Source organism: Paramacrobiotus metropolitanus, unplaced genomic scaffold, assembly GCF_019649055.1.
Source record: "Paramacrobiotus metropolitanus isolate TYO unplaced genomic scaffold, Prichtersi_v1.0 Parri_scaffold0000127, whole genome shotgun sequence".
In the NCBI taxonomy this organism is placed as follows: Eukaryota; Metazoa; Tardigrada; class Eutardigrada; order Parachela; family Macrobiotidae; genus Paramacrobiotus; species Paramacrobiotus metropolitanus.
The window spans coordinates 244325-370730 of NW_026570347.1; the positions used below are offsets into that span (position 1 = coordinate 244325).

Here is a 126406-nt window from a genome sequence, read left to right on the forward strand (position 1 = left end):
ATGAATCACTGCAAGCCTGTTAAAGCAGCCGGGGCGGCACACTAACAGGAAACAGTAGCGGCCTTCGGCAAACATGCTATCGCATTCCAGAGACGTCCTGGACCCGATGGCGCCAGTGCAGGTGATGTCTGCGACAAATTCACACGTGTGTTCACTTAAGATGTCTGCATTTACATTTTGTTGCATGAAGCTCTTTTATCTTGGAGGCATTATAACCTACCGGCATGTCATTCAGCGAATCATTTGTGGCCAACCAGTTTCTTTTGATATCTATGAACACGTGTCAATATCTAATAATCGTAAGCTCTCAATGTCCGACTGAACCGGACCAATCGCGCCATTCCCACCTTTCAAGTCCGCCAGTGGACCAGCACCGCTTCGTCGCACTTATTGTACATCGTGCCCACGTACAGCTTAGTCCTTACCACATGGAAAATTGCAATCTATGCAAAAAAAAACAATTTATAGTTTCAACGAAATTCCAAACTTTTTACATTCGTGCAAAAAGTAAGAAGGAACTTACAATGTTTATTGCAGTTCTCTCTATATATACTTTTGCCAAGGTGCGTAACGTAAAAGTTCTAAATTAACTCCAGGCAGGTGTTAACATATGTACAGTACCTTGTTTTTACTATAACCAATGCCGCTCTATAACACATGTACAGAGTGAAAGCGGCAAAATTACAGCAGATTGACACGATTAAGAAAGTTTTTCGCCGGGGTTCAATTTAATCGCTTGATAAATGCATATGTGTACTCGTTTAACAAGCTTGATGGCGAGAGTCTGGTTATTAAAATCACGATTAAGATGATAAATTGCGATTTTAAAGATATAATTATTAGCTCTTGATAATAATAATTTGTATCAAGAATTTGGTGCACCGTATTTCCTTCCTACGAAACTGATGCCCCGTTTATCCTACATCAAACACACCGCTCAATCGGCTTAATGGGACACACCATAGATGGAGCAGTCTGAGTTTTAGATCATGGATCGTAAAAGAAACTTGAGTGATAAGAGCAAGAACAAAGGTCTTTGAAGATGTGCTGTTAATTTCCTTCTAAATTATGTTCGGCATCGATTGATGATGACCATGCTGTAATAAAACCTGGAAAGTCCGCACACCGCAGTACAGATACTGTTCGTAGTTAATTTTCATTAGGCGGCCTTATAATCACTTTCTCTGTGATTAGCCGCCTCTGTCGATTGATGCTTAATGTGATCGTTTCTGAAGTTGTTGTGAAATTTTTCTGTGAACAATTGTTTTGTATTTGCACCGTAGGCGTAGACTCTAATTGGGCGAAAAATATTGATCTGTAACTACTGAGAGAGCAAGAAATGGTAATTAAATATTAAATAATTTTCACTAGAGTAGGATTAGGACGACCGCTTAACTTAGTACATGTATAATATCAGAATATCGTTGTTTAATATTAGACTATCTTACCTGCATAGCTTTATGAAAACTCTGCAGTTGAAATAAATTCTTTGCGTGGATGGACTGTGTGCGCTGACAACATTCAAATGACCATCTTATTATTTATATAAACATTCTACCTCGGATGCGCAGTTATTATAAATTTGCGTATTGTAACCACTGCGTACTGTAGTACCAAATCATGCATTTTATTACATATATTTATATAGATATCGGTTAAGTATTGCATTAAGGCATATTTAAATCTTACAAAGCTGCTTCTAACGAATTTTATAACTATATGATACATCAGCAAATACTCTAATTTAGTATTAATTGTTTGCAAATTATCAATGGAACTTTGTCACTCGAATTTGCAGAAACACATCTCATGTTATTATTCTCATCAATAAATCACGGTGCCGGGAGTACGTAGATATGTTTTATAGTATCATCTTCTGATAATATTTCGTTATCCACTGTTTAGTCATCAACCTTTACGAGTGCGTCCTCAAATGATGGCCATAAAATGACGCGCTGTGCCGCCATAACTGCAATCTTCTTGAGATGAGGAGTCTGTTTAAGGACAATAGCGACGCGCCATAGGAACAATATCCATGTCAAGAAGAATTATCCCGCTTTGTTGGCCTGAGAATGTCTGCACTGGCAGTGTCATGACGTCAGGATGGTCTTGAGTACCGCCGGGTTTAATTACTCACTTGATTGAGAATGTATACATTGGCAGTGAGTGCGACAACTGAGCCTCGTAATGAGAATTAGTCCAAACACTATTTATACATAACACGTGTTTCACTTGTCTCCACCTTATGATGTTATTAACCTGAACATCTCTGCGTCCAGAGCGATCTTTCATTTCCTTGAAGGCGATTAGGACCCCAATATCACCCTAGCATATGTTTACCCATAAGCTTTGTTTGCTTTACCGGCTTCTCTTTCATTGGCGCCAAACTGTGTGATTAATTAAGCGTCACTGGGCACTGAGAAAATTAAGCCACGGTAAAAGCATAATGTAGTTTGTTAAAATTTAAATTGTTACGAAATATAACGTTTTGTCTTACACATTTACTGTCAGTTTCTTCATTTCGGGCAGTACGACTTCAATTTGCCACATCATTTTGGACATGATAAATTGCTGTTTGTACACAGTTTAATTAATTCTCGCCGACAAAATAGTGTGCATACATGGATTCCAAAGCAGAAATTATGCTTATGTCGTGCAGTTAAATGGCTGGATATGCAGGAATAAAATCTACGTATGATATATATTAAGATTTGTACTACAGATGTATCAAGATATTAAGATTTGTATTTTGTACTACATGTATTAAGATTTTTACTACAGTACAGTATATTAAATCTGTCAGAACAGGCTTTGGAGCATTCTCCTTGGGATCATATATGGACAAAGTTTTTGTAAGTTTTGTTTTTATAAGTTATCTTTTTAAGTTTTTTTCTTTTTTTGTTGTATAACAATGGAAATTTAAAATATTGCGCAACTGCTGACCTATTAATACTAAGATGCTTTAAATACTGTCGCTTCTTATGCATACGATAAATTTGATAAATTCCTACGTATAGTGAGTAAGCATCTATGCATAGTCAGATTTCAACATGTATGTATATTAACGATAGCCGCCATCACGTTATAACAATTTATTATTATCGATCTCCTGTAATCCGTATAACATCATAATCTATAAAAGAGGTTTAAAAATAATTATGATATAATACGTTGTAAATAACAGCCGTAACAGACCGTAGGCCGTAACAGACAATAATGTATATACTACGACGGTACACTTACCTATATATCTCAGGCTATCTGTATGTTGTCGTCGCAGAATTTCTTAGCGAAAGCGAAAGAACTTATTTCGAACTTTAAAAATTCAAAGGTTATTACTAATGTAAAGTAACTTATCATGAACGATTACTCCGACAGTTTGTATTGGTTTCGGTACAACTATATACTCTGTAATTTGTGTTGCGGCTGCACGGGGATGCTATCTTCGGATCGTGGGAAATTCATTTTTGCATAGCAGACTGACTATAATTTACACCTGATGCCCGCGAGTGTCAACAGCGAATAATTTGAAGAATTAATTGCCCAGTCGTGCAGTGGAGTCCGATCATGAGAAAACCTTAAAGCGCACCTGTTATCGATACCCATGGATTGTCTTTGGGGCGTTTGAAGCACACCGCCTGGCACACTCGTATTGTCAGATGCACAATCCGCAGATTATTAAGAGGGTTAAAGTTTTAAACGCCATTTCGTTCTTATTCACAAACATTATATATGCCTGACGTATACCTGGGCCACCTGAAGTCACACGCTCACCTTTAACGGCATCAGAAACAAAATGGTGTAAATGTTTTGTTTGCAAACACTTCGATATGTTACAGGTGATGCAACAGCTTGCAGCTGTGTATACATTATACACGTTCACATAATATGGTACTGTCCAGCCTTGTTATTTTTTTTTAAATTTGCAGAAATCTTAGCTAAACCTAATGCCTTTTTTTAGTTCAAAGACGAAATTGCTGCTCCAGGAGTCAGTCCAGTGTAACATATATTTTCCAGAAGTGGGTACATATGAAACACTCCCGGTGTAATGGCGACTTATCTTTCGCCAAAACGTAGGAAACAATGCACCTTTAATTTTTACTTCGCAATTTATCACCATAATTAATCTTTTCCAAGTCAGATTTTTTATAGTTAAGTTTCCTGGAATGCGAACTACGTTTTCGCAAACCAAAACGCATATTAAATTTTTGCGTTGTTCGCAAAGGACACATGTACCGGTATTTGTGCACATTGCTGAACTTGCATTTATTTTTTCACACAAAGCCGAAAATGTGGTAAAACAGGACATTTGGTAGACCTGTTACAATCTATTTTTTATTAGGGTGTATAGAAACAAGCACGCTGATAAAGTATCTGTATATTATATAGATATGAGCATGGGCTATAGATAACTCGTATAACAAAATTTACAGGGACAACTGCACTCGATGCCCGGCTTATTAACAGCCATGCCCTTTCGTACGTACACGTCTTATAAATGCGCACACGCTGCTACACTGCGGTAGCAAACCGTGCATGGGATCGACATGGAGTCCAGTAGGTTAACTGTGCTGGCATTTCGCTCAATACCGCTCCCACAAACAATCCGGGATGGTACATTGCTGATCCACAGAATCAGTTACCAAATTTTATTGATTTTATTTTACCCTAACCGCTTCCAGTACTACAGTACGCATAGCATTGTTAGTTCATTTTCTCAGCCATCCTAACCACACTTCATCTTTTGATCATTGCCTTGGCTGATATTAGTTGATCCGTATCAGACTTGTTCTGTTACGTCAATTTCACAGTCTTAATAGGCATGAATCCGTTTTGTCTCCTGTTCTGATCTGTAAGCCAATATTTCCCGTTTCTCTCCATATATGTCTATGGATCCTCCAATCCGACATAACAACATGTTTAAGCGGAATAAGAAGGAAAAGCTCATTCAGGATGATATGGACCAGCTATTGTATAAGTTATCCTTGATGATCCCAACTTTACCTAAGGACCGGAAGTTATCGCGACTGCAAATCCTGCAAGCTGTGATCGACTACATTCGTGAGCTGGAGGGACGAGTCGCTACTGGGCCGGACTCTGAGAATATCTGTACGGGATTAAGCCAGCTGAAGTTAAGTATTCTCCAGTACCGGAACACAGCTGCGCTCAACCACCGAAGACTGCCATGATGTTAATGCTGTATTCCATTACATTTCTTATTTATCTGTATTGCGCATCGGAATACTGTGATTTATTTCGCTAGACGCTTGGAAATGATACCTCAATCTCGCGAAGAAACATTTGCACTGTCCGTTAGCTTATGGTGCTTGTTCAAGCTGCAAGACATAAGGTTGCATTTTTTTGTGCCGTTATTAGCAGCTGATGTAAAACGTTATCAAATCCTAATTATGCTATACAAACTGGAAGAACAAAAATAAAAAAAGTATATCAACATATTTAACGTTCAGTAACATCAAAAGGAAACGGACACATTTAAGGTTAATGGCAAGGTTGAAACATATTTGGGCTATGATATAAAAAAAAGTGATAGTACCTTTAAAGTACCTATCGAAGTCGTGTAAATGAACAACCGTCGGCATATACAGTACATTGCGCTACTGCATACTCGTATAAACAACTAAAGAGAGACTCGTAATTATCATTACAATTTTTTTTTGCAATATCCTACTCGTTAAATCCCAGTACAACCCAATATACGTATACCAGAAACAAAAACGGCAAACTAGATATTAAAAAGGATATGCATAAGAATATGCACCATATTGGATTCTTTTGCTAGCTTATATATGGAAGGTCTAGAGAATAAATACGAAAGAAAGCATGTTATTGCCTCCTGCGGTCTATATTTTCATCAGATTTATCCACAAATTTTATGAACAGGATTGCGATTGAGCAGCACTTGGTAGAGCACTCAGAGCCGGCTTTTCACAGCCATCAGTGCGTATCGAATTCTCTGGAAGCATTGAGCTACTATTGCCACCCATCACCGGAAACGGCATGCAGCGGAACACTGCCGCACATCTGCCTGAACAAAAATTTTACGGGGTCGATTATTATTGATAAACGGGACACTGGATGGCATTTCTAGTTCACGAGCGCTGTTACTTATTTATATATATACAGCCAGCAGATTCTATGAAATGTACATATTTCTCCATCGGATTTGTTAATAATTATAACAACTAAGAACAGTGATGTAGCACCAAATTTTATTCTCAAAAACAGAAAATTTAATTCTTTGGCCAATCTTAATTATCCTTATAAGACGATTAGCAAAACTGTCAGGTTTTGGGATGACACATGCATTATATGCAGAAATAATTAAAAGAGGCGTAAATTAATATCAGTTAGCGTAGCGTATAAGGTGTTGTGTCTAAAGCTCATAACGGTGACAATATCCTGATCCTGATGTCACGCTGATGTGTGCCTTCGCTTACATACAAATTAAATCTTTTTATTCATCTAAATTTTTCCTAAGTGACATGTAAGATTAAGATTTACGTTAGCTAGATTTGCATTTTATTTATTATTTTACGAATATATAGTGTAGTCTTTGTTTCATTTCGGATGCAGCTGGATCCAGTGCAGATTCCGAAAGGCCGTGGAAAATCAATGGTAAATCGGCGAAAGGCAAGGCGTGATATTATATGCGGCATAATAACGAAACAACGTGAATTAAGGAGCCACGTGCAGGAATCTGGCGCCATATGGGGTCACATCCATCTAATGAATGGTCAGTAGACTCTGCACTGCACGTGCGGACAGTCCAAATCTGGATGATTACTTTTCATTCCAGAGTAACTCAAAGACCCAATGTTCTGTCAAGCTGTAGCCACTACGATACCGACTCCATCCCTGTTTATCAAAATGGACCATCCAAAATGAACCCACACGAAAGTGATGCGGTCAGAATGCGAACGTGCGCATTCTGGATTCGTTTATTCTGCACGATTTCTGAAACTAACGACTTTTAAAAAATCTATGCTATTATATTTTTCTCCTTCAATCAAAAGCCCAGTTGGCTAGAAATTCAATGGTCGAAGTCGATCGGATTTCGCGCCAGCTCCGTTGGAAAATTGGACGTTCTGCAAAGTGCTGTTAAAATGTGCGCAAGCGATGAAACGTCCGTATCTGAGCGCATACCTGGGATGCGATTTAGAGACGACCAACTAACTACATAATAGCAACACTCGAATTTGCGCAAAGTTTAATTGGAAATATACGGAAACACGACCAAATCAGCATAGTTTTTCCGCATCACTTTCATGCGGGGAATTCAGCACAACATGCTCTCAGTCACTATTACTGTATCAATATCTGAGCCTAGATTTAACTGGTGTTGAGACACCCGGTATCCAAGAGCTGTTATCTAAAATAGCTATAATTATAGAACCATTTCTTAAAACCGGTACGAATACTCTAATAAATTTATTCTTTTTGGTTGTGCGGTCAAAGAAGTCGACCCACCTTTTTAACTGATTTTTTGAAAGATTAACTAGGTTGACTAATTATAAGTTGCAAAAATTTCGTTGATTTCGTAAACGACGGATGCAAAGCTTTTCGGAAGCCTTCCTTCTAATATATTTGTTGATGGGGTAAAAATTAATAAGCTGCCAATTTTTAAACTAGTAAAAGGCCAACATTTTATACAATCCCAGTGTTGTACAGAAAAAGAGTAAAGTAATTGCGTATCACTTAAAAGTCGAAACTGAAGGGGCCGTTGCAAGGTACGCAGCGATTCAAGTGTAAGATTTGAATATTAATGGTTTTTATTATATAAGAGTTTTTCTCTCTGTATTCTTAAATAGCAACTAACCACACGCATTTGTGGATAATTCAGATAGTGCAGAATGCAAAGTACGACAGCACTGTTGCAGCACGATTATACTTATGTACAATACCGGACTGGATACTACTTTTAATAGAAGGTACTAATAATATAACAGAAAGATTCCTAACGGAAAGCTTTGAAGTATGCACAATATGGCACTCTGTAGGTACTCGTAACGTACAATAAGCAGTATCTACATGTAGTTCTAGATCTTTATTACCACGAACAAAAAAAATTGCATACACCAGTGCCGGTGTCCCAGACCGAATCAACAAAAACCACTGCCATTCATCGGAAAGCCCATGTTCTAAAACGCGGCCAGACAGTGTTCGTTTTTAAAAAAATGCATTAGAGCGACCAAACAAATCGCCTCAACAAGCCGGGTCTGCTATATATAGTTAAAGTACATCCATACTTAAGAAAAGTACGTCCGTACTGACTGTACATAAGTAATTACTGTTGCTAGGTTTAGAAATATCAAGTTTGAAAATAAACGACCTTAAAGAATTGAGATACATATATATAAGGTCTTAGCCGGCGAATTACACCTCCAGTTTTCGAACATAAGAAAATGCGCAAACGTAAAAGAGTTTCATCTAGAACATTTCGGGAAACGTCGAAATATTAAACCAATTATTGCCAGGACGGAATAAATTTGTTAATGGTGAATTTGGTTGTTTTTTTCAGTCTTAATACAGCGGTGTGTACAGTAGTATTGTTAACCTACCGTGAATGTATGAAGCTTCAAACCATTAAAAAATACCTTCAGACTAATCAGAAATCTTTCGATGAGAAAATCGATGACAAAAGTTCTGTTCTGACTTCTGAACATTCCCTTCTTAGTAGACTGCAGCTGCGCAAAATTAGTAAATACACTTCACAAATAATTACTGTATTCTAACCCGCTACGTTGGACGCTACCCGTTAGGCGAATGAGTGACCAAACGAACACTTCTATTTAGTGCACGCTGAACGTCAGGTGAATGAGTGACCGAACTATCTGTACCACTGTTTTTTAGTGCACACTTCCCGTTAGGTGAATGAGTGATTGGCCTACCAGGGGTATCTAGTTGATATCTAGACTTTTGCCTCTTTGATATGTAGACCACTTTTGCTTACATTTGGGTACGTAAGTTTTCGCTTCGGAACTTTAACAATTTATCAGTATACTAATCCAGACCGGCCGAGGACCACAAGAAATGCGGAGGCGCAGCCGACATCATTTCTTGTACAGATAATTGTTATAATGGCATTATACTATTAAACTTTCGTAACCTAAAAGCTATAGCATAATACAACGTTGCAATCAGCAAATATATGTTAAAATCAATACCTTCCTTACGTAAAAAAGTAAGTGTATAGACGAAAATTAAACCGTAAAGTTCCATAGGCACGGTACGTTTCACCTACGGTACGTGCCACTGTAGCTTTATTGGCAAAACGATACAGTCACAAGTTTCCTATAAAAGTGAAAGATTTGTACTGAATCAGTGCCGCTCTACATTAGTATAGCTACGCCAGTAGCCTATACTGCTGTAGAGCGGCACTGACTGAATGCACAGCCTCAGCCGACTACGGAAATAGGCGGCCTAATCACACAGAACATTTCGTCTAAGTTAGCCGATACTGGTGCTGTTCCCATGACAGAGGCCGCGTTCCCGCGTTGGATGTCAATGCTGATCCGTTGGCGCAGAAACTCCATCGCCCGTACCTCTCCTGTTTCCTGTAGTATCATCTTCCCGACTTCGGTGACCAAACGAGAGGCGTCCGGTCCGAGTGGTCCGAGTGTTTCGACGCCAAATGCACGGAACAGGTAATCTCGGGTGAGTTCCTGATACTTCGCCACCTTATCCTGCTCTGCGCGCGCTGCGGCTGCCCCCGCTTGCTTCGATGTTGCCGCGATGTGTGACAAGGCTACCGTGCATACACATGTGGCATCCCAGGTCAACATCTTTCCTCTTTCCCAAGGAACCAAATTAATAAATCAACATGGTAAACTTTACTCGCCGGCGCTTTCCATGCGTTTATCCCGACTGGAGCTCAAAGTTACAGGATGTCGTATGGCCTTCGCTCCTCGGCGGAAATGTACTTGTTACTCGTTCGCTCGGGACACTTCCGGGACGAATGTCCTTTTTCGTCATGATCACAAGTGTTGCACCGCTTGTCGCGGAAGTAACAGCTGCCCGGGGAATGGTTGCGGCGGCCACACCGGTAACACTCTTTCCCGGCACCCTGACTGTTCTTCCTTCCTTTCTGGGAAATCTTGTTGACTTCAGTTTTCATATCGTCCATTTGCAACTCTTTTCTGGTCATTTCTATTTCAATGGCGGCATTCAAGGCGTCCTGAAGTGTTGCCAACGACTTTGTACAGAGCTTCTTCGTCGCCACTTCATCTTTCAGCCCCATGACGAATGCTGCAATCATATTCTTCTCCCTTACGTCGTCCGGAAAGTTACATGTCTCCGCCTTTGCCCGAAAGTCACACGAGAACTGGAACAAGGTCGCTTCCGGCTTCTGCTTTGTACTAAAGAATTTCACCCACTGGGCGATCCACATTGTCGGTACCGTGTAAGCAGAATCCAGGCGTGCGTATAGGTCGGCGATCGGTAAATCCATCGGTTCTTGCGGCTTGCACATTTTTGCCAAAAGTTCGAGTGGCTCCGGGCTCAGGGCATCCAGAAGAAAGGCCACATGGTAATCCGTCGGTACTTTGATCAGGAAGAGATGATTCTTCAATCTCAGCTTCCAGTACGGTCATTCCATCGTGGCGGGGTCGAACCCGGTACAATCCTTAATAATTGTTGTCCCTTTCCCGCTTCCGCTCCGGCAGCAGCAGTGGCTGCGGATAGTGATGGAGGCCGTGCGGCATTGCTAGTATTACCCGTAGTCGTAGACATAGTTGCCTTTTAAATGATCTTAGGCCTTCACGCCAATGTCATGTATTCATAAAAATACAACCTTACTTCATCATCGCCGGCAGTCAACTGATGGTCAAATAGTGACCTGCGTACGTACATCTAGGTTGGCAACCATACCGTTGCCAACCGCAAGGTTACAGTACATCACACAAAGTCACTCCGTCGGGGCGCTTCCCGCTGGTAAGGCAAGTACCAGGTGGTTCCAGTTCCGTTTCAATACCGGCGGAAGCGAAGGCGCGCCTTAAAGTGGCATTGATGCAAGTGTGCCTGGGCTTCCGGCCCCGGCTTTTTTTGCAGCTCAGGCCGTGGTATCCTCGCGCATCAGCCCATTCACCAGCCCAGCCATTCATCAGCCCAGCCACTGTATAATGCGGTAATGCATTTTCCATCCACAAGCGAGCAAGCAGGCTCGTGAAGCAACAAGCCGCATAAAGGGATCCCAGCGTATAGTTTTGCTGAATTATTTAGTTAACAAACTTGTGAATTGTTGTTGTCAAAAAACATAACCAGTTAGCCACGATATGCCTAATGTTGCATTCTGGAAAACACAAAATTACCAGTACCATTCATTAGAATTACTAATACCGTAATAGAAACTTGCAGATTTCAAGGTATTAAAACCTAAAACATATCGATGCCCTGCTGAGGAAAACAAAAGTGTTCTAATGCGTGTCTTTATAGCGCGTTCTCGTTGGAAAATAGCAGGATAATTTTCGCACGTATTTTGGCACTACTACTGTAAACACACCTGTACACCAGATTCGATTTTGCAACTTGTAATTATTATTTAGTGATTTCGAGTAATTTTCTCTTAAGCAGTTAATTTCTAGACGCAGTGTTACGTCTTTTTGTCGAAACTTGATACAGCAGCTACTGTTGACGGTGTGTTAGTAGATTAACTTTTCGGTGCTTGTGGTTATGGCTGTAGCTGTTCTGGTTCGTGCTGGTCACGCATAAGAGCTAACTGCACCGCAACTTTCAGGTCTTCCGCTGCTGCATCGTAAGCTTCCGTGCCGATGTGATTTCGAATTGCTTGCAGATAATTTTTGGCATCGTCTTCAGCGGAATCCGAAGGATGATCAGCGTGCGGAATTAAATGTGTCAGTAATGCGCGCAGGTTGTTGGCCAGTTTTTTCTGCTTTTTCTTTAGGGGAACCGCTTTGGCGACAGTTCCTTTAGTGTCCACTCCAGATTTTTCAGTCCTGATTGTGTCGTCCGAGCTGTTATCTAAAAAAAACTAAGCTAATCTCCACTCGCAAATCAGAATGGGTATGAAATCATACTAAGAAGAGCTTGAAAATTAAATTACCGCCCAGTAGTACTTTGTTGCCGTTAGATGTGTTAATGGTGTTCTGATGTTAAGCGGATAATGTTAAAATAAAACGCTGTCTCACCGCGACAATCGGGATACATTCTAGTATGACAAATCGTAGAGCAAGGGTGAGTTAAATATAAAGTCACTCCCGTTACAGTAAATGTCATAATTTGGTACAGTAAAGTGAAGGTACAGAGTGATAAACAATGTGTACGTAACATCGTCATTTTAGTTCTATTCTGGATTGCGCATGACTATAATATACTATGGTACAATGATTTTATACATATTACGAATTAAATGCATAAATACTTTTTTAAAGCTCCGCGATAACAATAATAATAATGCAACGAGTACAATATGACTAGTCATTTTATAACTGCGCTGCAAGATATATCGTACTGATGGTGTTCATGGTTTACAACAGTATTAACGAGTAAATTTAAATCATGATACGTACCTGGTAAATTCTGTAGCATACTTTGTAGTGGAAGAAGATTTGAATGATCGAACTGCTCCTTTTTTATGGATATCTCTTGGTTACTCCCTTTCGGACGTTTGAAGGCTTTTGTGCTGATAGGAAATGGTGGGGTACCGGTATGATCGTTGTGGGCAATTTCATCGCTATCTGGTGTCCTGAAAATGAATTACATTACAAAAGAAATGAACCCAATAAACAATTTTCGCAATTTCATGGAACGGAATTCGATTCCCGTTACCTTATTTTAGGTATTAAAACGAGTGAAGCACCAGCGACCACCGCATTCGTAAAATTACAAACTGTGTTCTGAAGGTTTTATGTCATCCAAATATTCCTTATTTATAATTATAGAACCATTTCTTAAAACCGGTACCAATACTCTAATAAATTTATTTTTTTTTTATTGTGCGGTCAAAGAAGTCGACCCACCTTTTTAGCTGATTTTTTGAAAGATCTTCTATGCTACGATGCCGCAAGTCGCGAGAACGCCTGTGAGTGGCCAGTGGGCATCCGGAAGCACTGTTAATCACAACGAAGTGTCTGATAGCACTGCAGCGCCACATGCAGAAAACAATATAGAATTAAAACATTCAATTGAGCGGTAATACCTTCGATGGCTTAAAAATTTTCCGGAAATATGGCCCACCCCAAAACATCCTTCGACGGGGCATCTAGTAGAGTACATGGCAAATTTGTCTGAGGCATATCGTCGCATAAAAGTTTTGTTTTTTGCTGATTAACATTGTAAAAAGGTTTCACAGATAAAGATCCTCACCTTAGAGGCTCACCCCGTTCAATTTTATCGCATTTGCGCACTTGAGGGCATCCCGACAAGCTCCTGTGCGAAGCAAAGTGGCCCGTTATATGTCCTGTTCCGTCGCACCTGAAGTATGCCAAACAATTGCTACACGTTTCCAGAGATACACATTGTGATAACAGTATACTGAGAATCCTTTACCCCGGCGTAGGGCATCTGAAAAATTTGAAAAAAACCATTTAAATTTTGGGGCAAACAAATTTAGTTCTCAATACACTGCTAGCAATGCTGCAAGGTTGTAAAAAAAGCTACAGGCTGCTGCAGTTTTTAAAAAATACAAATTTTATGTAGTATGTGTCGGAGCATTTGTGACCTTTGACGCACTTAAAATCTAGCAGGCTGGAGCTCGTGTCAGACGATTTTCCGGTAATAGTGCGACCTGATACTTCAGCCAAACAAAATTTTTCTTTATCCAGAAGTGTTGGTGATGGTTTTCTTTCTTCGTCTACAAATTTTTGATTTCTGTCAGCGGAAGTTGCGAAATCATGTGGATATACTAAGAAAACAACTGCTCCTGCAACTGACCATCGTGCCTAGACGCCCACGAGTCGTTGTCAAACGAACTCCGCGAAGATTCTTTGTCCAACAGACTGTCATCAGAGTCCGCAGATCTACAATAAAAATTTGCCAGACCATCAACACAATAACAAAGTTATGTCAGTATTTGTCATAATATTATGCTGATCTAGTATGAACACAGGAAAACCGGCAAAATTAAATAATGTGTTTACCGGTGATCGTCGACAATTATGGGTAAGTCTCCCTTTAAATCCTTATTAATGGTTTTCACCAGCACTTTCGGTAGAGTAAGATCTATTGGTTCATCATAATTATGGATGGGAAGCTGGCGGTGTGCGCTGGCTAAGCCGGATGCGTCTAATCGGCCGGATAGGACGCCGCGATAGGGAGCAGTGAAGCCGGAAAAGTAGGCAGCCGCGCTGGGATCGAAGGGATAACCACAGGTAAGGAAATACTGGAAGGGATTCAGAAACGGTGCAGCAGCAGCAGCGGGATACGGTGAGAATAATGGGAAGGACAGTGCCGGCGGGATGGAAGCTTTTGGTACAATCTGGCGTGGACTGAGTGGACTCTGTACCGGTGAAATGTTACCCGTTCGCAGGGATGTGAATGCCGAACGCGGTGGAATGTCCGTTGTAATACATGATCCTGCATTGCTTGGGGTAGAGGCCGGCTTCGTCGGGGGTGCTGCTGCGGGACGGGTAGCCGCAAAGAATGGACATCCCGAAAGACTATCGAATCATTTTTAAATAATGCACAATAGGAATTTCGTGCTAAAAGGCAGATATTTACGTGCAATCTGCACTAATGAGCTACTCCAGGATATGAAATTCGACATGTGGATTGATGATCGATGTATTTATTGGCTTCTGGTAAACTGTAGGACAATATATCGTTAAAAAATGTCACTGTTTCATTTTGTCTTCGGTACACAAGCTGCATGGTGAGTACTTCAGTGGAACCTTTACAGAATTACGAATATGACATTATTGTTATGACGCGTTTTAAATTTAGCGTGTGAAATCGCCCATCAAATTCTAAATGGTCATTTTAATTTGCCCATCATGTAAAAAAAATCAGATTTTTAGAAGTTTCTATCGTGTTGCTTTCACTGTGTGCACTGAAAATAGACTCGAGATCACGTGGCTCGACCATTAATATTACCCAAGGCCGGAACATCTTGAAAATATATGATTATAACATATATAAGAACTGTGCGCCACAAACCACAAAGTGCAGCTGGATGATTGTCAATGATAACCATTACAAGGTACTGAAATAAAGTTACGAAGAATGCGTACAAATGGTGTAAAGGTCGTCTGACTGTAAGAAAGTGCTCTTAATGGTAAGTGTATAATTTTTGCTAGCTGAAGTATGGAGAAGATTTAAAACCAGTTAGGTATTTTGCATTAGCTACTCAATCAATAAGCTCAACGGACTTGCATTTGTAAATTAGCTTGTAATCTTAAATTGTGATTAACCTCTTATGAATACTGCAAGCTGATGTACACAATGCGCAGTTGTCGAATAAATAAGATATTCCCTTAAAATTGTTGACTGGCGATGCGATGCCGGTTAATTTGCCGTGGAATCCTGATCCTTACTGACAAAAATACTTTAAAACAAATGGGCTAATGGTAATAACATACCTTCGATGAGAATTCCTGCTCCCGTTGACGTGACCGCGTCCAGAACAACCCGGGTAGGTGCAGCGAGCCGGATTAGTTATCCCCAATCCGCTTAGTTTAGCCCAAACTAAATCACACACGGAGAGAAAACTTACTGCAGTTTGATTATTAAGTGTGTGCACTTTCGTGCAAGAAGCATACAGCAGCTAATTTTAAAGAGGGCACAGGTACGTGTAATACTGTAATGATACACCCTGCGTTTCCCGATTAATCCACCGGTCTGGACGGCCAATCCATATTTTCCTGGTCATGCCCATACATTCTATACTGTGCACTGTGTAATATGCTCCTAACGAAGCTTTTTATGGCACGATGACTTTTAATTCGTATGTTTACTCTGCTGCTCTATGTAGTTAGCAGAGAATTCCATATGAGAAATTGCCGTACAGGTAGGAAAGCGCACATGAAAATGGATTCCGAGATAAATGCTCAGGGAGGATATGCCGGCTTTAACAACCGTTTACGAGACCCATATGTCAATTTGGTCGCTCTCGTTGCATTTTCAAGTGGTGACACTTGTGAAGTTTCATTCCCAGCCCGGCCGGCAACTTGCCATTCTGTATACCCTTGTCAACTTGGTCGCATTCATTGATTGTGCGCAATTTGTATGGCGCATGTCGTTTGACAAATAAAACTTTCAGCGCGGTGCATGTAACGCCGCGCTTCTGTCGTGAAATTATGTGTTTTGCAATTGCTCTCACAATGTACTTAACTTTTCACTTGTAGTGTTAACTCCATGTTGATCGTGTAATGGTATTTCAATAACAAATATGAGCACATCACTTTCTGGTTTACGCGCATACCTTCTGGAGCAGCCTTGTCTCGATTCGGGCAGCCACTCAAACTGCAAAAATGAAAAAGCACATGTATAGCAAAATTAATTTTTGATGTCGTCTTGAAATTGTTATGTGAACAATTTGGTCCTGTTTCGGCTTTTAAACTTTAACTACAAAAAAGTCAATACAAATGCATGGTGTTTTAATAGTATAGCCCTAGCTATGTACAATACGAGTGCACTTATAAACAAAGAAGACTGGATAAGACGGTAAGTCGTCTGCATGGTATTTGTAATATACTATAATGACCAGGAGAATTAGTGTAAACAGATCTTTTAAATTAAAGGTTGAAATACAAGAATGTGAATCATATTTTTAATCTTCTGAACGTAAACTACGTTACTTATACTAGTGACCTTCAGTTTACAGGTCGGCGCTTCGAAGATCGCATAGAATATGTACAAAATATACAGAGCGCAAATGCAGGTTTTCGTAGTACGATTAAGGCTTTACCTGCGATGAAATTGGTACAGGTTTGTTACGTGTCCCTTGCCATTACAACCGGGGAGAGGGCACCGTTTCCCATCTAATCCACAAAGTAAAAGATGGGACAAATTAGGTTACCCAATAATATCTCTGTGTCTAACAACTCTACATCTGTTTATAGGAGTGCATGTGCCAGCAGGAAATTTCCAAACAATTAACCTTTTAGTGACGAAGCCACGTCTGAATAATTTTCATCACTCTTAGCCGGTGATAATGGTGAAAGTGCATTAGCTGATTCAGATTTCTCCAGCAGATTATCATCAGCATAGGCCGATGCAACATGTATTTGGTCAGTACTTTGGCTGGTAATTGTTTCCGGAGCCGATGTCGTTCCTTGGCCGGATGGACATGCGATATCTGACTGTGAAATATTCTCCGGGTTATGACTTCCGGCTGCTGTCTCAGCGTTACCTGTGCTGCCGTCGCCGCTCGCATCAGCAATGCGGCTTGTGTGCTCTTTTTTCTGTAATACAAGGCGTGTATGACATGTTGAATAACGTGTGCGTATGATTAGTAAATTTAATATCACTCGCACTCCTACAGAACATGTTCCCCGTTTTCAATACTCTGCGCTAGCCAAATCCCGGCTACGTATATGACGCATTATAATCGCATAAAGCGGTTCGTTATTATTATAGGAACCTACCTCGTCCGTGGCATCCATAGATGTCCTTTAATTTCTAAATATCGCGCGGTTACTGGGCACAGTGTTTATCTTTTACACACAGATTTGAACAACAGAGAAATTTACATAACCGTATAGTATAGCTCATTCCAACGCAATAAAAAATGCTGTATGCAAGAAGTTTTTCCCATCATGGATTTGTCAGGTTCTGTAATGTCATTGGAGAATGCAAAAGATATGGCGGCACGGGTGTAAAAATATACGCTTGGCGCATTCCGTTACATGTAGTCAAAACTTTAAGGATCATTGCTCATGGACAGGCTAAAGCCATGCACCTGTGTGTTACTTGTGTATATCGATTTATTTTCCTCTCCAACTCTCTGGCGCTTCCAGAAAACTTTCTGATTGGCTTGCTCTAGTTTTGTCTGCCGGCGATATTTCCATTCGGCGGCAGGTTTAAGAAAGTATGAAATATTGTGTGTATGCATGGTGCATATGATACATACATGCATGAAGTGCTACATTCACCCGATAAATCGGGCAGGACTTGGGTACTCGGGATATCTGTGCAAGTATGGAAGACCTTTCGGCAGTGTGTGGAAGTTTGCTATTGCAGCTCGCTGCAGTAAATATAGGCACACAGTCACTTTAAACTGTGCAATGTGCACAGCAGCGTACGCCCCCATCGCTCCTTTAAAACTAATGATCGGTGACAAATAAGCCACTGCATATTCCATATACACATACTTCTGCATATGCATTTGCTGCGAACACACTTGCAAGGCAAGTGCATAAACTGATTGCTCTCGTACACACGAATTGTTGCGGACACCGCAGGATGACCTTTCGGTTCAGAAACGCTGTCCTGACGTCTGTTGAAAAGATATCGTACATTTCATCCTGGCCGTAACATTCACAAACCGTTACTGCACCGTAGTACTAGAATTAAAAGTAGTTGTGGATTCTTTCGTTTATATGCTATTACTGTGATAGTTATTGGTATCAGAGTAATTTGTTAGTCGTGAAGTAGTAATATTGCAACACTAAGCGTTTTTTTTTAAACGTAAAAAATGTTACTGCACCAGATGACGCGATGTCATTTATACGTAAGTCATTTATATGTAAGCCAACAAGTGTCGAATGTAGCCTTTTGTACCTCAAACATGCAAGAAGCTTAAATTAGCGCACAATTACTACAGCAAGCCACAAAACAATGCTTGATAAAAAGCTTCACAAATTTTGATATTTTTCTGTGGATAGAAGTATCTCGAGATTTTTATTTCTTCCAGCCCACGTGCATGCACTTTAAATGTAATTGAACTAATTTCTTAATGGATGATCAGATTGCCATCAAATGCAGTCTCACGTATGCAAGTTTATCCTATATGTACCGTGATCGAAACTGCGGCTTTAGATCTAGAGAACAATTCGACCAGTGTTTTATGGAGCTCTCCTCTAGCAAAAGGAGAGCAATATCGTGCCGAAGACGATTTATTTATTAGGTTACGGTATCCTGCTGCTCCCATATATCCTTCGATTTCTAGCAAATACTGCCATAGCATCCGAACTGGACTGATTGTGAGTTAATGCGTACGTGTTATCAGCCGAAAAACAGGAAATGCGTACATATGTTCACTGACTACGAATGAATGCGGCTTCTACCATCCTTTTAATGTGGCCAAGAAAGTAGTTTCGTTCGTCATTTGCAGAAAGATCTGAATTCGTTTTTTTTTATTACGCTGATCACAAACATCCGTGTTATAACTTAGAAGACTTTAAGCAACACTGCTTTATTACAGTAAAGATATAATTGTTTAAAAGATGTTTAGTTCGGCGCTAAAGAATTATTGTACATCGTACATTTGGAACCCCATGATCCTGTGCATAAGAACTGGTAATTTTGTAATTGTGATAATGGGAAGCAGCCATTTAATGAAAGCCATCTCTCATATGAATGATTTATCCGAAACACGCTTCGATAATATTTGTATAAGTACTGAACATGCACGCAACTTCTACACGGTCTAATAAACGCACCATGGTGCACGAATTACTGTCGAATTACTGTCGATGCTGATCTAAATCATTTGCATAGACTAGGTACCATGCAGCATGCACACGGCTGACTAAAGGTAATTTTATTTTTGTGGTAATAATTTGTTATCTTTACTATCTACCGTAGTAGCTAGAGAAAGGTACATAGCCCTTAATTAAAACTCGATGCCTTTGACGAAAACATGCCGAAAAGTAATGAATTTTCAAAAAGTAAATTTCAGCGTCATTCACTACCAGATATTAATTATCTCTTGTATACTTTGGCTAGAGCGTGCAACCTATACTCGACGGTAGTATATGCTCTGGTCTGGCTTGGTAAAAGCGCTGGCCATTATAATTCATATCGCTCTATCAAAATTTGACTTATGTATTAATTGTTCGATTCTCAACTAATTTAAAAATCCAAGTCTCCGAGTTAGACTGTTATCGGTACAAACATACCACATAATTATTCAAGTTACTCTCGAACGAACTGAATGGCGCTAAAAAATTAAACGATCGCTAGCAATATAAATCGTCACACTGTTTCACGTACTTTCCTTATAACAAGCAGAAATATTATAAGAATATTAACTGTCTTAACTTGTCTGTGGAATGATCAGCAGATACATTTTAATCACAACCTGGTCACACGTGATCCGTGCTTGCAGTCCATTAGTAATTAAACTGAAAAATAGATTGTGTAAATCTATATGGGGGTATACACGAACATAATTTCCGCAGGCTGGCATAATCACATTAGCCGGCATTTATCCGTGATTTTAATAATGCCGCAGCATATCAAGTTACCAAATCCTATCCAATAGAGCGCATTGCCGAAGAGCAAGGGTAGGCTATTTTTCCAAAATGCGTATGCACCTGCCTATAAAAGACTGTAAATAAGAAGCGCTTGAAACCTACGTAATCGCCTGGGCTCTGACTACAAAACTCAGCCCTAATCTTTCCAATGCAAGAATTAAGTTTTTCCCAAAATGTAATAACAGGAATTAGCACACACACAGAGTCAAGGGAAAATCAGTTGTCTGCAGGATGAATGATACCCGGCGCAGTGCTCCTCTTGGCTTGTCTGTTATAATCAATGGAATATATGGTGTAGAGATGCTGGTCATTGTCACACGCCGGATTAGACCGGAAGCCGCTTGACTACAGCGCAATACATCTTAATCACAGGTACACATCCTTTCACCGGAAACCCCGCCGCGGCAGTCTTTTCAAAAGTTACACATTGAATTTTGTATCTGTATACATCGACGAAAGAGCGGTGCTGTAAGCTGGATTGGTGTGTCGGGGCGCGCTGCATGTCCATACGGATGATATGATACAAAGTGCACTCTCAGCAAGCATTAAACTTTTCAATAACATGGTTAACAAGGCATTCCCACCGGGCAACGCGTTTTCACTTTCCACGACTACGCATATACGTCTACAGTATGGGGCACTGTGTCCAATTATAGACAATTGCCAGTAACTTATATAGGTGCGGGGATTTTGTCTTTCAATAGGCAAATCTTTTCTGAATTTCCCGTTATCCCTGTGGATAAGACGGGAATACCATGTCATGCAATGCGGTGCGAGCATTCTTTTGTATGCGCAGCCTATCTGCATCCAGTACGTGACAAGCGATGGGAAGAAGCAATTTATATTTCTTTCGCCGATTTTCGCGAATAGGAATTAAACTCGACGATCTGCTGGTCGAGTATGCTGATCGGCAATACACAAGAAGAAGTAGAAGAAGTATTATGCACCAAGTAGAGGTATTATGCGATTGTTCGTTGCGTTAATATTGCAGCTGTAGCAGCCCAGTATGACAAAAATTTCCATTCCTATTCTTCTTGATGGTTCACAAAATATTTCTTGATGTTTCACAATTAATTAATAGGAAAAATAATGACAAATGACACCACCATCGAAAAGTGCCATATGATACGGTGCGGATTTTTGTGTGTTTTCAATTGAACTTTAAAGGAAAAACGGATAACCAAAGGTTTTCTGCTTCTAACCAAATGACTTCACGTTTGTGATTTAGAAAACAACTTCGCGGCAATGCTTTGGCACTCCATTTTGGAGACCTTGCGTTCAGTGCGGCTTCGCCACTTCGTTCGGTATACAACTCGAAGTACTCTGTACTCGATAGCTTCATGTCGCGCAATTTTCGTGCAAAATTACGATTAAAACACAAAGTGGTGTGTCTTTAAATTGTTTCTAAATATCACTGAACCAATGCTTTGTGAACAAATTCAAGAGTGTTCAACTAAGCACACTTTATATATAATCTACGCCACAGATTCCACAAGTAGAACTCGGAAATACTGGTACAACGCTGATTTTCCACATTAATGCACATAAACGGTTTACTTCACTTTGTTCCCCGAAGCGGTCACAGAAGTAACATACGAAGCAATCCCGCACACTTTATTAAAATATCCACGTTGGCTATCAGATCAAATATCAAATAATTATCGTATGATTTTTAATCATTTGTTGCAACTCACAACGCTGAAACATTAATGACACTGGCAGGAACAATGAAGCAAACTTTATTTACATCGCTTACAAATAGAACTTTGGTTGTAAAAATAGCTGCATTGGGGAGCACTCAAAAAATGAAAATACTATTGCTTTTAAAACAACTATTAAGGTCCCAAATCATAAGAAGGTCATCCATCGCAGGAGGCAAATTAACGGTTGCACATGCAAACAACGGAAAAACATTGTAGGCAAAACTAAACGCACAGCCATATCGATCGCGTGAAAGACTGGAGTATTAACAACAATCATGATATCCCACTCGAAGAGCTCTCGAACAGCGTATAAAAATTCAGCAGCAGATGCTCCACAACTTGATTTTGGCAAAGCTAAACAACCACACACTTAATAATCGAACCACATTTCAAACATAAAAAATCACTTATTACGAATACAAGCGAACAGTTAATCGTTATTTTACTCGTATGTGGTAGATGAATTCGCCAGTAGCGAAAATTTCAATGTTTACAACCTTCATAGCATAATTATAAAGTCTAAGTGCGTTTCGAAAAATCACAACAGAAATACAATACAGCCTATGAAAACTGACGACAAAAATCTACAGAAGTTCCTTACCATGTCGGTGGCTAAGTTCATTGAAGGTGTTTCCGGCCACATGAGTGTGGGTCCAAAGACAATGGCCAGATTTCCCAGTTTCATCCGGTTATGATCTCCGTACTGAGACACTCTATGGATGCCAGATAGCAATAATTAAATGATAATTATAAGTATAATAATACAATCTGGAAGCAGCGTCATCAACCTAACCACATCTGATAATCAAAGGGGAAAACCAAAAACACGATACAGCTTTAATTCTGCGTCTCGGGCAAACCTGTGAAGGTGCTGAAACAGATAACGGAGTGTCTCGCAATTAGGGCCAGGAATCTGGTTGACCAAATCTTTAAATTTCTTTTCGCGCAGGGATTTGTCCGGTATTTCTGCAACGCAACGTGCGAAATAAGCATCATGATGGCCACAAAAGAATACCGATGGTCTACTGCATTTTTTATAACATACTGTTGGCTTTCATCAACGGATCATAAAGGTTAAAAGGGACCATCGGCTCTTTCAGCTCGCGAAAAAACAATTTCAAAAGTCCAGTCAGAACGTTAACATCCTCTTCGCTCTCCATCCCGTTATACTTATCCTGATCAATTTGAAACCGTAGCTTCTGGACCTGGGACAAATTGCCGCTGACCCGATAAATTCCGTCGGTGCACAAATCTGAATACGTTTTAATGAATATCGAGCGGAATAGACGCGAACGAAGCCAAAAGCAAACCTTTCTTTTCGATAGCCGTTACGCATCTCTTGACAAATGCAGGAACGTTACTCTGCTCATGTTCGCATAGCTTCAGAAAGTTGCAGCCGAAAACAGGACCATCTAAGAAAAACAATTCGTAATTTAAAATTATTTGCTGTCATCTTTGACTGTTAGTTATTATACGAGCGTTTACCTATATAAATAATTTCCTCACTTACCAACGCCTGCGTCATAACTGACACATCGTTAAGAATAAATTCGTCACCAGTTACATGTAAAACATATCAGGTACCAAAAATCACCAACTTAGCTTATAAAAAAGGCACCATCACCAGATCTCAAACCTTTTAAATGTATAAAACCTCCCGATGAATTCGTATTTGTCTATTCAAAAGCGATATGAACAACCTTCGCAAGGTTTTATGCCAAACATTCAGGTCACCTCGAATTATGCCTTTCGCTTTCAGGCTTTCCAGGGTTGGTCGGCGACTGAAGAAATTCTTCAATCTCTCAATAATTTTCAACTTTTTCACTTTGATATCGCTCACGGCAATTTCTTCCGTCGGCAATTTTTTCTTCTTGACAACTGCGCTCACAGCCGCAGGGAGATCGAGTTCCTCCTGGGAGGGGGGAGGAAAGCCGTCGGGACGGGTTTTAGTCGATCGTGTGCGTGATAAAATGCGAGCAATACGCGGGGATAACGGCCGTTCCACTTTACTACTAGTCTGATCAGTCTGGGCTGGAAGTACGCGAACAGGGACAAATTCGTCACTGCCCGCTGGTAAACGGGCCAATGTCTGCACTATGCAGTTCACCCAATCTTGACAAGTGGCCTTGTTATCATCCTGGAGCAAGATTTGGGATCCATCTGATGCAGCCACCTGTGTAATATTAACTTATGAGTGTTGTTCTACAAAGGTTAAATAATACCATATAAATGTCTGGTGTGTCATCGTAAAAGAATGACTATTTTCTTTCTGGTCATAATACGATAACGAAAAACAGAAATTAGGGCAAACTGTTCACAATCGATAGCCAACGCGTCGCTGATAAAACTGCCTAGTGCAACAAGCAGTTTCACCTTTTTTTTAATCTGCTCGACAACTACTTACTTCAAACACATTCTTGCGATGTGACTTTTCCTTTGACCATTTTATCGTCGCACCATGTAAATCCATGTTAATCTCTGGCGATTGATCCAACGCAAAAGGAGGCTACAAGAAAACAAGCGTGAATTTACAAAATACTTGAACTTCAATCTGAAAAATCTAAATAACAGTCGGCCAACTTTACCGCACATACCCTAAAAACCACCAAAGAATTATCCATAAGAACAACAAATGCCGGTAGCCACTGTTTCTTGACTCGACGCCCATTTTCTGAAAACTTCGTCACATTGAGAAATCCTTGTAAAATCCCACCCTGAAGATGACACCACAAAAAATGAGCCGAAATACACTTACAAACTCTATGACGGCTAACAACAACAAAAAACTATAAAAAAAAACTGCAAGTGAGCTCATTGCCAACAATTTGCACCTTATCCGACTTCCAAGTTTTTCCCAGAATCATCGTAGGCAGTGTTCTGGAGTTCCTAATTGCACCCGGTTTAGCTCCAAGTTTGTCAAGCTCCAATAGATGCGCTTCGTTTAGCACAACCACTGAGCGGGCCCGAATCGACCGATCCGTGTGCGACATTTTATTGGCAATAATTTGGCGTAATTCATTGAAATCTTTACTGGGCGGTGGACGCTTCGGTGGTATCGGTAATGTGGCTGCCTTCGGTGCGCTTGACTCCGCGGTATTCTCCTTTTCGTTGTCCAAATCTCGGCCAGCATTCACATCTTCCACATCCCGACCTTGAACATCCGCCGCTAGTTTTCCAGGCCTAATCAAGCGACGCAGAGAACCAATAGGCCTGCCATTCGGTATCGGATTGGGCGATGCCGGAAGCTGAAAGTAAATATGCAATTAATCCGCAACAAAGGTATTAGTATGCACCGAGAATCAATCAAATTACATCGCTGTAGATAATCGCTGTCACTCGGCTCTCTGATTCGACAACGGCGATGTTGTTGTTGTTGACAGGAGTGTTTGAAATACTGTCTTGATAATCCGTGTTGACTGACAGATCACCTTGCAGTCGCAATTGCACAGTTTCCGCCGCAACAACAGGCATCACAATTGGTTCTACGTTCGGTGTCACATTAGACTAAAAACCAAATAAACTGCGTCCACCATCGAAAATCATAAGGCTGTGGCACAGTATCTATTAAATGTTTTATAATATGCTCCACTCCTAAAAATTTAATAACGACAGAAAACCAAGGCAAAACAGTTAAATTAATATGCTAACATATCTGTAGGGATTGCTGATGGAAAAAAGCTCTCCTAAAGTGCCAACATCGCATTTAAGTTTTCTCAGAATATGTACATCTTTATAAAATTAGGCCTATTCGCCGAAAACTCACGTCACTATGTAGCTGCATCACTTTTCGAGGGGGCTTCCATGACGATGCGTTACTGCGTGGATGGAAATAATATCTCCGACCAAGTGCATCTTCGAATTCCTCCCAATCTTCGACCGTGCGAACGGGTACATCGTTTGGATTAGGAAAAGGAGGTGCAGAGTGTAAGGTATGCTTCATGTTAACGTATTCAGGATAAGACGAGTCAGAGCCCTTTTCCTGCAAATATGCGTGCAGGTAAAATTCAGATTAAAGGATTACAAGTAAATACAATTTTTCAAAACAATGCGTAATGCCGGAAGCTCTCTGATCTAATAAATCTCTCTAGACTTCTCCAAACCACGCCATGCATCAGTACTATCAGTACGAGCAAGCTAATACCGCGACATACTGGTTGTATAAACATAAAATAATTACGACAAAATTAATGTAACGACGCGAACTTGATCAATTAATATCACATGCGAAATCACGTAACATCGAGGTGTCAATTACTGAAAATCGATCTAAAAACATCTTCACTACATTTGCTTAAATTGGATCACTTATGTTAAACCGCATTGACAGAAAGTCGCAGGCTATTAGTTAATCGACACGCATTTAGATGCGGAAATCAAGCTACTAATTGGGCAAAGTGTCGGCGACAAACTACCGACAATTAATAGGAGACACCAGATAAAAAACGAAAGTTCGCATTGCTGTCATACGGACGAACAGTTCGCTGACCTCGGATAATAACAAAACTCAACCATCAAGTTCATCAACAGATATGCCAACTCTAACTATAGCCGCAACGCATTTTGGCGCATCTCTTTGCCGTCCACGAACAAACGCCGAGCAAACTATCCCTAACAAAACTGATGAAAGTTATCTTAAGTGCGAAAATTGATTCGCTGAAAGGTGCCGAACAAAAATACTGAAATCCGCCACCCGCTAGAAAGCAGCCAACTTTACATAGCAAACAATAAGTCGTGCACCGAATACGAGGTACCGAATTAAAATTAAAATATTCATCGCTCATATGTGAAATAACAGCCAATATTTTTTCGAAGGATAAAGCGATTAGCAACGCCTTAGATATTATTAAGAAAAAAGTAATGAGATACTTTACACGTATTCTCGTAATGCAATTTCAAACAGATCACCATCTTATTATTTTTGCTGCTAAATGGAAATTATGAGGACAAATAAAATGTTTAGTTCCATCCACTCCGCAGGTTAACTTACGTCTTCGGATGTGCCTTTGGACAGATCGACATTCTCATTTAGCACAATGTTGGGTAGTGCATAAACGGGGTTGTCAAAGCACTCTCCGCGTTCTTCATCGCTCGTGGTGGTGGTGTCCGAGTAATACTCCACTGCTTGGTCATCAAAAGAGTCTATTCGATCCAGCAGTGCCGGCTCCGACCGGGAAACACCTCGCCGCGCCGTCAGTGTAATGCTATGCACAATTTCCTCCACACAATGCGTCGGAACATAAAACGGTAACTGTCCACTATCAGCTTGCACATGCCACCAGGTTGGACTGGTTTTGTTCAATAACTGAAACCGATCACCAATATGTAAATGCACAGGTTGTCCTTCCACCGTAGAGTAATGGTAATCGGATACGACGCGGACAGAGGATGTCATTCCCATACAGTAAGCACCGCTACGCTGCCGTGCCCGGTCTTTTTAGTCTGAAACAATAACTTGTAATTAATAAGGCAAACGAAAATCTTAGAAATTTAAAAAATTAGAGCAAACTAGAAAGTATGTAAAACTTACACGCGCATTTTTGCATAAGCTTGAAATTACTTCGTTATAGCAAATCTAACTGTCCAAATCCCGATTCTGACAAGCCACGATCAACGTGTTTTTGCAGCGTCTGCGTTACGGTTACGGTAATTTTCACTCTGAAATCCAACAATAGCAGAAAAACTAGCACGATTAGTTGGGTATGGTAACAAACCACTAGTCCGAATCGCCTGTTAGCGCACTGGTACTATTACGATTTCGCAGATAGGAGACACATAAAGAAGACGAGCTGACATAACGAGTTCACACGAGTACGATTTAGCGATACAATCATGCGTAATTATTAAACTGAATTTCAAAATGTACCATCAAACTAATTCAACAATTCACAACTGGTTGCAGCAAAACCGTACAAGCATGTGGCCCATGGGGAAAAGTTTACGGCAATCAATCACCCGGAAACACCACAATGCCTTAAACTACGCAAACGTTTATCACTATTTGTACAGACAGCTGTAGTAAAAACCTATATCTGCACACTATAAATTCAGATATGGAATATGAGATAACAACATACTTTTTAGATATCACAGCCATCAAGCAATGGTGCACGATTATTACAGCTGTGCACCACTCGCAAGTTAGCAACAGCACCGATCATAAAACATAAACCGACTAGAGCAATTTACAATTATAATACTCTTCATAATACTTTAAATTTTTAACTTATACGGTCTTTATCTTTTTTTACCGGAGCAGCAATGTCAGAATGACCAGCAAACATACACAACCCCAAAATCCTTATCAGTACAAAGCAACAATTAAATTAAGTAATTAAATCATAAAATACGAGTATCAACATAAGATATGCACGGTGCAGGAAAAAAACTACCTACAGGTAATGTTGCGTAACAAAGTTATGCTAATAATGAAAATATTAAACGAAGACCAGAATAATAAACTCCACAGCTGAAAGCCCAATAATAATATATGCAGCAATACAACATACATTATATTAAAATATTCAGTTAATACAATCATCACATATTACTATTATAAAACCTAATTCAACAGGAGACAACACTATTGAATTAGGTTTTTTAATATGTGCTTTATAGTATGTGATGCGTAATCGGCAATCCTTACGACTCACCTATAGCTTTAATTTCGCCTTTCAGGTGTCCAGAATCCCACAACACTTTGATAAAATATGAGCTGAAGAGCTAAATTTCCCAGCAGGTAGCACAATATCATATCCAGTGCAACTACATAATACTACAATTGTGTCTGGCTGTCTTTCCACAGCATCACGATGAGAGGAGCAGGAGCAATCATCAGAAAAATCACGTTTACAGTTTGCTGGCCCACATTGAAGTTAAAAAGCCAGAGCCGTCGTCAAACGCAGCTCAGGTTAATTGCGATTATGCCGAAGGTCCTTCGTCAACAAACCCTTACAAGTTAAAACAGGTTACACGAGTCTCGAGACTGTCATGAGTACTTGCTGGGAGAAGGCGACGATCATTCAGCGATGGAGAAATGTTAACGTGAAGACAACCACCTGTTATGCTTGATTCAGCATAGATGGGCCGCGGAGCATAACGTAATATACGGAGAGCTAGACGTAACGAGCACTGTTTCTTAGTAGATGAAATATCCTATATTTCTTGATCAATCAATAGGTAGTGATGATGCTCTCTGACAATGTGACAACAAATTAAAATAATAAGATTCATGCTAGCCATGTAGCACAAAAATATAGCACGTTTATCAGCTTTTCATTCTTTTGCTAAAACACTAACTGCGCTATTGAACAAGAGATTCATTTCATTTCACGATCAGTGACTCGAGGCCGTGCCAGACGTGAGTCACTACGCTACGCTAAAGATAGAAATCCTTGTGAAGATAAATATATTGCTGAATTTTAAATTTTGATATTTCGCTTCACTGCTACGAAGCTGGTATTCGTATCGATAATCGAGCGAACGGCATAAGCTGAATACTTTTCACGTTTATTTCTACAAATTCGGTTTTAATTTTTAAATATCACAAAAAGTGCATTGCAATTCCGACTAATACTGTAAGTCAAATATCAAATACCGGTAAATGCCACACATGGGCTCTAATTATTGCAAATAATTCAATATTTGTGCACATTTCTGTAGTGCATTGGCTTATGCGCACAAACTCTACATATAAAGTGACTTTCGGATAAGAGAAGGCCGGCTTGAACTTCCGATGCCGTGGTGACAAATCACAAATGTTACGATAGTAACAGGAGAAGTTATATTTAAATGTCAGTAACAAACATTAGATATCGAGAATTCTATTCTCTCGCTACTCTACCTACTACCGTAATTTTAGAATAAACCGTTAGTCCACACGTGTAAGTGATACAGTATAGTTTTTATACCCTATCTTTTAGATTTAAGTTAAATTCCAAAATGACCCATCTTACTTATGCGATACATCATCATTTGTTAATACACTGGTCCGTACAACAAAGTTATCCATTATGTACAGGAAAAAGCCAATTTACAGTAGCAATATCGTAATCCAAAAACAAAACATGAAAAAATGAAAATAATTCATCTGCCCACTAGCGCTAACCCCCATGTCAGCTGGATTTGTTGCCATCTTCGTCATCACTGTGATACTCGTCGTCTTTGCTGCCTTCATGCAGCATCACGTATTCTCTTGAGCTAAAGCCAAACTTTATGACATCTTTTTCCAATAGCTCTACAAATCTTTGGGCTTCAATGCGCTTTCCATTCACGGATGTTCCATTAGCCGAACCGAGATCTATGATGTAGGGCTTCACTCGTCGAACGACTGTCCCATCCTCTTTCTCAGCTGGAATCAGACGGTACTGAATCACCGCGTGCTGCTTGGAACAGGATGGATGGTCAATGGGAATGTCTACGACGCGCCGATCTCGACCTGACATGAGAGAAACATATATTTTGTTCACCGAACATTTAGTGCATGAACATAAGCAATATCAAAATCTACTGTATGCATACTGTACTATCAAAATGACAAAACCTACTGTCAGCATACACTCCGAAATTCCGAATAAAGACAAAGTAGCAGCGAACGATAGAAGTTTTATTTTTGCACAATAACTTTATTTAAAACTCTTATAAATCATGGTACTAATCTTATTCCAACTATTACGGCGTATTAAATGGTATTAAATGGCGTAAGTCTATATATTAAATTAAATGGTATTAAATGGTATTAAATGGCGTATGAAATGGTATTAAATGGTATGGTATTAATGGTATGGTATTAAATGGTATTAAATGGCGTAAGTCTATATAAACATATTTCATCGAATTAGCAAATACGTTTTTACAAGACCTTCATTCTACAGGTAAATAAATTCCACTGGAAAAAGCACTTACAACAAAATTGAAGTGTTTCGCCTCGACTACTGCGTCTAGTCTTCTTCTTATTGCTAAATATTAATTCGGTATTGCACTTTTAACTTATCCACATGACTTATTTCTAACAAATCAGCCATAATCGGGAAGTTCATTTACTATAATTTAAAGGGGCCTTCAGTCATAAAAAGAAGCGAGATTTTACACGAGATACATATACGTCCTTAGTATTTACCAAGCAGATATGCGCTTTGACGGTGAATGTACATGGTGGGCAAGGAGCTATCGCCTTTAAATGGATACAATCGCCATCGTACTTTCGGTTTTCTGGCTTCGTCCGGCTGTGAATACTGAATAACCACCCCGTTTACCGTATTCGTGTCCTCCAGAAGTTTGCCAGACAATCCGAAATTCGGCTTTTCCGTTTTTACATTTGCAGCATTCGGCTCGGGCGGGGGTGAATCAGCCTGGCGACCGTAGCCTGTCTGCACATCCTGTGCATCCGTGGAGGGCCGCGAATTATTACGGTCGCGTTCCCGTTGATCACGCGCGGGTCTTCCTTCACATCCATGTCGTTCGCGATTTTGTTGTCGATGATCGGAGGAGTTACGGCGCTGATCTGGCTGGTCCGTATTACGGTGCCTACGGTCTCGTTCCCTGTGCGAGTCGTCTCGCCTGGAATGCGAATCACTGGGTTCCCGAGATGCATGTCTACGCTGCGTCCGCTCTGTTTGCGAGTTTCGAGGGCGGTCATGGGCTGATGTGGAAGGTGATTGCGATCTTCTTCGTTTTGCAAAACGCTCTTCTGGGGACCGTCGCCGATCCGCATCCAAATTGCGCCGTCTCACCTCGTTCCCCTAAGAGTAAGTAACAAAACTCAACAAGAACAGAAGCGCTCAACCTCTACCAACACAACACGAGCGAAAACACCGATCACCAAATAATTATATTACAATAATGCTGATTTTTCCTTAAATTATGCGTTACAGTAAACTGTTAACCCAGATCACATTAGGCAGTGAGAATGGGAACGGTGGAAGTGGAACCTCGAAAACGGCTAACATCAATAAAGGACAAATAGGACATTGCACACGCTGATCTGAGACGATCACAACCATGAGGGTACCTCGTACTTACATCTTTCCCTCTGTTGTGTTTCGGTGAGGAAGGCATTAGTAAAAGCTATAACGATTCTCTGTAACCCAACGTTTGAAAAATTTATAAATATTCGCGAATTCGCCTACGAAAAGTAGAAAAACTGTAAATTTCCGAAGCATGGAAGATTTTGAGCAGCATATCCGTACGGACGTCGTGTTAAAATGTGAAACAAAACAGATGAAAACAAAACTGTTGACTACTTACTTCCGGCGATTAAGACATCCGGCCGAAAGCAGCGTCAAGCCATTGCACTCAAAGTCTCAAAACCTTCTGACATGAGTAAAAAAATGAATCATCTCCCGCCGCCCGCGGCATAAAAAAAGCTCTATTTTCCACTTGTCAGTTGTCAGAGGCCTCAGGCCATCGCACTCGCAATACTGTATCGTGTACTAGTATTACAAACATATTTTCTGGTTTTGTTTCCGTTTGCCAGTTTGTGGATTATTTATAATTTGTCAGCAGTGTGGAACCCTCTGATTCTTTCCCTCCTACCGGTCTATTTTTAAACACGTAAGCGGTAAGTATTCAAAGGGTTTTGACCGAAAAACCATTGGATCATCATCCCCTTCCCATTTAGTTTTCTTTTGTTTTATACATTTATGATTTTAGTCATTTTACCATGCGCCTGCTCAAACCGCAATCACTGTTCATAGGTACGCCGTACGGGAGTCGCTCTCTCCTTCTTCTCCAAGAATTCCCCCCCTCGATCCCAGCAAGATGGCCAATAATCCCAAAGTCTTCATGGACATCACCATCGACAACGCCAAGGCCGGCCGCATCATGATGGAGCTGCGCGCCGATGTCGTGCCCAAGACGGCCGAGAATTTTCGCGCTCTGTGCACCGGGGTCAAGGGTTTCGGCTATAAGGCCGAAATTATGGCCGAAACCCTTGACCCTGGTGATTAAGCCGAATGCCCATTGTTTTGGGGGCGATATTGGGGAAGGAATGGGCCCCTGCGGCAAGTCGATCTACGGGAGTAAATTCGAGGATGAGAATTTCCAGCTGAAACACGACGGTTACGGTATCCTGTCCATTGAAAACCGGGGACGCGACACCAACGGCAGCCAGTTCTTCTTGTGCACTGCTCCAACCGAGTCGATAGACGGCAAGCACGTCGTCTTCGGGAATGTTGTGGAGGGCTTGGACATCGTCAAGAAGATGGAAGAGCAGGGCACTCAGAGCGGCCAACCCAAGTCCAAGGTCGTTATTGACAACTGCGGGGAACTGAAGTATGCTGGATTTAATATCATCTGTCAGATAGGTGAGTTCCGTTTAATTTGGGAAACCCCGTTATGCCACTAATATTAGCATCAGAGTTGCCGTAATTCTGAATTTTCCATCCCCATTCACATTTCCATATTTTCTCTCCTCTTTCCGCCATTTGTTATCGGCTAATAACATTTCTGCTTTGAAACATACAGAAAGCCCATTCTCATTCCATTTTGCTTTTCTCTGGTCTTACTATTTTATTAATTATGTTTAGATGTCACGACCGAATTTTTCACGCAGAAGTTTGGTCATATGATGGAAGTGCCCACTGCCTACAGTTGGTGTATTCCTCTATCTCGCTGGTGAAGTGGCTCGATTGGCACGCTACATAGAAAGGGAGTCAGAGTCGATCGTTATGCTGGCCGCTACTGAGACCTCACTGACGCTGCTACTGAAAGGAAAGCAAGAAACCCGGCAGAATTTGGTCAAAGAACTGACGTAAGATTACGACTAGTAAAGACGAAAAACAAATTAAAAAGTATAGAACGCGATTGGTTTAACTTTCGAATGACTATAGTACCGTATCTGTAGCGTTCATACTGTACAAAATTTCGGCAAGTGCAGGGTAACAGTACGTTTATCTTATAACTTGTTGCATTTAGGAATATTAATGCAGACTTGTCCACCAAAGGGATTACAATCCACATTCCCGTTCTTTTTAAATTCGACACGCGTGGTTTTGAACCGGAGAACATTACGCTGAAGACGCTGAACGGTCAGCTGGCGGTGCAGGCCAAGCGCCAGGAAACCGACGGGGAATATCATTGCGCTCGTCAGCTTGATATGACGGTTAGAATTCCGGAGGAGGTTAATGTGGAGGAACTGAAAGGTTACATTAGTGGCGACGGATTCTTACATATGGAATCGTTGTACACGGCACCGGCTATCGAGCAGAAGGAGGAGTTCCGGGAGATTCCCATCACCCATGAATAACCCAAAGCCGTGGAACAGGCCAAGAAGTGAGAAAGCGGCCGCGAATGGGACCAGCACGACTGAATGGTAAAAGTTAATTCTCTATTTATCGTTTGTTTCGCACGGTTTCATTTTTTTGTAACTCCAGTGATGGAATTAATTCCCTGGTAATTTTTTTGTCGGCTCTAGCCGTTATAATCTTGATGAGGAAATGGTGAGTTTCTTGTGGTCTCAAACGATTGATCTTTCTGCTGGTACATGATATCATGATGCTGGTCTCATGTTGCATTTATCGACAGTCCGCTGCTTGATTTAGCGAATTAATCTGTTTGTATTTTGCGTTATAATAAAATACAATTCTGGAAATCGTTGTCTTTTGGGCTGCTTAATTTCCCAATATTACGTTCTAGAGCAAAACATATCTTAACGGTGTAAAGGCCAGAATAGGAACAGAATCTTTCATACTGGTATGACCGTTTAAAAAATAATCCGCGTTAGATATGTATGTGTGAAACCGAAGCACTTCTCCAACTTTGAAATCGAAATCCAGACACGGGTTCAGCTCACCATGAATTTTGCCAGTACTAATCGCAATTAAAACATTCGATTTCCGAATGAAACTGCTTGCGAATTAGGCAATTCGTACAACACTAACAACAGCGTACATCGAGGAAACATGCTGCAGCTTGCAAGTAAATATGCAGGTACTGTCGGGTATTATGATCGCGACTTCGGAGTATTTCCTGCCCTAATATCTGCTGAATCCCCGTGATCGTATATAATTCCTACGAGACAGCTGACTTTTAGCACATTTGCGAAACAGTCGCGGGAATTTACGGCGACGATTGAATGTGACGAAGATGTAAACACTTACAGCATCATTAACAACTGCTCTTGTTGTCCTAAGTTATTTGTGGATGTGCCATCTGGGCAAGCAGGCAAGACTACGTCGGATATACCACACCAAGCATTTTCTGCCCAGTATCAAACTTCGTTATTTTATTCCGAAGCGCTCACATTAATGTTGCAATAGCAGTGTTCCTTTTTGTCACGGAAGTATTCTTATCGCGTCCAAATTTGATGCAGTGGAAGGTACAATATCTATATTTGTTTGTGGGTAAAAATTGCTGTTCTCGCAGGGATGGTTGTATACGACATTTTGATCATACAGCATTCCAGCTCAGTGTCCAATTATCCGTTGATAAAGTGTACTTCGTATTCATATACAGTAACCAGTTGTTCCGGCGTTCATCGATTCCTTGATCTCACCCATATTTTTAATTCCTGCGAAAACTGTTATATATAAGCGGTGTATTATGGCCATGGAGAAGGTCATTCCTGTGTGGCATATTCTCTCCATTTTCCTTCCCTTACCGAATATTCCCGAATACGGTAACATCGATAAACCGAAGCGTATGTCCTCCAACATTGTCACCGTGATTAGCTTCTCTAAGACAGTTATTACTTGTATGTCATTCTAGTGACCTTTTATGTTGAGCCTTTCAGTAAACGTAGCTAACCGCATCTAAGAAAATGCTGATTACTATAATCCGCACACATTAAAAACGTACATAAATTAGTACCAGAATAAGAGACCTACGGTAATTACCTTTAATATCTAATTATCATTAACTGTCTTGAGATTCTCATCCTAATTTCATGTCCATCTGGGCTGTCAGCGACTCCCCAGCGCAAAATTTGACATCCAAAATGCTGGAAAGCGGCCTGTGCAGTTAACCCCCACAGGGCCTACTTATGACCATTTGCCCCAGTGTGCAGGCCTCCATTTTCAGGCATCCTTTTTCAGGCATAAGGAAAAGGCCGCAGGAGAGGCCTGTCGGAGGGCTGCCAAAGGTCAAATGGTGGCCTGCACGCGTATATTACGGCCTAGAATATGGCCTTCAGCGGCTTTTGTACATATGCTGCAGCAGGCTGCAATTAGCCCAGCTTGTGGTTTTATGGATACGCCCAGATCAAAAATGAATTTTAATAACCCAGTTGACAAAAATCTGCACAAAAATACAACCGTTTACGATTTCAGCACCGTCTAAAACACCGCAAGAATAAACCGAAGAAATATGACTCAACTGGTAAATAAAACTAATGAAACACCTTTCATCGAAATTCATGTCGACTCGAAATGCTACGCGAGTAGAAACAAAAAATTAATTCAAAGACACCAAATCGTTTGAGTAAACGCAAACACAGCCACAAACAATTGAGTACAACACGAAACAGATAAAAAAAACAGAGAATTGCGAACAAACAAGTGCCCTGTGCATAAAACAGCGGCGTGGTCTTAAAACCGAAACTAATTATTCGTCCCCAATCAGGCCGTTGATGGTAGCGTCATAGCCCGCCGCATCGACCATGCTGTCCTCGTGCATCATGGGATCCATATCCCCATCATCCTCGTCCATACCCACTGGGTTTCCGCTTCTCCGCTTCCGTCTTCCGCTTCCGGCTCCGCATCCGCGTTGTTAGAAGCGACACCTGCAGCCCGCTTCCGGTCATCCTCGGCCTTGCGCTCCGCTTTAGCCTTTTCCAGAATAGTGCTTACTTTCTTACGATACTGCTGAACATTCAACTCGTCTTTTCCTTTATAAGCCGCCCAGCGCTCCATCACACCTAACAGAAGAGTTATAAAGTTAACAAAGAAACTACAGTATAATAAAGCATAAATTAATTAGCTAGATGCTAGGTACATAAACAAATAATACATTGACTTTTATGCAAAGTTACAAAATAAACGCACAATTTATGCTTTATTATACTGTAGTTTACTGTAGTTTACAATCTTTTTAGTGGGGCGCAGACTATTTTAAACGAAGTGCAGGTAATCATGTTGTTCCTCCGGGCTCCGTAAAAAACTGCTCTTAACTCAGACTTATTTTTCGGTTTTTTTAATTATAAACACATTGCTTTTTCAAAGTTCATTGCACAGTTGCATTTGTACGTAGAGACAACAAACAAACTCTCGGTATCGTCATTTCGTCCTCCGCCATCTATTTGTCGGATACCTCAAAGTATTAATGTCAAAGAGTGGAAGGCATCCGATTTCCGTAACTGGATACTCTATTTCTCTATTCGATCGATGGTTGGTTTGCTGCCCGACGAATACCTTAACCACTGATCCCTTTTGGTGGATGCTTACACGATTCTCAACAGTTCCAAAATCCGTGTTGATGACCTTGAGCGTGCTTCGCGAAGCCTTACTAAATTTTCTGATGACTTCCCAAGTTTGTTTGGTAAGAAATATATTGATCGTGATTACCTACCGTGACTGCTAACGCGTGCTTAAATTCCCATGCATTTCAGATCCAGAAAATTTCGGCATAAATTTCCATGGGTTACAGCACCTAACGGAGCAGGTGGACCTCTGGGGTCCGTTATTTGCCTCCGATCTTTTCGCATTTAAATCAAAAAATGGGTGGTTGACCCGGCATTCTTATGCGAAACACAATGTTACCCGTAGCCTGATGCGAACCTTACTCGGCTCACAAATTCTGCAGGAGAAAGCTGACCCTGTTTCCATTCCAGCAGAGGTGCACTTAATACGCATTATCCAAGGAAAGAGGTATAACTTTAAATGCCGGAAAGTTTCCGGCATCGCAAGAAATTAAAGTATGTGGTTGGTATATACGTACATATGTACCGCAGCATTCGTTCATGAGAAGAACATCATTCCGCATCCTGCTTATGATAAAATTTTTTTTTCGTAATCTGTCCATGTACGGGAATACAATGGAATGCAAAATTAACCGGACGCTGGCCGATATATATCCGGCAGAGCACCGCCGGTATCCTCCGCTTTTAAGTTAATCTTGCAGTCCATTGTACGTACAGATAGGGGTTTACATAACTTTATATGATATTCCTATGACTCTCATTGCTTTTAGAGGTAAGAAAGGGTGGACCGGTGCAGGATGGCGGTCATGGTCGGCGGCAATTAGTTCTCCAGACTGTTCCTTAATACCACAAGAACACCCATGTAAAAACCACGTTTTGAAAGGCCTCAAAACAGCAGTTATTGACGGAATAAGCGTGTGGACGGATGCATACCGAAAACCAAAACGAACACTGGTCAAATATTTCTTAGTGACCAACAGACGGACAAAACAAAAGAAATACGTACGGGTTCATCAGCTCCTTATGTGCAGCGATTGTATCCAGTTACTTTTCATCGGCTACATAATGCGGCCCGAATTTATTGAGCCGAATATTGTCAGGCTTTTTTCGCACCATACTCCGTAAGTTTTTGGATATTTTAAAAAAAGATAAAACTGGATAGCAGAATAGCAACAACATGCATATTATTTGCAGGATTATATATGAAAATAATATTCAGTCGAAAAAAATAATTTCGCTAACATACAGTAACATATTTTTACTTGTCGTTGTGTTCTTCCGGTTTTGCATCACATTCACAATTGTCTGAACATATGTACTTGTGGTCACTGCTTTTTAAAAAATTGTTAATATAGCATGCGCTGCGCGCTGTTATATGTTTATTATTTTATTTAACGTCTGTGCTTTAGTTAACGGGGAAGATTTCTCTGATGGGAGAAATCTGTTGATAAACGCCCACCTGAACTTGCAGCCTCTCTCTGCCCTTCAACCGCTCGCCTGCCTCCTACTACGCCGGATCCGGGTTACTTGCGCCGCTAAGCCTATAAAAAGCCCCTGCACACCGGCTGCCGGCTTCATTATTGCAGCTAGTTACTTGCAAAATTTTTTTTCGCTCTCGGGCGTCCTTAGGGCGCTTCGCACCGTGTTGTTGTTGGCACTTCGGTGCCCTTTCGTTCCCCCCATGTCTGTAGCGATTCTGTCATGTATTGTGTTAACGAAAATAAAGTGAGGTACCAGCGTTTATAGTAGCTAATTTGTTCAAATTTAACTGCAGCGACTTCCTCCTCACCGCTCAAGATATGGAACTTCAAGAATGCGTTACCTTAATTCAACCTGACTATGCGGATGTGATTGTGCTGGACAAGACACGATATTCTTCTTAAATTTTTTATACATATTTTAATTGTATGAACGGACGTATTGAAGTGAAGTTGAAATGGAATTTGTTGGCAGTCACCAAATGGAAGTAAAAATATAGCAGGAAACCTCGTATTGCTAAATTTGCGTGCCGGGTTTAAATTCGTAGAACTGATAATTCGTAAAACTAATGAAGTATACCAGTACGAGTAAAGCTTAATGATTACCCAGCATTAGTAAAGCTCGGAAGCCCATACTGATACACCTCGTACTCGTAAATCTCGTACTGATGAACCAGTACGAGTAAAACTCGGAAGCCTTCTTTTGGGCCTTTGGAAGTTTACTGGGAGGCCTATGGTTCGCTTATTATGTTGCCACATAGAAGCCCGTAAGATAACACAAAGGCGCAATCTGGCGGCCTGAAACTGGAGGGCACGCGGTTGGCTTCCTTCAAGCCAACCCAGGGGCCTCTTAATTGGCGGGCTTTGGAAAGCCCGCCTTTTGCCATTTTTATGCCGGTAAGCAGGCCCTTTTGCACGTGGCCCTTTTCCGGTTGGCAGGAGGTCATAAAATTTGCACTGGGTCCGAAAAGGGCATCGCTACTTCTGTTTTTATTACGCGGTCAACCTAACCGCATCGCTGGCGAAGCTTGGAAAAGATAAAAAGCCGAGAAAGGCGTATTTTGTACAGACCGCAGGGTGCTGACAGCCTAATTGATCCACTTTATAACAGGCAACAACCACAAGACATTATCAAATATGCTCAATAAGATGACTATGAAACGATGATCAAGCGCTTTTCCCGCAAATTGCATCATGATCATAAAATTTTACATGCAGAACTGTGAACCGGATTAAGCAAAAATGAATAAATAATCCAGTTAACCTTCGAAAATAATTTGCATGCAAGCTCGTTATGCTGTCATCCCCATAATTTGGAAGTTATTAAGGATGATCAGGTCAATGAGAACTTCCTGAGATACAGCAGTACGGAATGAAAAAGTTACACAAATACATATCTCTAGGACGCAGCCGAAATGCTGCAAGGAAGGAAGCACTGATGCGCCTAATGATAATAAACATCAAAATATAAGGTAAAGCACAAACAATTTGCGTTGAAAATAAATGTTAGGTGTGATTCCGCACTGCTTAATTAGGTGAAAGCGGTTATTTTTTTAGTAGCATTTGTTCGTTCTCAATCCTGCAGTACTGCTGTGTTCTTTCAACAGTAACAGGAGCATCTACGAAAGAACAGTAAAAATATCTGTAAATCAAATTCGATATTTTTGTGTGGGATATATATGGCACACGTACCAATGCGGAACCAGTCGTCCTTTTGAATTTCATTCAGATGAGCGAATATAGCGTTTTGCAGAGCAAACACGACAGATGCCGACATACACAGTGGCGGCTCCGCAACAACTGCAAAACCGATAACCATGGAGCGATCAGCTTGCAGAAACACGAAACCGTTGTCTTTCTAGTAGCTTACTTTTGCTCCGTAAAACACCACTAGGGTTTGGAGCGTTTTTCAACATGGTGATCCGGAAGTCCACAGGAATATCTTTTGTCGTTGGAGGTTTGTATTTCCATGTGCCAAAGGTCAGATTGCTCCCAGTTTTCTTGTCAAAGATAATCTCTTCCGAAGTGAAGTAGCCTAGTCCCATAATGACCGCGCCTTCGATTTGACCAACGTCTGAAAAATCAATAAACAAAACTGAGACTACTTGAGTATATGGCAGATTAATAGATTTTATTTAAAAAAACTCAAAATAGTTTCACGCCTTGAAAAAATAAGGTCCTTTTTTACCTATCAATGGCGACATGCTTTCACCACAGTCATAAAGCACATCAAGGCGGTTAATTTGATATTGGCCGGTTAAACCATCCAGTTCCACTTCCGTACACACTGGAAAAACCAGAGACTATTAATAACCACGGCACAGCGGTACCTCGTAAATTCTTACTGGCTCCGTAGGTGTTGTAAACTGTCAGTCCAGGCGGATGAGGAGCAGCCCTGGAATCATATTAAATAAAATAAACCGTATCCATTCTTTGATTGATCGTTTTCCTTTTAATAACAATTACGATTACGTACAAAAAACGAAAACCGTTTTATATAAAACTGCAAAAGATACAAGTTAACAAAATTAATAACAGTGACGACTTTGAAAGTAAGCAGATCATTAAGGCACAAATGTCTTTCGGAATGCAATGGTTTTTATTATTATACACATTACAGTGTTCGGGCGGTCAGGTCGACTCCCCGGGAGTTGCACTCCTCCACCAGCTGTTCCCAAGTTGGAGACTTCATAGAATCTTTTACCGGCTTCATCAAAGCTTTTAGTTGATCGCAGCAACTAATCGCAGCCTAAGATCAATTTGCGTGTTGCAGTTTTGTTTCCATTCGCAGAATATCAAGATTTTAATGGAGCCAAAAAGCACGAGACATGTTATTTAACAAAAGAATTACCATGCAGGCTATCTCGCTTGTAATGCTGCCGCCGGTCGGTGTTCCGTTGGCGTCCGTAAGGGATGCATTAGCCTTAATCGCGATATACTTCATATCGATACCTAGCTCGTACGCAACAACTTGCGCCACCTGAAAATGACAGATTTTGAATTATTAACGACTACGCCAAACAGGTGGTTATGTTCTGCAAACACGTCACAAAAAATTAAAAGAATTTCGCCAATACACAGAATTTATCATATCCAAAAGGCATTTGTCATGCTTATTCAGGTTAATCACGGCTAACAACTATAATTATTTATCGAACAACGCAGTATCGCGATGACCTTACTTTGGTGTTTATGCCTTGTCCAATTTCCACTCCGCCGTGCGTTACTGCAACTGTACCGTCCCCGTGGTAAACAGCTAGCAGACAGTTGATCTGTCGACGTGCCCAAGAGCACGAATAACGCATGGGAACCACGTTAATTCCTCGTTTCCGCCAGCGGTTCTCCTTATTAAATTGCTTAACAGTATTTAAACGTTCACTGTATGACGATGTCTGCAAGAGCTGCTCCGTAATAGCTTTTATGTTGCAGTCTTTAATTGTGGAACCGTCCAACAGCTTATCGCCATTTTTCACGAAATTCAGCATTTTCACTTCGATGGATGGCTTTTGTAGCACTTTCGATACATGTTCCATCATATATTCGATGAAATATATTGCTTCCGTACTCCCTGCACAAAATTAAATTATTAATATTAATATTAACGATTACATTTATGGCACGGGAACTGATCAGCTCGTCAACTGGTTTTGATTAATAAATCCATGTTTTATAATAAGCAATATTGTGTTACGTGGTTGAGAACACAAACCTGGAGCTCGACATGCGGTGTTCGGTGTAACATTCGTTTTGCAGTTAAAAAGGTTGAACTTCCATGCGGAGCAGAAATAAGCTGCAACACATTATATTATTTTACATCCCAGTATAACATTAATCATTCCATACGGACGAGAAAATACTATTTACCATTATCTGCTCTCGCTTTCCATCCACCGATTGCAGCTCCGGCATTAAAAGCGCCTAAAGAGTTACAGTTTATTTATACAAAACCTTCGGAAACCACAGAATGTCAGAATGCCTTACCGGTATTGCTGTATACATCACAAATAACGCTTAGCAATTTCCCCGTTTTATCGAAACCAACTTGATATTTTCCGTAATACGGAAATCTTTTTCCGATAGTGCGGGAATTATCCCAGAGGCTCATATGCATCTTGACAGGTCTGCAAAAATAGTAGGTGATCAAGTATTCCACAGAAGGGTATTACTGTAATCATTACTTCTTCAGCAAAAACGCCGCAACCGCTGTAGCAGCCGATATATGGTTAGTGCGGAAAATTTTGGCGCCGAATCCTCCTCCACATCGCTTGACGGAAATATTAACCCTAAAATCAGGAACTCATAAAGCTGCTTAACTTCGGAGGAACTACATGCTTCTCTTACTTATGCTTTTTAATCGCTAAGCATTGTGATACGGCGGTTTGCACACCGTCAATCCATTGCGTACCAACGTCCAAGCTGACACCGTCTTCTTCTGGATAAGCTACCGAAACCTTTACACACAATAGAAAGTCTTTGTTTCAGTTTGAAACTTTGAACAACAACGTATTATTTATCAACATATGTTGCATATATTTCCTAACAAATATTTTCATATCCTAGTATTACTGTCAATACGTAATCAAAACTAGCTGCAGCTTTTTTTAACTTTAATTTTTACGTTTATGGTAGATTTAAGCGAAATTACCTGACTACAGCTAGATTTTGCATTATTAAGGCCATTGTACCATGGTTTCCATGTGATAATGCGCTTGAGCACCAATCTCCAGTTCGCCACTGATTTTATTCGGCGCCTGCGCTAGCGCTTTATCCGGATCACTGACTATGATGCTTTGCATTTGACCATGAAACGATTTCTGGCTTATGGCGTCTTGACAGGAAAGGATAGGAGTTTTCACGTTGCTGTAGGTGACCTTTACCAACTTTGCTCCCGCTTCCGCTACCGCTTTAGTATCTGCGCATGGATTCACCACTTATAGGTCACACATCGATGCAGTAATTATCGTGCTGTGTGATGACTGATTACGATCCACCCCACCTGCAACCACCAGCGCCACTGGTTGTCCCGCATAGGAACTCTGTTTGGAGGCAAACAGTTCTTCTGGATCGGTGGGCCCCAGAGTTGCGGGTGGGCTGACGTTATTTTTGCCAGGAATATCCGCGGCTGTGAAAACTTGCCGAACGCCGGGCAGTTCCTAAATAAACCGCTACCAGTAAACATAATTTTAAGGAAATAATAGAACGACTTAATTATTCAGGAGCCACTATTTCCTACAAATAAAAACCTTATAAGAATAAAGCAAATTTCATAATAATTGATAAGATATACAAATACAATTAACCATTAGACATCTACTTGAACCACATGGGGCTAATGCTTATGCTTAACCGTATAATTATAATGATAGCCATACAAATATCTATAGCACTATGGTACTACTGGTAGCGCGTACCAAGGCAGGCGCTGTGTCCACGCGAAAAATAGTGGCATTGGCTGTTGTTGTCAACACAAAAGCGGCATGGAGAATATGACTTCCAAAGGCGTCACTAATGTACTTGGCTTCACCGGTACGCTGCGCTAGGGACTCTATCTTGGGAATGGGTTGAGTCAACGGCCATTCCTCCTGTTTTGTGTCGAATGCTTGGGTGCCGAATGAAAGGGGACGTGCAATATTCCCAACGGCGGAACGAAAGACTGGATCGGCATAGTCGCCCACAATTTCCAGAACAAACTGAAGCAAAACAAACTCTGGGAATATTCAGTCAGAGAAATTTACTGCAGAACAATTATGTATTTTAGCTGTTTAAAATATGAATTCCCTCGTAATTAAGCTACAAAATGCATTCAAGATGCATTAATCTATTTTGCTAATTCTTTCTGACTCAGTGGAAGCTTTACCTTGTAAAACAAGCAACAGCTGAGAGAGGCTTTGTATTTTGGACTGGCTTCTGCCGGCACATCGACTGGTTTAATTTCATTCGCTAGTGTTTTCAAGGCTTGTTGTAAGATGGCTGCATCGGCGATGTTTTTGCCGCTTAAAAATGTTTCTGTTGCATCCGCATGAATCTGCAAATTTGTTAAAAAACTTTGTTAAAATTTGCCATATTGAGATAAGGTTTGTGCTTACAAACTGCTCGGAAATGTTGCCAAACACTACCGCTGGTTTTTCCGCAATCACAAATTTTCCTGGTTGGCTTCGATCGACTTTGGCCCGAAATCCGGCATTAACGTAAGCATGAGCATTCTATAAAAATGTATTTATTTTATTACCATATTACACATAACTTTAATAAATGACGGCAGCTATTTATTGAGCTGCCGTCATTTGTAAAAGAAATTGTAAAAGCTGAGCTGCCGTCATTTGTAAAAGAAATTCCTCTGCAGAGTGCAGTCGTCACCTGGTATCGCGGCATAATCTTGTAAGTTCGAAAGACGTAATCTTTGGAAAATGCAGGTAAATCAGCACGCAAAATCAATTTGCCTGTTAGGTTGAGCTTAACAAAATCTTCCATAGAGCAGGATTTATTTTCGGGACCTACAGAGAAAACCAGGCATGGCAAAATTAAGACGGAGCGTGAAGTAAACCTGCTGATGCCAGATTTTCTCACCAACATAAATCGTAGCATTTCCCGTTACAAATGATACAAACGTGTCCGAAGGAAATTCGTTTTTCCTGTTTTTCATAGCCAAATTGCCACCCCATGATCCAACATTTCTCACTGATACATGCGCCGTTTTGCTGATAATTTCGGCCAATGCCGGAAGATGTTGAAAACCAGGCGCGTCGCGGTATTTACGACATACTTCGATGACATCTCGCAATGGCAGATTAGCTCCGATGCTAACGAGATTGTCCGCCTTGTCCATTTTGTACAAATCCCTGATGCCTTTCAAATCCATATAGGCCGTATAGAACGGATCGTCATAAACACCAATGCCGGTGTGACCCACGACGTAGTAAAAACTCGTTCCCGGGTTCGTTTTAATAAGCTGGTAAGCTTCGTTGAGTGAGGTCGGTTTATACCATGGGAAAGCATTTTCCGTTATGGTCTTCGGTAAAGAACAAGCCTCTAGCTGGGATTGTTGACCGTTACCGCAGCGTCCGGGGCAATGGCGCGATTTTACGCAAGGTGGTGTTCTATGATCCTGGAAAATGCAACAAAGCTCACCGGTCAGTATCCGCGCGTGTGAGCGGTACCGAACGCGAATATAATGAAAACATGAGCAAAAAATCTATCTACTTCATCTTTCACAGTCAGAATAAAAAATGCTTAAATTACAAGTTTAAGATAAATTTTAGCACAGCGCCTTCTTCAGAAATATATATGGTCAAAGTTAAACTAATTGCAGTTGCCCAAATAGCAGCCTGTTAACGTTTTCAGATTACTTCAATATCCAAACAGTTTTTGGTGTCTTCGTCACAGTCAGACTTTGCAAAAGATTTGAAGGCATCCAAAATGGGACGATAACCTAACGCATCATAACATAATAATATCATTACAACAAGTATATAACTACATATATTTTTTGTATTAAAAATTACGAGTTAAGGCATGTAATAAATAGAAATGGAGAAGAGCCTAATTATAGAACCTGACAAAGGCGTCCCAAATATAAATAAAACGAAATTTGTTTTAAAGGTACGTTAGTGTTTGTTTCTAGCTGTCAGAAACGAAAACTGTTGATATGATAAATTACGAATATATTGTTGACATTTAATGCAACCAACCGGTGCAACGGCATATATTTCCATCAAAACCATTTTCAACCAGCTGTTTCGTTAACTGGCCTTCCGGCGCATTCTGTACAAGGCTGCAACAGACACATCGACACATTACAAAATATCATGACAGTCAAACGAGGAACAACCTTGACAATCCTTGATGATATAAATTTTGCATATTAAACCAAGTTGTAATTTAGCACAGATTTACCAAAAATTTAAACAATAAAGCAAAAAGCGAAAATCGTATTTACCTGTACATAGTCATAACCAACGCGGGAATGCGGCCTCCGTCATGGGAACAGCACCAGCATCGGCTAATTTAGATGAGATGTTCTGTATAATCAGACCGTCTGTTTCTGTTGTCGGTTGAGGCTGTGGATTAAGTACATCTTTATTATGATAGAAAAATAGTGTGAGTTTTGTATACCGCCAAATAAAATTTTACCCAACCGGATGTACAGTAGCCACACTGTGTTCCATAATGTTCCGTGAGGCGCGATTGAATAACATGAGGCTTATTTTGATCTCCGATGCCCTCAGCTGTGGTGATTTCCCAACCATCGCAAGATAGAATGGGACACAGGCACTGATTCGAAAATATACTTACAACAAAAGTCTAAATACGAGTACTTAATTATGCATTGCAAAATTTTATGGATATATATTTTGTATGAGAGGTTTTTACTGTACCGAATTTAATACTATACAGTACATGTCTAATATAGACAGAACGACTTATACACACGGAATTAATTGAGCGCTGCACAATTTGTCCGCTGTCGGCGGGATCGGGATATGCGGCATGTACAATGCACACTCCGCATCCTCCTTCTCTGCACATGACCTTGGTTCCAGTTAGCCCGAGGTGATCCCGCAAGTAATCATTCAGGGAGACGTCGGAATACGTTGTTGGTACTAAAAATATGCAACACATGTCTCCTGGATCGCAGTTTGTTAGTTTTAACATGCATTAATGCATCGGACGATAGTTTACCGTTGTATTTTTTTCCATTGATCACAACTGTGACACTGCTCCCATCGCGGGCGTCATGGGTTTCGACTGGTGGACCCATTTCTGTGTTTTTTTGACAAATACAGTCAAACTGATTACTGATTAGTGAAGGTTTAAAAACAATGCATCACCGTCTCGCATGCTGACCAAACTAAAACAGACGACAGTAATGCAGGGATGACGGTACGAGTTGTACGATACAACTCTGTACTACGTCACACAGGTGTGCATAGCCAGCCAGGTGGATATGTGGCCAGCGTTGTGTTGGGTTTTAGTGTGTTGATATGCACAGTCTTGACTGGCATATTTTTCTCTCCTTTTTGTGCCCTTTCCTCCGCAATGTATTGCATTCACTTATGAATAAAATTCCCATTTTATTCATTTTATTCACGTGTGTTGTCTCATATTCATTCGTCATCCGAGATACGAGGGCAAACCTCGTATTCCCTATATGGTAGCAGATCTGTGAAAGATCTCGTCTCTCCGGAAGAGCCTCGATCTGTACTGTTTACAGTGCAGACTGGAATCATACCTTGGGATCCCATCCTTGATCGGACGGATCCATATTTCAAAATCCCTGCGGATATTTGGGCACCATTAATTCTTCACTGACGAGCAGTGGAAAGGGAGGAATCAACTCCAGAAGAGACGGACGCGACAGTTCACGGAATAACGCTGCTGGACGCCTGACATCTCTGTGTACGAAACACACTGTGTCATAGGGACAACAGTGAACCGTGTATGCGCGCCGTACCTTTAAGGAAACGAAATCAACAGCAGTTACCAAACGATCAAGAATTGTTTCTAGAATTACTTCTGACGAACAGAAAACTTTACGAAGAAAAACGAAAAATTCCTTACCTTTTCAGATAAATTCTACGATAGAATTTCCTGGTTACGTGCCTGGAATTTTGATAGCTGTTTTCTGTCTGTCTGTGGTAAGTGCACAGTAGCTAGATTATTATCAGCCTAGCACGAAAACAAAAGAAGCGGATATATCCGCATACAAAAAATATTGCTACTGCAATAAAGCCGTGCCTTTCTGCCTGTGCATTGACCTGTAATTAAAATTCTTGTACACTGTAAATTACAAAATACGATGTCTGGGAAATACGGAATTTTTAACGGATTGAAAAGCATTTTCCCGTTCGGAACACGCGATAACATGGAGGAAACCATGTTTATGTACGCTGATCGACCAAATCCTCGTCAACCGTCAACTGCTACTGGCGCTACGACGCGCCAGCAGACAAAGAAATTGGGAGCTGCTAAAAAATCGAAGAATGACGATAATGATGAGCAATCGTCCAGTGACGACGACACATTATCGCAGACGACTGCGAGGCGAATTTTCCAAGGACAAAAGCACCCAACCGATAGTATGGATATTCCATCGAAATTTCAGTTAGGAGACGGTAGCGATAACGAGCGAGGGGATTCTCCCTGGAATGTAGATCAACTCGATGCGACCATGATCAAAGCGAACGAAGATAATCTGAAGGACATAATTAAAAATGTTCAAAATGAAATGCCGACGATCGGCGAAGTAGATAAACCGGAAAAAGAGCTGGACGAACCAGCAACGGAAAAATCAACGGTGGAAAATCCGCAAAATACGACCACCGATACTCACGAAGAGGAAATTACCGACAAAGAAGCCGCCGATATGACTAAAGCGGAATTACGAGACGAGTTTTATCAAGTCGTCCAACGAAATACGCATCTCAGAGGAGAACTGTCCCAATTAAGTGAACAGTTCGAAGAGACGTTGGAACGTTTCTTCGAACTGTTCACTGTCTGTTCGAACTGTTCACGCCTTGAAGAATTGGAGAAAAATCGCGAAGCCATGGAAACAGAGTTCGACAAAGAACACAAGGCAAACACGGACAACCAACAGAAAAACAAGGCATTAACCGCCGAGAATGAACTTTACAAAAAAGTTATCGTAAAAATGGATCAGCTACGAAAGCTAGATAAAAATAAACATGTGGCCGAACTGGAAAAAGTACGCAAAGAATTTGCAAAATCGTTCAAGGAAAAACGTCACGAAGACGTAAAGGCACCGACCAAACAGGTCAAAATAACGGAAAAATCGGGATATTTTAAAGTGGAACGCCGTGATGTGGCTGGTAGAAAATCACCGTTTGAAAAGCCACGTGAAACAGGAGAGGTTTTGTACACGCGAGATCAAGTGGATCAAACGGCGGAGAACGCGCAATATACTGCTTACGAGCAAGGATACCAGGAGGCCGTGGAACAAATGCAGGAGGAAAATTTTCGTTTAAGTGCAACAATTCGAGATCGGACGAACAGATCGTTGCAAGCCCGTTCCACAGCACCTCTACCTCCCCCAAGACGCCCACCACCGGTCAACACAGTACCAGTTACAGTTCCTTTACCACCGGGCACGATGCCCGTAAAGGATGTTACGGAATTAATTAAAGCGGCACGCGCCCCGATTCCAATTACGAAATACAATGGAAACCGGGAGGAGATTGACAGCTTCATTATAAAGTTTCGCCGTGCTGTAGAGCAGAATAGCTGGGACGAAGCCACAGCTGTAACGCAGCTAGGAGCGGCATTGACCGGCGAGGCACAGCAGTGGTACAATCTGACGATCAGATCGCAGTCACACCTGGATAATATCGAAGCCTGGTTAACGCTGTTGACTGAGCGCTTTACTGATAAGAATCGGGCTACGACAGCCTTGAATGAGCTGACAACACGTGTCTGGCAAGCTGGAAAAGAAGACATTGACACCTATTACCAGAAAATGGTGTCTTTACGCGATATGGCCGGTATGATTAGATCAGATAAACAACTCTGCACATTCCTTACGAAAGGAGTTAGCGATAATCCCCAACTACATATGGCCTTGAAAATTAAAGATCCTAAAACGCCAACGGAATGGCTCTCGTATGTCAGAAGTATTATTTCGGACGATCCGAAATATGTGAACGGAACTGACAAGAAGACTGCAACAGTTAGTTTGGTTACTGTTGATGGAGAAAGCTACGCTGTAATTAATGCAGCAACGGCGGATGGTAAAGAAGAGCCGTGGAAAACGGTTACGAGAAAGAAATGGAAGAATGGCAATGGAGGAAGCCCAAACGGCGACGACAGCCGTAAATCTCCAACCCCATCATCCTCACCGCCAAAAGGAAGTTCAATCGCCCTTGGAACGGAAACCGAAAATTTAATAACGGCGGTGGAAACAACAATAACAACGGCAATTATGCTCGCAGTTCCTTTTACTTAGGGATGGCAAGACTTCACTAGACTTCACTTCACTTCACTAAAACTTCGTCAAAGCTTTTAGTCACCAAAATTCACTTCACTAAAAGTCCAAGTGACTAAAATTTACTTAACTAAAAGTTTTAGTCGTTAACCGTTGTTAACTTTGACTAAATATAAATATTTATTTTCTTCAAAAATCAGTATTTGGTAGAAAGTTTCATGAGGAATCGCACTAGTTTTATACAGAATAAAGATACTGCATTGGAAATCCGTTCGGAAAAATGATAATTGCACGCTGTTTTGGCCCAGTCAGGCTGAAATTAGCGACTTGTGGACCGGTTGGGCTCAGCTTCCGATGGTCTGCGCATTAAAATTCTCTCCTTTTTGCACTTTCGAGCTCCTGACGAGCCAATTTATGGAAATCGGTTAACCTTCGCTTCACCAAAACTTTTAGTGACTAAAACCGACTTCACTAAAGTTTTTAGTCTCCAAAATTTACTAAACTAAAACCTTTAGTTTCGCAAATTTTAGTGACGGTTAACGACTAATTAGTTGACTAAAAAAATTTTGCCACCCCTACTTTTACTGCGATAATTGCGAAATAAAGGGTCACGAAACCCGGCGTTGCGGATTTGCTGGAGTCGCGAAAATCGACAACCCTACGTTCTGCAATAACCATCCCGAAATGGAGTTATTCTACATGAAAACTCACCCGGAACACCAGCGGGCAGCAGCAGTACTTGCGCGCCACGCAGCCGGAGCCGGTAATGCGGACTCGAACGGCGGAGATCAGAGGGAAACCCGGGGGAATTTCCGAGGTGGCAGTGGACGGGATGGATTTCGCGGCAACGGATACCGTGGAGAATACCGTGGGAACGGTAGAGGAAATAATCAGGGAGGACGAACCTTCACTGATTTAAACGGGAATCCTGTACCGCAGCTAGTAATTTAAACCCGCAAGGGAACGGCCAGTAAGTCCCGGCTACGCTGTTCCCGTACCTCCGAAACCGCCGGATAAAATTATGAATACGGATAATAAGGCGACGAACGCCGAAGGAATAAATATTCACGGATTTACCGTGAACCGCCCTCCACAGAAATACGCCGAAATAAACTTAATAACGGCATTAAACGAACCGGAGATTGCACCGGTGCTGACGCACAGCATTCAAGTTGGAGGAATTCCAGTGGACGCAATGATTGACACTGGAGCGGAGACGTCCTTAATTTCACAACAATTTTGCGAATTAAATAAATTGGAGACGCATAAATTAAAAGCGCCACTTTCCATACGCGGAATAGGCGGCATACATAATTTTCCCGTGAAAACGCTTGCACAGTGCCCGTCTCCATGGACGAAATAATGACTGGCCATTGCTTCTACGTGAAGCCAACGCAGGATGCCGTTAAAGTCTTACTTGGACAGGATTTCCTGCGAAAGCTAAAAATTGTGATAAGTGGAAGTCGCATTGTGGCGACGGAATGGATTCCACCTAACGAAAGAGGGCCAGTAAAGAAAGCTGCCACGAGCGCAAATGTGGATGCGTACGAAACGCAAAATAATACGGCAGCAGAGATAGTGTCATCTCTCCCTATACCGGTGGCACCGGTCGAGATGCCACTATCTCACAACAATAAGGAGCAGCAAGAAGAAAATCCCGATAAAGAGGATCTCGAAGAATTAACGCGAAGAGCTCGGGAATGGTTACGCAAACAGATGTCGGACAAACCGGCACGTGATTGCACGGATAAAACCATACTTCCCACAAGGAAACCGTACTTCACCCGTCAACAGATAATAGCACCGGATAATCGTGCATACGAACCGGACAGCAATAATAGTGTGATCGAGATGTCACCAGAGGAGTTGAAAGAAATGCAGGAAGAAAATGATGTGAAGAAACTCGCGTGGAAACTAATTGGGTACACGTGACGGCAGTAGTACAAAGCATCATATCGATACAGGTGACGCTAAACCTGTAGTGCCCGCCACACCGTACAAGCTGGAAGGGAAAAGAATATATTTCGGAGCACGTAAAGGACATGTTAGCGAAAGGCGTCATACGACCATCAAAGTCAGCATGGAGTTTTCCAGTGGTACTAGCGATAAAACATAACGCAGATGGACATCGTCTAGCCGGTTGGCAGAATACGAGATTCTGTGTCAACTATATTCACGCGCAAAAATAACTATCCCTTGCCAAACCCCGATGAACTACTGGAAGCCGTGGCCGGCAACGCACTTTTCTTCACTTTCGACTGTCACCAAGGATTTTGGCAAATTCCTATGGACGAGGAATCGAGACAAAAGACAGCCTTTATAACGCAGGATGGACTTTACGAATTTACGAGGATGCCTTTCGGCGTCTGTAATGGTCCTGCGACCTTCCAAGCTGCGATGGATACCACGATACAACCATTAAAGGCGATGGGATTAAAAGGAATTTTCGCATTTTTAGACGATCTAATATGCGCCTGCAAAGACTTGATAGATGGCATAATGAAATTACGAGCATTATTCGAATGTTTACGTAAATCTGGCTTTACGCTAAAGCCATCGAAATGCCACATCGCCAAGGAGGAACTTCATTTCCTCGGACACATCGTATCAAAGGAAGGAATAAAGTGGATCCGGAGAAAATCAACGCGATTAACGCAAGGAAAAAGCCGACTGACGAAAAGTCGCTACGCTCTTTCCTTGGATTCGCGGATTATTACCGGAAATTCATCCACCATTACGCCAATAAAACGCGTAATTTATACGATTTACTGAAAGGCGGAAAAGACATCAAGGCCGACTGGAATGAGAAACACGACGAAGAGTTTGAACGACTCAAACATCTTCTCACCAACGCGCCAATTTTAGTAAAATTCGATCCGGAAAAACGCGTGGTTATAGAATGCGACGCTAGCTACGTGGGAATTGGAGCGATTCTCAGCCAGGATGGAAAACCGGTGGCTTACGCAAGCCGTGTGCTAAAAGACGCTGAGAAGAAATACGCACCTACGGAGCTGGAGTGTCACCCTGTCGTATTCGCTGTAAATAAATTTAGACATTATGTTGATTACAGTGAATTTACCGGCAAAACGGACCATCAAGCATTGGCAAATCTCTTACGATCGACGTCGAAACGGGATGGAATTAATCCGCGACTTACACGCTGGGCATATTCCCTTCATGGTAGACAGTTTACGAGTAAACTCTTTGAAAAGATTACGAAAATCTTAAAAATTGAACGACACCTTGGATGCGCATACCACCCGGAAGAACGCGGTTTAGTTGAGCGGCAGATGCGTAGCATAGCAGATTCACTCGCGATGTACGTGCAAAGAGGACATTTACGAAACTGGGATCGCGGAAAACTGCGGAAAATTCCCAAATTACGAATAAAGTTGCCAATTAAACCAGCGGAATCAAATACTCGTAACGAACACGAGTGGGAAAATGTGGAAGAAGAAACTCTAGGTGTTACGATAGCACCGCAACAGCAAAAAATTCCCATACCGCAGGCAACGGAAAAAGTAAAGGAATCCACGCCTAAGCATAATAGCGATAAATCACAAGAAGTGATAAACGCCATCGATACCGTGCCGGATAAATCAGCTGAAATTATTGATGGGCCTAAACGCAAAAGCCCCAACGAAATGTTGACAGCGCCTCTGAATACAAATTTAGAGGATGAGCATGAGAACCAGCTGAAACGCATAATTTTACGCCCTAGGAAAATGATTAATTATTCTAAATTACATAAAACGGGCAGAACGGCACGTGTTAATTCTATGAATATTTTCTATCGATAATTACCGGGAAATATTTACGTGGACTAGTTGGAATTATTTTATGTTATCTTTGTCGTCCAGAATAACATGGATCGAGAGCAGAATCAGGATCAACGACCTGTCCCGATTCCATCACGTGGACGCGGACCAAGACGGGGACCACCCCCGATGAATCGTGGAGGATATTTTAATCCACCACTACGCAGTCCTTACATCTACGATCCGCGAAATGCAGCACAAGAAATTCAAGTGCCGATACGACTCCCGAGTGTCTCGCTGACACATCAGCAAAACCCATATCAGCAGAGAAGTGGCACTGTGACAGTTCCTCTAACGCCAGTTATTGTGCTGTAGGAAGCACCACCAGTGACACACGCGCAACGAGCACAGCAACAGTGGATCAACTCGCAACGAAGCGTCCCGAGGCCGATTTATACGATTGCCGTCACATCTGCAACGAATACCACTACAACAACTACGGCTACTTCTACATGTACGGCCACGCGCCCAGCGTCAGTGTCACGTCAATCAAGTGGAGAGACTGTCCAGATTATGGCTGATTTACGCGCATAGAATCCACGAGACCGTATACGAATTACCGGGCTACCTAATACTGACGAACAGTATCGCCGGCAAATTATGGAAGAATTACGCGCGGAATTAAACGCTCAGATGCGACAGCCAGGACAGATTGAAGCGTTCATCAAACAATCCGACGATCCAATGAATGAATCAATTACGTTGCGTATTCCTACGAAAAAAATGAATCGCCGTCGAAAAGTGACAGAGGAAAAGTCTACACAGACTAAAATTCAGAAGTTGGATGAAGTGATGCAGTCTCGAGATTCAGAAATTCCTTCGGAACTGTCTTCAGTCCCTGTTTCACGCGCATCGACACCAGCACGATCTGAATCCCGCATTCGACATGCCGACGAACGGCAGTACGACATTCCACAAATTACCCAGGCAATTGTTGCTATCGAGGAGTGCATTGAAACAGTCAAGAAACGAAAACGTAAGCCTTCCATGGCTTACCTGAAAGAGCAATATCGCCAATGGGAAAAAGATATTCATAATCGTAAAGCGGATATGAAATTATTCAAGTACGCACTGAAACAAGGAGTGCAGCGTGGAACGATTTTGTAAACATATAACGACTGGCAGACAGATGCAGCTTACGTGAATCCAGAGTCAAGGCAACGTGGTCACGAAGACTACACGATGGACACGCCACACAGAACTGAAGAGGCGATTATAAAGGCTTTAAAAGAAATTCGAAATCCAAAGGGATCCACTTACGACGAAATTTTACGACATTTAAACGCCGTTTTCCAGTACCTGCAGTAGACTGGATTCAACAACAGCAAAATGTCCGTCGAGCGGTGGATGCCCTGGTTGAACAACATTCGACGGAAGTTATACGCCAGAGAAATAATCCAGAGCCACGTTATGCCTTAATGGCATCACGCAGACAACGATTGTCTGGCCTGATTGGAACACCGGCGAATAAAATTCCAAAAACACCATATGGTCCAGATGTACGCCCAGCACCAACGACGCATAAGCGATATTCTAACGCCGTGATAGAACCCAAACGTCGTTACGATACAACATCATCTGGCGAGGGGAATACATCTGTAATTTTATTGGATGAACCACAATCTGAACCGCGACGAAGTGAAAGAATTAGCCAGCGTACGCAACGCTCGGCCCGGCTGACACAGACAGCACCGGAACCACTTCCTGGAACATCCAGACCACCAGTCGCGAGAAAAGCAAACCGTCGAACAAACCCGCACGATCCCTTGTCTCCCGCAAGTTCACATAGTGCAGCACTTTCAGTGGATGCACCGGTATTCATTTCTACGGATAATATTACTCAGGCGATACGAATCGTCGAAAATACGCAAAGCCGACCTACAGCCATCAGAATTTGGGAGGCAATACGTGCACAGCCAGGAATGAGTGGAATTGCGCGAGAAAGAGTCCAAGAAGAACTGGAACTGCACGCCAGAAATGCACGTCTCGTGGAACGATACTACGGCAGCTGGGAAGCAGTTTATCAGCAACCGTGCAGCATTACGAATCGAATAAATGCAGATTTTGAAAATCCTTTCTTTTGGACGGAGGCTGTTAATCGCGCCATCAGAGACATTCGTCACCCTAATGGATCGACAATCCGAAAGATTTTTAATTATTTACAAATTTATATCATCAATGGATTGCCGAATAACACTGAAAATCAAATTGAAATACGGTAGCAGATGAACTGGATTACGAAGAAGACGATGGCCGATATAAGACGGCTGGAAGGAAGTAGACAAAGAAAACGTTACGATTGGCTGACGAACAGCCTGTTTCTGTCTATTACGCCCAACTGAAAGAATTATACAGAGGAAACGCTATGATTGGCTGACGAACAGCCTGCAGCTGTCTACCACGCCCACGAATTTCATGAATGACCGAGACGCACGTGTTTGGCGAACGGCAAAATCCGCATGAAAATCAGTCCTTCATCTGCATAGCCGGCAGACAGTGAATATTTTTGAATATGTTTTCTTTACTGGTAAAATGGCGTATAAGATTGAAAAGTTCCACGAAAACTGCGAACGATGCCAGAAGAATGGCGAACGACCATGCGTACGACATTTGTTGTCCGGATTGACGGAACCGCAGAAAGTGGCAGAACTCTTCTATGAAGCCATCTTTGGGAACGTGACGGCTTACCTGGAGTTTATTCGTCCAGAGTATTGGGAGAGTCCGCACAACAACGAGAACTTCCGCGAACGAGTCATCGTGGAAACGCACATGCGAATTCGACGGACGGAAGAGCGCTGGAGGGATATTGAACGCCCACCATCACAGCCAACTGAAAAGCCGAAAGCAGGTACGCTGCCGATTTTTAATTTGGCTCAGTTCGCGAAATCTACGCAGGAACCCGCAGCCCCACGACACCCATCCATCGACAAACGAGTGGAGAATATGCCGGCGCTGATGAAACGCATCACCGAAACGGAGCCAGTCATCCAGGATGTCACAGCTACATTCCGTAGATGGGGACGAACCCGAGAACCCGTCGTCTATAACGAGCAGATCGCCAACAAAGCGATCTTGAAAAGTTCTCATCAGCGCCGAACGTTTTTATGGATCCGAAATTGCAACCTCCTACGATGTAGAAGGATGATTCGTGTGACGAACACACGAATCCGCGCATTTCACAACACCCATCTATGTTGGGTATTCATTTTGGATATGGCACCATTACGACGCAAGCGGAGCGACTGCAGAGAGCTTTGAATCTGCGGAACGTCGATGACGTAACGGAAACTGCCCTGAAAAAGATGGTGCTGAGTTTCCATTCCTTTTACCAGAAGTCGGAATTGGACAAAGTCGTTCAGGAACAGAATACTCCAGGGCTGAAATTCTCGGAACGGAGTAAGGAAAAGAAGCGGAGTATGCGTACTAAACGGAACGACGCCGTCACAATATGCAAACACAGCTGACCCGCGAACGAATCGGAGTTCCTCTGCAGACTCCAGATGCAGAATGGCTCGTGTCCATTCATTTCGGCCACCATTCATTTCGGCTGTCATTCATTTCGGCTGCCATTCATTTCGGCTAACACTGAGAGGACATTTTGCAGTTGACGTTACAGCAACACCACTACGTTAATGCAACTGTCTTAGATATTAAATACGTATGGCAGTATTCATACATCGGTATTTATGATTAGAATTATTACGCGACCATACTGATTTTTAGTAATTACCTAAGTACAGTACAATCACTACAATACCACAAATTACTGTACTTTTAACACAATTGTCATTTGTCCTACCACCCGCAATAATACCGCTAGAAGCCTACGGGTACTACACAACTTTCGTGCAGTTCGAAATGAGCGGGATAACAAACCTAGCTGTAATAATTGCGCACGGGCGGCTCCGATGAGTTCGATTTTGGTATATCAGTGTACTGTACTTATGCTCTCATTGACTGCCATATTCGCAATTCGAATTCACTCGGCAGTTGGACTTCTGTTTCATTTTTTAATACGGATAAAGTTAAAATCAACTTTGCTGTTTTTGTACAACTAAGCGACTTATTAGTGCTAGCGAAAATAATGGGCGAAGTAACGTTTTCTCAGACTAACCGCAAGGGAAAAGTGTTGATTTACAATGGATATGAGTATATTGAATCGTGGAAACGGGGAGATGTGAGAACGGAGCAGTGTCAAAACTGGCGTTGTAGAGAGAAGGACCAGTGTAATGCTCGCCTGCTTTATGTTAATGGAAAAGCCACCGAACGCGACCAACACTCCCACGCTCCGGACGTTGTAAAGGTCAGAGCAAAGTCGGCAAGGCAGGTTCTGAAAGCCCGTGCAGCGACAACACTGGAAAGACCACGGCAGATAATTGACGAAATTCGCGCCGATATTCCGCTTACCGTGGCCGTTAAAATGACATCATACGATGCCCTTGCGCAGACCGTTGTACGTCAAAGGAAGGCGGCTGGTATTCCCGCGACACGTGTCAACACTCTCGCAGATATTGATGGAGGCTACTTTCTGAAAGAAAATACGCGTGGGGAGTCGATTCTTATTGCTGATACCGGACGGGAAGATCAGCACAGAATCATTGTATTCGGAGACCCTAAATGTATTGATCACCTTGCAAACGCAGCTGTTGGGCTCAGTGACGGAACTTTCAGCGTGAGCCCGCCCATCTTCTCACAGCTGTACACTGTCCACGCGAATGTATGTGGAGCGGCAACACCTCTCATATACGGATTGCTTCCTAATAAATGCGAGCTAACATACCGCCGATTTTTCATCATCATTCATGATCTGCTGCTGGGAAAAAGGCGACCGGGTGCGATTGGGCCGGAATATATGCTCATGGATTTCGAGCAGTCCTCAATTATCGCATTTCGAGCTGTTTTCCGGTGTCAAAATTAAGAGGTACAGAAAAAAACAAGAATAAAAAACTAGCACACTTTAAAAAATAATTTAAAATAAGTGAATAAATGGTAAAAATCATAATCTTAAATCATGTTTTTATCTAAAAAAGTCTCATTAATTTTAAGCCTAAATAGAATATTTTTTGAATAGATTTCTAATGAACTGCACTGAACCTCGAATTATTGTAAGGTATGATGGCTAAAAAAAACATTACAATACATAATAACAAAATATGAAAAAGCTGTGGAAATTTGTTAAATTTTATTAAATTTTTGTAAAGGTTTTAATCAAATTTTAATTACCGAATAATCATATTTTGATGCGAAAATGTTTCTGTTTAAACAAATTTTGTCGTTAATTTTTCCGATTTAAGTGCGTCATTATATTAAAAAAAATTTTTAATAATATATTGATTAATATTAAATATAACGTGTAAAAAAATTTAGAACTTTAGTTGCATTGCAACAGTTTATAGTAATATAGCGTTTTGTAGTTATAAAACAATAAGGTCTCAATTATCAACAATTTATAAAAATTGATCAATAAATCAAAAACGTCAGTTTTAGCCATTTTTAATTTATGTTAAATGAATTTAACGAATACTTTAACCCGGTTATGGTTTAGGTTGCAATTTTCATTTTGGGCAAAGCGTTTACCGAAAACCCGTCAATCTGGGGCCTGCATATGCCACTGATCCAGAATTCAGCTTGTGTTGTCGCATGCTTCTCGCACTGGCATTTGTCCCAGTCAAAGATGTTCAGCGTGTGCTCGCGGATCTGCTAAAAATACCGGATTTTCCGTTCAAGCATGGCGACGCTTTTATTGATTATTTGCGAACAACCTACATCGGCCACACCGCATTCGTGATTTCAACAAACAAGTGCATTATCACCAAACCGTTATTCCCAGTTGAATTCTGGAATTGCTGGGATCGGCTGGAAAACGATATTCATCGCACAACGAATCGGCTTGAAGCGTGGCACCACGCTTTTTCGGATGTAGTGAACAGAGACCATCCCGGCATCTATACTTTTCATGACCTTTTGGCAAGCGAAATCACCCACCAGCAAACAGAGGTTGCGTTGCGAATGCCAGGTGCTGAACCGAGGCAGAAGAAAAAATATGTTGAGGTCACCAAGCGACTTAAAAATATCGCTTCCAGCTACGGCCAAATGGACGGTGCGGATTACCTAAGAGCGGTGGCTACGAATCTGGAGATCATGTTAGGAAAACGTACTGAACCACTGTAATTCATCACTTGCTCGGTTTCATATCATGTGCGCGTTTTTTTTCTCATGATATTATTGCGGGTTTCGTTTATTATGCGTTAAAGTTGTTGTGCGCCGAAAATTCGAAGTGAATCTAGTTGCAGTACAACCAGTCTTATACGGTACATTTAGCAATGTTATGCATTTATCCTGTATGAAGTTTTTTCGGGAATTTTGTACTGTTTTTGCTTTGTTATTTGTGGGCATCAGTTGGGCTGTGTAGTAAGTACTACTATGTTTGTGCGGTATCACTTTACTATTACGGATAAAATAACTCGCTACTAAGTAAGTAGGTATACTTGTATACGTACAAGTGAAAATTGATTGGAAATTAAAAATAAAATTTATCAATACGTTAAGGAGCTACTCTGTATATGTACGGTATCTACGTATATACGTACGCGTACTACCACAGTAGGAGCAAGCACAATACGTATAAGTATGCTACGTTATTTCAAAATGTCAAAACTTAAAATAAAGCAAAATATTACAAAATCTGAAAATTGGGCGAAATATAAAGCATGTGTCATTATGACCGATGTTGTTCGAATGTTTCGTGATATTCTCAATAATTAATTTTACTTTTTTCTAGCTTTAATTTTACGTAGATTTTGTTACGGTTATAATGCACTCACAAATCCGCATGCTGCGCGAGACTTACAAGCTTATACAGTAAAAAGTTTTCATGTACAGTGAACAGTTTATTTGCCTCCACAAAAATTCTTCAAATGGTTGTACCAAGCCGATCATCCGCACACTTACGTGACCGATAACAGTTTGCACTTTGCCTCAGACAGCCGCTCTATCTTTAACATCGCGGTTGGCATTCTGGGCTTTTGGGAAATACATTAAATATCAAAAATGAAATCAATATTGCACACATACTTTACCAAATAAGATGAAGTTCTGTGTATGGAAGTTACACGTGCCGCTCTACTACAGTGTTTTTGTGTAGTTCTAATAATGACAGTGAATATCTGCGGTTATACAAATGCAATGGGATTTTATATCGCACACTGATTTGAAGTACGTAATAAATAATTAATCAAGTTTCTATTCGCACTTAAGTATTTAGTAGTAACATTTGGCTTCGTTTGTTGCTGATACATGTGAGAATCGGTGTATGTTAACGGTAAGAATATTTAACATCATAACATTTGACTCCGTTTGTTGCTGAAATATGTGAGAATTGGTGAGCATTAACGGTAACAATACTTAACTGAAAAAAGAACATAGCTCATCAATGGAAATGTTAAGATACGATTTCTACAGGAGGACAGGAACGTAATCATCTTACGTAAAGTTTTTCAAGTAACTGAGAACACATTACGAGAAAATAAAAAATAAGAAGAAATGAGACATAAAGAAACGAGAAATTGAAAATGAGAAATGAGGATTTAGAAATGAAACTAGATACGAGAAATTGAAAACGAAAAATGAGGAATGAGAAATGAGGTACAAGGAATGAGAAATGAGGTACGAGCAATGTGGAATGAGGAATGAGAAGTGATATATTAGAAGTGAGTTAAGCAATGAGAAATGAGGAATGAGAAATGAGGTATCAGGAATGAGACAAGCAATGAGAAATGAGAAATGAGAAATGAGGTATGAAGTACGAGAAATGAGGTACGAGCAATGAGGAATGAGGAATGACATATTAGAAATGAGTCAAGCAATGAGAAATGAGAAAGGAAGTATGAGGAATGAACACTGATGTACGATCAACAGTCGTGAACAACGATAAATCAGGTACCTGTATGTTTTTCAATCAGTTATTCGTAATTTACTACGAATAATCAATTCTTTTTCGAATTATTTTAGTTGCAAATGTAGTGGTTCGATTGTTAATATTAGTTTTATTATTGCAGTTTTCTTGCCGGAGTACACTAAAATGTCGAATTATGGGTAACACTAAAGCAGTGTATAAATTTTATAAAATGATTAGTACCGGTTTTAGGTTTTTGGAAAAAGGACCAGTGGTTAATATATCTTGTGATGTATTCCATCAACGCCATCAGGGTTGTTTCGGGTCTTTAGCTTTGACACTAGGGTATGCAAAAATTTTTTGGACACCGTCGGTTGCTACAAGGTAAACCACCCGGCAAAATAAATATTTAGATTATTCATAGCTAAATTAATACAGTTAAACAGTATGCTTGATAAATTTATTATCCAAGCAAAATTTTATATAGTTTCAAATATTTTCAGATTGATTTCAGCTGCGGTAGAGGATTACTATGAGCGCTACTTTGTCGATTCCGGTGTTGCGTCCGCTTTGGAACCAGATGGTATTATTGGAAAAATTAACTACCCTTGCCAGTTGCAAGAATCGCAACGTACGAGTCCAGTTACTAGAAACAGCTTTTGGACTGTTATTGGAGAAGGATCAAAACAGACAAAAACCAGACCAATTCATAAGATGGCCACGCAATTTCTTAAACTAACGTATGGACAGATAAGTACTTCGTTTATTATAGATCGTTAATATTATTGTTATATTATAGATAGGTTCCAAAAATGAACTGTGTGAAAGCGGGAATTAAAAACATAAGCAACTAGTATATTCTCAAGAATAATCATCTCAAGCGTATTCAAGTTACGCTTTTTCAATTTATGCACAACAAACGCCAACATAATTAACGTATGCATAATTACCTAGTAATCAACTCTTTATGATTTGTTTTGATTAAATTAAATAAGGACGTTGGAGAAAAAATATTCTAACGTCATTAAAAATTGGCAAAATCTAAGAAATTGATTGCGAAATGTATTGTGTTGCAGTGAAAAAGTAATAACTGTATCAACGTCGTGTAATGCCATCGTTTTGTAGGTCGAACGAAATATACCACATTAGGGCTGTTCGAAATAATCCAGAAACAGAGTCGCTGAACGTAATTGAAGCCGCCGTTGCGAAGGACGTTATTTATGCTCAAGCTCTGGATATTTCCTTATCGTCCTCGATATTCACCGACGAGGATATGCTTCCGGGACTAATTAATATCAATTTGTGTAATACAAAGCTCGAGGAAATTTTTGCAGATTACATATCTGGGGCCGGTCTTTCTCGTCCATGGCTATTAATTGGCGAGTCTCTCACATCGGTTGCTGATCATTTCGAAGACTGCCTGTTTAACAGCATTAGCGTAAATTTCGGTAGGTAAGACGATTTTAGATTTTTTCTTGGATGAAAAAAAATTAGGGTTAATAAGCAAAAAATAGAAAAATTTTTTTCTGCAGGCCCAGGAGTGAAAATCTGGACTGTTTTTCCTGTACTACAAATCGAGAAGGTTGTAAGAATGTACGCTAGTTTGTTCGGTTGCTCCGATCCAGATTATCCCTCAGGTACAGTGCTCAAAACGAGAACTTTTGCATAAGTCAACACTTTTTTACATGATTACATCATTTGACTAGAAAGGTCAAGCCACTGCATTATAGACAAAAGCAGTCCTGTGGCCATGAATTTTTCTTTAAAAGATTGGCAACTACGCCGGCTCTCCGGAAAAACTTTGGTCTTACTCCAGTATGCTTTGTTCAAGAGCCAGGCACTGTAATGTATCTCGGCCCTGGCGTCCTTCACTCGGTAGTTAATCTCGGTGGGACAGTAAGCCAAGCGCGAAATTTTGTCGATGAAAGATGGCTCTCTGTAGTAGACACGGCTATACTGATGCGTGAAAAGGTAAAAGTTGAACTTTTACAAGACGCTCATCCTTAAAGGTGAATAAGTGGTCACATTTTTCTAACTTATAATCTTTTTTAACCTAGTGCTCAAAGCTGCGGCAAGACGGAAATTCCAAGGTTTTATTTTCTTGGATGCGTCTTTTAAGAGAACGATTATCAGCTCGATCCTCTGCTGCCGCACAACTGGTCAATGGTCGTCGTTTTCCTGTCCGTCAGTATAAAAAATATGGAAAGTTACTGAAATCTTCTGACGCATTTATCAAAACATTTCCTAGCGTAATTGGACAAACGGATGTTTTTATCTTTGATTGCTTATTTAAACCAGCATTTCCGACACATTTGGTTTGATGACCTCCAATGCGTCATTGCACTTCAGTCTATGTCATCGGAAATTCCCCTTCGTACCTCCATCCAAAAAACTGTCAGTTTAGGATTATCTGATTCCGACATTATGTTTTCCTGCCCATACTCAGAATGTTCAAATGTTTACAAATCAAAGACTGCACTTAACGCTCACATAAGGGGAAGTCATAAAAACAAATACCTATGCAACTTGTGCTATTCAACCAGACCTTTTAGCACCCTACACTGGTTGCAATCCCACCAAGCTACAGCCCATGGTAAAATTGTTGATATTTTGCATAACCTGAGAATCATCGAATATTTCGTTTTTGTTGTAATAAGTCGATTTCTATTTGCACAATTTTCTAAGACGCTTGCACATTTTTTAATTTTTAGGTTTGCGGACGCAAAAGAAATGCCTCAACCAAACGGACCTGTTGTGACTGGAGCCCTGTGAATTCTGATACGGACGGAAATTTATGATTGTCTTGTCAGAAGATTATGCACAGCGTGTTTTTAATAATGAAATTTTCAATGTTTTTATCTTCCGATGAGTTTTGTATTTACAAGCATGATATGTAAATTTAGTTTTAGGGATTTATCTTCTAATAATTTACGCTCGCGTGAATTCATCTTGTCTCGGAACATGCCATGGAAAAATTCTGCAAATAAGTAGCATGACAGCCCGTAGTCAACTTTTTCGAAGAACAAAAGCAGCATGGTAGTACATACATAACTCACATCGTTTATTAAATCGCTGAAGTCACACGGTAAATCTGATCACCGTTTACATTGAAGTGCAGAAAGAACACTAAAAAAGTGGTAATAAATGCTAGCATTATATAAATGTGCGCTAAGTTCCCTGGCTCTTAATAACAAATTCATTTCCGTTGCAAGCTAGACAATGGAAACATAATCGTCTACGTTTTCGACTTATCAACGTACAGCAGCTCATACATTTTAAACCCTGGACAAAATGTTTAAAATAATTTTTGAAAACCTGATTAATATGCCGCACATTAAAATGACCAAAAATTTCCAGTGATGTATATCTACAATAAGGATCTACAACGTGTCCAGCGATTGGGTCTGCAGCAATTCCTTCACGCGTCACTGTGAATGTTTTCAGAGCAAGTCTGAAGTAGCTCTCGAGAGGAATCAGCGGATGCTCCATTATATTTCGATAATGATAAAAGTTGATTACACGAGTTTTGGCAATTGCCGATGAGCTACAGTACAGCAATATCGGTACCGGAAGAGGCTATAAAAAAATAAAATTGTTTATTGAATAATAAGCGTGACAAAAGTAAGTCTCGTAGATACATGTCTCAATACACTTTTTCAAAACTTACAAGAATAATAGAAAGTGGTGGATGCAGCTCAGTCAATGTCGGATTGGATTGCAGACGCTCTATATCCCCGAAAGTGCGTTTTCCCATTCTTATGTAACAATGACTGGCGGTGTGTCCAAAATTTCCAAAAATATCGTATAGTTTTCCTTAAGAACAACGCAAGTCAAACGTCGAGCTGCAGATTGCTTGGCTACGATAGTGCCTGATCCGCTTCCGGCAGCGTGCAATTTTGATTAGGAATGCTTACTTCACAAGTATAGACTGTGGTGTTCCCGGAACCGCTACGAGAGCGATGGTGATATTCAATATCAAAATTTAAAACAATAGCGATATTTTCGAGAAGCCTGTGGTAAGGAATCGAAACGTCTTAAGAGGGCTCATCAAGTGAATTTAAAAGTCGTGAGTGGTAGTTTCTCAATAAAATAGACAAAAGTTTTTTAGCTGCGTCTTGCCTGGCAGTAACAATCGAACGACCAACACCTTCGGAGAAAATATCCTCAGTAGAAATCCCAGCGCGGTGTTTGCAGATTAACGGCTCGTTTTTATTTTTGGTCAAAGTTTTATAGCAAACACTGAAACCTAGTATCTTAGTGACAATGTTAACGATAACATAGAAATGTTTCCGCACCATTTCAGATGTTGTTTCAATGGTTCTAATTTTTGTATTAAATGGCTAGCTGATAAGCATCGCAAACCCGCCCTCTCGTGAGAAAGCGAGAAGTTAAGTTATCTTAAATCTACTACCTCGCTCACAGTTCATGATAAAAATGCATCGATGCAATGTACTAACAACGCCACTTGTGTTTAGCTGACGAAATTTGTTCGCAATTTCAACCGCATTTACTTCGTAATTTTGACAAAATAAATTAGATTACGATATTAAGCGGAAGCGGAAAAGATTTGGAAAGAATTCACGTTGAATAAGGTACGAAAAAGTTAATACAATGTCGGTTTCAGAGCACCGTAGAAAGTTGAACTTATTAAAGCAAATTTATACTGATGTTAATTCACCGGCTTATCTATCTGGAGCTTCTACGCTGTACACTGTAGCTAAAGAGGAGGAAGCAGCAAAACGTGTAAAAATCACACATAAGGATGTGAAAGATTTTCTATCTCAACAATCTACGTATACTTTACACAAACCTTTAAGAATTAAATTTAATAAGCTTAAAAACTTTTGTATCGGTGTTGATAATGTTTGGCATGCAGACTTAGTCGAAATGCAAAAGCTGCATCCCTTCTAAGATAAAAGAAAAACCAGCTAATGTAACGCTTAAAAATCAATCGACTCTATTTAAACAAGGACAAGAAAAAGGTTTTATTAAATTGGAAAAACCGGCATTCAAGATTGGTGATTTAGTACGGATATTATTAAAAAAGAAAAAATTTGAAAAAGGTGACACAAGAAATTTTTCTGATACCCTATTTCATATCCAACGGATTATATATGGCCCAGTAATAACATACAATCTAATAACAGCAGACAAGGAAAAAGTTATCGTTACCGATGGTGAACGGGCCGCGCAGTTTTATAAAGAAGATCTTTCTCGTGTTAGGTATGCTCTTTTATGATAAGTTATCTCCGAATGTCTAAATTTTCTTCCCTTGAAATTGTAGATTATGATGGATGGATTTTATGTGATTATGCACAGTGCAGCGGCTCCCGGAAGTGAAGCACTCTCTCTAAAGAATACACCGACAATTTTTTCAAACAAGCAGCACTACCCTACACTTTCTATTCGCAATCAAGAACAACCGTGGGAGGTTGCGCGGATTAGAGCTTATACCTCAGCAGATTTAACCCAGATCCCTATTGAGCAAAGAATATTGACCTTTTTTCGTGAACGGACAGTACATCAACGCTCACCTTTCGCAAGTGGACTTTGAGTCACCAGCTGACCTTGTATCAGCAGTTCGCAAAGCAACGGATACAGTAATATCAGGAATCTCAAGCATTCCGCGTCCAAAACTTTTGTTGCAGGACGGAAAGTTTACTTGGAAAAGCGATACTCAAGCACTTCAAATTCTGAATCGCGGAAATCTTCTGTCAGTGTGTTTAGGATTGCCACGTGATGAAGACGTACATAATTCCAGAGTTTGCGTGTTGAATTCTTTTGTTCCGGACAAGAATTTTTCTATGTGCATTGATACATCGACGATACGGAACCGTATGTTGGTCGATAATAACCGTGGATTACGACAGGTTTTGCTAGGAATGACTAATGTTGCTGCATCACCGGTTGGAAACGCGCCGGAAAGTGTATTAAGAATAACAGCAATAGCCGACCTGCAGAAAGGTTATGAACCACGTTCAGTCACCTATTTTCCAGTGCATAATTGGTTTTTTAACGCGAACCCACTGTTTCGCATCCAATTAGATTGGAAAATGTTGTGGAGTGATGATATGATCGGCGAAACCACTATAACGCTGCATTACCGCAAGGTGAAAGCTCCACTTTCTGACGAATCATTGTTTTATTAAGTGTTGTTCTTTAGTTTGACCTGTGTTATGATTTCTACTGGCATTAGTTATTTCATTTTATTATCCAACAATTTTATCATGCAGAAAATAGTTGAGTTTGTGCGTTTTTTTAAATCATTTTGTTTGTAGTGTCGGTTGTGTGATGAGGCATGCATGCTACAGTATTGTTTCGAACCAGTAATTCTGAGAGCCTCGTAGTTTATAGAGACATTGACTGTTGCAAGCGCTTATCATGCGATTGAGTTGTGTGAGTTTACCGCGTGATAAAAATCTGATAAATTTTTCTGCAGAAAGTTGATTGCGATCTGATTGTGTAATGCAATATAACAGAAGATTATAATCAAAAATCAACCGCTGAGCAGTCACACTGCACACTACACCCTGCGTACGGACAACGAGTATAAATTGCAATGTGGTACTGGAATCAATAATTGATAGAGGTCGGTGGCTGCCACAGATTTTACATTTTTTCAAAAACGGCTGGCCGTAAGAGACGAAACAAGAAAAAGCCTTCCAGACGGCGAGTAGTTAAGCGCACTATTGTTCAATCAACTGTAATACGCCCTGTTCGTCGGCGAAGAAGAAAAACTAAACCAAGTTTCCGCACGGGATTGTTCCAAAAAGTTGTAAGAGGAAGAACCTTAGCTTCGATTGTTTAGAAAATGGCAACAGGAAAAGCGCAAAGAACTGTAGAAAGATTTCCAGAGCAATTACAACTTTTTAAACCACCAGTATCACAATCGATCATAGTAGCTAGTAACACAGCGGAGCTGTTACCTATTAATCAAGTAGTCAACAATTCCGAAGTTATTGAATTTTTAATTCCACCATCACAGGACTGTTTAGGCATAAAATCCTGAATACGCGCTTAACATGTAATCAACTTTGAAAATCATATTTCCAGACTTATCGGACATTTTTCTGTATATGAGATGCCAAATACTAAGTAAAGATTCAACAAAACCATTAGGTCCTATCAAAACCAAACCAGCCGTTGTGAAACGGGCGTTAGACGGAAGCGAAGCACCAGCCAATGCGGTAGTGTCATCGGCACAAAATCAATCAAACTCAGCGGTTGAACAAAGTACAGCAGACTTACCCAGCGTAGAAGAAACGGTTGAAGGGCTCACCAGTGAACAGCAGACACATTACTCTAATTTACTTACTACTCACGGAATTAGAGATGCCGCAGCAGTTAATTTATTATTGTATATGTGCTTCGAGAGGTGTGAAGTTGAACTTAATGGAACGCCGCTGGTTGTCAGCTACAATAATTATGGATATAAAGGATTTTTTCATACATTATTAAATTACTCAAGAGGAGTCAAGAAAAATTTATTGAGAAATATTTTATGGAAAAAAGACAAGATTAACGACAAACGCCCTGAACAAAGCATGGACCACACAAATTTATTAGTACTTAAGAGCAATGAAAGTTTAATTGCACGATACAATATTACAAAGGAAGGTACTCCGTTTGAAATGTTGGGACGGATTATGCATGAATTGTTTCATTTAGATAACTACTTATTACCAGAAGTCGCTGTCAAAATAAAGCTATATAAAAGGAATCCTGGTTTCTATCTTATGTCAAACGACCAGTATCCTGACTACTACCTTAACATACTGGATATGAGACTACTCACGCGATTCGTTAAAATTACGCCAAAAGTTCATAATCAAGCTGAGAAACGTCTTTCAAGTCAACCGGCGATTTACACAATGTATGCGGTAACTGACGTCAAAACTCGTGCTTTAATTCCTGGATCGAGACAATACACTCTAGATAATTTTTTCGGCTCAGAAAAAATGCCGAACACACTTGTTTTTGCAATGGTTACGCATGACGCATTTACTAGCAGTTATAAAAAAACCCCTTAAACTTCCAACATTTCAATCTCGAAGAAATTACCTTAGTCGTTGATAATCAACTATACTCGTACACAATGGACTTTGAAAAAGGGCAGTATGCCCTTCTGTTCACTGCTTTGGCATGTCAGTTAGGCAATAAAGACTTTGCCTGCTCATCTGACACATCGTATCTTGATCTCAAGTACGGAACCAATATATTTCCATTTGACCTAACCCCCAGTCACAGTACTGAAGACATTCCAATCGAACGTAAACATTTTGCGCGACTAGAGTTAAAGTTTGCCACAGCATTAAAAGAACCAGTAGAGTTATTAGTGTGTTATTAGTGTATTAGTGTGTGTGTGTGTAGAGTTATTAGTGTTTTCAGAGCAAGCTCGAGTTTTTAATATAGACAAACATAAAAAGCTGATACCTGTTTTGTAGTAAAGTTATGTTCTCATTTTATTGTGCTTGCCTTCCACTTGTGATAATTCTGTATAAAGCAATTAATATCGTACTTCATGTGTTTTTATTGCAATATTTCACTGATTTGTGTATACCCTAGTATTTGTAAGGCACAACTACAAACTCATAAACTATTTTTTCGTAACATCACACGGCTCACATAGCGAGTTACAAAGTGCATCTTCAAAAATAGACATAATTAAAGAGAAAATAGCTTGTTCATCATCATCAGCGGGTATTCTGTGGCAGTTTGCTTGGGTTTGTAAGACCTGTTCGTAACCTTGCTGAACTTTGCTCAGGTTATCAACTGCTATGTCGGCAAGTGTAGGGTCCGCTACTAGGCGTACAATTATACGACGAAAAGCCTTTGTAGGAGGTATATCCATGAAAAAAGTTAAGTCTGAAGAAATGTGAAATAACCTGTTTTCTACATCAGTAATCCAATTTACACCATGACCTCTAGCATAGGCATAAGCAATGCCAGACATAGTGTACCGATCAACAATAACTATTTTGTTATCAGATAAATCTTTTTCTATTTGTTCTTTTTACATTCCCCGTTGTATCGCAAAAAGTAGCTGAACAAATTGTAAGTGGATTACGTCCTTCATTCGCAGCACACGTTCCATAAATGTAGAAATATGCAAATCGTCATATAAATCTGCGACATCAGGAAAATTATAATATTTTACGGTATGACCTGAACGCGTAAGAGATTGGAATAAAAGCGTCGACTGCGTAGATTTTCCCGATGCATTTATTCCTTCAAACGCAATCAGAAGTCCTCTAGATTTTGTCATATTACATTCAGAATTTTCATGGTTGTAGAGTGTATCATGGCAGTACTAAACTATTAAGGCAAAAAAGCGACACGCCTACTTCCGGTGCTACGTCACGATAAGGCAAGCCATCCACCAGCGCTATGCTTTACGGCTCGTATGCTCCATAGGTTGCTATGATAAGCGCTTTGAGGTTTGTTCAAGTTCAATACGAGTGACCTACAGCTTAGAAGAAAGAGAAAAATTTTAAGATTTCTGATGTATAGTTTGTGTGGAGTTTGGGCTGATTGGAGGATTCAGAAAGGTTCCGAAGTGTATGCAGTTTGCTTACAACGGTCGGTCTACCGACCGTTGAATTGACTTTGTATGGTAACTCGATTTGCTTTCAAAACGTTTTTAAAACCTTAGTTCGCCTTTTTTACTGTAAACGTTTGCACCAGAAAACGTAAAATTTTCTGGGCTTTCTTTTGAACTATACCACGATGATTTTGTTGTACGATAAAGCGAAATACATTTACCGTACCACCAATAGAAGTATGTGGCGTATACACAACGGCTTGCCTTAGTATTGCGCAATCGAATTCGCTTTGCTGCCTTAATAGTATAGTACTGCCATGAGTGTATAGATAAAGTTCCAGGATATATAGGTTGACAATCTTTTTTAAAGTAATAAACTACGATTTCTATCAGCATTTTACTTAGCGGAAGGCAGGCACTGAAAGTTAAAGCAGGACATTAGTCACAGGTTGATCAGTGCGCATTCGCTTTGCAGCTTGCAATCCAGTGTTCACTGTAGGGTTTTCATGCTGTGGGTCATTCATTAGGTTGGTAGCCGACGCGTAGAAATCAGATGAATTTCCATCAAAGTACTCGTACACAGCAACTTTAATGACTGCTTGAACGGCATTTCTTCGACGAATTCTCAGAGCATCTGATTCAGTAAGCCTTTCCTGTTGCTCCGCATCCTTTATTGCTGTCAGTATACGAAATTGGAAGTGTTCCGCATCCACTAGATTTTCGAATGATGTTCTTCGGGGAATTAAATTCGGTAATCCAAGTACGGTATTACTGATGGCCTGCATACCAGCTGATGCGTCCATCGGAGCTGGATTATTTCCAACTGGATGAGACAATACCTCAATGGCGGGTTGGATACTTCCGGATTGCTGAACATTACCGTTTCCTGTTGGAGGTAAGATATAAAACTGGGTGGGATGTTGTTGCGAAACGTAGTTATCCATTAGCGAAGTACCAGAATCCATACTCAGCGCTTGGTTTAGCGCTTGAGGATGCGATCCATTATGCATACTAATATCCTGATGATCAGAACATCCAGGAAAAAGTTGGTTATGGTGAAACTGTTGTTGAGATGCGCGCGCTAAGACATGGTATGAAGGAGGATCCGTGATAGGTTGAGAAGCTGGGCGCGCTCCAGGCATAGAAAAGAATAGTGGACCATTTAAATTACCGCGCGCTAATCCATTTCTGTTCACCAGACTTTGAGACATTTTCGAAAAAATTAGGTTTTGTAAAGATGAATGTCGAAACTTTTTTTCGAAGCCGCTAGACTAATTTGAGTGGTAATTTTAAGACGCGCGTTTTCAGATAAATCGAACGCAATTTTCAAGATTAGAATAAGATGCGCATGGCTGGCAACTAAACCAAATACGATTCATTAGCCATATGAAAGCGTATTAACACATTACATAATCCCGATATGATCGCTATGGGAAATCCTCTGTAATGTGATGCTCGATTATGCTTTTTATTGCCAAGAAGCTAACCGTGGGAAAACTAAACTTTCAGCAATATTTTTGGCCAGTCAAAAGTGATTTTCTAGACTTAAATCTTGCAACACATGATTAACTAAAATTGTTTTTTATTTTACAACCTGAAACAATCACTTTGGGAAATCGTCTGCCGTTGTATACTGTGATCTTGCAATACTTGTTAACTGATAAGGTCAGTGAGAAAAGTCTGAATTAAATTTTTTCGTAATCAACTTCATACATGGGAAAACGTAAAAATAGAACACATGTACCTAAAGAATAAATATAAACGTAAAACACAGCGAGTGATATCCTCCTAAGTTCAAATACCATAATGTCTGAAAATCCTGTTTCTAAGAAAACAAAAGAACCAGTACTTGAATCATCGTGGAAAAGATTTGTCTTATTGCCTATTGAACATGAAGAACCGTGGGAAAAATATAAAAAAGCTGTAGCGTCGTTCTGGACACCGGAAGAGATCGATTTAAGCAATGATTTAAAACACTGGAACGAAATAGATAAAGCTGAGAAATTTTTAATTGGAAATGTTCTTGCATTTTTCGCCGCATCCGACGGTATAATCATGGAAAATCTAGCTGAACGATTTTTACAAGAAACTCAATGGCCTGAAGTGAGAGCATTCTATTCTTACCAGATCTTTATTGAAAATATTCACAGTGAAACGTATTCGCTTTTAATTAACACATTATTTCAAGATACTCACGAAAGAAATGATCTACTTCAAGCCATTGTTTTAAATGATTGTGTACAAGAAAAAGCTAGATGGGCCACTAGGTATAATAAAAACAACACAGTACCGTTCGGAACTCGGATATTAGCATTTGCCTGCGTTGAAATGGTTTTTTTCTGTGGGGCGTTTGCTGTTATATTCTGGATTAAAAGCCGCGGACTCTTACCTGGTGTCACTTTCAGTAATGAACTTATATCACGCGATGAATCGCAACATGTAGCATTTGCATGCTGGATGTATAATCAACTTTTAAACAAACCCAAAAAAAAGAAATTATATGATATGGTACAAGAAGCCGTGAAAATAGAAAAACAGTATTGGAAGCAGTCGTTTTCAAGATCACTGATCGGAATAAACCCAGCCTCTATGCAGATGTATATAGAATTTGTTGCAGATATCTTGCTTGAGATGCTAAACTATGAAAAATATTACCATACAAAAAGTCAATTTCCTTTCATGGAAAATATATCTCTAGAAGGAAAAACTATTTTTTTTGAGCGGCGCGTTTCTGAGTATCGAAAAGCAAGAGTGGGAGCAAACATATCAGATTTAGTTTTTACGCTTGATGCAGAATTCTAATAAAATTGAATTTACAATGATTTGGATTTTTAATAAAAAATGTTGGCTATGTGTACAGATGGCGATCGTTATAAGGGATTAGTAGTCTGTACAAATTTTTCTTGTTAAAAATAAGAAAGTTGATTACATATCCAAACATGCAGAAGATGACAAGATGCAATTTTATAAAACGTAGAAATGAGCTATTGAAAAAATATTAAAGGTCACGTGTTTTTCTACTTCTTAAACTCTAAATATAATGAAGGTGTAGTTAACAATGTTTTGTTTCTACAGCTGGAATTTGGTGGTTTCCATAATTATTTTGTTAGCATTCTTATTACATCATGAGTAAATGGCTGCCACAAATAAATTCACTACATGTACAAGCACAAAAATAAAAAGGTAAAAAGGTAAACGTATTTCAGAATGGAAAAACATTATAACAGTGCACTCGTCCATGACTTTTTTTCTGAAGATTCTTGATTGATTTAACAATATCCCATTTCCCTTTCCAAGTACAAACCGGGGTGACCGCACTGATTTGTGTTATTGGCATAGAAATCTCTAGATAATAAATATTCGATATTGTAATTTCTAGGTATATCCTGAAATGTGCGGAAGCGATTATAAACAGTTCTCTTCCTGTAAACTTGGTTGTCAGATAACTCAGTCGTATATTCTTTTAAATCCTGGCAATCTTGCTCGAAGTGATGGTTTATTGCGGCGGATTGGCGATAGTGAAATTCTTTAGAGCAGTGGTAGCATCGCACAGTATTTGCGTTATAATATCCCATGGCGGCAAGATAATAGCGCTGCCAGCGAGGTATCCTTATAAAAGTGAGGAAACTTTCTAATCGTTTTTCTATTTCAGGTCCAAAGTATCTTATTGGATCTGCCTCAGTGCGACCTTCATCCAACATAGGAAAATGTGCCAGGTCAAGTTCAACATCGGTTGGTTTATTATCAAAATTCATCTTCAAAATAGCAGTGGTGATGAATCGATCAAAAGCTAAACCGTACCGGTTTTATAAGATGATAACATCGCTATCGCACATTTGTATGTGCCACATTTATTTGTTCCCACGCCTTGGAAAATCAGATATAGTCGCAGAAATCTTGATTAGCAACTTAAAGTTGTGCGCGTCCCAGGGTAGTATAAAGAACACCTACGTGCCTTACGAATGTATAATAATAACAATGGGTGAAAATAAACCTGAGGAATTTGGTGAAGATAAATTGAACAAACTTTACAGTAAATGTTCCTCACTTCAAGATGCTTCATTATTATACCGGCAGACAAGGCACATTACCTTTTCATATAAGTTATTTTCAAAAAGAATTGAAGAAATTGCAGTAAAAGAAGCAGTTGGGAGCAGTGAACCTGATTCAAATGAAGTCATTTTGACACCGTCTGAATGGTATAGTCTACAGGCTATAAAAACCCGGCATAGTAAGAAATATAATGTATGGGCAAGGGATTTTCGAATGTCTGTTAAACGACTACCTGCTCAAGGAGTTGACTACGTCCTACCAGTATTACTCGCCTTATTGGAAGACATTTTTAAAAATCTACGCTCTTACATCTCAAATCCGAACGATTTGATTAGTATATCACTGGAGTCACCACAACTCTCGCATCCCATTCAAATCAAATTGTCAGCGCAAGATGATGTAAATGCTGAAATGTTTCTCTATCTTATTGCTAATACTCTCACCTCAAAAAGTGATTTTACATTGGATGCACCAGTTTTTTATAATCTAATCAGAGTACCAAAACCACCTCAAGGAAGTGGAAATTCGAGTATTCATACACGTAATCAACTTCGAATGCATCTATTCCGCGGTGTAATTAACATTAAAAATAACAATGAGCTTTGTTTTGGACGCGCCCTGGCTGTCGTTCTTGCTCATGCCAGTGACCTCCATAAAACTAATAATAAAATGTGGCAGAATTTATGCAACAGCCGTTTAACCTTACAAAAATACGAAGCCATTAAATTATATCAGACTGCTGGAGTACCGCTGAGCCGTGTGGTTTATTAAAATTTTCAGCTTTTCCAAAATATTTTGCCGGCCGCTCTAGTACTGAGCATATATAAAAATGCTGATTTAGAAAACGGACTTTTGTTCAGGGGGATTACTAATCATGTTACAAACATAAGGAGCATTATTTTATTGTTACACGCAGATCACTTCTGGCCAGTTACTAAACCCGCTAGGTTTTTCGGAAAACGACGACAATGTGATATCTGTAAAAAATTTATTAACTGTTCTCTGAAAGATCACAGATGCAAAAAAGCGTCTTTTATCTGTCGAGATGAATCATGTCAGCAGCAAAAACGAGAAAATCTGTTCTGCAATGACTGTAACCGTATCTTTTTTAACCGTTTATGTTACGATCGCCATCGCTCAGTCCTTAAGAAAGGAAATTTCATCGAATGCAAATTACGGCATAAAGCTTAGAATGCGAAGCAATTTTTAGAACTGACGAGAAACGGCATCGCAGCAATCTGCATCATCACTGTGAAGAATATAAATGTCGCAATTGTCGCTTAATTGTAAAAAGTGACCATCAGTGTTTTGTTCAGCAATACCTTTCAAAGCCAAAACCAGATCGAAAACTTCTTTTTTTGTGATTTTGAGACAGATATCAGCACGCAGGCTCATGTGCCAATTGCTGCAGTTGCCGTCAATGAAAATAAAGATTCATTCAAATTTTTTGGTTGGAATGCCGGAACGAAATTTTGCCGGTGGCTATTTTCACCTCAAAATAAGAATTATATTGTAATATTCCATAACCTAATGGGATATGATGAAAATTTTATTATGCATTACCTCCAAAAAAGAGAAATTTGGCCTGATGTTATCATGCGAGACGTAAAATTCCTTCAGATACATGTTAGTGATTTTTCTCTAAAGAACATAATCAACTTTTCAAGTAGTATCTTTTAGGTACCGCAGTATAATATCACTCTACGTGACTCTCTTGCATTTTTACCGAAGAGCTTGAGTTCTATGCCGAAAGCATTCGGGTTTAACGCTAGTAAAGGGATATTTCCGTTTCTTTTTACGTCACAAAAAAATTTGAGTTACGTTGGAAATATCCCTGGAGAAGAGTATTACTTGACTTCGCAAATGAAACCGGAAGAATATAACGATTTTATTAAGTGGTATAATCAAGAAAAAGAAATAAATAAACTCTGGAGCTTTCAAAAAGAAGTGGTAAAATATTGCAAAAATGATTGCCAGGTTAGATGATTACGATAGTGTTTGGTTGTTTGCACTTTCTAATCTTTAAGCTTTTTGTAGGTTTTAAGAAAAGCATGTCAGCGTTTTTGCCAGGATATGAAGTTATTAACGGATGGGTTCAACCCGCTATTGGAGTCCGTTTCACTACCAAGCTTTGTCAATTTGGTATACCGAGCAAGGTTCATGCCGGCTGATCCTATACAACACCTAACGTACCAGGACCTGCAAACATACCGAAGGTATTCGTACGAGAGTGTGGAATGGATGCATTATTTAGCTTCCAACCGGAACTGCTCCATTCGACATGCTCGAAGCCACAGAAGAGGAGAAAAACGGGTTGGCCGGTATCTACTAGATGGATACGTCAAAGAATTTCGAGAGGCGTTAGAGTACCATGGGTGCCATTTCCATGGGTAGGATTATGGCGTTCACATGATCAACATTTTTCGCATTGATTTGAACTCATATAAAAAAATTTAAGCGTTATTCGGTTTTTAGCTGCCCAAAATGCTACTCTGCTGAGGCACGGACGTACACTGGACGCAGTATGACACAGTTGTACACCACCACTCTTCGAAAACAAATCTTTCTGGAATCGCGGGGATATAAATACACTTGTATATGGAGTTGTGAATGGCGAAAGTTGAAAGAGCCGGTAGTTAAGAAGCACTTGCAGGAATTCAGGCACGTTGAACCCATGAATGTCCGAGATGTCCTGTACGGTGGTCGAACGGAAGCTTTCCATCTTTTATCTCAACCGGACACCTCGAAAGGTCAGTATATATCATATCTAGATAAAAATTCACTGTATCCAGCGGTTTGTAAGCAAAAAAGCTATTCTCTTGGGCTACCTACCAAAATATTCCCTAAAAATACCTTTTTGGAGCAATACTTTGGAATAGCTTATGTGCGTGTATTACCGCCTGTCCATCTGGCGCTACCAGTACTTCCACAGCGCATACGTAATAAGTGTATGTTTGTTTTATGTTGGCGTTGCGCTACTGATATAGCTACTTACGTCTGCGCGCATACTGACGCAGAACGGTCATTCAATGGTGTTTACACAACCGAAGAACAGCAAGTAGCAATTACGTATGGTTATAAAATCTTGGAAATTTTCGAGATATGGCATTATGAAAACAAGGGAAATTTATTTGCTGAGTACATTACTTTGTTTATGGCTGAGAAAGTCGCTGCTAGCGGGTATCCAGAAGATCGTAAAACGGAGCAAGAAAAAGTTGATTATTTGCGTGGCATAGCAGAAACGGACGGTGTGCTTGTTCACCCACAGAAAATAGGTAATAATCCAACAAGACGTCTCCTATCTAAATTGATGTTGAATACATTATGGGGAAGATTAGCGATTAAGGAAAACCGACCAAAATTTGAATAAGTAAAAAATGTACGACGTTTTAGTGAATTATTTTATTCTGGAAAATATAACGTTTCTTATGTCGATGTTATAAATGAAGATGTACTGCAAGTGCAAAGCACATTTTCCTGCGATATTGACGGAAATGACCTGCACTCTAACGTCGTGATTGCAGCTTTTGTAACAAGCTACGCACGGTTAGAGCTGTATAATGCTATGGCGTTTGTTGGTATTGAGCGTTTACTTTACGTTGATACGGACTGCGTAATAGCTTTAGAAGGTCCAGGCTGGCATAGCTTACCTGTTGGTGACTGTTTGGGACAATTTAAATCTGAAATTGGTGATGACAGAATCATGGTTTTTGCTTGTGGTGGTCCGAAAATGTATGCCTATCAAACTCTGTCAGGTGATTCAACGTTCAAGGTCGAAGGAATCACAATCAATCAAGGAAATCAATCTCTTTTCAATCCGGCAACACTGCGAGCGATCGTCCTAAAACCTACTATTGTACACCGCATACTCAACCCATACAAAAGTTTTCGAATTAAAAGAAACTGGCTACTTGAATCAAGACCACAAGAAAAAATTTTTAGATTTACTTTTGATAAAAGAGTTATCGTGAATGAATTTTCTACACTACCTTTTGGATATAGACATAAATAGACCGTGAATGCAAAATGTTTGGTAGTTTAATAAAATGCCTCAGTCTGTGCGGTTTGATCCGCTTCTTATACATCCATTTAACCTGGGCTGCAGTTGCCAAAGTCAAGGAGCAAAACATTTTGGATCGCCCGACTTCTACAATTTAGACAAATTACACCATTTCCTAAAAAGATAGTTTATATTTATTCCTATGATTCCGCAATATTTCAGGTAATGAAAAAAGTTACTAAAGGAATAAAATTCATTCAAAACATCCCACAAAACATTGCGGATGAGTCATTCACTAATAAATGCGAACCTTCATTAATCATTCTGGATGATCAAATGCAAAATTTAAATAAAGACGTTGTATCCCTATTCACGCGCGGAACGCATCATCTAAATCGATCTGTAATATTAACGGTGCAAAATGTCTTTTTTCAAAACCCAATGATGCGAAAGATTTCATTAAACGCACATTATCTTGTTTTATGGAAACAACCACGGGATATCCTGCAGATAGAGATCGTAGGTCGACAAATGTTTCCTCGGGCTACTAGTTTTTTTATGGATGCATATAAGACAGCCACAGCACGAAACTACGGATATCTGTTTTTAGATTATAAAGCTTGTACGCCTGATATTCTTCGCGTCCGTGGTTCAGTACTGCATGAAGAAGTTGACAAGTACCAGCGAGTTTACTCTATACATACTGCGGGTATGGATGAATATGCCTTATTTCCCATCAGCGATATTCCTAACAGCCGGAAACCATCGCAGAAAAAACAATTTCATACAAAAAAGCGGAGATCTAAATTACCCCTCAAGAAAGAAAAACGAAATCATAAACAGCGAGCAAAAGAGAACAACTTACGTTAAATATAACCATATGTTAAAAATATGAGGTGATTTTAAAGAATCTGTCATTAAAGTTGATTATATGTGGGGTATGTGCATATATGATATAGAAAATTCCCAATAAATCATTTTAAAGTTGACTTAATATAATAAAAGTGTATCAATTTGTAGAGTACGTAAAAAGTTGATCACATGTTTGTTAAAAGAGTACATGAATTTGTAGAGTACGTAAAAAAAGTTGATTACATGTTTCTTAAGTGTACAATGATTCAAACGGTTGATAGAAAGCTGATTACAAGTAATATAAGCAAAATAAATGACTTAATAAAAACTGGATTACATGAATAGTAATGTAAATGTGAATAGCGTTAAAAGTGGATTATGCCGTAATTTAATGAACACTTTAGATAACGTGAAATTTTTTGAAAAAGTTGTTTACATGGAAACTTAACTCTGGTGATTTGTAGTATATTTTACGCCATTCTTTTGTATTATCAAATTGTTTAGAAGATTTAGGAGATGAATAAGTAACTGCAGTCTGTTGTTTATATCATTGCTACTTGAAATTACCGAAACTAAACTAAGGTTTTTTGAAGTGTTTTACTTCATTTGGTAACATTCTTCAATTATCTGTGCCCTCGCAGGAGCTTATATCTGAATCTTCACATTCACCTTCTTCATTTTTTATCTTTTTTTTGGGTTGCGCTTTTTTGCTGCTGATAGGTTTTCTTTTACGAGGCTCTGTTTCATGATTCGAAGTGCCGGCGGTTTTTTTCTTAATTTTCAAGGCCGCGTTTGATTTGGAAATCCCATTTGATTTTGTGGTAGGTACGTTTTCCGCTAACATTTTCATCCCTGCAATGATTTCTGGCAGGTGTCTGGGAGCAAAAAAAAATCCACATTTGGTTGGATGTAGATCATCGGTAAATAATCTAATGTCAATACGAGGTTGGTCAGCCCGGAATTCGTTGAAGCTTAGTATGATCCGCGCTGGTGTATGCTAGAAAATGACAGTTTGATTAGGTGTTAAGGTTGATGATGTCGTTAAAAATCCCGTGCCGGTAGTATTTTCATCCGCCATGTTCGGTACAGAAAAAATTAAAGGAAATATTTTTTCAAAAAAATTATTTAGCGGATTGGTGCTTGTGTTGACCACGGTATGGTTTTGCAAAATAGCTTTTGCTATGGGATTAATAGCCATTTGTTTGATAAAAGTTGCAGTTTTTAACAAATCTTGTACAGTAGAACCGAAGTGCATCATTAGTAGTAACGTTAAAGTTGTAAAATTATGTTAGCAAATAACAAAATTACTACATGATGCCGCACTAGAAATAGCATGATGTTTTTGTTTGAATCCATCGAGTTTGCAACAGTAGTACGTAAACATTTTTTAATACTTCGTTTTATATACTTATGCTTACCACAACCGCCACTGGAGATTTTTTCATAAGATCTTCATATTGTGTTCTTTCAGCGGATTCCTGCTTGAGTAAAACCAAATTATCTGTCATTTTTTGAGCACGCAATCGCATTACGCTTTGCACAATTCTTACTACTTATAGGTCATCCGATATTGATGAGCGATTGTAGAAAGGTAACGATAATCCGATTATGAGCGTCACTCTGAACAACTATCTAAAGACGGTGGGAAAATTTTTCTGCATCCTGTACGAGTTTGAAGTGTGATATCCTTTATTCTATTTAACGTGGGAACGATTGTAAAAGTTGATTATGACCTTGCAAGTGATTTGATGTGGTATCGATGTAATCAGCGTAAAATGCCGTTCATGGGAAGAGATAGTTTCACTGATTACGAGCGTGAGAAAGATATTATTGCCCGATGATAATTTGTCGCTTGCGTTCGGGAACACTATTTTTGATCTTGATAGTTGATTAAAATTATGTGAAACCTTGATAATCTACTACGTATACTGATGGGTTTTGCTTTCAGAATTGAAAAAAGATTGCATGAGACTTGATTATTATCACTTTCTCATACGCTACCATTTAAAATACACGAACAGTTTTAAAAATTGTTGCGTTGGTAATTTTTCATCGGTGACAGACCTCTGAAGAATGTTACCAAGTCCATATGCCTTACGTTGTAATGATGTACCATCTTACCGCTTATTATGGACTAATAGTGAATATACAGATAGTAAAGAGCTGGCTGCAAAAGGGTTTTACGAAATTAATATTCAGGATGCTTACGTCTGCAGATTTTGCAAAAATGTGGATCTACCTACTACCAGTAAAAATGATCAGTTGGATTCACATCTCAAGACGTATCCACACTGTGCGGAATTGCAACAAAGGTTCAACCAGGCAGATATATCTTTCACGCCTAGCAAGTTCTACTTAACTCCTAACCACCGAAAATACGAAAGCCTCAACGAGCGCCTTAAAAGCTTCCGAGATTGGCCAAAACAGTGAAATTCTTTCACGCCTGCAAGCATGAGTGAAGCGGGATTCTATTTTCAAGGCCTTGGTGATATTGTCAAATGCTATTTCTGTGGATTATCGGTAAAACGCTGGGAGTCAAAAGATGTACCTCTCATCGAACATTTAAAGTTGTCACCAACGTGCCTGTATGCCATTCACTGCCTATCCCAACACTACATGGCAGAACATCCAAAAAATCTACAAAAACCCTCGAAATTGCTTTCAGTAATGCGGTGTAAATCCGATGACCTTGCACCTACTTATTCTGATGTGCCACCTTCAAAAGTTCCTCCTCCACTATCACCACTATCACCACCAATACCACCACCATCACCTTGCACCCAGCTAAAACCACTACTGACCGCAAATAAGCCGACAATAAACCCGCGTACAACCCTGATTCGGAAAGCACTTAATGCCGGTTATCAACATTCGTTGATTATGGATGCCATAAGCCTTCACTGTGAAACTGCGGAAGTGCCGGGAGAGTTGAATTATTATACTCTTCTGAATATTCTAGAGTATATAAAAGTGCAGCAAAATCCTAAAAGTCTTCGCACTGCTAAATTATGGTGTCCGCGTTGTGCTGAAGATACTACTCATCAAAACGGTGCGTTGGATTTTACGCTCCCTGACGGTACACACTGGGTTAGTAGTATTGATTTTAGAAGTGCTTGTGATGTAGAATTTTACGAATGCTCACTGTGCGGTAGTTTAGATCAGATGGATGGGAGTGTAGTTGACGCTGTGGAAAAACACGTACTACTTGCTTGATTTTTAATTCAAACGGAAGTGTGCTGTGCTATTGCAATCTATTTATCATCATTTGGTTAACACTCTTGTACGGTAAGAGCTGATTGATTATTTTTACTGTTGAAAGTTTAGCACGTGTGTACTTTAAAAGAAAAAAACCAATTTGCCGCAGTCATGTACCGAAAATATATTCGTAGAATAGTTACAAAACATTTCACCTTACCTGAAAGTCAGGATGATGTCACACAATCTTTCATAAAACGTAAAATACGTCAGGAGTGAACTCGCTTTAAAAACTATAGAGAGAATCTTGCAGGAGCACATTACATATCATAGTGCAAGAGCACATTGTATTGTACGAGCATATTATAGTGCAGGAGCACATTACATATTATAGTGCAGGATTTCTTATATAAGAAATCTCCGACTCAACCTGTCTTTCCGTTGGTTACCGCCAATGTGCATTTTGCATACTACATAGTAGTGTATTCGACCGGCCGGTCTAGCCGTGCCGTGACCTTTCGTTATTTTGTTCTGCCATAAAATTATTCAGTAAACAGTAGCCTAATATTGAGCATCCAGTAATAGTAACGTTTTTTGAGCTCTAGTCACAGTAACAATAATTAAGGTTGTTAAAATATCAGTAAAAAGTAAGTAGTGGTAAAGAAGAATTGTGACAGCCAATAACTCTACCGGCAACACGATCTTTATTGGAATTTCATATGATTTCACCATAAATTGGCTCATTACCTTCGCGCTTCGCACAAAATTAACTTCTTAATAAAAATTTTGTACTTGGCTTACTGAGTATGTAATCTTTAGGGTCAATTAGTAAACAATAAGTGAAAGTAGCGATAGTGTGAGGAAAAAAAGCAAAAATAAAGTAAGTAAAAAGTTTGCAACAGTAATTAGTGTTTATTTCAGGGTTTTATTTTTACTTTATCTTCAGTATTAAGATTAACAAACAGCAATATAAACAAGGTGATATTACTCATGATTAAACAATTTACGTACGCATGTTATATACAAGAATACGCTTAAGGTGGTTATGTTTTACAGCAACTGCATGCTGAACTGAACATTTATCAATATTCATGCAGTTAAATGACAACAAACGCGGTTGCTAAACAATCAGTAGTAAGAATACAAAATGTATTTTAGGCTTTTCTGGAAAACATTGTCATAGATAAAGTAAACGCCAGTGTACTGCTCTATAAAGTTTGGTGCAGAATCATTCATGCTGCTATGGTAATTATATAGTGTTGCAAACGCAGTAAAATAATTTCGATGATAAAACTAAAGTTAGAAAAAACTTGAAAATATCAAAATTATTTAAGCAGCATCGATAATATTGACATTTAGAGATAACGTAGCGTACTCATACGTAATGTGCTTCCCTATACGCTGAATGAGGACGAGAAACAAAATGCACTATCACAATGATCAGCGAATAAGCTGAACATACGAACATGCATATTCTTGTTCGTCCGTATGGCTGCTTAGAACATTCCGATGTTGTCACAAATTATACGCAGATCTAAATCATCTGGATTTTCCTCCACTAGCATGACGAAGGAATCTAATTAATATTTATTTTAGTCAATCGCATGCAGGTAAATACGTGCCTGCCACGACGATGGCAACCGACTGTCCGGCATAGAAAGATTGACGAACAGCTAAAAATTCTTCCGCGGTCGTGGGATAGCTGGGATCATTTAGTGGGAATATGTTATTCGCACCGGGAATATCGGATGCCGTAAAAACTCGCACAACACCCGGCAGTGCCTATTGACACACAACGGTCATCTTCACTGTTGCCTATTAAGAATTGTATGGAATGTGTATCTAATTCTTACCAAAGCCGGAGCAGCATCAATCCGGAAAATGGTAGCATTGGCCTGCGTAGTGAGGACCAAAGCGGCGTGCAGCATTCCTTCTTGTTCAATGTCCGCAATGAATTTCGCTTCGCCGGTGCACTGGATCATGGATTCAATCTTGGGAATCGGCTGCGTCAATGGCCAATCCTCTGGTTTTGTAGGATAAGACTGCGACCCGATGGATACCGGTCGCTCTAATCGCAAACTGGCAATAGCACTGCGATACCTCTCATCAGCATGATCACCCACAATCATCAAAGCAAACTGCAAATTTCGAAAAAATTAAGTATAATCTGAGAAATGTCTTAAAATGTGGCCGTGCACATACCTTGTAAAGCAGCGACAGGCAGATAGACCTTTTGTTTTCCGGTTTGGCTTCCGATGGATCCATCACTGGGTTGACTTCTTTGCTCAGTATTTGCAATGCTTGGTGCAACACATCAACATCCCCAAGGTCCTTGCCAACCAGAAAACCTTCCGTTTGCGTAGCATGAGTCTAATTTGTGGCAAAAATTGCTTTATATCCAAAAATTCTTAATGACCGCGATCCTTACAAAGGTTGGCGCAATATTGCCGAACAGTATACAAGGCTTCTCGGATATCACAAAATTTCCTTGTGTCTTGTCGACTCTTGCTCGGAAAGCTGCATTTACAATGGCATGCGCATTCTGAATAAAACGACATGATTATTCATTAAAAATGTGGAATACTTTCGTAAAGAGAAACATGCGTACCTGAGATCGTGGCATGATCTTATAAGTTTTAAAGTAATAATCCTCCCCAAAAGATGGTAATTCTGCCCGCAAGATTATTTTTCCTTTTAAATTAGCATTTACGAAGTCTTCGCCTTTGCAGCTTTTATTGTCCGGTCCTGAAATTAAAACCAAATCACTTAAGAGTTGTGGAATCCAGCTTACTGCGCCATTAATATTCACATAATCTTCTGTACTCTGTAGTTGCCAATTAGAAAAAAAATCAGCACTGCACTTTTACCGGTATATATTGTGGCATTGGAAACAACCATTGTAAGAAATGTCTCCGAAGGAAATTCTTTATGGCGATTCTTCATGGCCATATTGCCGCCCCATGAGCCAACCTAAATATTTGATCATTATTTTCTGTTACATGAATGAAAAAATGTTAAGTTTACTAACATTGCGAACAGCCACGTGGGCCGTTTTGCTGAGCAGCGCGGTTAGTTCCGACAAATAATGATATCCATCACTGACCGACAGTTCTTTGTAAGTCTCAGTAACGTCCCGCAACAGTATGGCGGATCCAAAACGAAATGTGTCCTCCGTGAAGCTGATTTCATATAAATCAGCAATTTTTTTTAGGTCGATATATGAGTCGTACGGTCCATCATCATATACACCTGGTATATGATATTTGCTGAGATGCCTTCCAGTTCAGTACTTCTGATCACGCGAAGGTTACCTTTGCCAGTATGCCCAACGACGTAGTAAACATTTTGACCAGTCACCTGCGGAAGCAGATGGTGGAGCGAAGTCTTTTACGGCGTTGCACAAAGGTCGCACGTAGTGATGACCTTTGAAGCTATTAGTCGAACAGGCATTCTCAAGCTTCCGGCACAACGCGATAACCGCATCGGAATTCTGCGTCAAGTAACCGGCTTTACCTGTTTGTTGTATTAGCAATAAGCTATGAGGTTACGCACTTCGATATCAGGAATTCCCGAACCGGCATCCGCGGAAGCAAACGACTTAAAAGCGTCCAAAATGGGGCGGTACCCTGCAAATGCAGTCACTTTAAAACAGTTACCAGTTACCTTATATAATACCAATCGCGCTCCAAAATGGAACAATTTATAATAGGGTGTTATTTATACTGTATATAATGTATATTCCGTACCCGTGCAGCGACAGATGTTTCCATCGAACGAGTTTTCCACATCTTGCTGTCGCAGATTACCGTTTTGTAACATACTGTAACAGCATAACGGATGAATAGTACGTTTGTTTAACTCAAACTTACTTTGCGCATGTGCATTTACAGTTGCACGGATGCGCAAGTGTATATGTGCATTGCCCATATGCGCACATGTATACGTGCATTTGAAATTGCACACATGCGCACACGCGACTCCTGTGCATATGCATTTGCACGCATATGTGCCTAACTGGAAATAATTTTTAAAATTGATTTGTTTACTGACTGCACAACAGTGTCGTGATTGAATGTATGATGTGCCATGGTACATGGCCGAGGTACATGGTACAGGTACCGTTACCATGGTAACGCGTACCTGGTGCCAAGTACCGGTCGTGTTCACGACCATGTAGTTACCTTTCCGATTAATGAAACCTTGTTAGTTGTGAAATTCCAGTCTATGGTTTTTTACTAAACGCTATAAGAGCTTTCGTACACAGCGTTATTACTAACGCTTTTTAAAGTAATGTCTACCATACGGAGTACGTCCTTTTGATACGTGTTTTTTGGGTCCATTTTGAAGACAAATTGTCTTCAGCTGAGTTATTGGACTGTAACGCCTCACCGTCATTGGCGGACTGGACTGACACCTACAAAAATGTTACCGATCAGATGGGTGGACAGAAACCGGTGGAGCAAGACCTTGAAACTCAAAACCAACCGTTTGACATCGATGACCACGTTACTATCGAGAGCAAAGGCGAAAAGTTTTCCAGAAAGTACAAGCTCCATTTCAAGTGTTTTACCGTAAAAGTAAGTATTTCTGAAAACATTATTTATACTTTATTTTTTTATTTTTTATTAATTATCTATTATTATATTACCACTTTAGCTACTACAGAGACTTTGAAAAGCTGATGGAAAAATGTTTTTTTTTTAATTTTACAAAGATTTATAATTTTTTTGGTTTGATTTTGTGACATAAACGTTACGCAACCAGACTTTTAATCAAGGACCTACAATCTTGAAGACAAACAAACTATCACAAGGCTTCACGAAATGATTCGACTGATGATGATGCAACAGCAGTAGCCCAACACCATTTATCACTTGAGGTACCGTTATAGGTATCCCAGCTGGATCATGTTCCTTTTGTGGAAATTCCAGTCGTACTTACCTTTATTTTGGAGCATATCCTTCAGTCAGTTTTGCGTGACATCGGTGACAAAGATTTAGTTCGTCTGCGTATTGATTCCCATTCATTAGGGCGACCAATTTGGACGCCACCTATTCAACGCTCGCAGCTGGATGTCAGACGATGGATGGACGAAGTTGAAAAGGTACTGCAGTCAAACGAGGACTTTGTTCTTGACGACACTTTTGAAATATCTGTACAATACACGGAGCTGCCGAATAGTGGGTGACGGCGGTTAATTCCGCAATTGTTATATCGGAAATTGAAAAAGATGAAGCCTGTAGTTGAGATAAGGAATACCGATAATATCTGTATGGCTAGAGCATTAGTATTTAGCAAAGCGTATGCTGACAAGGACAAGAAGCTGATTCGCCGACTTCGTCAGGGTAAAAAATTGCTAACCAGTGAAGCCAAAAAGCTCATAAAACGAGCAAAGCTGACAGAGAAATCCTACGATCTCACGGATATCCCACTGTTTGAAGCTGTGCTACCAGAATATCAGATCGTCGTGGTCAGTTTATACCAAGGAAGCAGCATTGTTTACAATGGAAAGTTCAAGGAGCGTCACATTGTATTGTTGCTTTATGGTCACCATTACGATTTGCTTTTGTCGCTACCGGCTTTCTTTAAAAATCGTATTGATGTTACCAGTGCGGTAAAGGTTATTCGGATCGTCGCATTCATCGGTGCAACAGTATCTGTCACCAATGCTTGCGCACTAATTGCGAGCGGGACACAACAAATCCTATACACTGCACTGACTGCAATCGTATATTTTATGGGCAAGGATGTTCTGATCGCCACAATTGGTTCCCAAAAAGAGTCGTGGGAAATCATTGTGCAGCACAGTCAAAGTTTGTTTGGAATGCCGGTGTGTGGTGTCAATGCGGAACCGGAAAGGATCAAACAACCACCAGTGCGGAGAAATATACTGTAAGAATTGCAACATTCACGTATTACCGGAAAACCATCAGTGTTTAATGAGACCGCACACTGTGACCCCGGAAGAGCGTCAAAAGAATGAAAATGCTCAGTTTTTTTATTTTGATTTCGAGACCTACATCCAAGATGGCGGCCAGTTGGTTCCGAATTTAGCCGTCGTGCAAGATGATACGGGAACTCAGTGGACTTTTCCTTGTACTGATGAACCATTAGGAAAATGCATAACGGACCCACTGTGCGAATTTTTGATTAGCGAGAACCACAGGGGGCATTACATCATCGCGCACAATTTTAAAGCGTTTGATGGATATTTTATCCTACAGTGGTTGTTAAAAAATGGAGTGACCCCTAAAGTTATCATGAACGGTGGAAGATTTTACAACTGGATGTCCTGGGTTATGACATTTACTTTCGTGACAGTATTAATTATAACCCACAAAGCCTCTCCAAATGGCCCGCGACATTTGGATTACCGGATATCAAAAAAGGAACTTTCCCTCATAAATTCAATCGTCGCGAAAATTCGGACCGTGTTGTGCCGTATCCCAGCATGGATGAATATGGCTTCCAAACAATGGACAAGAAAGCGCAAGTCTCTTTTAAAGAGTGGTACGATATCGATGTCAAAACAAAAAACGGCCTTTTTGATTTTCGTAAAGAATTTGTTGCTTACTGCGAAAATGACGTCACTGTCTTACGGACCTGTTGCCAACAGTTTCGCAAGCTGTTTATGGAAATCAGCAACGGCCTTTGCCCTTTCACTTCAGCTTTAACCATCGCTGGACTGTGCGACTTGTATTGGCGTTCTTTCATTTTAAAACCGAATCAAATTGGACTGGTGCCTCAACAACGGTTCGCCCGTAATCGCTTGCAGTCGGTCAAGGCCATGAAATGGATTTCGTGGATGGAAGAAGAAGAAAAATGCGAAATTCAGTCTGTGATTTCCTGCACCGAACAGAAAATTGGTCCTTATTACGTGGATGGATACCGGCCTGACACAGGCCATATCTACGAGTTTTATGGATGTTGGTACCATGGTTGTCCGTCCTGCATGGGCCCAGAGACGGTTCACCCCTTTCGAAACCTTCCAATGCGTGACATTTATAAAGAAACGATGGACCGCGAGCAGTACCTCCGCTCATTGGGTCACCAGGTAACCACTGTTTGGGAACATGATTTTGACGCAGACCTTCGTATTGATTCCGAAATGCGCAACTTCGTCAATGATATAAAGATTACCGAACCGCTGAATACTCGAAACGCTTTCTACGGTGGCCGGACAAATGCCGTGCGATTGTTGCATACCGTGACTGCCGATGAAAAGATCAAGTATTTTGATTTCAACAGTGAATATCCTTTTGTTAACAAAAATCGCCGGTATCCGCTAGGACATCCTATTATTTTAACTAAGAACTTTCAAGACATTCGTGAATATTTTGGTTTGGTCCATTGCACAGTACTACCACCGGGAGATTTGTGGTTACCCATTTACCATACCGTTGTAACGGCAAGCTGACCTTTCCGTCATGTGCAACATGTGTTAAAGAACAGAACACGAAGAAATGTGCCCACTCGGATTTGGAAAGGGAAATAACGGGAACGTGGTGTACGCCAGAGTTACATGCTGCATTGGATCGGGGATACATTGTCACCAGGATATACGAAGTGTGGCATTACGAAATATTCGATGATCATCTTTTCAAAGAGTACATTGACCGCTTTTTGAAGATCAAAACTGAAGCCAGCGGATGGCCAGCGGGTATCACTACAGAAATTGAAAAGCGAAATTATATTTCTGATTTTGAAGAACGAGAAGGAGTCAAGTTAGATTACAGTAAAGTCAAAGATAATCCCGGCCTACGTGTTTAGCCAAGTTATGCCTGAACAGCTTTTGGGGCTGACTAGGAATGCAGGACAACAAGCTGAATACCATGTATATCCATGACCCCAAAACATTTTATGAAATGCTATTTTCCGGCAAACATCATGTGCATTCGTGGGATCTTTTTGATGACAATGTCGTGCAGATTACGTACACCAAAGAAGATGGTTTTATCGAGCAGAATCCGAATACGAATGTCGTCTTGGCCGCGTAAGTTTTGTAAAAACTTTACTCAGCAAGCAGAGGTTTACTCTATTTTTACATTAGGTTTACCACCTGTTGGGCACGACTGCATCTGTACCACTTTATGGATATGGTTAAAGAGCGTCTCTTGTATTTTGACACAAGTAGTTGCTGCACTAAATTTTTACTGGCATTTTTATGGCAATAATTTTCTGTAGATTCCATTTTCTTTGTGTCGAAACCGGGATGGCCTGACCCTCCTACTGGCCGATTTTAGGGCGATTTAACCGATGAACTAAAACCTGGACAACACATTACGCAATTCGTCAGCTTGGGCGCCAAGACCTATGCCTACAGGACAAACGATGGACATTCGGTAGTCAAAATCAAAGGATTCACCATCAATAATCGGATTAAAGAGAAAATTAACATGGAGTCCATAATGAATATTCTGCACATGTCTGGTAGTATTGATGTGCATTATGATGACGTTATTAAACGCATCAAGTCGAAACTTGTTCTGTGCAATAGTGATGTAACTGAGCGTCTGCAAGTGACGTATGATAAGCGGCGCATTACGCAAGACTGGAATACTGTTCCATACGGATATACGGTTGAATAAATTTATTGAGTAGCATGAAACTGCTGTATCATTCGACCGACAAAGTCCACAGATATTTGTATGTCATGCATTTCTTTCAGTCCCAAAAAGTTGCACTTTCCCGATGGAAAGAGCACAGCAGTACACCAAGGCAACTTTATACGTAAACCACTAAACAGTTCAGGAGTATATTCCAACTTGTAATGTTGGCTAAATTTCTCAATATGGATACGCGTACCAAAATCATGGGTGACCACAATATTAACAATTCGAAATCCCGAAACGATACAATGGTACCCAATTGATTGAAGAATCCTGGTAAAGTTGTCGACCAATTCTCTGGCAGCAGATTCCGAGCGAGCTCCATTGACCGTGATTTTTCCATTGGAATATAGTTGGCAATGTGCCTTGTACGGAGACAGAATACGAAGGAGTAACCCGGAAAATTTGCGGGGAATATACTGCGCCATCGGTACTTTCTTTTCAATCTCTTTCAGATTGAGGGTAGTGTTTAAATCCGCAACGGCAACGACATTCATGATGTTTGGCATGGCAGTAGAACCACAAACCGAACCGAATAGCTTTGCGCAGTGTTGTTTGGGGCACATCCGTTAGACGGTGATAGACGGGGCAACCTAGTTCTTCAAGATTGACCACTTGGGGCACATAACGCTCCAGTAAGCGGCACTTCTCCAAACCCTTGGCATAAAAAGTTAGCTCACTAGGACGGCCAATACGGTTAAACATGTCTTCCAAGGCAACCGTCACTTGATTGTGTCGATAATCACCAAAGGTGCTCCAGAGAAGTCCATGGGAATGCTTGGCCTGTTTCTGCAACTCTCGAGCGTGTTTGCTGGCCGAGCGTGGTAAACTGAAGGTGTACTGCCCGCTGTCATGTTTTTCTGGGCAAGAAAAGGTCAGCTGTTTGATATATGGGGTCTTCTCAATTATAAACCAATCAGCATCTAAAACACATGGCAGAGCCATGGTCAAGACTAGACTGAAACACACAACTCGTTTATCACTTGGCAACAGCGTTGGTTTATGGTACCTGGTGCCTGGTACTTTACCTGGCACCATGTACCACAGTTCACCCTCAGACATTTGTTTTACAACTTGCGTGCGCTCAACATTTACTTCTTTTGAGTTCAGTTCTGACAAAAATGGAACCATCTCTAAAACGCCGCCGTTCAGAACCGAAGCCTAAAATGCCACTAGTCAACAAGACTAAGTGCAGTGTCGAGAAGACTCATCCTCGTTTAGCCTTCACAGAGAATGGTCGTCCTGTGTATCGTCTGGGCAACGAGAAATTTGTGCATGTCGATTATTAGTGGGAAGAAACTCGAGTTTTTATTGGTGAATGGAAGGAAGGACCGCCTGGGAAATGGAAGCAGACTTGGGCGAAAACGATTAGCCTTAACAAGAGAGGATTCATGCGCTTGGTATCGTTACTGCTGACGGGAAAAGCCGATCCAGATCATCTCAATGGAAATTTACCTCCGTTATTCTTACTGGACCGAGGGGTGTACTTCAGCTGGAGCCGTCTTAACGTTGCCAGCCTTCGCCGTTATCAGCAGTCTCAGGAAGGTGATTTGATGCCCACGAGAAACGGGATCTCATTGAGTGAGAAGTGTTATGAAGAGTTAAAAGAACTAATACGGGATTTCACTCTCTTCAAACATATTGTCAGTGTGGACGAAATCGTTGAGGATGCGGATGCTGACAAGAAAGGTCTTTGTCATGAGAAGTTGTGCGACGCTATTGTTGATGCTATGGTGAAACTCGTTCATGAACGATGCCCTGATTTCCGGGACGTGTTAACGGATACGGAATGGAAAGATGCTGTTCACGTCTGTTGGATGCTCGTTTTGTGCATGGCATTTTGTTTGGTTTTGATGAACTGAGCTTTAAGCAAGCTTTAAGTTTGGGTGTGGCAAAGTATTTGGATACACATGAAAATCAAATCCGCATGCAGGTAAACTGCTCTCTGAACCAAGTGTAACTTAGGATTTCTGTAATGCATCTTATGGTTGTCACTACAGTATAACACGGCTTTGTTTCTATTTATTGCTATGAACAGATCATTTTTGCATGGTTTATTTCATTAATCGTTGACATATTTAACGGAGGAAACAACCGTCAACTACTGTTGTATTGATATCAAAAAAAGAATTTACATACTGACACACCATCTTGTCGTTGCTTATTCGATTATCGGTAAATAAATGTATAATATTAGTGAAAGATTCGCCGCTAGCGCGTCTCAAAACAAAAAATAAGCAATATTGACCTCACACGGTACTATATTCGGATTGAAATTGTTCGCCTTGACAAACAATAGTATTATTCTGGGCAAGCATACAGAAGTGCTGAGAATATGATTCCAACGCTTTACCATACGAATCAAACACTTCCAAGATTCCCACTTGGGTTTGAAGCAAAGCAATCCAGTGTGCGCCATTTTGGTCAGCGGGGTCTGTGTTAACTACACATGCTCCAGGGTACGGGGCTAAACATGGCGGCACTTGGTCACTAGCAAACACACCGTGAAACAGCTGGCTGGTAACAGGATTTCCCTGCAGACAGTGGTGAATCTGCTCCGTGTTCATGTTGAAAAATCCGCAATTAATTGGCGATGTTGATTAATTTCGATGATGCTGTCGTAAATCAGCATGCATACCATCATGATTGTTGTCGTCAATGGTTTAGCAAAGGAAACTGATACACTTAGATTTCCTTGCTTTATCAAAGTCAATGGTCCACGGCCAGTATGTCCAGGTGTAAGGTCAAAACCAAATACCGTATATCCTTGATTATATTCGGAGCGGTTGAACGGCAGTCCGCCTTGCAAACTCGGTCGGTATCCCAGAGTATCGAGCAAACCATCGTAGCACTCCAAGGATAAGTTGTGCTCAAAGTCACTTACATAAGGTTTGCTAGGGAAGCTCTGACCATCGACCTCCACACTAAGTTGTGTAATGTTGAAAGGTTGAAAGTTGAACGGATTCTTCTTGATGGATCCGTGGAAATCTTCGCTATCGACAAATCCAACGAACACGACTTTGGGTATTTGCCCAATTTGTAGATTGCTGACCACGGTGCTTTGCGTTTTTTGCGGAATATCCGACACGCGCATAACTATCCGCTCAACATGATATTTGACGGTTTTCTTTAATAATTCACCAGCAACAGCTGTTAGAAAATCCGATGATGGAATATAGCGTCGGACAGCCAACCGAGCATTGCAAATGAAGGGCTTAAACGTTTTCGTGGCATCTTTATCCCACACACGCAGGGCAAATTCAGGGCGGCTTACTACTAGCCGGATATTGACGGGAACACCCGTGCACAGTGGTTTACTTTGATCGATCAAGTCCGAGAACAATCTTCCAGAAAGTTGAACATATTGTCCGGTTTGAAATAAGGCTTTGCGGCTCTTTTCTCCTTGATTAGACGTTTCGTCATTATGTTTAGCCGGTGTATCCAAATAGAATGCAGCCGAAGTTAACTGGCTACTTTGAGCTTCCTTGCTGTGCGATAGCAGTGATTCAAAGTATGCTCGGTACGGATAGAACGTGGCGGCATCCGAGATCAGTCGATTGGCTACCGTTACATGGCATGATGAGAAGAGCGAATGCAAGAAATTGTTGACGGGTGCCACTTCATCATCCGCGGTTACCAATCCCCAGTCACCGGTAGTTTTACGCACTTTAATGCCCACTTCCAACTCCAATATCATATCTGCCAAACTGAGCAGACCAGCCGTACTAGGTGGAATAAAGAAATTAATATCGCCAGCGGATCCATTGTCGGTCAAAATTGTTGTTGGGTTTAGTTTTTCGTGTTCGGTACGCCAGCGGTCGGTCAAGGTTGCCGGCAAGGCAAACAGTTGATTTTCCAGCTGCATGGCCGGCTCCGAATGTTCCATCATGAGCATTGCCATTGTTTAGAAGAAGTCCGGAATGCTGGTTGGCGGAATACGTTTAATGCGATGTACTTTACGTCTAACACGTTGCTTCTTCCGAACGCCTTCTCCTTCTTGTGAAACTAGGCGTTTTCCAATCGCCGCTCCTGCTTCTTTAATAACCCCGGTTGCCGCATCTTGCAAGTGAGGGGTGGCGGCTTCCAAAGCAGCTCTAGCATGCGGCGCTGCTCTACGCAGTATCGGTTTTGCAAAGCTGGTAATTTTAACAAATAAAATCTTCAAAATTTGTGGGAATCCGGATCCATTTTGTAGTGTGCCACGATAGCGAATGAGAGCACTTCCTCCCGTTTGGCTCACGAAAACGTTTTCGTAGCGTCGCGGGTCTGGGACATACGCAACGAGAGGCATTTTCAGTATAAGCGTTGTGGCCGAAAATGTTATTTTACTAGTGATTTTCCCGTCTGGAATTTAGCGTCGTCACCCAGGTCATTGGCAATAGCTAAATGAATAGTTTCGAAATGTTAGCGCAATACGGGAACGTAGTGGGGAATGTCGAAACGTGCTTCCACAATTTGGGTGACCTCCCGTCTAATAGGTACAGCGCGCAAAAACTGCGCGGCAGTATCTCCAATCAGGCTGTAGTCCGCAACATCACTGTACAGAAACAGGCTTTGGTTCCCCCGCATGGTGTTCACCGGTCGTTCCGACAAAAAGGTGGTCAGTTTAGGTGGAGGAGCTTTACTGAGGAATGACAAGTACTTGATGCTACTGGTTTTGGTAACAAACGGAAAGGGTCCCAGTGCATTGGAGTGAGTTTCTGCAGGTGCATCTGGTTTAAATTCCGTTTGTTCAAACCCCAGTATTTTTTGCAAGGTAACGGATCCAGGTGGAAACGTAACTGACACTCGATCGTTGCCAATAAGCAGTTTCACTCGGTGGTTTGTTGAGGTTAAAAATTGCAAGTTGAAAGCTTTGTTATCCGGCAATGCACTTTGATCCTGATGTACAGCGTCATCCACCATGTACGGTCCGATTGTAGGAGCTATGTTATTGACGGTTTGCAGTAAAAGGTCGGCATTCTTATAATTTCCGGAAGGAACCGTCAGAATTTCTTGGTGCACAACGTAATTGACGCTGTTAATAAAGTCTTCTTCTTTTTTTACCCGAAATTCGCGGACAATATCCAGTTGAATTTTTTGCTCGGTAGGTAGAGTATAGAAAGAATTTAAGTATTGCAGTTCCACCAGGGCCATTTCCAATTTACCCTTAGGGTAATGGGATGTTTCAGTTTGGTAGTCCAGTTTGATGGCGTGTTGGCCGCCTCTGTGGCGACATCACTGGGTAAAGTTATGTAGAAAGGCGCTCCTTCAAACATGATAGTGGTTCCCAAGAATCGTGCTCGGGTCCGTAACCTAACCAACGGACTAATGCTTTCTTTCCGCGCCGCTTAACAATAAAATCAATTGCGTGTTCTTTATGCTGTGGATTCGAGACTGGTGACAGTTCATGCTCATAAAACGTTCCTTTAATAACTTCGTCTTGGTAATCCTTCAAACGATAGACCGAAATGCTATGCGGGATGACTTGATGGATGTAGAAGATTTCTTCTTTGAAACGGTAGGTATACCTTTTTTCCACCTTTGTTTTGTGCACTGCAATCCGCACGGCATCACCGACTTTGTACCGTGGCTTCTGGACGTTTTTGTGCTTGTACAAAGCCTTGTACACTGCCAACGAGTTGTCTTGCCGTACATCAATGGGTCGCATACCATGAGCACGGTGTTTGGAATGGTTGTATGAGTACACCAGGTCCTGCAATTTGTCAATATAACGCGTTGATAAGCGGGACCGAAACAATCAAAACATCCGCATTTTGATGGTTCGAATAACGCGCTCCGCCATGGAACACTTGATGTCTTCGTTCTCGGAAGTGAAGAACTGAATTTGTTTGTCTTTCAAGTACTTGGCCACCGTTCTATTCAACATCTCTGTACCTTTATCATATTGCAGTTTTTCCGGCTCTCCCAAATCATTGAACGCTTTGGTTAGCGCTTCCTTGGTATCAGCACCCGTTTTGGTTTTCAGAGGTTGAATACTGAGTTTCTTGGAGAAAATCAATAACAAATAGCAAATATTTGTATCCATCGTTTTCCTTCGAATACTTGGCTAGATCGCCCAGATCCGCTTGATACTGTTGGCGGAGGTTAGTTGTTACGATGCGGTTGCGCGGGAAGCGTTTGCGTGATTCCTTGTTGACAGTGTAGGCATCGATCTCCTGCACGATCGCCTGTGCTTTCCATCTATTGGCCCTGGTCTTTAAACTTCTTTGGAATCTGTCGACGCCCCCAAAAGCGCCGGGATCGCGAGGGTTCGGATCCTTTTTCATCAGTTTCTCCATTATTGCAACAACTGGATACGCAACTGATCTTAAATATCCGACACAGTCGCAAAACAGTAGGAAGAAAACTGGACATTTTGGTAAGGTTATCCACTGGATCCTATGTCGACCACTACCGCTTTGAACAGTTCGGGAACGTAGTTTCCGACCGGTATCTTCGTTGGCGCTTTCCGTTTTCCTTTTTCTAATGGATAATGGATCAAGGGTACACGGCGTTGTTTACGGGTATTTGGATGATCGTCCGCGGCTTTGCGCTTTCGTCCTTTTGCTGGGAGTGTTGGTGGAAACAAGGCGACACGACCATGTTTTATAGGACCATCCCGATCGTCTTCCAGATGCCTTTTTTGCCCTTTGGTTGGCAACGTCGATGGAAATAATTGTGGGCGCGGTTGCTTTGGCACTTGTTCTATTTCATCTTCGTCAGTTCTTTTGTGTTTGCGAAACTTTTCCAGCTCTTGTTGTACTCCTAATGGTGCCGGTTGTAATACGGTTTCATCCGAGAATTGCACAGGGTTTTCGTCAGGTAAGACTTTTTGTTTCAATGCTAAGAAACGCTCCAGAATGCTTGTTAGCAGGTCGGCTTTCTCATACCCGTTCATATCGGTTCGTCTTAAGGTTTTGGCAACAAGTTCATCCAAAGAAACAACAGCTCTGGCTTCCGGAGGTTCTTTGTTAACTTGTATTTTCTCATGCAGGCGCTCTTCCATAATGCGTCTAGGAACAATATAGTACTCATCCATTCCCAATCAACGATATTAGGACCCCAGCAATAACCGGTAAGATAGCCCCTATAAATCCTCCTTGTTGTAAGATTATTCGTTTTTGTTTGAGAGGATAGCGTCGCAATGCAATGAGCTTTAATGCTTTGCGATGGCGTTTACATTTATCAATTTGCGATGGTGTCAATGCGACAGTATTTTTTACAATGTTGACGGCGATTTCTTCCAAAGCTTTCATCTGCGGTTTACTCATGTAACTCATCAGAACGCGTCGTTGTCGCGGTTTTAAATTCTGTAGGGTAATGATAAAGGGTGCTAATGATTTTACGCGTTCCGACATTTTGGCAGTTGTGACGAATTTCGATCCAAATAAATTCTCATGTGCTCGTTTGGAAAGATATGGGAGCGGATACGTAAGTATTCTGGGCACGTTGGTCGCAAGTCCAAAATTAAGGGTTGGTACGGTCGTGCCGTGACCTTATTATAAGCACTAACCAGTTGCTTCAGTCCGGTCTGTCTGGCCAATAATGCTATTTGATTCACATCTATCACGTTTTTGAAAAGGACTAGATACTTTAGATTGAGGGTAATGTCCCGCATGACCTTGCCTTGCTTAAATAGATTTTGTAGAAGCACGATAACCGAAACGTTTTTGTGATGGATTCCGCGGATGAAAAGATTGGCACACCGCACGTCTTTGCAGAGATCTGTCGCCAAATCGTCAATAACAACTAATGTCGGCACCTTTCCATCTAGTGACTCGAAATAGGCAAAGAATTCGTCCACTCCTTTAATAAATTCTATAAAAGGGTTTGCAAACAGTAGCTTTTCGAATCCGCTCTGTCAAGCGTCGTAACAATAAATAATTTTTGTTGGTGGTTTATCAATCATGCGGTCTCGTTGCTAAATTAAAGAGAAAACAAACTCTGATTTACCCGACATGGTCGGTCCACAAACACACATCCCAAAGGGCGCACTGAGGCGCGGATATTCTTTGACAGTACTATACATTTTTGAAAATGATGTTTTCAGTGTCGTTCTGCGTGCTTAAATGGCGTCTTCATCAAAATAAGTAAGCTGATGTTGAAATTAGGAGCTATCCACGGCTCCGCACATAGTTTTCTCGATTGGTAATCCTTGCTTCCGCCAGTGACACCCTTACTGTTCATGCTCATGTCTGCACAAAAACAATAACGAGTCTATTTAAGCACTGCAAACACAACACAAAGTGCATAACATGGCTGGTTTACAGCATATGCTTCCGGACGCCGTTGGCGTCCAGAAGAAATGCAAAAACGTTTTGTTAGTAATTTTGTACGTGGTATTTTTTATAGTCTTTGCTGCTATAGTTATTACAGAAAGAATAGGCAAAGTCCTACAAAGTGATTCCTGGAATCAGACAACACGAAATATGACGCTGTAACTCACATCCTGCGTTCCGTTTCTTCAAAAAGGTGAGGCAGCAAAGGTAAACGAGATGCCCCGACAAAGAACGTAACTCATAGTCCTTTGTTCAGACCGCAGATCCCGGAATACCATGTGGAGGGTACCCGATGTCCGCAATAACGACCATTCCGTATTTCGGGAGCTCTTCGACACGAAAAAGGGTGGATCTACGGTGCTTAAATACTTGCAAACAGTGGGACGCACTGCTGGCCTTTGATAGCAATGACACCCTGCGCGCTTTGGAATTCAAACTTTACAGAGCTTGGTTTTCACACATTAAAACGTTTTGTTGGCAGAAACTGGAATTGTGGTGTTTGTCATTTTTCTTTCGTTACGTGTGCCGTTTTTTATATTGTAGCTTATTTTCGTTACAAAACATTTTGATGTTAAATGGAGTTGTCTTTGACAACACGTATCACTTAAGGCTGGTAAATCAAAACCAAATAAAGCTTTAAGAAAATCAATTATATATCCACACAAACAGAATGAAATCTGACGCTACACCGAACTGCTGTGTGAAACGAAAGTAAACCAAATCTAATATTTACCCATTTCCACTTACCAGTTATCGTCGGAGCTTGATCCGCTGCCAATCCTGGTTAATCCGCAAAATACAAAGGCATCATTTCACATTCGGTATTCAAATGAGTAATAGTTGTAATGGCCTAATTAAGATCGTATAGTAAACAAGAATTGAAAACACTATTCGTCCGCAACATTCAGGGTGAATGCAGACATGTGTGTCATTACAAACTAGATTTTCATAAACGAATGCACATCTGTGAATATGCGACTGGTACTTGGTACCAGGTACGCGTTGCCATGGCAACGGTACCTGTACCAGGTACATGGTCCAGGTACGGTTACCATCGTAGATGGCACATTCAACCAAACCGAACCTTGTTGTGCAGTCAATATACAAATCAATTTTAAAAATTATTTCCAGTTAGGCATATATGCGTGCAAATGCATATGCACAGGAGTCGCGTGTGCGCATGTGTGCAATTTCAAATGCACGTATACATGTGCGCATATGGGTAAATGCACATATACACTTGCGCATCCGTGCAAATGCAAATGCACATGCGCAAAGTTAGTATGAGTTAAACAAACGTACTACCGGATGGTACTACTTGTATACTTCTATGGATGAGCGTTACAATTTCATATCAATTACAGACTGTACGTAACATGAGTAATGCAAACGCTCAGTTTTACCAGAGATTCTTAAGCATTTAAACAAAGCGCAACATCATTCTGATGCGGAATTAATTTTTCGGAATAAAAAGCAACTGGCTATGAGATAAAGCAACTGCAAGAAAAATAAGATTACTTACTTTACAAAAAGGGCACTGTCACGCTTGTTACCTGTACATGTTCATGACCATTCCCGGTGTGCAAAATCCACACTGGGTGCCATAGTGCTCGGTTAATCGGCCCTGGATTAGGTGGGGCTTGCTTTAATTGCCAATACCTTCCACTGTAGTGATTTCCCAGCCATCGCATGACAAGATGGGACACAAACACTGCAAAGGGCATTCGATGCATATCGATGCAGGGCATACCATGCATATCAGTTCTACGCATAAAAAACCCTCTCTTCAAAACCAAATAGCAGTCCGGACATCAGATAGTGCATTATGGTTTATTATGCAATACAAAAAACAAAAAAGCTGTTTCCATAACTGACAGGATAAAGGAAGGTGAGATGTACGTAAAGGTCACCCAGCGCAATGGAATCACATGAGTGTACTCGACTACTCGGCATCAGTAGCCATTTTTGTTAGGTTGTAAGTGGTTAAAGCGAACTTACTGAGTTCACAGAGCGTTCAACAAACTGACTCCCTCCAACTGGATCTTTATGTGCCACATTTACAATGCAAACGCCTAAAGAGGGGTTTTTTTAATTTTAACTATACTTCCCCATCCGAACGAGCAATATGCAGCTATAAAACATTTCGAAAGTAATTTACCGCATCCTCCTTCTCGACACATAACCTTAGTTCCCGTCAGTAAAAGATGTGAGCGAAGGAAATCATTTAACGAGACTTCCGAAAAGGTGGTCGGAACTATAAAATTACATATATTACTGTATAATGTCAAATTTGCATAAAGTCATTTATAAGTAACACCTACCAATATAGTACTGTGTTCCGTTGATGGCCACCACAATCTGCTTATCGTTCAACTCCTTAACAGTTGGCGGTGTCATTTCTGCGGTTAATCACATGCAATCGAATGCAAGTTTTTGCTGCTCGCAATGTTACGAAAAAAGACTTCTGAATGTAAAGCCACTTGACCTTTGAATGTCAAAATGTTGCTTTTACTTAGAAACTGACAAGATATGCAGGACCGTAAAAATACGGAACGACAATAAGCTCTTTCGAAATATGTCGTTGACGGTATACTGTAGCCGCCAGATGAAGTGCCTCCACTTTTAGATCCGGCCGCTGCCTGCACCTGGCCGGGCATTGAGCACGAGCCTTCCTCCCACTGGGTGGCGAGCACTTTGCTCTTCGATATTAGTGCTAACTATTACCTGCCCCTGCCCCTGCCAGGGGCACCACAACAAACCAGATTTATAAACTGAAAACTATCAGACCTCTAACATTATGCTCTTACAATAATTATCGTGCGTTGCTAAGAATAAGAAAACTCAGTAAAACGTACCGAGCGTCAGAATCAGAGTGGAAATTGTTTGAAATCGAAAACAATCTGCACGGAGCAATGTGTGTATATTGGGCCTGCATTTTCCCGTATACCAGACTCTGTGGAGCCACTTCATCTAGCAGCTACAGTACATCTATTGAAAACGAAGTAGCGTAATGAAAACAAGGTGTTAATCGATTGCTTTTGAGAGAATCGCTGAGTGGTGATTGGAAACATGTACTAAAGAAGCAACATCTAGTCATGCGTGACGATTTTATAAAAGGTTTCTTATTGATTAAAATGGCAAGAAATTATGTCACTTATTTAAATAACACAAAGGGCAATTTTGATCAATGTGTTATATTATACAAGCTGAGCACTGATGAATATTGGCTTACGACTAGGTACTGTAAATAAGTGAGTTAGGATTTGTTGTTACTAGTAGTCGCAGAATTACGTCATAGTATTACTGTTTAGTGAACTGGGCTGCGAGATTGACCGAACTGTTGATACAGCTCAGTGCATTGGGCCGCAAGGTGCGACAGTGTCACAGTGATCAAGTAAAATACTGCAAGAAACGCAGAGGCGAAGCCAAAGCTGTTTAATGTTTGAGCTAATTGAGTAGTACATACAGTGTACTGTGACCGTGGTAACAGACTAGCCCATGTTAGCCCTATGGCATCCATGGTAACAAGCTTTCAAGTGGCCACTGGGCTTGAGGTTCTGCATATAGCAAACAACGATTAGTCTTAGATCACCCGCCAGGCCGAGCGGTTCCCAGAACATTTTAAAGCGAGAAAATTGGATGAGTGGGAGCTGAGATCATAGCGAACAAAGAGGGAAGCAGAAAACCTAGCGAACAAAGAGGAGAAGCAGAAAACCTGCAAGAGATGTATAGTATTCATATAACATGATCAAATTTGTTTTCCTTGGAAGGTGTTGAGAATTCCTACACGAAGCGGTGAATCTGGTGGCCATCCGAAAAGATTGGGAAAAATATTACGTAAACGCTAACAAAATCATCACTCCGCTGACATTAATGAGATGTACCGTGACATCCTTGAAAAATACGAGCGCCGCATTGATATTCCTTTCACACATGGGCCGTATGAAAGCGTACCTATCGACGATTAATCTGCTTCTGGCCAACCTCAACACGTCGCGCGCACGTCGACACCGGCACCGTATGGTCGGTATTCTTATGTTTATGCCCTTTGTGATTCTTATCCCAGCATGTTGTTATTTCGGTGTAACATTTCTGAACAATATTGCAAAATATCATCCGGATAAATCGAAAGTTCCGTTCGGTATATTTCGCTTAGACATTGAGACGGCGTTTGTCATTACATTATGCGGTGATCACATTTTCCAGCCGAAGGTTTGGGTGAATTCAATAGGCTGGATTTGGAAGAGTTTCTGGAACCGCTTAACGCGGTCCTCTTCCCAAATTGGGATTACTATGTAAAACTTCCGTTGCCATTATGGAAGACAGTAAAGTGATGGTGGAATCCCGAACGGATCCAAACAGCATACAAATCGGTAAGATTTGTCGTTATGTTGCTTTTGTCATGGTACAAATGTCCGTCATGGAAGCTCAGTATGAAATGCTGCAAGACGAATATCCCAGCTAACACCTGGTGTCGAGCGCCGGGCAGCACTGAAGCCATTTATACCATCGAACATATTATGGAACACGTTGCTCACTATCTGCAGAAACCTCCGATTGAAGTCAAACAACTGAATTATTACAACGATGGTGATAAAGTTCTGGATGGTTCAAAACTGCATACGCCTACGCTGAAGGAAATTACCAAACAGCTGTTGGATAGTTCTGAATACGACAGACGCGTTCAGGCCGTTAGGGAATTCAACAGTGCTAACCGATGGAAGAAGAGGGGATTGACAATCGTGCCAATGCGCTATGGTGTCGCATGGAACGGTTTTAATTACTCGTGTTTGATTGCCATCTTCCGCAACGGAGGCTATGTTGCCGTTGTTCATGGTGGAATAGAAATTGGCCAGGGCGTAAATACAAAGGTATGTGATACCACTTTCTTATGCGCATTACGCAGCCTGCATTTTGATTTTTCCGAACTGTCATTACCAAAATCCGGATACCGGATGTCAGTTTTGATTTTACACTATATTTTATTTGTGCCGGCATTGTCACAGTTCATAAACTTATGTCTAAGTACTCGCTTCCCGTTAACGGACACGGTGAACGACACTACTGTACACTACAGACCCGTACATAATGTCGAATAATAATGACTGACCAACGCGAAAGATGACCTCCTGTTCACAGCAGAAGGGGCGATATTAATTCGCTCTGAGCTGGCTGATTTGCCGAATCGTCCTATTATCGGCTTTAAAGCCTGATGTACTGAACTCGACGCTAGAGAAAAATTATTGTAAAAACTTATTGAAAATTCGAATTAAATTATTGTCTGAATAAGGCTGCATTATTACCTAAGAGCACTGAATCTACCATATATCATATTAAACCTTAAAGGGTGCCTATAATAAACGGGGTGCGAAAAGTGGTGCCTGTAATAAACGGGGGTTTTATGGGGTGCCTATAAGGGTACCCAAAGTTTAAACTGCAAAAATTCTTATTCCAAAATTTCTCATTTCTCGCGAAAAAATGAAAATAAAGTCGGCACTGGTCGTAAAAGTGAGAGTGAGGCGCCATATCAATATGGGATATATGAGACACGGGTGACCGCTGTTCCAGGCGGTCGTCGCTTCTACTCAAACATAAAAAAGTTTTCTGGGGTACAAAAGATTTGTTAGTAAGCACCAAGCAGATAAAATCACGAACAGAGACAAAAACTGAAAAACACTCAAAATGGGAAAGTACCGAAAATTATAAGTACTGCTTTGCATCGTTTCTGGATTTATAACCGTGTTTTTTTCTTCGTTCATAATTTTTTTAATTTTTTACACATCTGTGCCGATTTATTCGACCGAACGAATCATGAGCAACATTCATGCGGACTTCGCTTCGTTATCGTCCGTAAGGAGTCCGTAATACGAACGGCGAACGATCATATACTAGTGGATAAGATCATAAGCTGGCTAAAACTTATGGCTCGTTGTGCCTGGTTGTGCTTGTGCACGGAGATCGGAGTAGTGACATATTGTAACTGCGTTGAGTCGTATCCACAACTTCGCATCGCTGACCAACCAATCTTCACCGGAATCGAACACGGCTGCTTTGGAATCTGACTGGGAGATTATTACAAAATGGCTTAATAATCCTGTATTGTGTTCGGCCATCGAGAACGCATTGCCTTTATACGTAGCGTTATATCTGCAGCTGGATAAAGAGCGGAGCGCTTCAGGCACCAGAATTCCGCGCCTGCGCAACGTTGAAAGCTTTTGACAGTTTTTAAGATATTTTGCATTGGAGAAACTAGCTGCGGCCGCTTTTCTTTTGTCAAAACTATCCGCTGGTGTGCAGGAGAGTGCGGAATCGGGGAAAGTTACTGCGAAGGGAAATTTTCCGTGGTTTTATCCGAAGTGATCACACGAATTCTTGGAGAAACGGACGGCGTTCAAGCTGTGCTCAATGCGGTGCATTCCGGTAAGCAATAACATGCAACGGTGTATAGCACTAAAAAGCATATTTTTGCTTTGACAGAGTAATGCGCCTGTTTTGCTTTTTTTTGAAAGTTTTCCGGAAATTTTTGCACATAATATTGTTTTCTTTTTGTTTTCCGTCTTCTTCTCTCGCTGTTTGTATCGCTGTTTTCAATCGAGTGTTTGCGAGCATTCACAATCACATAATAAGGCGAAACATGTGTCTGTATTACCATGATAAATAATTATCTTTGCATTGCAGTAGTTGAATCAACTTTAATGTAATTTTTACCAACTTTTGTTAATTTGTTGCTGTTACAGTGTTGCGGACCTTGCGGTTATTGAAATTTCCGCATGTTGTAGTTGAAAATAAGTAAATACGAATAGGTTCTATATGCGTACGAATACGTTCTATATATAAGAAGTTGGAAGACTTTTAATATCAATGATTTTTTGATTTAGGAATTAGCCGGATGGAGTTGGAGCTGCTCAACACGTCTGGGCGATTGAGCCGCTTATTAACTGCTGTGCCTCCTGAATTCCGCGCCAATTCATCCAACTGGCACCGTTTAATAATCCCATAACTAATACATCTTTCCAGGACCATATCGGCAAATTACCCCAGTTTATCCATTTGTCGTACGACGCTGGAAGCGTTCGCCTTTATGATGCACGATAATCCATGGCCAATGGAATCTCGAAAATTATTTGATGAGCACGTTTTTCTGTCCTTGGCTTCGATTTCAGAGAATCTTGGTCATGAATCGGCAGATTTTTCGGTTTTTGCTGTCAGAGATGCCTTGTTATTGATGGATAAAGATATCTTCAGCGATGAGCTGCTGTTTCTGCGTCGATTACTCGCCGATGGTGCATCACCGCTGACGGAGAATGTAATTGAAATGTACACCTGTATTCTTGACGGTTTGTCCTTCTTGGCATTCCAGAGTGGATTGTCGACGAAACTCAGTGTTAAGGATGCCATAGTTGAGCTCATCTCTTTCATATTGCGCCATGTAAAACCTGAACTGCGGGAAAAGAAGCTGGTGGAAAGTTATAAAAATGGAGCAGCAGTATTATTCAGGAGTTTGTCGATTCAATCGGGCGAGAAATATTTATCTGAAACTGGTATGTCACCAAAAATTCTGAAAATAAGTAACAAATAAGCAATTTTTGTGATCTGTTTGAATTTCGAGTAATTTTAGCTTATTTTATTCTATGCGCGCAGACAAACTGTCTGTTGCCGAATGAAACGTGTAATGTAGAGTGTGAAAAACTATACGCAATTGAGTGGATTATTCTTTTGCGGTTTTTCTCGCTTCTCAATTACTCTTCGAATGCGCTTCGCTGTGATGTTTCGGCATGGTAGACACTGGCTGCTAAAGGATTATTAAAAGTTTGTTTTTAAAATTGATAATGTTTCGTTTGCAGAAATTACCACCGCGATGTGCGATCTGAGTGAGAAGTCTTCTGACGCATGGATGACAATTTCAGGTACAGCGGACAGTAAATTACTGACATCGGCAAAATCCGCGATTTCACTTCCTGCCTTATTCAGCACAGTAGCCCAAAGTCTGAATGATACTTGTCGGGATTTTCTCATCTTATCCAGCATTCCACCGACCCACTATCAGCTTGTGGAGCTGCTGTCTCTGGGTGTTTGGTTTCGCAGTCTATCTGAATTCCTTCTTGATTCCGAGGATAATTGTGTAGGAAGTTTGGCGGAATGTCCATTATTTTGGGACGTCTTTCTGGTTTTTCCGGCTAGAATGCGCACTCTTATCCCTAAAATTGCCGGTGAACAATTCCGTGGAATCCCCTTCGCCATGTACATTCTCATGCCTCAACTGGTGGGAAAGATCGTCTGTCTGAACGGTTCACAGTGCAAAGGTGTTTATCAGTATGCAGTGGGGATGATATTTGATTTACGCTTAAACATTGAGGATTTGAAAACGGAACTGGGTGAGTTGAGTGAATCCATCTCCTGGAAGGAACTGAATGATGGGATGCAGCTTTTGGTTGCGGCGTGAAAGTTATCCATGGGAGTGCCAACATGGTCGGAGTGGACAGATCTGACACCGTTTCAACAGGCTATAAAGGTACTCGTATGTTGGCGAGATAAAGCCAAAAAGCAGCGGTTTATCATTGGTCACATGACGATATATTTAATCAGCGCGGTCTAAACCGTAAAATTCGCGATGTGTACAATCACCGCAATTTGTGAACGTGTTGTACTTCGTGTGATCGTAAATGTCACTTTTTAACAGGAGCTGCTTTTCGTTCAAACACCAAGTACAGTAGTGAGTAGAATACCGGTATCTGTGACAGTACTTCCTTACGAAGGTTTTTGTTGTTTTTGTTACTTGCTGTACATGCTTGTTAAACCTGATCTTTGTTGCAGTACACGAAGGATCCACTTCTTCCGCTCCGCGCTGGTGCATACCACCAATTTCGCCGATTAATAATCTCCGGTGACGATGAAGCCTTGTCCCATTCCACAACTTTTTTTCAAGACTGCTGTCGAGTCTTCCAAGAAGAATCCGAATCTTACGTGTACTTGGCCGTTATTCAGTGCGTGGAGGCCATTGCGCTGTCTAACCCATCCGAATTCATTCCTCTTCTTTTATCCGAACTCGCTTCTTTTGCGGCCAGTAAGCGCAATCCCGGAAGCACCGCTCCTGACTCCACGGTCTGCGGTTTCCTGGCGGAAAGCCTCGTACGCATCGTTAAACAACTGGGCCCGGCATCCGGCCGGTACGCTGACAACCTCCTGAATACACTCTTATTTTTGGCACGCGATGCCGATCCGGATGTACGGGCAAGTGCCATGCCAGATGTGTGCCAAACACTTCGCTTTGGGATAAGTGCAGCGAGGATGGAATGTTGAACTGCTTGATCCATACCGTGGAGACCGACCCGGAAGTGTTGAACCGGCGAGCTGCGGTCTATTGTTTGTGCGAAATTGTCGATGGGATGGGAAAGGATTTCCTGGATGTATTTGGTGACTGTGTTAAGTTGGTTTGGAGTGCCTTTAAGAAGGAGAGGCTGGCAGAAGATTACACTGTGAGGATGCATGCAGAAAGAGGAATTGAAATTGATTTCTTGAATGAGCTGCCACGTAGGATGATGAATGATTCCGGACAGTAATGCGGGTGATCTCCGAAAAACGGCTTAAAGAGATGTAACCGTCAAGTGCTAAATTTTTTTTGTAATGTTTTAAGTGCCATTAAGAATAATGTTTTTGAACGTTTTGTAGTTTAAGAAAAACATTTGTAAGTTTTAGAAGTTTTTGCTAATTTTTGTTGTCGAACGTTTTATGGATTTCGCGCATTCTTGGTGATATTTGCAAAAAGGTTGGCTGTCTGTTAAACATTTCTTTAGCGTTTTCACTTTTCAGTAATCGTGTCAGCGATGAGTTGGAGGATGGTGCTAATAAACTAGGGAAGTGCACCGCTTTTGGCTAGCACTATTAGACCGAAGCGAAGCCGGAAACAGAGTTTTGCACAAAAATGCTTAGGTTATTTGTTATGTGGTTTTATATGCAAAAATAAAATAACAAAAAATTGCAAGCGCAGGCACACTACATCACAGTTCAAATTTAAACATTAAAAAATTGATGTTATTTTATGTTGGTTAATGTTGATAAATACATAATGTTATGTTGATTAGGTATATATTGTATTAAATATTAGCAAATAGCTATTTTCACCACCCTGACACCACCTTTGTAATGTCACCACCTTTCACCGCGTTTTGGCTATTCTCACCACCTTACGGCTTTACTATTGCCGTCTGTTTTCGCTCCATGTTTTCACGCGTGAAAAGCCAACATTATTAAAACCGGTTGGATTTCCCGCTTGCCAGTGTGGGATTACCGCCTTGACCTCATTACCTTGACCTTTGTGTATGGTTATTGCCCAGGCTAATGTGAGCGGGAAATGTGTTCTTGTGCAGTTTTCGAACTTGTCCAACCATTTTGTTGTGACTGGAGATATCGGAACAGAGTTATTTGGGAAAGTAGGATCTGACCATGAGTACTTATCGAATTCCGCCATTAGCACTTCGGGCATCGAGCCTGACGGAGACGTTCCGTGTTCGGGGTTCCTAACTACATATATCTCGCACATATCCCAACGCCACAAAACTTTATCGGTCCAGATGTTTCTTTAAGCGTTGCCCTGCTTTTCCTATACAAACACAGCTGCTTTCCATGCTTTCCCATCCCTATACAATCCCTATATTTAATTACCAACATACGGGTATCGCAGTACAAGCACGAACTAAGACGAACTAAGTACCAAAACGGATGAAGGATGACAGGACAGCAGGGGGGGGGGGATAATTCACGATTTTACGGGGATAATTCTTGATATAAGGACTGAATTGCCTTTTGCCGAACTGCCAGCTGCAACCACTGTACTGCGCCCGTATTTTTGCTACTGGCATTTTCAATGTCATAAAACAAAGCAAAGATGAAGGAAGTGTTTGGGAGTGCTCGAAAGTGAAAGTGCATGCACACGAATCTGGTACCATGTACCGGGCCACTTCCCTTAAAGCATTTTCGTTGTGACTTCGAGAATTTTTGTACTTCGTCGTTAGTTTGGACTGGCCCCTGTTAACAACATTTATATGGAAAGACAGTTTCATATGTTTCGGATGAGTGGCTCACAGATAACCGCATATGATTCACAGGAGTGCATGTCGGTTCATGCAAACCGCTTACAGCGCTGACTGATAACGCCTAGGCAGTCATAACTTTATCTCGTTCGTAACGAGTAGCGTCGTGGTTCGGCAAATTTTGTTCGAAAATACTAAACCTAACTTCAGCTGCCAACTGCCAAGCACCTGTCGGCATCTGGTTAAAACACATAAATCAGCATTTTTACTGGCCAAAGCTTTTACTGGTCTAAGGTTTTGAAAACACTTTATATAATATTGTTATGTTCTACACTAAATATTTTTTTCTTCATTCTAATCAGTGAAAAACGAAAATGCTGAAGTTGATACGCGCTCATGCATCGTCATCATGAAAAACTGTGAAAATAAGGTGATCAGCCGGTGCACTTTCCGGTCTCCCCATTGTGCGCGTTCGATTGCGCAAGTACGTACGGTAATTACAATGCGTTGCGGGGCTTCCGAGTTCCGACCGCATTACGAGAACGCTACTCTATTAAATAGTATATGGATAAGCCAATGTAAAACACTATACGCAGAAAACCTCTATAAATCTTGATGTACCTTAAAAGTTAAAAGATAGATTTTTCTTCGTTTTTTTGGTTATTAATAATTAGTCATGAAGCCTGCCTCTAACCAGTAATTATGCATAAGGCGCAGTATGCACCATTATGCATCTGCATATACGTATACTACATAATTTTATGTATATAGATATATGTTGGTAGCACTTCATAAATATTACATTAATCACCTTCACGGATCTAGAGAGCGATCTGTGTAGACTACGTACAGAGAATACGCACAATAACCGAGGTATGGCTTTCGAACTTCTGTATTTTGGAAGCAGCTAAAAAATGAGTAGATACCGTAAATGAAAGTCGGCATGTGTAATTTTTCACACGCGCTATGAAATACTAACCGATTACGTTAATTACTTGAAAAACTTAATGGCCTGTATCTGTAAATTAAACCGATTTCTAATCATGGTAAGTACAAAACCGAAACGGTCCGCTTTTATCTACAGTAAATACTGCTAAATTCTAAAACAACTGCATGTTTATAATTTGTGATAAGTACAAAACTGAATTATTTCAAAAGCCTAAATACCTGGTATACCGGCGGCAAAGTCAAACTCGTTTAACTAAATACAGCTCGATATATTGATACTTAACATATGTACCTATATTAGTATTAATAGTATATGGCTATATGTGTACTATATATAGTATGTATGTACACACTAACAGTGCACTTGCAGCATATAAAGAAAACCGCCGAAGTACTGTAATACTTTGTTTATTTTCATTTTTCCTATTTTTATTCATTAATTATATGATTAATTCACAGAAGACATTAAACAGTTAATGGCTGACCTCCCACAGCAGACGCGCACGGTCGCGTACATGATAATATTACTGTTATCAAAAAAGTCTCTTATCAGGATTTCACACGGAGTCGCGTCGCAACGGCTGACTGCACCATGCAGTTCAATTGCGCGCGGCAAAAATTGTCAGTGTGATGAAAACTCAAAACTTGATATTTCACTCGATCGCAAGCTTCATACCGCACTGCACCACTAAATCTTGATTTCACTGGTTTTACGTTTCCAAATAAATAATTATCGGCGGCAGCTCACATGGAACTATTTAATTTATTGAGATAACAACCGGGAGCATCAGGCTGTGTCATTGCGTCTTTAGGCAAAGATTTTGAAATCGTCTGAATAGTGCAGCCGCATTTTATTACGAACTGATGCCTGCCTACGATGCTCGTATTTCTTTTCTTTGGTGAATTGTTGCACGGTTATTGTGCGTATTGCACTGTTATGAATCCCTGATTGCTTCACAATCAAGCCGCACGTTAAAATTTTAATGCCAATCAAGCCAAATTGGAGTAGATGGTTTGTACAAACCATCCACGCAGAAACCGGCAGCTGTCTGCAGAATGCAGTGAGCAAAAAAGTTCTTTTTCCAGGAAAGGATGAATGCCATTTTGCCCAAACTGTGATTAATTAACTGTTCGATGCCAGTGTCATTTCTGTATCAGCCGAAAACTATTGCCACATTTATACATACACCACAACAACCGAATCCAGATCGCCCTGCTGAATAATTAAGAAAAGCGCCGAAACAAATGAATCCGCACAAGCGCATTAAGATTGCTAGTATCGTACTACAGAATACATATAACGGATAACATAATATTTAGAATACAACCGCAATTAATTTCATAAACGATTGGGGGCAGGGAGGGCACAATTTGTACCGACAAAATTATTACGTTATGTCGGATTACGACAAAAACTTCCAGGACAAATTTTGTCTTTTTCTAGACAAAAAAAACACTGATTTAAGGGTGATTGTGATTCATACGTTTCCCGTCTGAGTTAACGTCTAAATACATGTACCGATATTACTATGATTCATATTTTTATTATTGATGGGGGGCGGAAGTCACAATCACACCTGCAGAATCATTCTGTCTTCTTCTCTTTGTTCACTTCCCTGTTAACCCTACCGTTTTCGCTTGTGTACCTTTTTTCCTTTTTAAAAAAAAATTTAAGAACCGATATAGTCAGTAATGCCAGTAAGCGTGACCGTGACCTTCACGCTTCTTATTATTGATTCTTCACGTGACCTTATTATTGATTTTTACTCTATGAAGTACTGCTAATACGTATCTATAACAACAACTCATGATGATACCCAAAATACAAGCCCGTTTTCAAACCTGTAGACCGCTATAAGCGGGATATTTGAGGAACGTGAGCTTGAGCCAGTGCATTCAATGCATCCAGTGTAGAGTAGATAAAATCTAGCCTTACTGTGCGCTATTCACTGCGTCGCGCTTACAGCTGTCTACAGGTTTGAAAACGGGCTTGTATTACGTTCTGGATATTCAGTGGTTTAGTGCGAGACGAACGGGAATATTACTGTATGACCGACAGACAGACAAAAGCGCCGTATTGTTGTACTTATAGGTCTTACTGAATGTTTTCTATAATACTCAAATTCGTACAATAAATATTACTAGGAAAAATGCACTTGAGCGTGCATTGGTAGACCGGAGCGTAGCTTAGGTTAAGTATTATGGTTTTCAGTTAAGTATTATGTGTTATCTGAAATATTTGAAATTATCTACGCATTAGATTTACCCGAAGTTTGAAGTACTCAAAGTTCAAACTTGCAATTAACAGTAACATAGCAACATTTACAGTTATTAATGACGTCATCGGGATTCTTTTGGGACAGACAGACAGCGTGACAGACAGACACTTTTTCATTTTTGCTGAATGAATTAGAGGACCTTCGCTGCGCTCCGGTCGATAATTTTTGTAATACATTTAATTTTTATTTATTTTATTTTTAATTTTATTATTTTTATGTGACCGACGGACAAATTAGTGCGTGACCGACGGACAGACAAAATTCCAGTTTCCCTGAACATAGAGGACCTTCGCTTCGCTTCGGTCGACTAATGATTTCATTCTAACCGCCGCTGTGGTAGTAATCGTTCATGACGGGAGCATTGAGCAACACATGGCCAATGCCGCTCCAACTGTTGGCCTACTGTTGCGCCAAGAATCTGCCGCACATGCTTTTGGAGGACGTAATTACAAGTGTGGTATTTAATGAGAAAGTTTATCCAGGAATTTATAACTTTAGATCCACTAGTTTAACCACCAGGTCTCTGTTCGAGTATTGCCATTATATTCGTTAGATTTCTTCCTCGGCACAGTGGTTGATTAAGAGTGCTCTTGGCATTCTCAGGGATCACATCTCTCAGCAGTGCCCAGTGCTATGGTCCGTCTGATGTGCTGCAGTTGGACAGTAAATACTTGTAGTAAACAGTATACACAGAGGGTGTTCACGTCAAGTGCGGCCACTTTTTCGTAAATTTATTTCACGCTCGTCCGCAGAGTTTTTAATTTAACAACTTAAATATCTGAAAGCACTTTTTATCAGCTATCAATCCATCCAGTTTTCGTCAACTGCAAACTGTTTTAAAAATCACTGGAATTTCAAAAGTAAAACAGGGTCTGCGGGAATCACGGAACAAATCGGAAAACTACGGCATACCATTTCGTCATAAAATTCACTCTAAAATTCTGTAATCTACGGAATGGTTTAAAGTAATTTTTAAAGAATAGTCCAGACTCTTGTTCTTTAGTTTATATCCGATTCGTTGAGATTTGAGCTACTGGGTTAGTTCTTTGACTGTATAAGCCCGAGGGGTGTCCTGAAGGAGAGTTTCCCTTCCTTTCTTCACTGGATACAAGTCTAGGAGGTCTTTCCGAGAAAATGACTTGAGCACATCTTATGTAACAGACCTTGCAATGGTATTAGTAGTAAGAGAAAAGAAAAGTGCTGGGTTGATACAGCGGCATTGAATTTCGAACCCAAACGTCTCTCGCTCCAAGTTTTCTAGGTTTTTTTCATTTTTTTGTTTTCGAGTTTTTTCCTCTTGCTGATGTTTTAATCTTCTTTCTTTCAAATTTCTTGTTAAGATATTCTCATGGCTTATCGAATAAAGTAACAACCTATACATTTCGAATGCTTCGAAATCTGGCAAATCGAAAAGTATGTAAAAAAATGTTACAGCGATAAATCACGGTACCTCATTTAAAATTCTGTTTTTAGAGCCAGTTTTCTTTTTCAAACATTCTGACAAACGTCGAATGGTAAGGCAGACTTCAGATTAAATATAACAATAGCTTGCGACAAATAACTCTGTTATGGAAATTTAATAGGAATTATTTTCGTTAGTGGCCGCACTTGGCGTGAACACCCTCTGTAGTTCCCATAAAATCCGTTTTGTTTGCACAACGCCCCAAAAATCTATCCCACAATACCGACGGCCATCAGGAAACTGGCCTTTGTGCAGATTGTTATTTAAGCGACATCGGTTATCATTGGCATCGCAGGTAAGTAGCTGTGGATTGCGCATATCCTTTTTCCGGTATGTTTGCATACCGGAAATAGGATGTACGAACGAGTGCCGGTCAAACGGGCTCAATAATGAATTCGTATACGAGTACAGAACTGTACTTAACAGCAAGTACCACCTTGATTGTTATTATTGCATAAACACACAACATACTGTATTCCTTGCAAGGACCATTGCTCAATATAACTAGGTAGTACGTAGTAAGTATCTCCAGATTGCTATTATGCCTTACGAGACAAAATATCCAGACAGATTTGCTAACTGATCATACAAAACATAGGAACATTTATGCAGCATAAGCCATGAACAAACAAACAGTTGCAAACAGTGGAAAAAAGGACGAGAAAATAACAGGTGAACCTCTCCTTGATGATTCTTAGGACACTAGAGTAGATGGCAGAGCAGCTCCGGTCCTTAAACAGATTACAGAGATCCTTCTCTCGAGGTTCAGAGTTAATGTGCACGATCTCTTGATATACCAGAAAAGTCTTGCCATAAAAGGTCAGCGTGGACGCAGTTCTATGCCTTCACACTCGGAACACTTCGTTGATTCCGAATATAGCCATTTTGCTCCATGCCGATACATCAACAACCCTCAGATCGACCTCATCCCATACTTTTGGCCTTCCATCGGAGTTAAACCCACTGAACCTGAACAATACGACACACAGTACGTACTACGTAGTATCTGTAGATTCGCTTTCAGTTAAAATATAAGCAGTTGCTGAGCTGGGTTTAGATGATCAGAATCAATAGTAGTTAGTACTGGCAGTGTCCGATGGGTCATTGGACGCTGCTGTCGATTTTTAAACTATATGATCTTACTGGAATCGCGGAAAGAATGGTTACCTTAATGTATGTGTCTACCTCGCGAACGTGTTTACTGCTAACCTCGATTTTCCTCCGCAAATTAACGAAACGTAACTAATTTTCGTAATCAAGCCCGCGTCATCTGTGCATCGAAGCAAGGTTCAATAAAGGACATCACTGACTCGCAACAGTAGATTCGCGAAGCGGTACGATGGTTTTCGGGTCACGCAAGATGCTGACCGGAAGTGCAAGCAAAGTGCGCCAACACGGATGCACCGGGCACCTCGCTTCGCTCCAGCAACAAAAACAACCCGTTCATTTTATCGTTGACGAGCTAAATAATGAAACAGAACTAGTGCGCGGCAGGCGAGGGAACAAAATCGACAATGCTGAGCAAGTATACAATGGACTTCAAAATTTTGTTACATTCGGTCCGGGACCGAATGACCAATAGAAATAAATGGCCAAGACCAAATGACCAATAAACTGGAAACGCGCAGTAATTGAACACTTGCTGTTTGCGCATTTTCCAACGAAAACCATCCACCGATATCTCAAACGAAAGAGAAAAGAATTTATGAATTTTGATACGAAACAAGTTAGTTTTTATGATCTGACAGAAAACCGACGCATAAAGTTTCTCGTAGACAGAGCATACGTTTTCTGTGTGAAAACTGAAACCAAACCGTGGATTCAAATGCTATGCTTTGTCTACGAGAAACTTTAGATGCGTCGATTTTCTGTCAGATCCCATAAAGCTAACTTGTTTGGTATCAAAATTCATAAAAATTTTTCTTCGTTTGAGATATTGGTGGATGGTTTTGTGGGGAAATGCGTGAGGTAAGTGTTTGAACTCAACAGGCCGATGGCCAGCCCGGAATTTGGCTGATTGAGTACAGGTAAATAGCTGGCGGTTGCGCGTTTTGTGAGTGTAACAAAATTTTGAAGTCCATTGTAGAGGTAAGGCAAAACCGGAGAAGCTAATAATTCGTGAAGCAAGCTTGCTGGTATTGTTTGGACAATCTGAAAAAGGTGCTACAACAAAGCGGCAAGCCTGCCGCTGAGGATCGAAGCGTTCAGATGACATTCTATCCGACTGACCATGTGACCCACAACGTAGGCGGCAGGCCTGGCGATGCTCTGAGGCTTTGAGCCCATGCAACCGCCCAGGCCCCAGCTAAGCTCTTAAGCGGTGCGTCGAACCCTGTTAGTACAATAGTACTACAGTAACAGTACGGTACTTAATTAAATATAGGCACTAAGCAGACCGTTATTGTTTATATCGTTGCACACCCAGAAGAAATCAGCACCTTGCATGTCTGCTTTCGAAGGTTGCAACAGCCGGAAAAATACGAATTGCCAATTTAGAAGCTATTTAGAAAGCAAAACATTCGCACGATAACATGCCATCGTATTTTTGGCAGAGCATACTATGTATGTTATCACTTACAGTAACAGGTAATTGCGAATGCTCTGCCAGTCCTTGGGATAAGTCAGGTTGCGCAGCCAGCGCGCATGGATAGCCGTGACCTTTGCTAGCATATCCTCCGTGACCGGCGGAAAGTTGTCGTTCAAAGCACACATAAAACGACTAGTCATGTGCATTTCCTTTTCACTGCAGGGCAAAAAAAGTTTCGGAATGGAGATTTGTAGTTCATCAATGGCCAGTTTGTGTGACTGGCGTGTGAGAGCCATCATGCAGCTCCGCTCATGCGCTGGCAGGGAAGAAGTTACGCCGGAGCAAGACTCGTAACAGGTAGGCTCCACAAAGATGTCGTACATTTGTTGACCGAAAAGATCTGTTACTGTCCAATTTTGCAACACAACGAATTTACAAAAGCGCTTGTATAAAACCAGATTAACCGCTATCCCATGCTTTAGAAACGATTGCTTTTCTCTGAGAAATCTTAATGGTTTGACGTTAGTGTGGTCTTTGAACACAAGCAAAGGCAGCTCAATTTTCATGGCATCCAACATTGCACCCAAAAATGAAGCGTTGTGTGGCGGGAAAACTTTCAACACAGTGATACTTCTTGTCGTTGCGCTGATTGAGCGGCTGAGCATAGAAGCCAATTTAAAACAATTATCGCTGTCCGCCTTGATCTCCCAGCAACTTTCGAAAGAAATGCTGATGTGTTCCATCATTCTAGAGCTGCTCAGCAGCAAATGCCACAAGGCACACACCCTATATGAAAAATAACGAACAGTCAGTCAAACTCATTACACTTTTCCGCTTTTATTATATATATTATTATTATATATACAATCCTAACTCCGTCGTTTCTTTTTCTCCCTTTCCTCCAACACTGTCCGGCGCAGAATTTCGTTCGATAGCTTAAAAAACGGCTAAAATCCTGTAGTTTGTCCCTACAACTTTAGTTTTTCGATCTTCTTTTCCTTCGAATTACGAAACATGACCAAAACGAATTTCGCTGATTGGCTCATCAGAAAGTATTTATTAGTGGATAATGTGGATTGGCGGAAATGCGTATATTTTCGAACGGAAACTGCTGACACAGCGTGGCAAACTGGGACATAAAAACTGCGGTACATCAGTAATCAGTAAAATTTAATACTCCTGTTTGTCGAAATTTCGTAATTGGCAGAGCGATAATGCAGTATGATTTCTTTGGCGGAAAGAGGAAAGGGAACCAGTATAGCGCAAATAACTGTACGGCAACGGATTACGTATAAACTACTAGGGAAGTGCACCGCTTTTGGCTAGCACTATTAGACCGAAGCGAAGCCGGAAACAGAGTTTTGCACAAAAATGCTTAGGTTATTTGTTATGTGGTTTTATATGCAATAGCCATCAAAATAAAATAACAAAAAATTGCAAGCGCTGGCACTCTACTGATTAATCGAAGAGTGGTGTTTCGGTGCTCTTCCATTTCTCCATGAAGTCATTTCAGCACATGTAATAAATTTCATTATGCGGACATTCACTCGCGGCATCAGGCTGGACTTTCGTTATACCGTTGTTGCTTATATGATTCCGTAAAGGCGTAAACTAGATAATAGTTCTATCGATAATTTTATTAACTAATTCTTTTAGCAGAAATGTTTTTCCTTTAATACAAAACAAAGCTCTGTGCTCAGTATTGCAAACAAAAAAGTAATACTTAGAATTAATAACGAATAATATATCTACTATTAGAAATAAACAAACTATAATAATAATGAATAATAATACTGATAATAATGAAAATCAGTATTTATAATACTAATTGCCTCGAAAACCGATTGCTCAGTTAGCACGCGTGATCACCAAATGCAAAATACATGTCAAATTAAAAACATTTTAGCAAGTGGACGCACTTACTCATTGTTTCAGACGGAAATTTCGGCATTCTGATGGCTTTTTAAAATAAAGTCAATTCGGCAAGAGAAAGTTTAGCATGCGGACCGAGCAGCACAGAATTTTGGCCGGTTGAACAGAGTTAAGGATTTTCGCCGGCTAGAAAAAGGGGGAGGGGTTTTCGACGGTAAGCACGGGGGCAGGGATTTTCGCCGGTTAGACAGAGGGTAGGAATTTTCGCCGGTCAAGCACAGGGGCAGGGATTTTCGCCGGTTAGACAGATGGGTAGAGGTTTTCCCCGGTAAAACAGAGAAGTAGGGGTTTTGCCGGTCAGACACAAGGGTAAGGATTTTCGCCGGATAGACAGAGGGGTAGGAATTTCCGCCGGTTAGACAAAGGGACAGGGATTTTCGCCGGTTAGACAGAGGGGTAGGAGTTTTCGCCGGTCAGACACAAGAGTAAGGATTTTCGCCGGTCAAACAAAGGGGCAAGGATTTTCGCCGATTAGACTGAGAGGTAGTAGTTCATCATATTACCGTAAAGTTTGCTAATTAACAATTCTATAATCATTATTAACAATTATAATAATAAACCAATAATCCAAATTCATTTCTACATTTTCCCGACCGAGGCCGGAGGCCGAGGTTGGGCTTGTAGTTATTAATGCCATCAGCCGAAACAACATCTCTGTAGCAGTGGCGCGTTTAAGGGGGGGCTCCCGGGGCCAAAGCCCCCCCATTAACTACAGATTCGGGTACTTCAAAATGCACAACGGTGCCCCCTTTGAAAATTTTACACATATATTTCCGGTTTTCCAACGTGCTCCCCCCTTGGTAGAAGATTCGTGGTAGCTACAAAGCTTGAGAATACACTGTAAATCGTGTCAGCAAAAGCACTTAACTGTGACAATGAGGGATATATGAAAGTGCAAAAAATGTACAGTAACGCTTATAGCCGATGAAAGATGACCGCAGCAGCCGGTAAGTAGCAAGCCGCCTGCCAACGACGTTATACATAGTATATAGGCACACCGTTCCCCACTTTTTCGCCTCTTATGTTTTAGTCGTATATAATCCCAGCTTTTTGTGGATTTGAAAAAGAAGCCAGAAAATTACTATGTTTGGTTGAATTTCTAATTTTCTATTCTTGCAGTAAAACCGAGTGTCAGCTTCGCGCTCCGCGCGGAAGTGCATAGCTTTGTACCGTACCCGTACATAAAATTAATATGTAAATGAACTTGAAGTCCCTGCTCGGAATACAAGCACTGAGCACCTCATATTCCACATTACAGGCATGTGTGCCCCTTACTAATTTATTCAGTTAAACCAAGCTCCGAAAAGTGCTCGCGCAAGAAAATCGTAATTAATACCTAAACTATTTTTTATAAATTTTTAGTAAATCACACAGCAAAAACGAGGGCCGGCTACGCGCTTCGCGCGAAAATTGACATTTTCTATAAACTTTGTACATGATGCAGCCTTTCTTGTTCTTTAGTTTTCGCTACAAGAAAATTTGAATTATTTCTTCTATTTTTAATAGAATTTCTAGCGATTTTCTCAGCGAAATCGTTCGTTAGCTTCGCGCTTCGCGTGAAAAATGTCTGCCAATATAAATTCGAGCCGGTAACACCGCCCGCTAAAGCGCGAGATACGTTCGCCTAAGGTTTGCAATGAGATGAATCCAGAACCTAAACTACCTTTATTAACGGGATTTTTTAATCCAACTCCAATTGAAAAGGCAAAAACAGATACAAATCGCTTAACGTTATAAAATATTTCACAAAGGGTTCGCTGGCCCACCCGTGAAAAAAGTTCTAGACGCGCCACTGCTCTGTAGTCTGTAGACAACTCTATGAATTTGTAAACCATTCTTTCTATGTTTACGTTTACTGACTACTTACTGGCTTCATGCTGGGCTCCCGTAGACTTTAGTACATACGGACACTAAAGTCTACGGGAAACTGCAACAGCTGTTATCAGAGAAATTACTTTCTAAAATAATTACGAGTAGGTATTTCAAAACAGCTGGTGGTAACATAGTGATAGCTGCCTCCAGCAGCAATAAGTACGTACAGTACAATAGTTTTATACGCGACAGCAGAACAATAATCTCGTACCGTTTGGCTTTCATTCGTGAATGCAAGTCCAGATGCGACAATATGTCGCTTAGGAGCGAAGGCGTCAGATCACGGATGGAGGGAGTCAACATCAGGAGTGTATCAACTTCGAAATCTAAGAAAAAAATATTTGGAGCACCGAATACAATAATACAGTAAATAACTACCCCGAGTAAAACAGCTTGTAGGAAAAACGTTAGTTTAACGTGTGACTACCGCTAGCTGAACGGATGTGTGTCAATTTTAGCCGTTTCCTAACGTTTATCTAACGTTTCTTTTTGTAAGTTGTTTTACTCGGGTACCCGTACGGTCGCTCAAATGGCCCACCTGTATATAGTAAGTGAATGGGTGATGGTTGTTCAAAGTGGCCGCCATTCATTACAAATTTTACAACCGATTTCCTTTCGGTTTCTTCCTTTACGCAATTCAGTGTAACGTAATCTATACGTATTACCTGAAGTTTTTAATTGTAAAAAATCTTAATCCGTTTACTTGCAGTTGCGTCGTTAAAAAAACAGTGACGAAACACATTAGCCACGCTACCTGAGCCACTGCACTGCACCATCATTACTGCAGTATCGCCAAACACGTGCGGCTGTGTTGTCCTTGTGCAAGTGACAAATGCGCACAATGAAAGTGGATTAACCTGACGAAAAATTTTCAACAGATAAACTGATCAAAATTATTATAAATAAATTATAAACCTGCATTATTTTGCGCAGGCTGCACATCTGTGGCGGTAACTGCAATAATCATGGTGTAGTGCAGTGGCTTGGCTAAAGTGCTCACCACTGTCTTTTTAACGACGCAATTGCAAATAAACGGATTGAGATTTTTTAAAATTTCAAGTACTACGTAGTACGTACAAATTACGTACGCTGTGCTGAACTGGGTACAGAAAAAAAACCCGAAGGAAATCGGTTTATGGAATTTGTAATAAATGGTGACGACTTTGAACGACCATCACCCATTCACTTTATACGGAAGCATAGCTACAGACGATATATCATGTAAAACGTTTCCAGAAAAAGGTGAATTTTCGCGTGAAGCCAACGCACATCTGTAGAACTGCCAAAAATTTATAAAAACAATAAATTTTAATGAGTGCCTGGTTGAATCGCCTTTTGGAGCATGGTCTGTTTTAGAAGAGTATGAGGTAAATGTATGCCGCAATTGCATTATACTATATGTAATTATGTGCGATCTGTACAATATCGTGGACTTAAATACCTATGCACAGTTCGCGCAGCGCAGTTCGATTTTAATTTTATTTACTTAATAAATAACCACAGTTTGTTAGCCGCGAAGCTGACAAACAGCTTAACAGTTAACAGCAAAACTGTTTGAAATTCTATTAAAAATAGCAGTTATTTCTTTCAGTTTTTCGCAATGCTGGTTAACATTTTTAAGCAGTAATATCTCCTCTAACTTCTTTTGAAGGGCTTACTTTTGCAAAGATTCTGAACCCCGAGTGCCCGTGCCCACACCCTCCTTCCAATTAGCCACAAACTACCCTCGACGTGTACTTGGGTTTTACACTCGTTGTGTATTTGGATTCCCCCCCCCCGCTCCAGCATGTTGCATTCGCGTATATCGGTATATGTAATTGTGCAGATTGCATTGCTTGATTTCTTCGGTACGAGCGTGTTTTACAGGAAATACCCGGAATTGTACGTTAATTATGCAGTACTTATACTTCGGTTTTTGCTGCAAAATGGCAGAACAACCATTCAAATAACAGGTGTAGAAGTACTCGTAAAGATACACATAGCATATCTATATATAGTACATAAGTATTACGACATTCTGCTAACCGGTGTAACAAGGGACATTTTCACTTGCGTGAAGTGTTCGCTTGTCGATAGACGGTAGTTCGGCCCGCTTGGCTAAATGAGTTTCCAAAATTTTCAACAAAGTCGAAGGCATGGGATGTACATGATGAGTCGTTTCCGCGTCGGTTGCCAGCCCAACAATGACAAACATGCATCCCTCCTGTTCGATGCGCAGATGAAATCGGCACCAGTTGCTGAGATATTCACGTGTTAACATCATTCTGCCTTGGAGGGCGTAGTGAGCATGTTTGATAATACGAAATTTATCGGAAGGCTCGGTTAAAACGGCTTTGGCTTGGTCAAAGGGGATGAAGTGTTTGGTATACTGCAAACGTTTGCGGCGGTCGAGCAAGGATGGACCAGTAGGTGGCAGCTCAGTTGCAACTTGGTCTTCGTGGACCATTTCAAAACGAACTTTATGTGCAGGGACGCTTGTGTTAAACATGTCGATTTTGATGTAAAACATCCAACAACCCGCGTCACAACCCTCAAGCCTGTTTAGAATAACGGCTGGTCGGAAACAGAAAGGTCCATTATCTTCATCACACAGTGCCGCAAATATCTGGACGTTTTGGTAACCTTTCGTGGAAGAAAATTCTGTGTCCCAGTACGATGGCAGCGGCCAGACATCGCTCATTTGCATCCAGCGAGCTTCCATAATTTTTGAGTTGAAGTGGATGAAAGCATAATCGCCGTCGATATCCTGAATGTATCCCAACCACCAAGTGCCGGTACGGCTACGAACGACAACAGTATTGCGATAGCTCATTTGATTAGCATCCGTCAGCAGCGGCTGATACCGCGACATCGCTTCCCGCGCATCCAGAAGGGTCTAAAATGAAACAGCATTCAAAATTTAATGAAGATTCACAAAAAGGTAATAGATAATGTAATAATACACGGAAGTCCACAATTGCCAATCATATCAACTGAAAGATTTGCTTATCTCTTTGACTGCAGATCACCGCAACCCTGAAATTCGAATTTTTCCCCCCAAAACCGATTAAATTTTGCATTAACAGCCAATGTACTTCTTTATTTCCAAACCCGTAACCAATCAGTTAAATTTCATGCAGTTGCTGCACAGAAACTCTGCAATTGGTAATTAACAGATCTTGGTCTCCATTCCCTTTTTTTTGCCGTTCTGTCCCTTTTTAGCTGCAAACTATCCGATAGCAGCTTATTACTGACTAACACCCCTTTGCTCGTCTCTATCCCAGTTTAATAGCCAGTAG

The 126406-nt window shown here is 40.7% G+C and overlaps 11 protein-coding genes, 1 long non-coding RNA gene and 1 pseudogene across 20 annotated transcripts; 6 read left to right on the plus strand and 7 right to left on the minus strand.

Annotated features, from left to right (window-relative positions):
* Window positions 1–247: 247 nt before the first annotated feature.
* LOC129598702 (uncharacterized) lies at window positions 248–3362 on the minus strand. The gene is made up of 3 exons (XR_008691780.1): window positions 3244–3362; window positions 348–443; window positions 248–270 (listed from the first exon to the last, which is right to left on the minus strand). It is a non-coding gene; the product is annotated as an uncharacterized LOC129598702 (long non-coding RNA).
* An 8101-nt stretch (window positions 3363–11463) lies between these two features.
* On the minus strand, window positions 11464–17789 carry LOC129598693 (myelin transcription factor 1-like protein). Its single transcript, XM_055496717.1, has 14 exons — window positions 17559–17789; window positions 17072–17375; window positions 16880–16952; window positions 16394–16434; window positions 15552–15684; window positions 14115–14633; window positions 13909–13994; window positions 13708–13828; window positions 13525–13539; window positions 13342–13449; window positions 13175–13237; window positions 12996–13085; window positions 12546–12721; window positions 11464–11997 (listed from the first exon to the last, which is right to left on the minus strand). Exons 1-14 carry the CDS (start codon window positions 17574–17576, stop codon window positions 11687–11689), a joined length of 2058 nt encoding a protein of 685 aa, XP_055352692.1. The 5' UTR covers window positions 17577–17789; the 3' UTR covers window positions 11464–11686.
* A 4323-nt stretch (window positions 17790–22112) lies between these two features.
* Window positions 22113–29379, minus strand: LOC129598703 (rho GTPase-activating protein 15-like). 2 transcript variants are annotated; one of them, XM_055496731.1, is made up of 13 exons: window positions 28744–29379; window positions 27081–27532; window positions 25857–26072; window positions 25406–25597; window positions 24925–25338; window positions 24688–24807; window positions 24498–24599; window positions 23828–24266; window positions 23404–23505; window positions 23139–23345; window positions 22954–23059; window positions 22695–22806; window positions 22113–22447 (listed from the first exon to the last, which is right to left on the minus strand). In XM_055496731.1, the coding sequence occupies exons 2-13, from the start codon at window positions 27489–27491 to the stop codon at window positions 22367–22369; spliced, it is 2502 nt and encodes an 833-aa protein (XP_055352706.1). In that variant the 5' UTR covers window positions 27492–27532; window positions 28744–29379; the 3' UTR covers window positions 22113–22366. The 2 variants fall into 2 exon arrangements, with proteins under 2 accessions (XP_055352706.1, XP_055352707.1); XM_055496732.1 differs by lacking the exon at window positions 28744–29379 and adding an exon at window positions 27621–27808.
* Window positions 29380–30063: 684 nt separating this feature from the next.
* On the minus strand, window positions 30064–32383 carry LOC129598704 (smad nuclear-interacting protein 1-like). Its single transcript, XM_055496733.1, has 3 exons — window positions 32111–32383; window positions 31209–31830; window positions 30064–30527 (listed from the first exon to the last, which is right to left on the minus strand). The coding sequence occupies exons 1-3, from the start codon at window positions 32144–32146 to the stop codon at window positions 30205–30207; spliced, it is 981 nt and encodes a 326-aa protein (XP_055352708.1). The 5' UTR covers window positions 32147–32383; the 3' UTR covers window positions 30064–30204.
* Window positions 32384–32499: 116 nt separating this feature from the next.
* On the plus strand, window positions 32500–33747 carry LOC129598705 (peptidyl-prolyl cis-trans isomerase-like; annotated as a pseudogene).
* LOC129598706 (heat shock protein 30-like) lies at window positions 33708–34679 on the plus strand. The gene is made up of 2 exons (XM_055496735.1): window positions 33708–33839; window positions 34004–34679. The coding sequence occupies exons 1-2, from the start codon at window positions 33757–33759 to the stop codon at window positions 34332–34334; spliced, it is 414 nt and encodes a 137-aa protein (XP_055352710.1). The 5' UTR covers window positions 33708–33756; the 3' UTR covers window positions 34335–34679.
* A 2776-nt stretch (window positions 34680–37455) lies between these two features.
* Window positions 37456–38989, plus strand: LOC129598690 (uncharacterized). Its single transcript, XM_055496714.1, has 4 exons — window positions 37456–37561; window positions 37632–37890; window positions 38213–38563; window positions 38914–38989. The coding sequence occupies exons 2-4, from the start codon at window positions 37793–37795 to the stop codon at window positions 38987–38989; spliced, it is 525 nt and encodes a 174-aa protein (XP_055352689.1). The 5' UTR covers window positions 37456–37561; window positions 37632–37792.
* Window positions 38990–39914: 925 nt separating this feature from the next.
* On the minus strand, window positions 39915–49451 carry LOC129598648 (uncharacterized). Of its 3 annotated transcripts, XM_055496644.1 has the most exons (28): window positions 48479–49451; window positions 48150–48371; window positions 47600–47680; window positions 47351–47520; window positions 47049–47191; window positions 46857–46871; window positions 46609–46691; window positions 46267–46349; window positions 45488–46025; window positions 45278–45414; window positions 45007–45123; window positions 44778–44945; window positions 44332–44610; window positions 43917–44073; window positions 43606–43832; window positions 43262–43371; window positions 43099–43203; window positions 42902–43041; window positions 42785–42838; window positions 42630–42710; window positions 42103–42488; window positions 41772–41900; window positions 41539–41669; window positions 41266–41315; window positions 41109–41207; window positions 40791–40994; window positions 40613–40720; window positions 39915–40539 (listed from the first exon to the last, which is right to left on the minus strand). In XM_055496644.1, the coding sequence occupies exons 2-28, from the start codon at window positions 48160–48162 to the stop codon at window positions 40466–40468; spliced, it is 3882 nt and encodes a 1293-aa protein (XP_055352619.1). In that variant the 5' UTR covers window positions 48163–48371; window positions 48479–49451; the 3' UTR covers window positions 39915–40465. The 3 variants fall into 3 exon arrangements, with proteins under 3 accessions (XP_055352619.1, XP_055352620.1, XP_055352621.1); XM_055496645.1 differs by lacking the exon at window positions 48479–49451 and having other exon boundaries at window positions 48150–48379; XM_055496646.1 differs by lacking the exons at window positions 47351–47520; window positions 47600–47680; window positions 48150–48371; window positions 48479–49451 and having other exon boundaries at window positions 39916–40539; window positions 46857–46977; window positions 47051–47268.
* A 9287-nt stretch (window positions 49452–58738) lies between these two features.
* Window positions 58739–60338, plus strand: LOC129598649 (uncharacterized). The gene is made up of 2 exons (XM_055496648.1): window positions 58739–59594; window positions 60219–60338. The coding sequence occupies exon 1, from the start codon at window positions 58758–58760 to the stop codon at window positions 59589–59591; it is 834 nt and encodes a 277-aa protein (XP_055352623.1). The 5' UTR covers window positions 58739–58757; the 3' UTR covers window positions 59592–59594; window positions 60219–60338.
* Window positions 60339–63918: 3580 nt separating this feature from the next.
* LOC129598691 (uncharacterized) lies at window positions 63919–65339 on the plus strand (the record flags this gene model as incomplete). Its single annotated transcript, XM_055496715.1, has 5 exons — window positions 63919–64015; window positions 64100–64204; window positions 64384–64538; window positions 64625–64755; window positions 65279–65339. Coding segments are annotated over 5 exons (549 nt in total), but the record flags the coding sequence as incomplete, so codon positions are not given.
* Window positions 65340–85704: 20365 nt separating this feature from the next.
* Window positions 85705–103475, minus strand: LOC129598692 (uncharacterized). Its single transcript, XM_055496716.1, is given in 16 exon segments — window positions 85705–85784; window positions 85831–85990; window positions 86062–86346; window positions 86411–86578; window positions 86637–86750; window positions 86817–86953; window positions 87076–87178; window positions 87237–87457; window positions 87520–87571; window positions 87603–87698; window positions 87761–87834; window positions 87955–88028; window positions 102632–102789; window positions 103077–103150; window positions 103237–103332; window positions 103400–103475. Coding segments are annotated over 16 exon segments (1968 nt in total).
* Window positions 103476–104885: 1410 nt separating this feature from the next.
* LOC129598667 (uncharacterized) lies at window positions 104886–110989 on the plus strand. 5 transcript variants are annotated; one of them, XM_055496680.1, is made up of 6 exons: window positions 104886–105451; window positions 105626–105949; window positions 107376–107498; window positions 107957–108619; window positions 108923–109590; window positions 109893–110989. In XM_055496680.1, the coding sequence occupies exons 4-5, from the start codon at window positions 108160–108162 to the stop codon at window positions 109519–109521; spliced, it is 1059 nt and encodes a 352-aa protein (XP_055352655.1). In that variant the 5' UTR covers window positions 104886–105451; window positions 105626–105949; window positions 107376–107498; window positions 107957–108159; the 3' UTR covers window positions 109522–109590; window positions 109893–110989. The 5 variants fall into 5 exon arrangements, with proteins under 5 accessions (XP_055352655.1, XP_055352654.1, XP_055352656.1 ...); XM_055496679.1 differs by lacking the exon at window positions 104886–105451 and having other exon boundaries at window positions 105507–105949; XM_055496681.1 differs by lacking the exon at window positions 104886–105451 and having other exon boundaries at window positions 105507–105949; window positions 107964–108619.
* Window positions 110990–117211: 6222 nt separating this feature from the next.
* LOC129598662 (uncharacterized) lies at window positions 117212–125998 on the minus strand. 2 transcript variants are annotated; one of them, XM_055496664.1, is made up of 5 exons: window positions 125154–125998; window positions 123340–123454; window positions 119376–120110; window positions 117595–117766; window positions 117212–117528 (listed from the first exon to the last, which is right to left on the minus strand). In XM_055496664.1, the coding sequence occupies exons 1-4, from the start codon at window positions 125977–125979 to the stop codon at window positions 117643–117645; spliced, it is 1800 nt and encodes a 599-aa protein (XP_055352639.1). In that variant the 5' UTR covers window positions 125980–125998; the 3' UTR covers window positions 117212–117528; window positions 117595–117642. The 2 variants fall into 2 exon arrangements, with proteins under 2 accessions (XP_055352639.1, XP_055352638.1); XM_055496663.1 differs by having other exon boundaries at window positions 117212–117766.
* Window positions 125999–126406: the final 408 nt, after the last annotated feature.

Bases quoted from the DNA above. Each gene is read 5' to 3' on its own strand.
- LOC129598693 (XM_055496717.1), bottom strand. The intron at 15,685-16,393 runs GTATGCGCGTAA...ATCAAACTGCAG, and splicing joins AGACAAGGCTGCTCCAGAAG to TAAGTTTTCTCTCCGTGTGT. The intron at 13,086-13,174 runs GTATTACCGCTC...TGTGATTAACAG, and splicing joins AAATTTTTAAGCCATCGAAG to TGCTTCCGGATGCCCACTGG.
- LOC129598703 (XM_055496731.1), bottom strand. From the start codon at position 27,491: ATGGGAATGACATCCTCTGTCCGCGTCGTATCCGATTACCATTACTCT. The intron at 25,598-25,856 runs GTGAGTTTTCGG...TTTGGTTTTTAG, and splicing joins TGATGCAGCTACATAGTGAC to TCTAATGTGACACCGAACGT. The intron at 25,339-25,405 runs GTAATTTGATTG...ATTTACTTTCAG, and splicing joins CAGCGATTATCTACAGCGAT to CTTCCGGCATCGCCCAATCC.
- LOC129598704 (XM_055496733.1), bottom strand. From the start codon at position 32,146: ATGCCTTCCTCACCGAAACACAACAGAGGGAAAGAT. The intron at 31,831-32,110 runs GTAAGTACGAGG...ACTTACTCTTAG, and splicing joins AACACAACAGAGGGAAAGAT to GGGAACGAGGTGAGACGGCG. The intron at 30,528-31,208 runs GTAAATACTAAG...CTCTCATGTCAG, and splicing joins TCAAAGCGCATATCTGCTTG to GTCGAGATCGGCGCGTCGTA.
- LOC129598706 (XM_055496735.1), top strand. From the start codon at position 33,757: ATGCTGGCCGCTACTGAGACCTCACTGACGCTGCTACTGAAAGGAAAG. The intron at 33,840-34,003 runs GTAAGATTACGA...TGTTGCATTTAG, and splicing joins AATTTGGTCAAAGAACTGAC to GAATATTAATGCAGACTTGT.
- LOC129598690 (XM_055496714.1), top strand. From the start codon at position 37,793: ATGCGAACCTTACTCGGCTCACAAATTCTGCAGGAGAAAGCTGACCCT. The intron at 37,891-38,212 runs GTATAACTTTAA...CATTGCTTTTAG, and splicing joins CGCATTATCCAAGGAAAGAG to AGGTAAGAAAGGGTGGACCG. The intron at 38,564-38,913 runs GTAAGTTTTTGG...CTGAACTTGCAG, and splicing joins CTTTTTTCGCACCATACTCC to CCTCTCTCTGCCCTTCAACC.
- LOC129598648 (XM_055496644.1), bottom strand. The intron at 41,670-41,771 runs GTAATTCTTTTG...AATTGATCTTAG, and splicing joins CAAGCGAGATAGCCTGCATG to GCTGCGATTAGTTGCTGCGA. The intron at 41,316-41,538 runs GTAATGTGTATA...ATATGATTCCAG, and splicing joins GACCTGACCGCCCGAACACT to GGCTGCTCCTCATCCGCCTG.
- LOC129598649 (XM_055496648.1), top strand. From the start codon at position 58,758: ATGGGCGAAGTAACGTTTTCTCAGACTAACCGCAAGGGAAAAGTGTTG.
- LOC129598667 (XM_055496680.1), top strand. From the start codon at position 108,160: ATGATGCACGATAATCCATGGCCAATGGAATCTCGAAAATTATTTGAT. The intron at 108,620-108,922 runs GTATGTCACCAA...TTTCGTTTGCAG, and splicing joins GAAATATTTATCTGAAACTG to AAATTACCACCGCGATGTGC.
- LOC129598662 (XM_055496664.1), bottom strand. From the start codon at position 125,979: ATGTCGCGGTATCAGCCGCTGCTGACGGATGCTAATCAAATGAGCTAT. The intron at 123,455-125,153 runs GTTAGCAGAATG...TTTTTTTCTTAG, and splicing joins AAATGTCCCTTGTTACACCG to ATTTCGAAGTTGATACACTC. The intron at 117,767-119,375 runs GTAAGTGATAAC...CGTATTGTTCAG, and splicing joins ATTCGCAATTACCTGTTACT to GTTCAGTGGGTTTAACTCCG.